The sequence below is a fragment of the Poeciliopsis prolifica genome, unplaced genomic scaffold (genome assembly GCF_027474105.1).
Source record: "Poeciliopsis prolifica strain line A6 unplaced genomic scaffold, Auburn_PproV2 SCAFFOLD012, whole genome shotgun sequence".
Taxonomy (NCBI): Eukaryota; Metazoa; Chordata; class Actinopteri; order Cyprinodontiformes; family Poeciliidae; genus Poeciliopsis; species Poeciliopsis prolifica.
In genome coordinates, this window is record NW_026562387.1 from 353,285 (window position 1) to 497,463 (window position 144,179).

General features: G+C 38.0%; 1 protein-coding gene across 1 annotated transcript; it reads right to left on the reverse strand.

Annotated features, from left to right (window-relative positions):
* Positions 1-26,235: 26,235 nt before the first annotated feature.
* Positions 26,236-117,150, reverse strand: vstm2a (V-set and transmembrane domain containing 2A). The gene is made up of 5 exons (XM_055037641.1): positions 116,653-117,150; positions 115,437-115,603; positions 56,200-56,250; positions 52,585-52,921; positions 26,236-30,212 (listed from the first exon to the last, which is right to left on the reverse strand). The coding sequence occupies exons 1-5, from the start codon at positions 116,726-116,728 to the stop codon at positions 30,136-30,138; spliced, it is 708 nt and encodes a 235-aa protein (XP_054893616.1). The 5' UTR covers positions 116,729-117,150; the 3' UTR covers positions 26,236-30,135.
* Between the last annotated feature and the right edge of the window lie 27,029 nt (positions 117,151-144,179).

The following is a 144,179-nucleotide window of genomic DNA, read 5'->3' on the forward strand; positions in this document are numbered from 1 at the left end:
CCGTGTAGCAGCACATTCCACACACCTCACCTTGAGATGATGTGTCCAGACCTTCTGGACAAAGTGAAGTGTAAAACAATGGGGTGCTTTTTTACAAGGTTACAATAATTCACTACTTTTTTATGTTATCCATAAAAAACATGAACAAACAAACAAACAAAAAAAAACATAGAAATTTGTGTTCATGCCAAAAAGTTAAAAGGTTCCATAAGTATAGGATTACTTTTACAAGGCACTCTAGAACAATACTGGTTTATTGCCAGAACTTGCCGTCATAGTTTAAGATTAGATACAGAATGACAAAAAGAAAAAATAGTTTGTTTTCACAGTCTGCTTTTGTAAATAACTTCTCCGGTTAGAATATAATGTTTCCCTTCATAAAGATGTGGCACGTTTATTGCAAAGTGGAGAGAGGAGGCAGCTGGAGTTGGGCGAGCTTGCTTACAAACACTATTATTATTATTATTTCTTTCACTGTGGGCTTTAAGCGACAATCTGGAAGTGGAATCACAAATAGCACAAGGGGGAGAAAGAGAAGAAACACTCAAAAACAACTGTCTTTGAAATAATTACCAAACTAAAAGTGCTATTGCAAATTTAGGAATCATTTCTTCCATCTTGAAAGGAAAACAGACATCAAACTGGGACGCCATTTGCTGTGCCTCACTCTCAGTCTTATCGAAGGCTGCCGTATAAGAGACCACTTGGTAGGCATGTAATTAATTTCATTTTCCAAGCAGCAATAAACTTACTCTTGAAGAAAAATAAATCTGGAAGTCACTGTGATAAATTCAAGTTATTGGTGGAGGATGAAAAGTAAACTACGCCACTGCTGCATTTTTTTTTTTTTTTTACATGTAGCTGCTGTAGGAACGTAATACAGCCTTCAGTTCTCCATTGTTGAGTTTCATTCCATCGTCTGGTTTGGTTCTTACCCAGTCGGCTGTGTCCCCATTGGCAGTGCGTTCCTTATGAAGTGGCCAGGAGGAGTATGAACATGGGTGGCATGTGACAAGAGGAATTGCAGTCAATGTTCTGTTGATGTCATGTCGGGTATGTCGAGCATTGGGTATGTACCCTTAATGCTCACAGATACTCACAGATACTGAGGCGTACTGCAAGTATTCTGTGCACACAGGTTCAACGCACAGTCCGGACAGTTGAGATTTCATAGTTCAGTATATCAATTGCTTACAATTCTTGTGGAAAATTCCTTAGTTTACCACAATCTGAATGCATACCATCAGGTTTGATGAGCTAGTTTGCCACCAAGCTCTGTTTCTTCTCCACCAGAATAGCCACCATTCACCTGTTAGTATGGCAGAAAGAGAGGCACAAAGAGTGCCACCAGACTGATTGGTTGTACCAACTCTCAAACTAATCACCCCAATGTCATGTGCAAAATAGATGCATGTGAACATAGTTTCCCACTGAGCAGTTCACTGTGTGACATTGCATATGTGTAAAAAGCTGGAAAACGGTAAGTTTATGTGGACAGGTCCGACTGATGTGTGCTTTGAGTCCGCTTTGAGTATATGTGGACGTCCGCAGAGTGATAAACCAGTTTTCCTGGTGGCTGATCTAACAGTTTTCCTGTAGATTTGTTCATTGCCGGTTGCTCCGTCCAGTTGACACTGTATATGCTCTTCAATGTGAAGCATGCCAGCTGCTAGCCTGCTCATTGCCCTCCTGTGCAATTCTGCTCCATTAAAATCTTAATTCCCAGTGCAGTCTGGATTTCTCTGGTAGAATTTCTATCGGGCTAATCAGTAAACAAAAAGAGAATTTGCCAACAATAACGTTGATTTTCTGTATTGTTTTAGAATTGTTGTCTGTAGTTTTAGCCACAGCAGGGAAACAAAATTATTCAGTTTGTTGATAATCCAAAAAGCATTCACTTCCCACCAGCCAAGAGTCCAGATTCTCTGTATGAAGCGAAGCGTAGAACAAGGGCTTGCTTTTTATCAGTCAAGGGGAGAAAGGGCTTCAGAGAGACTACTGTCTGGTCATTAGGTTTCAAAAACTCTTGAGGATCAAATGCTTTCACAGGTGCATGGTATGCACCTGAGGTAAGCAGGCTGTAACTTGTGTTATAACTTTCAATAAATACAGGAGTCAAGTCTTCCTATACTTGGTTATTGTGTACATCTTTGAGGAGCACATACAGATAGTTGTTTGGTCCAGAATCTGCCCAGAATATCTGAACGGTTTTAGTGATGCCAATCAGCCTGTCCTCCATTCTTGCTGTCTTTCACATATCGAGTCACTATATATACAAGCCGGAGGAGGTGTCTCGTTTTTCATTTTGACTTATGTGCCATTTGCAAGATTGAGCTTATTTTCTCCACAGACGGTCACGCAGGTGTCTGGCTGTTTTTTTATTGTTTGCTCTCTGCTGTCTATCAACATACAGTTGCAGCTGTGCCGCCTGAGCAAGTATTGGTGAAAGCTGCTTGAAGCAATGCCAATATAGGGAATTATTCATCTTCCAGCTGCCCCCTTTGCTCTCTGCGACTGCCACCGCCTCGCTTCTCTGCTGCTACTGGAGCAAGAAAGTTGTCTTTTCAAGTCAAATTTCCAGACTGGCCTGACTAAACATTGTGGCTGATGAGAGGTGATAACAGCCCAAACTGTGGTTATGACATTTCTGATTCAATATCTACAGAAATTACATTTTTGCGTTGGTGTTAGAGCCGCATGTGGCTGTTCTCTTTCTACCTCTTGATGACATCGCTGACCCAAGTAGTGACCCACTGTGACAGTTGTCATCATTTTAATCCTCTGCTCCTGTGTCTGGGGTCTTTGGCAGCTGGTTTCAAGTTTTTGGTCTTTTTTTTTTTTTTTTGCCTTCAGCTGGCTTTTGCTGCTGGCCTTTGATGGATGGAATTTGTCATTCTGATGTTCAGCCAAATCTCTGTCACACAGCTACCAAAACATGCAGCATACATATCTTTAAGGAGGGGACGAAATTAAGCTGGCTGGTGGAAACCCCTGGTAGAATAATAGAACATCCAGATTCTAAAATATGAGGCAGAAGTAAGCTTGAAGCCTTCATTAACTTCTGTATTATTGATCAACCCTAGGAAAACATTTATTCTGGATATGGTATAAGTATGCGGAATTAAAAGGTCTGTAATAGGCACAGCCAAGCCTCCCATTTTCAAATCATTTTTAATTTTATATTGCCTGCAAGGGCAACCACTGTTTTATTACTGTGACGGATCATTTATGTGCAAAGCTAAATTTAGGAAAAGTTACCATCAGCTGGCTTCACCGCAGTCATGAGCTACCCATATAAACTAAATTACTAAACTAAATGTAGAGTCAAAAACCATAAGTTTAAGGACACATGGTCTTATACCTTTGCCAGTCCAGTTATTAGGGTGTGATGAAATTTTGTTCTGTCCATACTGGTATGTTTGGTTTCTATAGCTGCATTATGTATTTTCTGGGTAACCTTTGAGATTGAATGCGGTAGCAATCTATTAAAAGGGATTTATTTATTGTAAATAAATTTAGTTGGATAACTATATTTCATAACTGTACAGGTTATAAAAGTTCATGAATGTGATTTTTGTGATACAAAAGCTGTATAAAGATCGAGAAAATCATGTCATTGGTTATAAAATAAATTGTTTCAGTTCAGCTGTAGTGAAGGATTTTACAGCACAAGTGTAAAGAATTATTGTCAATGTAAAACTGCAGAAGTTAGTATATGATGAAGCAATGTGCAGACACCCCATTCAGGTTCTGTAACCTGCTATCTCTGTGTTTCTGCTGTTTCGGCAAAAATAAATATGTTGCACCGGGGATGAGTTGGCCCATCATTTCAACAGTGTAACACAATATATTGCCAAGAAGTATGATTACAAATACAAAAAACAAAACAAACATAACTGTCCATATGTTTTCTGTTAAATATAGAAATTATCTCTAATACATAAATTAGAGATCATTTTTTTCACATGTACCAATTCAGCATTAAATAAAAATGTTTCTATCCTTGCACTTAGCATCTTCACTTCTCCCATTTTCACTGAAACAGCAAAAGTTAATTTTCTTTACTTATTAAACCTCTTCCTACATTGATGGGAAAATGCTTACTGTTCTCAAGAGCTGAATGTAATTAACCAAACTGCTGCAGCACCTCCCACTTAAGATTTGTTCATAAACTGGCGAGTGGTCTCAGAAGTATTGTATGTTTCCACTGCTTATACAAAAATGCAAACAAAAGTGCCTTTTGTTCATGAGCAAGCAGTTTCAGAGGGAAGTCCTGTTGCATTAAAGTCAGATACAAAATATCAGTAGTGGTCTTCTAATGTGAGCCAGTAAATGTGGTTGGTTATAATTTAGAATTGAATTGACCATAATTAGAAATTCCTAAAGGTTCTGACCAATCTAAAAAAAACATGGAAAATGTTTTCCATTCAATAAATCCCTGTTTCTTTTAAAAGATCATATATTGTCAAACTTTATTTTTTCTGACTCATCAGGGTGTGGGGTCGCTTTCCTCGCAGGGTTGTTGTTCAGCTCCTCAAATCTTCCGAAGAAGTTGTTGAGCTCGTTGAGGAAGCCAGTGTCGTTCTGGCAGGATGGGGGTGTGGGTTTGTAGTCTGTGATAGACTGGATGCCCTGCCACAGTTTCCTGGTGTTGTTGGAGTCCTGGAAGAGACCCTGGATTTTCCGGCTGTGGGCTCGCTTAGCGTCTCTGATGGCCCGGTTCAGGTTGGCCCTAGCAGACCTGAGAGCCGCAGCATCACCAGATCTGACCACAGCATTGCGTTCTCTCAGCTCTCAGGAGTATTAAAACTCCTATGTAAAATAGGCCCATAAACTGTTCATATATAAACATACAAAAGTATGAAAAAGCTAAAACTACTACTATACTTAATAAAAACTGAATTAAAACAAATAATATATATAAATTCCCTTCTCACCCACCGCGGGTGGTTCTTATCCTCTGAGCTCGGGTCCTCTACCAGAGGCCTGGGAGCTTGAGGGTCCTGCCCAGTATCTTGGCTGTGCCAAGGACTGCACATTTCTGGACTGAGATGTCTGATGTTGTTCCTGGGATCTGTTGTAGCCACTGCTCCAGTTTGGGGGTTACTGCCCCGAGGGCCCCAATGACCACAGACACCACTGTGGTCTTCACCTTCCAGGCCCTCTCCAGTTCTTCCCTGAGGCCCGGGTATTTCTCCAGTTTCTTGTGCTCCTTTTTCCTAATGTTGCAATCACTTGGTATTGCTACATCTACCACAACGGCTTTACTGTGTTGTTTATCCACTACGACAATGTCTGGTTGGTTCGCCCTTACCATTTTGTCTGTCTGGATCTGGAAGTCCCACAGGATCTTAGCTCTGGCGTTCTCCACCACCTTTGGGGGTGTTTCCCACTTTGATCTTGGGGTTTCCAGTACATATTCTGCGCAGATGTTTCTGTACACTATGCCTGCCACTTGGTTATGTCGTTCCATGTCCATGTCGTTTCCCTGCCAGTATCTTGCACCCTGCTGTGATGTGCTGGACTGTCTCAGGGGCCTCCTTGCACAACCTACACCTTGGGTCTTGTCTGGTGTGGTAGATCTGGGCCTCTATTGCTCTGGTGTTTAGGGCCTGTTCCTGGGCGGTCAGGATGAGGGCCTCTGTGCTGTCCTTGAGTCCAGCTTTTTTCAAGCATTGGTAGGATTTACTGATATCAGCCACTTGGGTTATTTGCTGGTGGTACATCCTATGTAGGGGCTTGTCCTCCCATGATGGTATCTCTGGCACCTCAACCTCCGTTCCCTGTTGTCTGAGACATTCACTGAGCACATTGTCTGTATATATATATATATATATATAATATATATATATATATATATATATATATATATATATATATATATATATATATATATATATATATATATATATATATATATATATATATATATATATATATATATATATAAATAAAGGGAACACTCAAACAACACAATATAACTCCAAGTAAATCAAACTTCTGTGAAGTCAAACTGTCCACTCAGAAAGCAACACTGATTGATAATCAATATCACCTGCTGTTGTGCAAATGGAATAGACAACAGGTGGAAATTATTTTCATATTTATTTCATCATTCATTCAGATCTAGGATGTGTTATTTGAGTGTTCCCTTTATTTTTTTGAGCAATGTACATGTAACTTACTATATTTTCCAGTCTATAGAACACAACTTACTATAAGCTCCATCTACAAAGTTTTTTTTTTTTTTTTTTTAAACTGGAAACGTACATATATATGATGCACCAGGCTACAAGCTGCTGGTATCTCGGCATAATAAATCTGTTATTAATGACACAGCCCTCCATCTCCAATAATGAACCATGGACTTGTTCACTCCGAGCTTATCTTCAGCGGCTCCATTTCCCTCCTGTACTACCAGATCGATAGCCCTCATCTTGAAAGCTGCATCATATGAACACCTTTGGGTTGTTTCCATGATGAGGGAGTTTGATTTTGAAGAAATATCTCCTTCGTGGATGCTCCTAGCACATGCTTGTTCTAATTGAAAATTAGTGCTTTCTTCTTTGATTTTCAGGTTTGACTTCCAATGATTTGCTTTCTGCTAAATCTGCATGGTTCTAAGCATGGGGGAAAAAAAGAGCAGCTTATAGTCTGAAAAATATGGTATATACAGTAGGTTCAAAAAAACTACCAAACACACTCTATAAACTAATTAAAATTAACTGAATCAGTCTAACAACAAGTCACAACCAAACAAAACTACACAATACTGAAAAACCCAAAACTATTATAACCCTGTGCCGAAAGCCAAAGCATAAAATTTGGTAAAACAAAAACAGCATAAACACAAAATGCCAACTGCTATGTATGGTGATGGACAGGCCACTGCACTTTGCAGAGACTTGAACTGCTCTGTATATGCAAGTAAACATGAGGTCATGTGTCTGACAGTTGATGCTTGGCCCAAACTGGGTCAGCAACATAACAATTACAGGATAAACTGATTGGTAGAAAACAAATCAAACCAGATGTTTCCATGGCTCCGTTGAAATCCACACCTCAGCAGGACTGAAATATTTCACTAAAACCTGAAGATAGATCTGCAAAAACAGAAAGCCAAAATCTAAACAATGAAGCAATGATGTACCAGAGGCAAAAATGTATTTTCAAAGAAAAAAGAAAGACAGATACTTCAAGTTATATGTGCTCAACAAGACTTTACAAGTCTACTTCCTGTCATTTTTTTCTGGGAGTACATTTACAGCTATTGTACATTTTTGTTTTGTTTTTTTCCCATGGCTGCTCTGTCTCATACTGGTGCCTTTCTGAACGAACCTGTCTTGTGAAAGTTCTCCATCAAAAGAATAAAAAAGAACAAAAGAATACTAAAACTATCATGCTTTTCACATCCACATAATGTGAATCCTGTTTTTACTGTTGTATAAATTCAGACTTAAAGTCAAGGACAGAGTAACAGGCATGAATCTCAGATCCACTCTGAACAATCTAAGTTCAGAAACACGTATTCCATCAAGAATGAACCCAAGATCTTAAAACAGTTGTCCTTGACCCTAAAGTTTTCCATGTTCTCCAGAAATGTGGCTCAAGACTTGAATCAGCATAATCTTACTTCCTGGGCAGTAAATGTTTGACAGGTTTAAGATGTTATACACTGGGGAATCAGGTCCATCAAAATACCTTTATTCATGCTGCAGATGACATTTTCCCAGGTAGGAAATCAGAGGGCAGCAGCAGAGAGGCTAACACTTGGTGTAATGAGTCTGTCCCAGACATGGCTCTGAGGATGCCCCCGAGTTAACAATATTTTGTGTTAATTAAAATGTTAATTAGACTATACCAATGCCGAGACCAAGAATGATTGCTCTCTTTTTTTCCGGTCACTCCATCTGACCTCGCCCCACCGTCACAAATGTCATGAAACAGCAGGGGGGAGGCTTTGAAGTCATCTCAAATTCAGAGATTCCAGATTAAGCAGTCACTGCGGAAACATGGCCATGCTCAATTTAAAATATTCACAAAGAATCTGGTCCTTAGGAGGGAAGATGAAGCTGCACGTATAGCTGTTACAAAAACACTGGATTTATGTCCAATATAATTTATTGTATGTCATAGTTATCCTAAATATTGTGCTTATTCATGATATCTGTTCAAAATACAGTCTGAAAAGGCTATGGCAGGAAGGATTGGTGCCATCTTCACCACACCGCCATCAGAGTGAACAGTTTATAGCCTTGCGTGACTGTGTCTATGGAGATGCTACAAGTCAGCACTTGTGTTGGTTTAGAGGTTGCTGACCAATCACAGCCAAATAAATTATGACCATCATTGATCCTGTAATATCTGAAAATACCGTTTGTGGCTGGAGCTTTACTTTGAAGATCAAATCTGGTAAGCATGTTGTTATGATTAGCATGAAGCATCAGAGCAGCACTCATGAAATCTGTTGTTCGTTTTATTTATTGTTAATATGTGGGCCACCTCCTGCCTCTTCTGTGCAGAAATAATGCAACAATCAGATAAAATTCAAAGTGACAGCAGCAGAAGCCATCAGAGTTAAGCGTAAGTTGAATGATCTGGATTCAGGTGGAAAACTATATGACTGTCCTTTTGAGCCTAGCCATTCAGCCTGTCCTCCAGTCAGCTGGATGAGATCCATTACAATGCCAGTTGATGAGACCCACAGAATGGCAATGGAAAGTTCCCCTAATGTCAGCTCTCCTCTCTGAAATGAAGTCAGTGATTAAAAGGAATGAAGACAAGACGCAGGAGGCCATGCTGGAGGTGACAGACAGCCTGGAAGTGAGAGGGAGTTCTTCAAGTAGCCATTTGCCGCACAGCAACAAGATGATGGCCTCAATTACATGGCAGCAGGCTGTGTGCAGAGACAGCTCTGCAAAGCGGCACAGAGACATGGATCGTCCTTGTTCTGCTGTAATTAAGTGTTACTAACACATTTAGAGCTTTAACATCCAATCTGACATTTATCTGCTAACAATCTTAGACTCTTCTTATTTTCGCTTTATAAATGCCCCTCTTTTGTTCTTGTTTTGTACAATTCCTCAGTGAGTTTGAGCTTAAAAAGCTCCACTGTGGTTAAACAAAGTGTAGCTGATAACGTCATGGATTCACTCTGTCATCTGTTGATCAATAACTCCACACAGTGGGATGCAGCGCTAGCTAAGCATTAGCTGCACTAACACTAAAGCTCTTGTCATGAACATTTGATCTGCTGACTCCAGAGAGCTTCAACATGTTATGTAGCTGAAGTCAGTGCTACAGCACTAACTTTAACTAATTAATCTACCAACCAAGACCAATTTGGTTTCATCATTTACATTTTAAAATACAATGGATATTTTATTTATGAATAAGTGAATCACGAATAAATACAATAATAAATGAATAAATACAATATCAAAGTTCCAATAACATGGTTCTGTACTATTTTTCTTTTCTTTTGTTCCAGTGTGTTTCTTGTTCGAAATAAAGTTACTGGGGGGAAATAGAGAGGCTGTGAGGACAGGAATCAGAACTGCTGTGTGAACAGCCTTCACCCAGGTATTCTTACCAAAACTTCAATTCAACTATTATTATTCAACTAAAAGTTTACAAAGTAAAATAACTCTTTAAAATTTATCTGGAAAGATGAAGTTAGGGCAAACTAAGTTCTCTAAATGTTTGAAAGTTGGCAACAAAAGATTTCGTGGGAAGTGTGTCCGTCACTGATATCACACTGCACCAGGCAAGTAAGCATGAAATATTAACCGACACAGCTTGATGGCTACTACTTCCTGATAATTTCAGGAAGTAGGTTCAATTTCCAAGCCAAGCTTATTGTAGTTCAACAAGATTTAATATGTTAATGTGTAGAAGATATTTCCAGTTTATATCAATAAATGTAAAAGCTACAGGAGCTGCTCTGCTCTTGTTTTCATATTTACAGACTGTTGTTGCTTTAATCATTTCATGTAGTTTGAACCAGTTCATGTTGAGTAGAGTACACATTTTCTTTTTTCTGCTAGTTGTTAGCTGTTTGTAATCCCAGGAGAACTGATGCATAACATGTAAAAGGTGTATTTACTTCACAGGTTGACCTGCTGTGGAAAAGGCTACTGTTCTGGTGAACTGCCAAGAAGCCACTCCCCTTTTGCTGCTTCTTTGTGCTCTGCCTGCTACAGATGAGAACCAGGCAATCGGAAAAGTGTATTTTAGGTGTGGCTGACCTCTCACTCTTGTTTGAGAGAGTGGCACAGCATGTGTGACAAACAGTGCTGATCGCATGCAAGGTGCAAACTGTGCAAATCTTTAAAAAAACTGTGAAGGACAGCTCCTAATACTGTTTTACATGGACTTTAACTGTTTTATTGTTTTAATGAAAAAAAAAGAAATGTATATATTTATATGCACTTAGTGTTTATTAGTTAAAGCAGAACAAATATTGATAATAAATGCTAATTTATTTGTTTAATTTTACTATAAAATGCTTAATATTTATTATACTGTAGAATTAAATGATTTAAATCAGTGGAAATTTATTTTGGGTTTTCACAGTGTATTTGTCCTGTTCAGTTCACAATGTAATTTAGATGTTTCTGTTTCTTTTGAGGGTTTTCACCTCTATGATTGGAGCATCATTTAAAAATAAATATAACTAAAATGAAGACTCCTTGAGTGAACCCAAGTTATATTTCACAAAAGAGATCATCCTTTACAAGTTGGGAATGCACGGTGCAACCAAACCAAGAGAAACTTGTCAGCTACATATGTTGCTTGTCTCCCAATCTTCAAGTTAAGCAACACGTTAGACATCAAACTGTGCTCCTAATTCATATTATACACAATATTAACAGTTATCTGCACCAGGAAATGCCTTTCACCTGCAGCTTTACATTCTCTAACCAATTACTATATAAAATCATTTTTATTTGCTAAAGGACTTCTGATGAGTTTTGTAGTTAGATAAATATCTACTCTGTTGTAATGCTACTGGAAGTTTGGGTCAATATTTAACAGTCCAGTTAAATTTTTCATAACAACTCCCAACTTGTAGTCTAGAATCTGATTTCATGAGAATACATGAAAGAAATCATTCTTTTATTTTACTTAAATTGGGCAACACATTTGTCTTTTGTTTTATGGTACATTTTGCTTACAGAGCTTTAGATTTAATTATGGACATATGGAATATTTTCCACATAAAAGTAACATAATTAATATCAAAGAAACGAGAGATATTGCTGGTGCATTTTGGATCAGTGTCCCACTGGAAAACCAAATCCAGTTGACCAGAAGTTTTCATGACCTTGAGGTGACACGGAACCTGATAGATAAAATGGAACCTCAAGCATCAGGTAGATGCATGGTTCCATCACCTACGTGAGGTTGGCCAAACCCTGAAGCAGCAAAGATTATTCACTCCTGTGTGTTCCTCTGGTAGTATAATGTTTTGTTTTAAATTGTGTTTTAATTTTTCAAAAATGCAACACCATTCATAATATTCCACTTCTGTTTTGCCAGTTCACACAGTATTTTCTTAATTCTTCGGCAGGTTAGGTCTGAGATATTGTTTTGTGACCTCTTGAATGGGGAGGTCATGAAAAGTCATTTCAGCGTCTTACAAATGTCTTTGTCACTTTTCCTAATGACTTTGCTTTTGGTCTTTTCTTTAATTTCTTTAAACAGGGGCCTGACGTGTTGCATTTCAAAGCCATTCATCATTCTTTTTATTATCTCTTGTGATTTTGTGGCTAAACACAAAATCACAAGTGCATCACGGTGCAGAGTCGGAACGGGAAACGAGTTTTCTAAGCTTTTGATGGAGACTGTTTTCACGCTTCAGGGATTCATTGAGTTCTAAGCAGATTTATGTCCAAACATGTTCCTACCTGAAGTTCACAACCAGGATCTAGTGGTTAGTGGAGGAAATGCAGTATGAAGCTCTCAAGCACTGAATCATATCTGACTCTGTGGATGAAGGCGGAGCCTCTGAATGTGTTTTTTTATCGCTCGTGCAGTGGAAGGGACCAGAAACCTCACTGCAGCTTTTAGATTCCTGATCACTTTAAAGCTGCAGTCTGTCACTTATATAAATAGAAAGTATTTTTCTATTTATATAAGTAACATTTTCATACTTTTAAAAGTATGAAAATGACATTTCCACAATGGGCCAGGTTGGTCTGGATACCTTTGTCCTGATTTCTACTGTTTTATTTATTTTATCTTATTTACAACCTTGCATACAATCTGGCTTTTCTTAGCAGGACTATGGCAGTGAGGTTGTATTACCATGCTAATTAGATGTGTGATAAATGAATACTACCGCTGAGCCACATAAAAAATGTCATTTTTAATTTGAACTGGTTAGGCTTTAAATAAAAAAAAGCCTTAACTAATTAGTCATAGTTGAAGGCATTATTGAATATGTCCCAAAACTTTGTTTACAAACTTTTCAAATTCACATTTTCACTCATTGATCAAATACCTGCTTAATATTAGTCATTTAACAATAAGTCTAATGCTTCTGTCTATTGCTCAATGACTCAGTTGTTTGTAAGATGTCTATTAAAATAGCCAGTTTAGTTACAAATTAGGGTTGTGTTTCAGTTTGACATAAAACAAAGGGCATTTTAAATATGTGGAGCAGCACTTGCAGTACAAACAGAAATGTGAACAGACGCAAACATTTTTTATTTTTTTTCTCAAACAAGTTCAAGAGGCCTCTATCTGGATTTATCAAACCAGTGGGTGATGGGTAATTTGAATCTGCAGAACATGTCTTTAAACTATATTTTTAGGATCAGGGAGCGTTTACGTTCTCCCAGCAGTTATGTTCTAATATGTGTATTACTCACCAAACGCACAGTAAATTTATGTGAGGTTTACTGAGTGTGATGAACACGCTCCCAACAAAACAAATGCAATTTTTTTATGTAAATTGTTGAACGCTTAATGAAGTCACAGACGTCAAAATGCTGGAGTTCTCTGGACCAGAACAGAACAATCCAGCTTTCTGTGAAGAAAATAACTCCAAAGCCAGCAGCAAAATATCAAGCTTGGCCTTCTGCCTTCATTAATGTTTTCTAAAATTTCTTCTGTTTCTGACCTAAAACAAGATTTATTTATTTTTTTTATATTTTGCTCTTCACAGAGCATCGCAAAAAACAAGAGGGAATCTTTCAACATTTTTTGAATGTTTCAACCACAGACCTCCATTTTACTGACCAACACAAGCACAGCGTGTCTGAAGTGGAAGGAAATTCTAAAATAAATTTCAATGACTTTCACAAATGTAAATCTGAAAAATATGTATACTGTAAAAAAATACTGTATTCAGCCCACCATAAATTGATACCCCACAATAAGACATAGTGGACTAACTAGAAGTCATTTAATCTGCACACAAACTCCTGGCTTTAGTTGCACTTTACAAGGTATTGACTAAGAATGAAGAACAAATTTTAAATATTTTACATAATATACCCATGTTGAAAAATTAAAAATGGCATGAATCACATCCTATTTAATGTAAAATACATTGCGGTTTTGCCAAAATGTGTGAAAATACCAGGTGTGTTCATACTTTACCAAGGTACATTAAATGCATGTTGTTACAGATGCTCTTTTTTATCAAGCTAATTAGCTGTCATAGTAAGTTGTGATTATTTGGTCTTATCTTCCTCCTCTGTTGATTCCTGGTGCTGCACCACTAAAAACATGGCTTTTATCAGCTGCATCTTGTTTAATATGAGTCAGTAAACTGCAGCAGCAGCTGGGATCCTGCTGTAACATTTTCAGAGCAAACACACAAATAAGATAAGACTAAGATAATAAGTGCACATAGATTCACCTTGATATTGTTAGCCAAGCTCAACAATAGAACCATATTGTTATGCAGCTCACATATAAATAATTCTATCCATTAAAATTGTATATTTTTTCTTCCTATAATTTTCTCCTGAAGTGAACAGTGTGTTTTTGTAAGAGGCTTGTCCTGGAAATTAATCCTCGCCGCCTCATTATGTTCTGTGGTTGCAGTGGTTCTGGTGCAGATTTGTTCTCGCACTCCAAGCCTGACTACTTCTATGGATTTTGTGTTCCATTTTATATTGCAATATCATAATGAAAACATCAGGATCTTGATGTTGATGTTTTAAATTTCCACCATGTAAACCAGGGGTGTCAAACTCCAGTCCTCAAGGCCTGGTGTCCTGGAGTTTTTAGATGTGCCACAAAACACTGGCCTGAAATGTCTTAATTACCTTATTGTGTAGGTCAGTTCTCCAAAGCCTTGATAATGACTTAATTTTCTATTCAGGTGCGGTGCAGCAGAGGCACATCTAAAAGTTGCAGGGTATTGGCCCTCCAGGACTAGAGTTTGACACCTGTGATCTAAACCATAGAAGGCAGCCATATTTACAGTGTGAAATATCTTATCTCTTAGAGTTAAAATTACTTGCATTAGTGACAGAGAACCAGCAAGAACTCCAGCCTGAATCTGCAAAACATGCAGAACAATTGAACCAAGATGTTCGTAAAAGTAGTGAACATTTTTCTGTCATTGCTCCCTTGTGCTGTATGACTAAGACAATAATTGCAAAAAACTTTGATCGTTTTTCTGCCACACAAAAACAGAAAAGAATACATTAACTTAAAAAAAGGATTTTATACAAAATAAAGTGGACAAGACCCTTACTGTAGCAAATCTCCATTTCCTGTCACCATTAAAAGGTGATGGTGATAGTAGCATAATGGGACAACCAGCAGAAATAGAATTACGGACAAATGAATGGATTTAACCATTTTCATGGGTCCAGCAAAGAACATTGACAAGTCAGGAACTTAGAGTGACATAAGAACCAAATTAACTAATCTGAGGAAATCTGGCAAGGAAACATCTGGTGAACTTGGGGAGCTGAACCAAGACTCAAGAATCTGGAAACCAAAAGAGAAAAAGTCTTATAAGAATCTAAGAAACAAAAATTTAACTGTACAAGACAGAGAATGCTGGAGTGAACTAGGAAACTAAGCATAAAGATATAAACTGCATACAGCAAGACCAATAGAACAAAATTGACCCACTAGGAAGTGATCTAACACCTGTGGAATGAGATGATTACACTGACTTATGGAAGGAAATGGAGTCTTCCTTCAATCAAGGCCAAGTGGTTTCTGTTGGAAACATGAATTTTTATTCTAATTTGTGCCTTTAACACTGATGTTCCTGTGTGTGTAGCAGTGTTCAACAGAACATGTGGACAGGCTGACTGGAGGTAACCTGTGGTGCCTCACACTCTCCTTTTCCCCTGCCACTCTGTCACCTCACCCTGCTCGGCTGTTTCATCCCATCGTCTGTCTTGTCCTGCATTAGAAGCTTTTTAGCACCCGATTCTAGCATCTGCTTCAGTTCATTGGAAATAACAGAAAATCTGGAACAATGCGAATCAAATTATTTTCTTTAATAGTTTGAGGAATATATTGGGCTTTTATTTGGGTTAGCCCTGACTTATAACAATTGAGCATAAATGACAAAGCGTTACCGTGACGATATTCTAATGAATAAAAAAAGGTACGTTACACACACCTCATGTCGGATAAATGGACTTAATGATGTATGAATGTGATGACAGCTTTTCTGATCACGTTAATCAGTCTCATTTTGTTCCATCTTGAATCAGCCCAGCAGGTCTGTTTTTATCTCGGTAGAAACTTTGTCGTAACTGCCTGTTATTACAGCCATCTGCTGCCTCACTGCTCTGTGTTTCTCCACACAGACAGACCTGAGCTGGAGCTGGTGACCTGTCCATGTGACCTCACCTCTCACCTGTTGACTGCTGGAGGCACCAGCACTGATTCCAACCCCACTACAGATAAGGGTGAAAGAAAACATATGGATGGATGGATAATTTTCTATTTCTTGTTTAATTTTTTAAAATTCCTTCTCAGTTGTAGTCAGTTACCTATGATAAAAATTACAGACCTTTCTTTTCTTTAGAAGTGTGAAAATTTGAAAAATGTACAGTGAATCAAATATTTATTTTCCCCCAGTAATAGCAGCACAATATTTTTAGTTGATTAACAGAACAGTGCTAAACACTGCAGAACATGTGCTGTTGCCAATTGTACCAGCTTTAAAATGAGAACAAAACAGATGAAGATACTGAAACAACAAAAAATGAAAAGGAAAGAATATTCAAGTGAAATTAGTTAATTGCAAGACTGAGTTAATAGATTTTGCTTTTCGAATTGACTCGTAAATCAATGACAGTACAGTGGACTGCCAGTACATCCACAAATACATGTAACGCTATAACCCATACAACTGCCTATTTTAACAGTTCAAGCACCAAATTTACTTTAATATGTATTAATAGTAGAAACCGTCCTAGCACTAGCACAAATGCTAGAATACATAATCTTCCTTATCTCCTTTTTTGGGGGGAACAACTAGTCAGCGCCAAATAAAATAAATGCCACTCCTTGATTGATTACTTTGCAGATACTAGCCAAAAGCGCATCAAGTACCATTGTGCCAAGGTATGGTAGCTTCAGAAGATGCATTTTGTTTTGAATGGCTTCAAAAAAGTCGGCAAGTAGGCCTATTTTTCACAAATAATTTGGAATTGTATTCCATAGCAAAAATTGTGGTTACTGAACTAAATAGGAGGGTTTCGCTGCATCACATGTTAATCAGGGTATTGAGAGATTTATAGGTGAGGGACTTAAGATGTCATTACAAGGGTTAGCAAACAAAACAGTAGGAATTTGAACATTTGTTCAACATTTAGCACCTTGTGGCTCTTGAGTAATTGAAAATATCTTTATGTTTAATTTGTTTGACATTGTGTCATTAATCACTACCTCTCTGAATATTGTTGTGTTCTGTAGACGGGAACCAGATTGGAAAGTGGCCTCTGTTTTCCTCTCATGTTTTTCTTTTTTACTAAAATTAAACTATTTGGGCTGTTATACCCTGCAGATGCTATGTGTCAGACCCACAAAATACCCTGCACACAAAACATAGCAGACATATTTTACGGAGCAAAACCACATTTGAAAATAGGTACGTTGCATTACAACAGAAGAAAAGCCAATCAATTACAAATGGCCAGAAAACCTGGTAATTATTTGTGTCACTTTAGAGGTGCTTTATGTCTTGTTGTAGCTTTAATTCTACCTGGCAAGCAATTTCCCTTCAGCCAGAGGCTATTCCTCCTGATAGTGATTATCAATGTGAAAATGGTGAAGTGCTGGGCCAATTTGACTGAAAAGAGTCACGATGGAAATGCAACTGCTGAAAAAGAAAACAGTAAAAACTCAGTTTTACCAACTTGGTAACTAGAAGCCATAAACAAAGTGAGTAAAGACTCTTTCAGCAGGCTCACAACTGTTATTCAAAGCACAACACAAAGTTTGTTGTTCATCAAGAAACAGGGTTTGATTCCCTGAAGATAAAGCTTTGAACAAAACGGAAACAACAAAAACAAACACATCAAACACACAAACTGTAGTTGGTAATACCAAGGCAGATTTGTGTTTGTCAAACTGAATATCTTGAGGTTTTTAGTTCTTAAGCTTCTATTGTATAACCCACACACTTCATATGCTTGAGGAAAATAAGTTCATGGATCAACCCACTCTTTGTTTTTCTTACGTTGGAAAGTGTAATAATGTGAGCATTTGGTATCTCACTGAAGCTGAGAGAGAAAAGGTAATAAATGAATAGAAGATCACTTCTGGCCTTTGTCACTGAGATTGCTTCTATTTTTGTTGCTTGTTACCATTTTTATGTGCTTGGAAAGCTTCTTATGGAAAAAAGCTGTTTTTCACAGTAATGTAAGTATTTGTGTCTTTTCTATTATTCTGGGTCATGTTTCTATCTGAATGTGTTAGACTAAAGCCTGTATGATTGCTTGAACTGGTACCTCACCATGCTGCATTTAACAGTTAACAGGATGAAACCTGAGGAACAGGTGAGACGACTAAAGGCAAATCCCACCAATGGCAGCACAGTTGGACCCACTTCTACTATTTGGAATTTGTCAAAGACCATATCTAAAATTTCAGCGTGGAAAGTAAAAACAAAAAATAGTCCAGTATTGGCTACTCTATTGGCCTGCTTTGCAGAGCAGTCAATCCAGGAAAGTTGTTTGTTCTCATTAGTCCTGATTGGTTGAACTCCCAAGAGCAGGGATGAAGGAGACTGAGGATATTTTTTGTGCTATCAATAAGATGACTTTCCCTGTAAGATATATTTGGTGTTTAAACTATTAAAATGGGCAATTGCAGTTATTCCTAGATCAATTCTCAAATAATTGTGGACAGCTATCATTCCCAATATCTATGAATGAAACATTGCCAACCCACAATGCTACCTGAAAAAAAAGAGAAAAAGATGATTAAAAAAAAGGAAGAAACAACAAGACGGCCACAAAGTCGCTGTATGGATTGTCTCCCAGACTGTGGTTGGGATGGATCCAGATTCACATGGCACTTTCAAATCTGTTTTCCAACACATACATGTTTTAGAAGTTCAGTAGAACAATTTTGCAACTTTATTTTAAATAAACTTTTACCTCCTTTTTTTTAGCATAATTTCAGTAACCAGTGTAACTTCTCCCCTCTTTTGGTTATACTTAGCGTTTTCCAGCTCTGTGCCTAAATTCGAAGATGTTGTCAGGGTGCCGAAATGATGCACGATGACATCATTTCAGATAATGATGTCAGGTAAAAACTGACTAACAAACAAAAATAAATAAATACATGGTCAAATGTGTAAATTATTCCATTACCATGACCCCTGGTTGAGCAATAGATGAACTAAGCGAATCTTTCGTAGAGTGATGCGTTAAGGTCTGAGTTTTATAAAAGCAGCAGCTGCTCTAGAGAAGAGCCTCCACCTGGTTACTTCTTTTCTGTCAGAGTTCAGTTCTTCTTTTAGTCATCACGCCCATTCACTCACATCCCCATGCTGTTATGTTCCCCTAACTGCCTTCATGTGTGTCATATAATGGATTAAACTAAGAGCTTTTTGTGCTGCTGCTTTGAGGTGACACCACCATTGTTTTTTTCAGGTGAAACCACCCAAACCTGATATGGTTTCTTTCTGAACGACGTGCCAGTGTGAATTTCCTCCAGAGTCTTTGGGGTTCCTAAATTCTTCAGCAGGGATCAACACTGAGCCCTGATTGGTACAGAGCAACTCATTTCTATTCCTTAGACTGGAGCCAAACAATCCGGCAGCGATAGAACGTCACGGCGAACATTACGGTGACAGGTTCAATAAAGGCCTTTACATCAATGCCACGTTCAATTGACTGGTTTTAATGAGTGCCAATAAATAATGCAGGAACATTAGCACAGGGTTGTAAAAAACTGCATGCACACATTCATGTCTTCTGGAGCTTAGCAAAGTTTTCACCTTCCATTTGCTTTGATTCTTAAAATGTCTTTGTGCAGAACTGCTGTGGAGTAGTTCACATTTTATTTTATAAATACAAAACACAGACCGGATAAAGATGATCAATATACCCTCATATCAACACACACTTTGTAATAAGCGAAGTAAATGAGGCCGACTGATTCCAATCTTTGTTTTGGTTGGATCCACAGGATCCTGAACAGTTTGGCTGGCCAGCAACGCTGTAGCGAATGATTGGATTTCTAAATGTGTGACTGAGCAAAGCATTTCTTCTTTCTGTCTGCTGCAGTGTCTTTGCTCTGTCTGTGTGTATCTGGGTGGTTCAGTCCTGTAAAGCGGCCAGTGTTTATCCACACAGCATCGAGGGAAATGTAGAGGCTTGCTTTCAGACTTCTGATTGTCAGGAAAAGTTAATATGACAAATAAAACGAGCTCCAGCTCACAAGTAACAAGGCTGCGGGTATGTCTCAAAAATTTGAATATTGCAGAAAATGTGTTATTTTTTTATCAGGAAGTGAAACTCAAACTCTTTAGGTCCATTACACAGAGAGTGAAAGACATCAAGCCTTTCTTTCTTTGTAAGTTTGAAAGTTACAACCGAGAGAGAAAAAATAGACACTCAGCCGAGCTGCAAAATTCTAATTTGATCAAAAGTTCTCTCGCAGAAGTCGCCATGTTTGTCTTTGGACAAAAGATACAGATGGTAAAAATGAGAAAAGGTGTATTTGAGAATGTCTTTTTTTTTTTTCCTAAAGTGCCATAAAACATCCACAAGCTTTGGTTTGTTGTTGTGTCTTGCAGAGATGTTCAAAGACTGAACAGCATGTTTAGTTCTCCACTTCTCTTTCAAAGAGATCTCTGAGAAAATCCACGTCTCTAACCTTTAGGCCGTTGCTTCCCCACTGCTCCGCCTTCCCTCTTAAATTCATGTCGGATGTTGTCCTGGAGGCATGAGGAAGACGCCGATGAGAGCACACCGGGGTTCGCTGTGCAACGCCACCAGCAGGGTGCTTTGCATCCACGGCTGGAGTCACCATACCTTCCGTCGCAACCTGGATCCGGTTGCTACTGTGTACGCATGTTTATTTCATGAGCACAAGCAAATGTTAACCTAAAAAGAAAGACACACACACATTATTGAAGATATTACTGTGGAAGCAGAAAAAAAGATCTTGGCAGTGTCTGATTTATCAGCCAGGGACACAATGTTCTTCAGTATGCAAAACCAAGACAGAGGTGGAAATACAACAATTTCTACTTGTTACGTTGGTATGCAGCTGTAGAACTGGTTCTCTGATTAAATTGCCAGGGGCTTACTCTCAGTTTGCCTCCTCATAAATAAATGTGTCATTGCTTGGTGAATTAAGAAACACAAAAAGGAGGGTTAATTTCATATTGTTGCTTGCCTTCCTCTCTTGCCTTCACTCAGTTCTGTTGCTTTGCCTGCTTTGCTGATTAAGTAAAACTGATTAGCTCCGCCACTGCCGCCAAATTTCCCCCTCAGTTTCAAAGTGGATCTCTTGCTCTTTGTGTCAACCCATTTCCATTTCTTCCATCTCGCCTTTCAAGCAGATGAGTGGCTGATGAGATATGACAGGCCAATTTTACCAACAGGAAGGTCGTTTCCTGTTTTTTTGGTGGATTTCGCTGACGTGCTGCCGCAACGGGAAGAGCTGCTGTAACGCTGACAAATTGATGCTCATTTTCCACCTCTGACCTCTATTAGGAGGTTACCTGGGAATCACCCAGGCTATTTTGTTTGATAGAATTGAAAGTTTAAAGGTTTCCCAGTTCCCAATTTGTATTTACTGTTTGAGGAGGCCTGAAGAGGGTGATGTCAATATTTGTGGGATTGGTTGTCTTCCATGAGGACCTTCACACATTCATACTTGAACATGTGCTGATACAGAACTGTGGTCTAGGTAAAAGAAGCGGTATTGGTATTAATATCAGTGATACTGGTCCTGTATTTACTTGGTGCCAGATTGATACCATAAATTGGAGTATCACACATCTGTACTGTGTGCACCATCAGGGAGATACTGCTAGACACACGGTGTATGAACAAAACAATGGTCAGATCATGAATAGAACAAACAACAGCAAAGATACACATCTCTAAATAATAAAAACAGCATCGGTAAGATATTTTGGTGATGATTCAGTGCATCCTTTTCTTGTAATGGTTTTGTTTTTCTCCTCTCTTGAGCAGATCACTTATAAACCATCACATTACCAGGATTGGCCAGAGCTACAGCATTCTGCTAATGAAAATAAAACCTGGTCTACAGGTCCTTCCTGCTGGGACCCTTAGTAATGGATTGAGACAAAAAGAACAAAATCTGTTTTGGGTACTTAAATGTTTTTGTCAGTAATTGCATTTGTAGATTTTAGTTTTGCTAAATTACAATTCAATTAGCTTATTAGTTTGGGTAAATCCAATGAAATTGAAACAACTTCTCTTTTAGTTTTTTTTTTAAAATGATTATTCTCTTTAAGAAATGCCATTATGTGAGGTTCATTTCAGCCTGAATCAACCTATTTAAATTCATGATTCAAGAAGAATGCCCTCCCAGCAGGTTTAGTTGGAGTATATTGGGACTGTTATTTGTTTCTCAGCAGAGCAATGAGCCGGGATGCAGCTCCAGGCTCTGTTTAGGCTGCTTGATCAACAGTCAGACTGATGGAGTACTGCTTCACATAATCTGCTCTCCGAAATGACCAAATCCAACTGAGATGCCTTGGCGGGAGCTTCAACGTCTGAGAAGTAAGGAGCCAATAAATGCTCACTATATGTGACAAGTCGACTTTGGGAAAGTCGTAAAGTCCGAAACCCAAAAGAGCAGACACAAATGAACTGTAGCAGTTTTACAGTTAATTTAGATCATCAGACACATTTTCATAGCAGACAAAAATGCATATTTTCAATAATGATTTCATTTAAGGGGAGAAAACTATCTGAAACTCTTGGCTTATATGAAAAAGTGCATTTGAAATATTTGAACTAGTAAACTGTTGTTGACCACATTTCTTTTTTCATTTTCACTGGCCACATCTCTTCGCTTCATCTGAGGAATCAATATTAGATTTTAACAGTGCATGTCTGACAACATGAAGTAGGCTTAAAGATATCAAAAAGCAACGAGTCATGCTCAAATTGAAGTAATTTCAAGAACAGAAACCTACACAATGTTTCTGGAAATCATTGCTCAGGTTTTGAAGCTAGGAACCCCGGGTGAAAGCCTGAATTTTCTCTAAAGCAAAGACTCATCAGGAGGTCACAGAGGGGTCCACAGAAACATCTAAAGCACCGCTGGCCAGACATGTCCAAGTTAATGTCAAAGATTAAACAACTGTTGACCAATATGAACTCAAAGCGCTCACATGTGGAGAAAAAATAGACTTTATTACTAATGTTCTGACAGTCAGACATGGTACTGGTAAACAGCAATCTTCTGATGCCTTACAATCTTATTTTTCTGAGATGTGCGGTCCATGCTAGGTTTCAACCAGTACTTCCTGTTTATTATAAACATAATGTCAACATGTGACAAAATTATGCTTTGTGTGGCCTGATTGATTTTCTTCAACCCAGTAGATGGAAACATACCTAATTTTCATTTTCTTTTTTTCAGTTTTTGCCAACATTTTATCAGTTTGCTCAAAATTTGAATGGCAATCGAATTGAAACATTGATAGTCAATTCTGCTCTGCATTAGAAAATATTACTCTCCCAGTTGCTTAAAGGCACTTTGGCTTAACCTCAACCCTAATGATTCTAAGCACACCACCCAGTTCACCTCAAAATGACTGGAAGAAATCCACTTGAAGGTTTTGGTTTCATATCATCATCAAGCCTGCTGACATGATACAGCCTGATTCTGAACAGGCTGGAGTTACAGAGATGTAACAAACTGATTAGCAGTTCCAGAAAACTGAACATGACAGTAACCAGTTATTAGGTTGATGATCTGAAATGTTGAATGTTAAAAAGTCTATAAAGAGATTACTTTTTCATAGCACTATAGCTTTATAGCTTTCTCCCAGCAGCTCATAAAGACATGTTTATAGATTGCAATTATAGTGAAAGTGTATTTGTGTACACAAGACTTACTTGTTCTTGCATGTTGATCTGCGAATTCATAATGGCACATCCCTAATTAATCATTTACACATGAAATCACTGTTTACACCACAGCTAAGCAGACATTTTCCGCAAAAAAAAATACTGCAGAACATTTGCACAAAAAAAGTGCAATTATGCCAGAGGGGAAAATGAGACGCTGACAAGGAAAACTGTTTCATTTGGTGTCAGTTCTAGAGCGAGGAGTCAAATAAAACAGCATTGAAACACTCAGAGCAGTTGGGAACAAAACAGTCTTAAAAAGGAAAAGAAGAACTGCGAACTAGTTAGGATGCAAAAGAGAGGCAAACCTCTGTATCGAAAGGATCAAGGCTGCTGTGGAATCCAGTTTGTTCACATCCAGATCAAAAACCTTTGAAGGTGAATAAGGTAAGAATGAATTAATTTAAATAACATTTCTCTCTTTTAATATCTTACTATTAGGGGGGATGATTCATTAATAATATTCTACCTAAAGTCATTAATTGGCAACTTAAGTATTAATTAGATGGCTGCACCATGATGCAATACTGTTGTCTAGCATCAAGAAGGTCCTGGGTTCAAATCCCAGCCTTTGGTTTTCTGCATGGAGCTTACATGTTCTCCCTGTCGCAGTTTGCATTGATAATGTAACTCTCAAAATACAGAAATCTGTGCACATGATCCCCCAGCATCTCTATGGGCTGAGTTTGGACTTTGAATGAACTGTTGGTACCGTTGGTCTGAATGTACCATTGCTAAACAGAACCCATTCATTGTGCAAATGTTCTGCAGTTTTTTGAAGTTTTATTAAGCCAAAGGATTCTTTTCTCAGACATTTGATAGTTGATGAGATCTGTCAGATATATTCTTTTCAGAGGAGCGGTGACAGGACTTTTGGTATTGTTGATTACATCTCAACATAGAGTCAGTCTGGGGGCTCAGTTAGGGGTTCAACTACCTTTGTTGTTGTGTAGCTTACCACCAATAATGAGTGAATGTGTGAATGAATGTAGGGTGAAGTGTTGTGGAGTCCTCTGATTTGATAAAATGTCATACAAGAGCAGGTCATATGCATGTGAAAGGTACAAATATTTTCTTTCTTATGAATAAAAAAAAAAATAGATAAACATCTAATGTCATTAATATGTACATGTTACAAATGATCTTTTTGTGCAAATCTTTGAGATATCTGTACAGCCCTTCTCATTTATAATTTTGCCTTATGTGTAAGAATATCACTGAAGGGTTCAATTGACAAACTTCAACATGAAAGAGTCAAATTCATATTTATACTTTTTTGTATGTGTTTAGCTTCAGAATTATCTCAGAAGTGGTGAGTGAGTCCCCCTGCCCATTTTTAAAAGGCAAACTTTGAGCTTTGAGTATCTATCACTTATTCAGTATTACTGTTGGTTATTGACAGCACAATAACAGCTAAAAGGGCAAAAGGAAAAGAAAAAAGATATTAAAAAAATACTTAAACCAAATCTCATCTGCACAAACTCATTGGTAAAAACAATATTTTAAAAACTTTACAAACATAGACTAAATGAACCAAGCAAACTTCTAGACTTTTCAGCTAGTTTATGGTAAGCTATGTAAACTCACAATGTTCAGGTGGTAAACTATGAACATGAATGAATTCACTCCAATCTGAACACATTGAATAGAAAAGCTCTTGTTAAGAATGATGTGACACAGACCAAACGTTGGTCTGTGTTTCTTCTTGTCATTTTTTGTGATAACCTTTCTTAGTGAAGCTTATTTTTCTAAGTGTCACCCAACCAGTATACATTTGGAAACAGTAGTTTAATAAGAAGATGAAACCTTTCCTACACAGTGACTCTATGATTCGTTGTGGCACATGGTTTACTAGTGATTGCAAAAGTGTCTGACCTCTAGATTCAATATGACGGTCTTGGTGTAGATACAGCTAAGTGACAGCTGAGTTAAAAACTGCTTTTCTTTTGTTATAGTTTGTATGTAGAAATTAGCTCATCACTGATTTTACACCATTTTGTGGAGAGACAGATCAGCGTTTCTTCTGGCATCATGGTGTGGGAAGCTTCAGAGTAAGACTTCAGTTCATCAGGGATTAGGATTCTGGGGAACGGATGGTCTCATGTCGGAGTTATGTCTTACCTCCTCTAGGGTGTCACCCGGATACAGTCCTCCTAGCAAGATAAAATCACTTCCACGTCATCATCTTGAGGTCCTCCCTCATTCATCTAGCCCTCTTCAATCAAACAGGAGTGAACATGGTGATCACTCAACCCTGATCATGTGGATCTGATGGGTCACTTCCACCAGTTATGGGCTGACGCATGCTAGCAATCCCAGCATGTGTTCAGTCCCAAGGGGGTTCCTCACCATACGGCGATATAATGAGCCGCGTTCTCACATTGGCAGCTGTTATTAGCTTAGTAACTACGGTGATGATTGCAGTCCCATGAACCGTGCAATCACTTTTATTTCGAATTCTACATCTGCATGCCTAACTTATTTTGTGAGTATTTTGAAATACTGTTTGAGTTGCTCTTTCTCTCAATGCGCTCAGGGTTTCCATCCTCCGTCTATAGATTTGTTGACTGAGTCGGAAAGCGGGACTTGTTGGTTCAGCACCGTCAGCAGCCTCCTCCAGCCTATTTACTGCATCGCCGAGTGTGCAAACAGACGGGATCCCTCAGTGTTTGAATTTCATCTGTGAAAATGATTTATTTAAATATTATTCTGATACTGTCATTATAATACAAACGGTTGCAATGTTTCATTACAGAAGCCTCACACAATACTAAAGAAAAAGAGAACCAGAGTTCTGTGGAGTTCTGACAGCTTAACAGACAGACAGGACCGCATCAAAGATGGAAATACATTATTAGAAGAAACAAACACATTTAGAGTGGATGAAGAGCGTAGCTTCCTGAAACAGAACAGAAGGATTGTTGAGCGATGTGTCTGAGAGAACATCCCTGGAACAAGGATCTGCCGCCGGAGCGTGAACTGGTAGAGACTGAAAAGTTAATCCACTTTTGCAGTAATGATACAATTTCAGTCAAAGCTCCAGTCTCTCCTTCTATATCATTCAATGTTAAGTGGGGGGAGGAACCATCAAGCTAATCCTCCTACTTTGGGATAGAACCATGGACATGTTTTTGATATATCTATTTATATACACATGGATTTAGCATCTTCTTTTTCTTCAAAAACACATCTTATGCAAGTTCATTTTCAAGAAATGGAAGATCCACTTCAGACTTCTTAACACGTGGATATGAATACATGGTACTATTGTTACAAATACAGCACATCACTGGCCTCTGCCTTTTCAAATGGCTCTGAAGAAACCCCAACAGAAAATGAAACGTTAACATGCTACTTAATTCATTTACAATTTACACAGATCTGTAACATTTTTTTGTTAGTCTTTTTACACGGCGGTTTGGGCAAGCCGCCCAATCGGACTGCGCACACTCTCCGAAAGCATTCAGACAAACTTTCAGTGGAATCAGCATCACGATCCCATTCTCAGCTCTTGAAAATAAATTGCCCTCCTATTAGTATTAGAATTTTTTTCTTCTTGCAAAATAAACTTTCTGAACTATATTATATAACAGGTCTCATTTAAAAACAATCAGTCCCCCAGTCACGGCGAAATGACGAAAATGAGACAGTGATGATAGATTAGGGGTCCAAAAGCGCCCTGCGGCGGTTTGAAATTAGAGGGATTAGAGGGGGCTGACCCTTCCCGCCCTGCGCAGAGCAGCGCAGTGTGGTGCGGCATGGTGCGCCGTGTCTTGCTGGAACATCTTGGGGTCTTGGGAAGCAAGTTGTGCTCCATCAGCCTGTGGACCTCGCTGCTGAATCAACAAGTTCCCCCTAAACTGTTCTTTGGCAACGTGATAAACTATACAAGAGAGGGGATTCGGCTTTGTTTGTAAAGTGAAACACGAGTTTAAAGTGAGGTTTTGCATTTCAAGAACACAGGACAGGGATTATTGCACGTTGAGTTGTTTTGTTGCCTATGAGTTCTTAGCTAATGCCATACCACAAATATAGGGTTACATATCCATGCTTATTTTGTGTGGCCACTTCATAGTTTGGGGTTTTGAATAAGCGAAAAAAGATGTGCTATTGATCAGCATGTATTTTTAAAAACTGCTGTTTTCATTGTTGGGATAACTGTGGCTCTATGGCAACACGGTACTCATGGAGGATAACTTTCACATATCTGCTGCTCAGCCATTCATGGAGGTTTCTGTTTGAATTAGAATCTGATTTTTTGCTGCTCAAAAGTCAACAATAACAGATTCACTTTAGTTTCTGGATCATGTCGAAGATCTTGAAATTACTGCAAAAGCCAGCCGCTGCTCTTCCAGCTTGCGTGTCAGATTGTCAAAGCGTTTCATTCATAAATCCTTGGTGCACATTAAAAATATCCTGGGACACAAGCTTTATGTAAAGCTGTGAAAATATAATAGTGTGAAATCAAAGAGAAGACATTTCAACAAAACCAACACTGTTCTCTTGAAGGTCGTCGTGTATAATTCTCTTATCTCATCACAGTTTTGCTTACATACTTGTGAGAAATGTACAAATACAGCAAATCCAAAAACTCAACACACCCTTATTACAGTGCCTGTTAGTGGTATAGAAGATGAAGTTTTCCACATTCATCCATCAATTGTCCTCCTGACTTCCCTGCCAAAGATTAATGTTCGATTAGGTTACATGCATGAACCACCAACAGCTCAATTCCAACTTTTTTGCACGAACGTTCTTCCTACTGACTGAGGCCATCGTGATTGGTCTTCTGTGTGAATGGTTGACGACCCCAAAGGACCTGAATGCCCAGGAGAAAAATCTCGACATCACATCTGTTTACTAAGCTAACGATGCACACCGCTGCCTACTGATGGATTTTATAGTTTATTCAGCAATTGTCGCAAGACGAAGGTAGCTAACAAAATAAATCCCAGCTAACAGCAATGCCCATTAGTGGAGCATTAATAGCAACTTTTCTCCTTCTAGCACTAGACATGTATGTTGATTTTGGTTGTATTTAGTCCACTTCCTGCTTTTGGAGCAGTCTCTGGTCTGCCTGGTGTTCAGATATTCCTTCAAACCGCACCAGACCTCACTTCAACTCAACTGAGACCGAGGTTATTCAGTGTACCAGAGTTAACTTTTTTTAGTCCTCATGAGTGTTTGATTACACATCTACACCTCCACAAACAAACCAGACTTTCTAGGCAAACGTATTGCAGTTTGACAAAGCGGACTAAACAGGGTGGTGTGAATGCACCACAGTGTAAGTATTATATTGTGGAATACATCATGGTGTTTCTCCTGCCCAATTTCATTTCTTTGATTGTTTACAGTCTGCTAATGATGGCTGTTGGTTTTGCAGTTAGATCCTGTAGAATGTGTCCCATTTAACATGGAACAACACTTCTATGTGTTTCATGATTTACCTTGATTCCATTATACAACATTAGGGATACCTGGCATTTAAATAAGGGTGTGTTCAGGGTTTAGATGCTCCGTGTTTCTGTGTTGGCATTCCTGATATACATTTCATTAAATCCCTCATTAGTGATTACCCACTGAAATATTTCAGAGAAGATTAATGCAGATCAGAATCAATCATCCAGTTGTCGCATATCAGGATTTACAATAACTCATAAATAGTGACTTTTTTTTTTTTTTATTCCTACTAAGGGTGCATTACAAATTAAAATGACAAGGGGACATTATTTTCACACCAAAGCTAGCACAGAAAAAAGAAACTGCAATTCAAAACATTGGAACATTAAACTCCAAATGTCAGTTCATGTAGGTCAGATATTTTCCTCATCTTCAAAACCCCCAGATCAAGCATGCACTTCTGAAGATGAATCACCAACAGGATGTAAAATTATGCACATTTCAAATTTGGATGGATAATACGGCTGAAAGAAAAATGAAAAGAATGACCCTTTTAACTTAAAGGTTAACATCAATTGTCTAATTTAACACAGACATGTATTAGATTTATCTCATCTGGAGAAGGCTAGAGTGCCTATTCACAATGATCAATGGCCAATATCAGCAGCATCTATGTATACAGCACATACATTAGTTCTATGTGTTTCAAATAAAACAGACATATATCTAGGATCATATATACTACACAAATATAGATTCTTCGATTTTCTCGTTTACTTTTGAGCAATGAACACAGAAACGTCAACAGTGAAACTTTAAGAAAGTCATTCTTCCATGAGAGTTATCCAACAAGACAGAGTCCGGGTGTTAGGCAGCGTCTCTGCTGGCGTCGACCAGGCGTCTGTAGAAAAGGTGCCCCTTCTGCTGCCATTGTGACTGGTGTTTATAGTGGCTAGTAATAATGTGCTAAGTGCAAGAGCAGAAGTGGCGGGAAAATGAGGAGCAAACTGTGCTGTCCGCATGGTGGAGTTCAGGTTGTGGTCAGTGGGTGGCGAAGGGAGTAAAACAGGCAATTTTCTTTTTTTCTTTTCTTTTGATCCTCTGTTTGCTTCTAAAGCACACAGTTGGGCCAACATCTGAGAGCAAATCACAACTGTTCTTTAAATTATAACAAGGCATCCTTCACCAGCCCACACGCCAGAAGCAGGACAGCAAGTCCAGAGCTGGACAATATTCTTGTACCTGGAAAGAGACGAACAGAGGACAGAGGAAATCAGTCACTGTGAGGTTAAGCAGCAGCTAAAAAAAACCCTGTATTTTTATAAATAAGGATTTTGGAATAAATATTGTTGAAATTGTTGCTCTAGTAAAAAAGTAAACATTACTTTAGAAACCATGTCTTCATTTCATGCATATTTCTCAGCTATGTGCTGTTACTTTAAACAACATGGCTCATTTAAAACTCCTTGGATCTGTTGCTTCATATATTCTGGAGCTGTTTGTTGAGACATTTGCCGCAAGACAGCCAACATGATCGGCATGTTTTTAATGAGTGTGCCTTTAAATATATGAAAGAAATAAGTAGGACTTTCTGGTCCCACACTCGATGGTTGGGATTTTACCCAGATAACTGTATGTGTTAATAGGTAGTGTTCATCAGATGTCACATGTGCTGTTTAATCCAGGGTTCAATCCTGGATTAAATATCTACATGTTATTTAATCCATTTAATATCTACATGTTCCCACTAGCTCAAGTTATAGCAAGAAATAAGATTAGTTACAACACACAATACACTTCTATACATTACAAAGTAACTCTGAACCCAGCCAATCACTGAACAGATGCTTAGATCGGGTAAATTTGTGGTTGTGCCACAACTTTTTCCAGTTAAACAGAAACAAAACCGAAGTAATCTTTGGAATTATCTAGAGTAGGGCTGAAATGATTTCTCGAATGATTCAAGTACCTCGTTATTAAAATTCCTTGAGGAAACTTTATCTGCCTCAAAGCTTTGTTAAATTATGTTTTATTATGTAGCGCACTGTGTTACGCCGAGATCATTATTTGTGGTGGGCAGCGCTCTTACTTCCATCTATGAGTTGTTGTGAAATGCCAGCAGGATGGTGTTGCATTGTGTGGCGTATTGTCAAGGCTTATTCAACAAATAAGGATTGTTGAACTTTGCGGTGAACAAACTTCCAAATAACTGCAAAACAGTTTAAATTCAAGGCTAAAAAACACATTTGTTTGGAGTTGCCTTCAATCATGATATCTGCATGAACATCATTCTTTCCAGCTTCTCATTGCATTGCTTTATTTTGCCACTGTTTTGTTTGTTGCATTATGTTTTTATCATGTAAAAACATTTTGAGCTGCCTGGTTGTTCAAATTGCCTATGCTCTACAAATAAATGTGTCTTGCCTCACATCTTTCAGGGAATAACCTGCTAGATGTTTTAAAACAACCATGTATCAATCATGAGGAGGCCTAATTGTCTATGTTCTGTTATCTGCATGAGTAAAACCACCAAAACCAGTTCCAGCCCACATCCTTTCAAACTCTTCATCCATTTATCAAACCTCTTTTTATTCAACCCTCCTGTGATGTTCGTTCCTGAGGTACAGCAATAATGTTCATGGGTCAATTTGACCTGGAACATGTTTAATCATGATAGTATCAAAAAACAATAAATTCCTCCAAAACATTAGATGAATGTTATGGGTGAATGTGCACCCTGGCTGCTCTTCAGTTGAGAATCTTGCTCCTCATGGTAAAAAGTTGATGAAATGTATAGAAAATGGTCATAAAAATGTAGATTTTTCTTCTCTCTGACTTAATTTTACAGCTTCATCCTACATTATATTCCCCAGGACGACACCTGAAGCTACATAATACTCAATCCAAATGTTCTGCACCATCCTGTTCTTTTGGTTATGTGAGAATATCCTCAACATAAAAACTGGTGAATAATTGATGCTTTTCGCTGTTTCACCAACAGACTGGTGCTGCGTTGTGTGTCATTCTTCTCTGCATTCAGATTTTACATTAAACTCCAGTCATTTCTAAAGATGTTGGAAAAACAACACAAGCAGGTAGTCATGGTAACATATGATTTTCTACTTTGATACAATGATTACCTCTCAAGTACTTCACTGCTTTCTAGGGAGGTGACAAAACACCAGAGAAGTTCTTTCATTTTTACAAATAGAGTGAAATTCTCAAAAGTTTTAAACAGTATTTACAAGAATCTTTAATCTGAGTTGAATTGTTTAGTCCAGGTATGATTTGTCTATACCCTGCAACTTTCATGCTGGTCTCATTCATAGAAGGTCCTAATGCTAAAATATTTAAAAGCATTTTATATGTGTTTCCACTGGTAAATGTTTCTAATGTGTAATTATGTATTACACTGTTTTTTAAGCATCCATGGCGAACTATGCAAACTACATTACACCAATAAAACCATGAAAGTATTTTTCTAGAAACCTGTGAGCCATCTGTTTCGGCTCCTTCTAATTTTTTCATTAAAAACTTTTTCACATAATAGATGAGAAGATGTACCATTGGTACTCAGGAATTCTCCAAGTTGAAATTAACAAAGAGTGAGTGAACATTTAATATTTAATGTGTGTAATGACTGCAGCAGCACAAGGTCCAAGGGTCAGCCATCCTGGGTCTGTTCCACTTGACTTGATTAAAATGGCTGTTAACATGTTAGAGAGTGAATCAGTTGACTATAAAGAGATGCAAAAATGTCTGGGGGGATTGGAACGGTCAACAGTACCAAGATAGATAACTGACTCTCGAACAGACAGAAACAGCTCTAAATATCTTCAAAGGGAAGCAATGGAAAAACCTGAAGAGACATTCCAAAAGACTGACATTAGATCCAAAATGGAACTGTGTCTTTAATAATGTTGACCTGTTCTGACAGTTTGCAGTTTAGACCTGCTGCTTCTACCTCAACAAGACGCAAACAGTCCTGACTGTGAACTAACTGTGTCACCAGGAGATTGCTCACAGGGGCCAGAAAAATCTTAGAAAGGAAAGAGAGCAGCGATAGAACATGCATTTAGAACAAAGAATAAAAAGCATGTTGTGTCATTGCAGATAGGATCTTAAAAAAGAAGACATTTAATATTTATAAAAGTCATCTAGACATTTGCAACATTTCTGGGCAACCATTATAAGAGGACGTCCGTGGGGACACATTTCTCTCTGTGTTTTAGCTTTGGATTGTCTGTATTTTGAAAAAGAGGAGTGGGAGGAGAGGGAGGGAATAAAGTTCCTATAGAGACAGAAGGCTTTGATAGCATATTCCTCAAAATCACAACTCATTTGGTTTGAGGGGATTCAAGGAATAGCAGCACCGTACTGGAGCGCCAGCTAGTCCAGACCAAACATAACCTCACATCACATTTAGCTGGGAATCTGAGGACAACAAAGAACAAAAATTAAATCTGTATTTTGGTTTCCAAGAGTCAGTGGCAGTTCTTCAATGTATGACTCTGGGTGAGCCTCTCCTTCTGAATAGTCTGCCAGCAAAACATGACATTAGAATAAACAAATATAGATTTATCTAATGTTAATGTGAGACGGGCAGAATGGAGTCAATGACTTTACATATTGGGCAATAAAAAAAAGCTGTTGGGGCACACCCGGCAGCTGACTTTTTTAAATGTTCGGAGAGCTTGTGGCTATTGGCAAGCTAAGGAACCCTGGGTGATCTGCTTTGTGTCATTAAATTCTTTGTTAAATGTTAATAATTATTCTTTGGAAGTCTACAAATATCGTATAATGTTCAAAGGGCAGAGCCTGATTGTTTGGAGCTATGTTTTTTGTCTCAGATCTCTTTAATCTGAGTTGATATCGATCAGACTATTAAAAACTGGAGCTTCCCTTCCACCTCTTAGAGCTTCTTCTGATCCATAAATGCATGTAGATCTATTATCTATCTGTTCAGGGTATATAGGAGAAAGTGGAAGTGTTAAGTGGAAGCTAACATGGCAAAGAACGTAAAAATGTGTGGTTTATCTTAAATTATTTGATCCAATTTAAACTATTTTTGATTACATAAATTTTATATTAAGAAAGAGCATCCCCTTGGATACGTTTCAACTGGCAACAAGTTATTTAACCTCAATCAAAGATTAAAATATTTATTTATTTATTTTTTATTAAAAGAAAATTACATTTTATGAATTTAGCAGAATACTATGCATCATAGCAGATTATGGTTAGGAGATTATGGTTAGCCATAATCTACTAAAAAGCATATTTGTCTTTAGAGCTTCCAAAACTGAATTTGAAGGTCTTTTAACCAAAAATAGAAGAGGTGAAAGCACAGTAGTAAAGCTCAGTGCAGCTAAATATATGAGTTCGTCTAGACCAGGGGTGTCAAACTCCAGTCCTCGAGGACCGGTGTCCTGCAACTTTTAGATGTGCCTCTGCTGCACCACACCTGAATAGAATAATTAGGTCATTAGCAAGGCTCTGGAGAACTTATCTTCACAAAGAGGAGGTAATTAAGCCATTTCATTCCAGCGTTTTTTTGTACCTGTGGCACATCGAAAAATTCCAGGATAGTGGCCCTCGAGGACTGGAGTTTGACACACCTGGTCTAGATGGAGCCTATGAGTCTAAAGATGAACTCTTAACATCTGAAAAAAAAAATCAGATATTAAAAGGCATTAATCATGATGAAAACATTCACATTCAGCAGAATGTCCACAACCAGTAGTGTGTCTATAAAAAAAGCAACCACCTTCATTTCACCAAGTAAATAAAAAAGTAAATAGGAAACAACCTCCCATTGGATAAAAACTTCATGGATGGTTGATTCAACTGGCAACAAGTTATTTAACCCCAACTTCTCATTGGAAAGACCAATTCTGTGCTGTGGAGAAGATGTTAGTCTGTTTAAGGAGGGTCAACTTATCGGAACGCTTTAATCAAAGGAGATAATCTGAGGAGATTTCAAGTAATAAATTGTGTTCACAAATTGGGTTCATAATATGAATACCTGGAGGGAAAGTGAGGAACCATCATCTTCCCAGAAAAAACATATGACCAGCAATGAATCCTGGGTGATCAGAATCAGTGATCACTTAAATGTTTTTATAAGATCTCATCACGAAAAAAAAAAAAAAAAAAAAAAACTTAATAATAATAGTAAGAGCATGTCAGTAACTCATATGGAGGAGAACTTAAGTTAATGGGACTAAACATTACGAATTAAGAAAATCACTTTTCAGAGGGGCTCATCAGGAAGAGGCTTTAATTACTAAGAGATAAAATGTAAAAATCAGACTCTGGAGTAATGGAGGACAGTTAATGTGGTCTGAGTTCAGATTTACCGTCTTCCAGAGTGATGGGCACATCAAGTTAAGATGTATTTCGTGTGTCCTGCAGACTGACCATATTCCAAAATGACAATGCCAGAAATCCTTGAATTGGGCCAGAGTGGTTTAGAAAATGTGAGACATCATTTTCACACATTGGTCGCCCACAACACAGGGTTTTGACCTTGGACCTAGTAAGACATTTTGGGATGTGGATAATAGTGTACAGAACATTCTAACTGTATCGTACTTTGAAGAAAATTGTATGCTACTTTGGCAGTAAATGAGCAAGCAAAAAGCTTATTGAGACAATTCCACAATGACTACATCCCATAGTCAAAGCCAAAGATAGGCCAGCAGAACAATGGAGATTATGAGTTTCTTGGCACAGACAGTGAGGCAGAATCAAATACATCTTAGTGAGATACAATTAACAAAATAGGTAATCTTTCATTTTGTAAGCCATGCAGTCTACTATCAAACACTGTGCAAAATGTACAAGCAACTAAAAATCTTGGTATGACTGACAGTACACCACTTTTCTCCCCTCTCCTGATTAATTCACCAGAAGCTTTATCAACAGCTATAGAAGCAGAACAAAGATCTTTCATTCTGTTTTGCAGTGTTGTGAAGGGTCCTTATGGCCAATGGAATCTCTTTCAGCTTTCTTTTTGACTTTGCAGTCTTGGTTGTTATTCTTTCATCTTGACCTCCATTGCCTCTGGCTCACTACATTTACCAAACACTTTTTAGAACTCAGCATTCTCTCTCAGAGAAAAGTTTGTTGTACTTTAGAGCCTTGCACTTCCATAGACTTTCTGTCCATCGACCAGCTCTTTTTAAAAGTCTCTACCCTTTGAGAAGCGCATCCCAAAGCAATTTGGAATTATAAGCGGACTGTCTAAAGCACAAGCAGCTCCATTCTGTCAATTTTTCAGCCTTTCAGTTATGCTGTCCATATATTTTCCCAAAAGAAATGTCCTCCTTTTTTGAACTAAAGCACCTGCCATCAACTGTGTTTCTGCAACAGAGGGACCAGATGATATATGCAAAATGGAAGCTGTTCTCATCTTCAAGCTCCAGTATTTCTAGAAATTCAGGAGAACTTCTTTCCTACTTCATTCCTCCTTGTTAGTATTAAATATGAAAGCCAAAATCTTTAATTTAACTTGTACATTTGGTTTGCAGGATTTACATTATTTTATACTTTTGACCTGTAAAGGTAAAAACAAGTCAGTCAGTCATATCAATCAGAGTGCCGGCATCGTTGTGCTTTTGTGATTTGTTGACCAATGAATGAGTTGAATAAAGTTTTGGTGTGTGAGTTTACCTTAATTAAACTTGGCCACTCATGTTATCAGATGGATCAGTAGGTTATTTTAAGTAAAAGAACATTACCACTAATGGCTTAACAAAAGCAAAGAATTTAAGAGGTTTCAAAGAGCATAGCTCCATAAAGCTTTTCTTTGTAACCTCATCATGAAAGCTATCCATTTCCACAACTTTGTTCCGCAAAATTATCTTTCCTGGGTTCTCAGCACTGCACTGCAATACTGAACCATTGTGATGGCCAAAAAGTCACAAGTCTAAAGGGAAGATTTTACTTATTTAAGAAAAAAAGGGGATTGTTGCAAATTTCAGTTGTTGCTTGCAGAGAGCTTCTGTCCCTGAATGGACCACTTTGTGAAAAAGCCTGAAAGGATGTCTGCAGCAAAGAGAAATTCAGGAAGCTGTTTGTTGTTCAAAATAGAAAAGTTGGAAATATTTGTTGGTCTTTCTGCTTGTAACATGGAGCTGTTACACATTTGCACACAATTTGGTGTCCACACAGGCAATTACTTTCTGGATCAAATTCTTGAACACAAACGAGACATGGATAAAGCTGACTTACAGATGGCGGAGGATGATGATCAGGAGCAGGGAGTTGATCAAAAGCAGAACCCTAACAAACCAGGAACTGAAGTGCTTTAGGGTTTTTCCTCTTAGATTGGAGATCAAAATTGCAACATCTGTTACATTTTCAGCTGCTGTCATTTGTTTTCTCACTGCTTCAGGCAAAGAAACCCTTTGAACAACATGCTACTACCCCCTATTTACTATGGGGGCTCTGCACCAAGAACCACTGAAGGAAACAACACAAAAACCTCTCAAGAAGACACTGAGCAGAATTTTCTTCTTTTTGAAATGCTAACAAAAATGGGGCGGCATTAGATTTGAAGTATTAAATATGAAAGCTATCTGTTTTGTTTCTGGGAAAATACCAGGAGACAATTCTCCTGCTTGTGCTACACTCTCATCTTTGTTTTGGTTATTTACCCAGAATACCCTGTGCTGTGGTTCACATATGCTGTGGTTCACTTCAACTCTTCAACTGAAGAGTTGAAGTGAACTTTTCAGTTCAGTTCAACTGAACTGAGATCTGTTTGTAGATGGACCAGAGTAAGCTGGACCAGAGTGAGCTGTTTTGATTAGCATCAGAGCATAAATGTGTACAGAAATCGAAAGTGCCATAGCAATTCCAAGAACTCCATGTGACATACCAGAGAACTATGAGTTCTAATTTATATTGATACATGTGACATCTTCTGCTTTATTTGTTTAATTCTAATAGTTTTTTTTTTTTTTTACTTGCTAGTGAGAAAACATATTGTGGATAATGAATGGATGGATGGTGTTTAGCTTTGGACATCAGTTGATTATGTTGCAGTGATGGTTATTGATTCCGAAAGGTGGTCAGACTAAGTAATTAAAAATTAATTCTGATTTCTTCCAGCATGTAAATTTATTGAATAATTTTAAAAATAAATTCCATTTTGAATGAATTCTGTGTAAGACAAAAAGATAAAGAAAAAAACACAACGAAATACTAGTGTAGTTTTAGTTTTCCCTCGAACCACATAAACAATCTATTAGTGATACCATTTCTATATAAAAATCATTTTCACGTCCACTCTTGCAAAAGCAGAATTACCGACCAGTGCACAAATCGATACTGGGTTGTATCAAGCCCTGTTTCCATTTTGCTTTCCATGTCTCCTCTGGTGTGTTTTTTCTGTCAGTCTTCTAGCGCGCTCCAAGGAACTGATCTTGCTGCCAATTACTCTGCAAATTCCTGCTCATCAGACCTCTTTCTCTCTCTCTCTCTCTCTCTCTCTCTGTCTCTCTCTCTCTCTGCTGAAAATTTACTCCGCTATTCTCTCCACCAATTTCCAGAGTGTCTGTCATGTGGAGTTGCTTTACTGTAAAGCATTTTTGGTTTAGGCTCTTCAAAATAAGAGCTCAGTTGCCAAATGTTCTCTGGCCGAACTGGACGGCTGGGATGTCCAGAGAGATTTTTCTTGAATCTTTTAAAATGTTTAAAATGGCTTTCCAAACATCCGCACATCACAGTCCATTAAAGCAAAGATGTGTGACGGGTGTTTTCTCTCCTCAGACTTGGTCATTGCTTTTCCTCTTGAGGCAAATTTAAGAATTTACTTGAAAAGTCATGAATGACTGTGAAACAATAAAACATCCTCAACATGAAAAAGGAAGCTCACGTCTCCCACATGCCTTTTGGCAAACCGTGATCTGACTTTTCTTCAACAGTGGTTTTCTCAATGCCTCTCTCCCATAAAGTTCTGACTGGAGAAGAACCGGCAGTTGTTGTCTGCAGAGTTTCTCCATCTCAGCTGCTGAAGTTTGGAACTCCTTTAGTGTAGTCATGGTAACCTTGTGACCTCTTTCATTAGTCTCCTTGTACAGGTTGTGAGGACAGCCTCATGTAGTCAGATTTGCACATGAACCGTATTCCTACCATGTCTTTATGATGATTTAACTCAATTCCATGAATGCTCAGGGCTTTAGAGAAATTTTGTCTCCATCTCTAGACTAATACTTTTTAGTGACTTTTTATCTTATTGGTTGGAATATTTTGTCTTCATAATGGTATTCAGGAATACTGATGGACCAACGAATGGACCCTCTAGACACAGTTGTCTTTATATAGTCACTTGACACAGTCACTGAACTCTGGCCAAATTTTGTCGATCATGATTGATTTGCATCCAAAGGGATGAATACTTTTTTGTAGACAGCATAAATTAATTCTTCATTGTGAACCAAAGGCACAAAATGTGTGTCAGCTTACATTTTTCTGTCAGGGGGAAACACAAAAATAAATGGTTTTCCTGAAACAGTGAATTGCTTTTCCACAATTAACCCAAGTATACTAGGTTGACTGACAACACTAAGCCCCTCCTCCTGGCTCTGATTGGTTGTTTTTGTTCAGGAGTGGTGCATTTCTTTTGACAGCATCAGAGACAAAGTGGAGATCAATCTTTTCACAGATTATTTGTCTCATTACAAGTCATCATGACGTGGTGACAGTTTTAAGAAATACATTAAATGCCTATTTTTTTATAAAAGTTACATAATGCAGCTTGAAGCGCTCCAAAATTCAAGTGTAAAGAGAATTGAAGATAAAGAGAAGTCAAGTCACAGAGGTTTCAAAGTCAGATATGGAAAGAATACAAGCTAGATTGATTGATTGATTTGACAGACCGATGGTCTAGAAAGAAATAAAAAGACATAACAAAACAAAGTGTACTCAGACAGATATAACAAACACTAAAAATGGGAATGAACAAAACCCTAGACAGATAAAAAAAAAAACCTGAGGTGTATATCACGTTGGCAGGTGGTTCTTTATTGCACATATAAAAGAAGAAAACTAAAGAGCACTCATCACTGGTCGGTTCTGTCTGTACTCTGGGCTGTGGACTCCCTTCAGTATAATTACTTCTGGCATTCCTCATCACTGTTTGGGTAGAAGTCTGAATGTTTTGCTGTCTTGGGATAATATCCCATTACTTACACAGCAGTGAGTAGATTTCATTGTTAACTCAAACTCCTCTTAGTTCATCTGCTAGTTGCGTTTAGATTCTCATCTTCTCCCTAATCCTCCAGAAATGTTAGGAAATGAAACCTTTAATAAATAAACCCTGTGCTGGATTTGTTCGTCCTTTGCATGAGCAGCTTCTCATCTCCAAACTAACCGAACCAGTGACCATGCCCAAAAGGTAAAGCTCTAGCTCCAGAAATGTTTTTAGAGAACAAAGGAAGAATATTTATGAGTTATTGTTGTAGTTTGGTACACTGCTGTGCATTTTAATTGGAGAGAATGTGGAGGGGAAAAAGGCAAGAGGAGTCCAGGAACACAGCCGTCAAAAAACAAAAACTCTGTCTGAAGAGAGGCCTTTTAGTCCATTTGTCATTTATCCATAACAGCAGCTCAGCTGAAAGCCTCCTCCTCCCACTCGTTCTCACAGTTTATTTGACAAGGTCACTCTTTCTTAAGAAGCCGTGGAAGGAATTCACAGCTCATTGTCAAAGAGGCTGACAGCAAGCTGAATGCTGAAACGTTTCGCTTTTAAAAGACGCCTGCGCCTGGCGGTTTCTGAGTTTGGCCTTTTTCCTCCCACCCATGCAGGAACTCTGCTCAGACGTCTTGAGGAAGAGCGTCCGCCTGATTCAGTGGAGACGTGCGCTCAAACGTTGTTGGTGCGAGCTGAACGGCCGTCCTCGTCAACCCAACGCACCACTCAGCGTTCTGCCAAAACGCTTTTTTGGCTTTGGAAACGCCGATCGATTGCAGGGCCAGCCAAGACGGCTGGGGTTCAGCGAGCCAGGGAGGTGAAACACGGCAGCACCTCCACCGAGAGTTCCAACTGGCTCCATGCCACTTCCATCTACTGCTGCTGATCACCGGCTGGCTATCTGCTCTGCTGACGCCCTCACTGAATTGCTTATTTACTTGCTGGCGGGTCTTTCATAAAAGTTGCTGTCTGATTGGCTTGTCGAGTGATGCGGTCTCAAAGTGACTGAGTGCGCGCCCCAGCCATGTTTCTCAGGCTGTCTGAGTGCTTACTGTATATGAAAGTGGATGTTATTACTGAGCATCCAGGTAGTTCATCTGTGACTGAGGAAAAATGTAATGTCTGATGAGTGAGGAACACAGCGGGCCTAAAAATAATCACCAGTGGCTTCGTGTGATACAGACAACATAACCATGATTATTTTTGCAGCTTTACAGCCAAGCCCTCAATAATCCATTGATCTCCACTTCATCTTCTCCACAGATTCATCCTTTGTGTCTTTGCTCCCTCTCTTGACTCCTTTTCATCCATCACTCTTTCCGTCCAATTTCAGTTCATTTGTATTTGCACGCCGACACCTGGTAGAGAAAATCTGTCTGCTTTTGAAACTTTTAAGCCTCAGCCTTAAAACTTTGTGTCTCTGCGTGGCATACAGACTCTGCCTGTAAACCAATTAAAGAAGAAACCAAACAGCTTCAGAAACAACAAAGGGTTGAACAATACATCTAGTTCACAGGATGAGACAGCAATATTTTTAGCTAAAATAACAGCCCCAATTTTTGCAAGATGTTTTATTAGATTTGATAAGAGAAAACAGAAACAAACATTAACATTGCCAGCATGTAATTATACTTATAGTGCTAACAAATGATTTATAGCTTTATGTCTTTCACTCTGAATAGCAATTTTATATTAATGCTAATATAACCAAGTGTTCTCAGCCACTGTGACAAGGTCTTAACAGGGAGCTAAAGTAAGATGGTAAAGTACGTAAAATTATATTTATTATATTCATCTTTCAAGACGTAGATAATAAGGTTTTGCAGGCCTACAGAGGAAGAATAAAACCAAACATCAACACATTGAATTAGTTAATCAAAAGCAAATGCAAAAAGGCTACTTTAGTTGCTTATTAAAATCATAGATGACTTGGAACAATGGTCCCCAACCCTGAGCCCTGGCGTTCATGTAGGCTGCATTCTCACCAGGCCTGTTTGGTCTGCTTTTATCTAACTCTAGTTAGTTTGTCTATAGAGTCCGGTTCATTTGGGGAATAAGTATTCAAACTCTGATGCGGTAATCGTGAAGTCTGGTGTGGTTTGAATGCAAATGTGAATACCAAGTGGCGCAGCGACTGATCTAAAACCAAGAGAAGGAGTAAAGCGAAATCATGTAACCACTAGATGACAGGATAAAAAAAATCTTCACTGCAACAAGAAACATTGTGTTGTTTCAATAGGTCAAGTAAAAATCATATTACACCCTAATATTTAACCACTTATGGCTACTTACATTTTCTTGTAAATTCAATTCAGTTACATACAGCGGCAATTTGCAAAACATGCAACACAGGCACTTCACAAAAAAAGATCCAATGTTATAGCTTTGTCAAAAATATGCTACTAGAAATTAATTTAAATTTTATTACTGAAGATCACAGCAACAACAAACTATTTATGTTTCCTGACTCAGTGAAGGACTCGTGACTTGTAGGGTCAACCTGCCCAATGACCGCTAGAGGAAAGCAGTATTAACAACAGTACTTCCTTTAAAAAATAAATAATAGAGAGATCGCTACTTTTTAAAGATTAAGAAGTTAGAAGGCAGTATATCAGCAACATCCAAGGAGGAACTGATAACCCTGAAGAATCTGCAGAGGTCCTCAGCAGATATTAGATTGTTTGACCAGAAACAGACTTTAATCTATTCACTTCACAAAGTTCAGCTGTTTGAAAGAATGACTAGAGATGGAGGGAGAATGAATATATTCATCAAAGGCAAAACAAGAAACCACATTTGGATGGATTTTTAAAAGGAGGCCATTGAAATAAGCACTCTGGACAAATGAGACACTAATGACATTTTCAGGCCATCAAGGAGAGAGCTGCATAGTGCCAACTTATCTTTTGAAATCAGTATTAAGAAAAGGAAAAGCACCCATTTCTCATCCATTTCATAATTATTTATATATTGCAGTTACTAAGTGGTTACTTGAGATTTAACAAAGTTAAGAATTATATACCCTGAACTTCTCATTCATGGCATAATTTCACCAAATCAGAATGTACTTTTATGGTTATAAGCCTATTATCTGCAAAAAAATATAGCTTGATTGTGGAAAAATGTCAGCTGACCTAACGCCACCCAGTGATTAAAACAGCCACTAGAAGGACCTAATAATTTTTTGGATTATTAGGAAATCCAAACAATATATTTTTGAGAAGATTTGGGGTCATTTAATTAACTTTATTAAGGACTTAAACCTTTCAGAGGGCTTGCTGGACTCTTGCAATGTGTCATGCTGGATAGACGTGTGTAACTGTATCCAATCTGTTTGTAAGTGCTCAGTTATTCTTGTTTTGAGAGACTGAGGTTTTTTTTTTGTTTGTTCCTGTGTTGGTTAATTTAACTTTTATTTTCCTTTTCATTTCTCTGACATGAGAGAAAAGAATTAGAAACTTAATCAGACCGATACTTGATTGTATTTTCAAACTCTCAATAAAAATATTTTGGTGAAAAATAAAATATAAAGTAGTGTAAAAGAAAAACATATTAAATGGTAAATAGCTTGTAGTTGTATAGCGCTTTATCAAGTACATCAAGGAACCCAAAGCATTTCACACTGACCTCAATCATTCACACACACATTCACACCCTGCTGGCAGTAAGCTACTGGGTAGTAGCCACAGCTGCCCTGGGCCAGTCTGAGAGGGAGAGTTAGGGAACGGATGAAGATTTCTCACTAATGTCATAAAACAAACTCATTACATCTCCCAACGTTTCTTCTAAGGACTTACATTTACCATCTCCAAAATTTGGTTTGTTTTGAAACGCTCCCTTCTTGTCAATGAAAGCTGGGTCCTTTAAATGATGGAACGAGTTGAGTTCAGACACACAATTATGATCTAAATTATAACTAGAGCCTGTCCACGCAGAGTAGAAACAAGCTAGCATTTGTCTGTTGTTTCTGTAAGAAAATATCCTCAAAAGAGTCAGATGTGGTTAACTGGATGTATTTTGGGTGAGTCAAACAATGAGGCTGATGAGTTAAACGATGAAGCAACAGAAGTTTAAGCAAACATTGCTTTAACCATTTGAAACCAAGCTAACCCTGTTGAAGAAGAGAAGAAAGTCCAGAAACTCAAAGGAAAAGAAATATGGACTGCTGTGGAAGTGAATTACAACAAAGCCGTGACTATTGCTGAACTGAATGTGTGAAATTTAGGTTAATAGTCAAGAATTTGTTTTTATAAAAAAGTGTATTTCTTAGCGTTATTGTAAAATGAAAATGCTACAGTTTTATTCCAATCTTTGAAGGTGTTAGAGGAGATTTTTCATCCTGCTGCTCACTAATTGATGTTAGGCAGGTCTGCATGAACACAGACGACATAGTGTAGATGATGTGTAGGGAAGGATCCCTGAAAGACACATGTGTTGTTATCCTTGATTAACATTTCAGCTGCTGCTCTCCACCTATTGAAATTACACACAGGTGAACTTTCCTTAGATGTGCATTGAACTGATATAAAAAAAAGTGTTTTTTTTTTTTTTTTAAACAAGGTCAGTGTCTTTTTTTTTTTTTTGCTATTCTGGATGCAGTGAAGCTTACTCCAAATTTGTTTTTCTTCCAAGCGGGGGACCAGGCTGGCCTCAGAGGTGGATAGACGAATCTGGCCTGGGGGACAGTTTTCCGTTCCTCTTTTCCCCACATTCATCTGCGGTCACCTCTGAGCTTTAGAGGGAACAACACTGCCAGGAACGATGGAGGCCAAACTGTGATTTAACAACAGCTGACACACTGGTGGGGAGTTAGCTGTGAACGAGCCGCTCTGCTGCTGCAGCAGGAGACGCTGTGGCGGCCAGGCACCATTCCCCCCCCTCTGGAAAGCGCCTCGGTGTTTACAGATGCAGCAATGCGGAAAAAGAAAATATCTGCTCTCTCTCCTTGGTTTAATTTAATCTCAGGCCATTTACCTATTGTTGCTGGCCAGCTTCAAACCTGAGTGGGGCGCTAACAGAACCCTGTGGCCCTTAGACACAGCACCTTTCTGAAACTCCGAGGAGGTTGCTAAGGCTGCTTGAGCAGTCACAGAGAGGCATTTATCTCTGTCAGACACACCACGCCGAGGACTCACCGCAACACAGATGTCAGCATAATTTAGCTGCCTCATAATCTCCGGCTCTGCAGCCCTGGGGATTATTCAACTTTTTACTTCTATTCAGTGGAAAGTAATATCACCCTGTGTTTTGCTGCAGGGCGCATGCGACTACCATGCCCCAGAGTAAGGCTGAATCAGACCGAACTGTCTGACCCTTAGGGAGATGATTGGCAGTTAAAGCTGAGAAAGAGCTGCTCAATTACAACACAGGTGGATAGTCAGAGAAATGACAGAGGATTGAATTCAAATTCCCCTGAGGGTAAAATGTGAGCGGGCGTGCAGGGAATATGTGCTGCTAATGATTCAAAAAATAGATCTTCTCTTTCAAGGCACGAATGCTAACGTAGGAGAAAATCTGGAGCATCCAAAACATGTCGGCTCTGCAGTTTCCTATTTTATAAGCCCCATAAAGTTAAATATGCATTTATGTTCAAATAACTATTGTAGGACTAAGTTAAAACCAGCAAATGTCAACTATTTAAGTGATTGCTTGTATTTTGAAGAAGCAAAAGTGCATGTAATAATGCTAGCTTAGCAGCAAGAGAAGGTTGAGTTTGAGAGATGAAATATCAGTTTCCAAACGGTCATGGCTGATGAATCAAACACACATTATGTGCATCACATGTCAGAGCTGATATCTGACCAGCAAAAAATAAAAACATACAAACTTCAAAGTGTCCACCAACTCATTTTACTGACAAATATTACAGAAACCCAGACTTAGGTAGTCACTAGTTACTTTTACTCAATTCATTCATTAAAATAACTTATTTGTTTTTGAGGGGGGAGGGGGGATAACTTTTAGGAGTATTTTTAATACATTGCACTTTGTACTTTTACTTCAGTAATTTTATTATAATTTCTGCTCTTACTTGAAAAACAAACATGTTTTAACCAAAAATCCATCAGGTACAGACACACCTGCAGTTTTTGATAAAGTTTCGGAAGATTTTTTTATTGAAAGAAACTGATTCGGAAAAATTTTCTTTTGACTGATTTTGTTATATAAATTATTGTAATTTTTGCCAATAAAATAAACTTTCCACTTCATTTTATATATTGGTCCATATGATGATGTAATTTTTAAATATATAATGAGTAGAGTTCCTGACTAGACCTTTTTACCAAATACTTTAATACTTAATTGAGTGGGTTTCTAAATTGCTACTTTTTGTCTTCCAAAGTCAGTGCTACAGTTTTTGGGTACTCTACCCATCTCTGCAGAGAGCCATGTGTTCTGTGTGCAACATCACCATAACAACCACTCATTTGTTTCGACTACATGAACAATAATCATCTACTCGCTGACTTATTTTCGGCACATTACATGAAATGAAGTCTACTTATGAGATTCAAGACAGAGTCGAACCTCAAGTCTAAGGAGACCCAGTGGAGCAAAGATGAGGTTGCACTAAATGTGGCACATAGGGGTACTGCGCTAAAGGGGTCGCCAAAGTGATGGTGAAAAAATTATTTCTTCACAGCATTTTCTGTAACCACTGTTTTGCATGTGTAAATGATATGAGCAACCACATTATAATGTCTCATAATGCATCCCAGAAAATACACAGCTGCGCCCCTGTTGAGGTCAAGTCTAAATCCAGGCTGAAGTGTTGTGTGCAAGTCAGGTCTAAATCAAAGATCTACATCTGATAGGTATTTTCTCAACCTACATAAAAAGAGAACCACAGACAATGTTTATGAGTTTTCAGGCAAGTCTTTTGCAAAAGGAGAAGCTATAGCAAACCACTTCTGCAAGGTGTCTACCATGCGTTCTGAATCTCTGCATCAGAAATGGTCTTTTATTACAAAACACAGTAGGAAAAGAATGTGGGGGAAGGACAAAGGAAGATCTACACACAGGCTGTGTAAGGAGTATCCCAAGATAAGTAGCTACAGGTTCAGGGAGTATAAGCAGCTGCAGCTCCAAGGTCTAACAAGTTCCTTCTCTCTGGGATGTGAATTCTAAATCTATGAATGAGAAACAAACGAGTAAAACTACAAATGTTAGAATGATAACAAAACATAATTATTCTAACAACATCCCAACAGTTGGGATACACTGTGCTCAATCTCAATTTTCTGTGTAAATAATCATCTGCTCCCTTGTAAATAACTACCAAACATGCTGACAGTTTTAAAGCTCAAATTATAGTAATATATGGTAATATAGCATTACCATAAACCAGTATCTGAGATTTATGAGATTGGAGTTGTTATAAGGAAAAAGAGGTCTGCTTTGCTCTTTGGCCAGTCTGAACTAGCTATTACCTTTAGCCCACTAAACCACCTAATCAGAACATTTCCAAATTGAAGAATAACAAAAGTTGTCTACTGCAGGTAACATATTAACCACTTAAAAACTTTAGAAATAGCCTGATTTAATTCAATTTAACCAGTATTGAAACCTATCAGCTGAGTTATTCTGGCATAAAAATGAATCATTTAAACACAAAGTTAGAAAAAGCCATTTTTAGATATCCGACTTCCTCAGGTTGATGTGAAAGGTCTCCTTTTCAAAGAAGACCTATATCTGTAATCTTGTTTAGTTGAGTCAGTGGCTCAACTAAACAAATAAGGAAATGCTCATAAATATATTTTTTAAAGGCTAGGGATATATATTTTACAATCTATTTATAAACAGCAGTTATAATGTAAAAAGTGAAGGCTAATGCAAACTGTACAATTAAACTACAGAAATGACTGCAGGTAAGGCTGCCTGGAACAGATGTGTGGTTTTTACCTTTTTCAGTTTTAAGTGTTGAGGCTTTTGGCCATTTCTGTATTATGTATCAAAAAGACTATTTAAAATGTACCTTTGAGAGTTAATTAATGGTTTATATATAATGCCTCTGAAACAGCCTACATTAACTGGGATTCCTAACTAATGGATTGTATATAGTCTGCCTTGGAGCAGTATTTGTTTTCCTCATATTTTCCAACCGTTTCTGCTACATGTAGGATCCACAAGGCTCCACAGGAGGCAACACTGCCCTGATCATTTGTTTTACCATTTTATAGACGTGAACAGTTCCATTCATCATGTTTAATAATAATTTGTTGCATCATGTACTACTGATAATGATTTGGACAAAGCTAACATTTGCAAGCAGTGAAATTATACAGAGTATTGGAATGTTTGCTCTCTCTGCATGTTGACGGCATGCAGACCTTAAGACTCCACAGGTTTTTTCATCAAACCCAATAACTGTGAATCAGTCAGAACTGTCTCATGCACTGTTCTTCACATAGTCCTGAGATAAAACTCAGTCATTTTTAACCTTCCAGTATTCTATATTCCAGCATAAAGTAGATACAAAGCAGTAAGGTTTGTATCTTACTGCTGGTTACACTTATTATTACAGCAATAAATGTAATCAGTCTGTGTTAAAAAAAGCACTGGGGGGAATTTTCATGTAATTATTGAGGGTAAACAGCTGGCCTGTCCATTTTCTGCCTCAGACAGTAACAGCAAAGACTCTTCACCAGCATCAAGGGAGGAGAGGTGAAGTAGGCAATGAATTTAGAACAGGAACACATTCTGGAAATTTGTGGAATAACCGAGAGGGAGAAGATTAATTTCGACCTGAACAATAAGCAAACCTGAATCCCATAGAGACTGAAGATGGGATGGAGGAGGAGGTTGGTTTGTTTCTTTGACCAGATCAGTTAAAACTTTAAATAGAAACATACATTTATGGGATGATGGTTGAATTTAAGTATCTGATATTTCACTTGTGCTCCCATGCATAGATATCTACACCCTTGCACATTTCCTCTGTTGCATTTTGTTGAAGACAAAGACAACTTGTTGTAAATATGAACTAGAGCTTTGAAGAGTGATTGTAATGATGAGTTTTAACTGAACGAAAGAAAGCTCTTCCACCCAACATAGCCCAATGTTAAAAAGCAATCCGCTCTTGTTAGACCATGAATTATCCAGGTCACGCATGTCAGACTGGAAGAATCACGAGACCATTCATGAGCTACAAGCTAAAGAATTTGGGAATTCCAGAAAAGCAGTGAAAGCCATTGTCCAAAAAAGTGAAACACCTAAAACAGTGACACACCTTCGCCGGAGATCATGGCTTCTGAAAATTATTCCAAAGCCACCTTAACAAAATAAACTACATAATTCAAAACCACATGGAACATCTGGTTAAAAAAAAAAAAAAAAAAAACACAAAAAGAGAAAAATGCAATCTTAAACTTGATAAAAAAAAAAAAAAAAAAAAAAAAAAAACATCTTGACAGTTTCCCAATAGTTTGGAGAATATATTGTTTGGATTGATGAAGCATAAGTGTAAATTTTTCTACAGTCTCTTACATCCGGCGTAAAACTATCGAGCGATTTAAGAAAACGGTCTGGTGTGATGTTTCAGCTTCAGTAACTTGTGCAACCCTATCATTGATGGAGTTGCACAGGTCTCTGTACATCTCTCTGCACATCTGTTCACAGAAATGTACACGTAAAAAAAGCAACTCTAGATGCAGCCAGGATTTTTCTTCGGTTACATCTGTGTCATCATGAGGATTTGGTACACATCTCTGAACAAGCACAATTAGGTAGAAAAGGTGCAACACTGGAAACATTGAACGAAAACAGATGTCAGATTCAGACTCCACTGAGCAACAGTGACAAACTTAATGAACATGGATTTCTGCTTTATGGGTTTGTGGGTCTTCAGCTGTGGCATTGGGCGGACATTTGGCTTCAGTCATTGAATAAACTGCTGTTCGGTGACTCTGCCATATGCTGACTACAGTTTTAATACAAGAGGCTCACTTTTAACACTACATGCCAAGATGGGCATGTAGAACCAATTTTTTTGTGCACTGATAGTCACTCTAACACAAGAAGATAGCCTACTCTATGCCACTCATAAGATCATATTTATCATTTGTGTTTTATGGGTTCCTGCAACCAGGGACTCCAGGACTGGAGTTTCAGACAGAAAGCCCCTAACAAAGAAGAAACCTTTTGGTTACAGAATAAAGACATGAGACAATAAATTCACAATTCTGTAAGACAATAGAGAAACATAGATTGAATTCAATATTTCAAAATTATTTTGTCTAAAAAAATTAGACACTGAACACCAGGCTACTGTTTGTCCTATTGGCATTTTGTTTATATGTCAGTTAGTTATTTAAAGCAACCATTAATAAAAATTTTTGTTGCTTAACCATGAATGCATTTTGGCCTTTTTTGCAGTCTTCATGCCTTATAGGCTTACCCTTATTGGTAACACTTTATGTGATGGGTTGTGAATTAGACTCCGTCATAAACATGACATTAACACTTGTCATGAACATGAGTAAATCTTCCTGAATATTTATGACTGTTGTCATAAAGTGTAATTCAGTAAGTCATGACACTTTTAATACAAAGTTGACATTATTCAAAGTGTCTTTGTTATGAGAACTTGACATTAACCAAGATACCATTATCTGACATAAATTTGTTATAAAAGTATCACTGATAAATCTTTAGCTTCAATAATGTAAAGCTACATGATTTTTTAAAGTTTAATCAGGAATACTTTTATAACAAATTTATATCAGATTATAATTTCTTGATTAATGTCAAGTTGTTATAACACATTTTGGTAGTGGTTCATAACAAAGACATTTTGAATAATGTCAGCTTTGTATTAAAAGTGTCATGATTTACCGAATCAAATCAATCAAATTTTATTTGTATAGCACATTTCAGCAGGCATTACACATTTCAAAGTGTAATGCTTTACACTTTGAAATGTCAGGCATTTCAAAGTGCTTTAATCATAAACACAAAAAACACAAAGTCATGCATCATGGAATAAACAATACATTGTTACATATTACATTTCAAATACAATTCTAAACAGGTGTGTTTTTAGTTGAGATTTAAAGGAAGTCAGAGTTTCTGCTGTTTTACAGTTTTCTAGAAGTTTTTGGTGCATAGATGCTGAAAGCTGCTTCTCCTCTTTTGGTTCTGGTTCTGGGGATGCAAAGCAGACCAGAACCAGAAGACCTGAGGGTTCTGGAAGGTTGATACAACAACAGCAGATCTTTGATGTATTGTGGTGCTACACCGTTGAGAGATTTATAAACTAACAACAGTATTTTAAAGTCTATTCTTTGAGCTACAGGGAGCCAGTAGAGGAACTGGTGTTATGTCTATCTTGCTGGTTTTAGTGAGAACACGAGCAGCAGCTTCTGGATCAGCTGCAGCTGTTTGAATGATTTGTTGGACAGGCCTGTGAAGACGCTGTTACAATAATCAATACTACTAAAGATAAACACATGGATGAGTTTCTCTAGACCTGGGTGAGACATTAGTCCTCTAATCCTGGAGATCATGGAATGACACTTTATGACAACAGTCATAAATATTCATGAAGACCTACTCATGTTCATGACAAGTGTTATGTTATGTTTGACATTGTTATCGCAGTCTTATTCACAACCCATCAAATAAAGTGTTACCGACTTATTTTAGTGTCATTGCACAAAGTAGGACTTATGGAGGATTGCTATGGTGATGGGGTTGGTGAGGTTGGTCCCCCTCTGTCAAACTCCTAACTCAAGCGGTTTAGTCAGCGCTGTGCATCAGATGGCTCATGTAGAGGCAAGCAGGCTTTGCAGGTGAAGGAAGTGACACGGTGATGACATGTTTTGTGCGGTCAGTCAGGATTTAAAAGCGTAAACATGACTTTAAAAAAAAATCAAGAGTAAGAGGATGAGATGTATATTTAAATTTGAAGCAACAACACAATTTGTGTGCCGTTGTTTTGATATGGGGAGATCTCCAGTACAGAGTTTATGTGCAGTCGGCTTTATATTGGGAATCAAAGACCTCTCCACGTAAGATTTATGAACGGCCAAAGGCAGCTGAGTCGGCTTGTTTTTGCTGGTTTATGACAGAAATGTTTTGTGAAAGAGTCACAGAAAAGATGTCGTTGCCTTCTGTCTAATCAATGTCCACAGAAAGATGCCAATGGATGTCTGACTACGGTTGAAAGAAGGTTGATCTACTGGGATAGCAAAAAATGACTTTTAGCATAACCATTTAGACAGTATAAAGAATTGATTCAATGTCTAATTTTCAACATGTACTTAAATGAAGACAAAAGCTCACAAGCCTTTATAAGCCATTTCCATAAACTCCAGCATTTGATGCTTTAAAACACAATAATGTAATCTATGAAATGCATCAGGTTGCAGAGTTGGACCAGGACTCCAACTAGGGAGGTCTTCACCAAGTGCTCACCTGAGCTGGGGTAGCGTTTAGCTGTGTTGGAGGATGTGTGGGAGGAGGATGTGGAGGCCACCCTCTGGTCTGAACTCATGTTGTCTTGGCTCAGAGGTGAGGTGGACTTTCTTGGCTTCTTGTCTGTCAGGTGCAGTGGGGAGCTCTTCTTGGCAGGTTGCAGTGGCCGTCGAGGCCTGGCTGTGGCGTTGACCCTAAGCCAGGCTTGGGCTTTGTACTCCACAATCTCTCCGTAGTTTGCGCGGGTCACTCGGCACTCGTAGAGTCCTTCGTCGTTCTTGCTGACTCTGGAGATCTGCAGCTTGTGTGAGATATCGTTGCCCTGGACCTTCACTGTCTGTTAAAAAGATTGAAAGAGACTAGTGTCATAACCTGGAGTGAGAAGATACTCCAAAGGACCCTCAGTTTTTATATGCATTTAAACTGCACCAGAGTTCACTTCAACCGAACCAACACCAAGGTTTGTAGGTGAATCAGCATTTTCTATTTTGATCCAGGTCAGAGTTTGATCTCCCCAAGCAAGCAAGACTTTGGACATGAACTAGAGTTTGAAAAGACCAGAATAAACAGAGCTGGTCTGAATATGCCCGAAGATTATGGTGCAATGCCCAATTCAATCCATAACACGGGAGTCCTTAGCAGGTTTTTGGTCATTCTTCAGGAAGTTGTTTTAGGAAGCAGTGGGTTACCCAGAAAATATGAAAGAGTTCCCTGAGACGATGAGTTCTCGCAAAATAACAAGCAATGGTCTTATTATTTTTTGTTGCAGATTACAGTGGGCTGGACAATCTGTCAGCAGAAATCCATGACATTGGGACCACATACCCTGTATTGAAGGTTTGTCAAGGATTTGAAGTAGATGCAAAAATCACATAGCATAATTTTCACATTAGTGAGTTCTGCAAGTATATGGACAAATGTTTTTTTCTGATAATCATGACCCTACACAGCATGATGAATGTATTGTCAGAGCCCAGGAGAGCACACGGGTCATGGATCAAAATCACTAATATACAGTGTTCAGCAAGTATTGGGAGCCTCAAGTCACGATCCAGAGACATTCCAATTGGTTATGGTCCATATTTGGAAGGCTGTTATAATCTGTGTAACCTTTTCAAATGCAATTGCTGACGCCTTTACTACTTGGTATTATGCAAACTGTCAGCATCACTCCTTCAACCAGAGGTAGCCACTTTGGCTAATTATAAGTAAGAGAATAATTTTCAGGGGAAGGATTATTTGGCTGCTACTTTCTCTCTTAATTAATGAAAGTGCCAAGAGTGGACTTAGTTTTATACACATTACTTCTGTTGCATACATTTTAAAATAAATAATTACACAGGTTGGTACATATTCTTTTCCAAGATCTTAAGGCTTATTTGGGTTTTTTATTCTGCTTTAGCTATACTATATTATAAAAAGGCTGAGGTTCTCCTAACATCACAGGAAACTATATTTATTTTCTGTAAAACCAATGAAAGCATTAACTTTCTACTTATATTAGAAACCAGAGCTAAAATTATTGTAGATACTATTTGCAATTGATTGTATGTAACAGAACTTTTTCTCCAGCTTTCTTGCTATCTAATTTTTTCACAAGCTTCACAAGGCGACTGAGAAAATGTTTTCTTTCTATCAAAGCCCTGGGCTATTTTTATAATTTCAACTGGGCAGACATGTGAATTCAGAGAATAAGAGCCCTGCACCCATAAGGCTGCACAGAACAACCTTGGGTTCTACACACAGACTCAACGTAAAAGACAGTGAAATGCAAAAGATCTGCTCAGCTCATGCACAGAACCACAAAGAGTATGTTTACCTTTCTGCCTCATTAAAACCTTATTTCAGTTAATGAAAGCTATTAAAAATAATCGGCAGAGCTGTGATGCTTTAAATCAAGCAAGTATGTGAAAAACAATCTGGGTTTTAATGTTTGTCTTCAATAGAAATCACCTCATGGTGCTAAACCAATCAGGTTTAATGAGCAGAAGAAACTTGTAGAACCAGAACCCTTGTTGATATTTTTCAGATTATTTTTTATTTTATTTTTTTTACCATGACACCTGGATGATTTATTAGTAATATAAACTTGGAAACTTCTGCTACAACAAGTAAATAATACATTTTCCCCTTTTAGCAATTTACACCCCCTGGCAATACTTGCTGCTATAAAAAAAAAAAACCTCAGACATCCCAATTAGCAGTTCACCTCTTCTGGCTTCTCTGACAGCTTCAACTCTTTGAAGCATGACTAATAAAAACACAGGTCAGTTTTGAGGTATGGAAACTTTTCATCCATTTTTTTTTTTACACCATAAATTTTGAACTGGATTGAGATGTATGGAGCTCAATCTGATAAAATACTGTGGAAATGTGCTTCGACTCTATCTTTTTATGGTTCGTTGTGGCAGCGAACCGTACATTGCAGCATCTTCTCCTTGACATGTTGCAGATTTCTGAATCACCTTTGGAAACCACATATCCTCAGACTGTTTTGCCCAACATATCTTGAATATTCAAAAGAAAATGTAGCTAACGAAGCTGAAATTCTAAACCTTCAGCTGTTGAGAAATGATTGATTGCTGGAGGCGCGGACTCTGTTGAAGATTCAAACGCTCGGATTTAATATTACTCCACCACTAAAATTTGGCCGTAACATGTAATGCACCAGCTCGTTGAAAATTACCAGGAATTGTGTGCATTGTAAACAACCCAGGAGGGAGTAGGGCCATGCCATTTTTAACAGCAGTAAAGATGGATGGTAAAAGACCATCTTCACCAGATCTTTTATCAGAAGATTAACATTCGAAGGACGTTGTGCTTGGAGCAACATTCCTCTGGCTCCAACTTTAATTGCTCAATATTTGGAAGCGTAATCCATACACATGTTGTTGACTTCCATTGCTGCTACAAGTTGCTGAGAGGGCTCAGCCTATTTTCAGATTTCTATGAAAAAAAAAAAGGTTTTCCTTTAAGGTTACAATTAGGTGATGTCTTCTGGTGCTCTGTTTCACTAATACACTGTGGTTTCAGATTGTAAACATGACAAAAAGTGGTCACGTTTAGGTGATGGGAGAATTTTTGCAAGGCATTATTTTCCAAAGCTGCCAAATTCAGCTGCTGAATAACATATTTATGAATGACCTTGGACAATGACTATGTCCTGGTTGTAATCACCAAAGAAGAACAAAAGTTTGCTGCTGAAACAATCGAATTGGAAGGAATAAGACCTCCAAAACACAAGGAGATGATGACGTTTCCATATTAGCAGCATCTGTAAACTGTCACGCCGTAACACACACATCTGTGACGATCTTGTACCGGTTGGCTGTGTGCTGCTCTAGGCACAGAAGGCCCATGCAGCGTGGCAGAGGAAAGAGGCGGAACTGTTGCTGGTGTGTGTGAGCGCAGGAAGGGAACCACTGACAGTAATAACACGCTGCCACTGATTTTGTTGATTAGCTCCATTCTCTGGTGGAAGGTGTATTATTCAAGGAAATCAGCTGCTGTTGTGTTGGCTCAGAGTGGATCTCTGCCAACTCGGCTTACAATGGCGACGTGTTGGGAAAGTGGGGGGTTTGCAGCATGGTGTGAATGACGTGTTCTTCAACTCACACTTATTTTTGTCCCTTCGTCATCAGGATCGGGCTCTGGTATCATCTCCATCTGCAAACACAAAGAGGGAGAGAGCATTAGCGAAGCGACAGTGGTTGAGTAAAGGCTGAGGATGGGTTTTATGCATGCCTAAAACCACTGAAGGGATTCCTACAACAGCTTTCTGAAAAGACATCATCTATCTGCCGAGACTTATAAATGTTGCAAAGCAACATCAGCACACAGTTCACACAGAGTGACTACATTGCCGCTGCCCTGCCTTTTAGAAGTAAATGCTACTCTTCTCACTGTTTCAGCTTTATTTTTAGTCTTTGAGTGCTTCTGTGGGGAAATTAAAAGCCAGCTCCCAAATGTTTTTGCAAATTGAAAATAAAAAAGGGAATAGTTTAAACTAGGATAAAGTGGTAAAACAGACTGCTTTGTGTGAAGACTAAATTATGTTTATGCTGCTGGCAGCATCTTCTGGAACAGTGACATCATCTATGGAGGCATGTGACAAAATGTCTGAAAAAGGAAGGAGATGTTTATGGTGTGCAGAGATTGAGTAAAAGATACCACAGTTTAACAATATGAGCAAAAAAAACTCTAAATCAAAAATATTGGTTTTATTTTTCCTTGCACTATGTTGTAATAGTACAATGAATTGCACTATTACAACATAATAGTGCAAATGTATTCTTAATACATTAAGAATACTTAATATAGTATTTTTAATGTGAAATATTTAAGATAAAGAAGAAGCCTCTGCTGGACCAGACAGTGTCGGCACCCAGCTAATTACCCAAAATCAGATTGCTAATCCCCAAATAGCTAATCCCCACAGACTGAACAACATATACATATACACACCACATATATGGCAAAAATACTTAAGCAAAAATATATAAACCACTCTCTGAACTTATATGTTTTCAGGCGTTTTTATTTTATTTCATTCATGCATAATTTACAACCTGTATGCGACATTTGGCTCTTTAGATGACCTTGACAATCAAACACGCCTTAAGTGTGAACTCTGCATGAAAGTCCAACTAGATGTCATTAATTTTTGAAAAAAAGAAAAAATACTACTTTTATTTTGACGTTAACATTATGGATTTCAGGAGCTACTCGCTGTCTCATGCAGTTCTCCAATAGAGTGTCATTGTTAGCAGGCTGTGCATCAGTAAACACAGGGAGGGAGACAGAGACGGATACAGAATGTGGAATAAATAACAAGGCTTAGACTCAGTATTTATTTACAAGGTTTCTGCTTAGGTTGTAGAAACAATCAGCCTGATCTTAGAAAGTTACAACTGGCCAGTAAAGTATGAGAGCTTGGTCACTGACATGTATTATGAGAAAAATATTTACAGTGTACTAAATAACTGTAAAATTTGTAGTGTGGCAGTAACATTTTATTGTTCGTTTGCTAGAAGAAAAATAAAAATCTGATTTATAGCTCTTTATCAAATATATTCTAAAAAAGGCTCAATTTATATTTTTCTTTAAAACAGAAAGATTCACTTTTTTTATACAAAGTTATATAATCAGATCTTCCTAGTTTAATCGCCATATTGCTAATCAGTTATTGATATGAGGAAGCCTTGCTGATAGAATGAAGTAATGAGTTTTGTCCCTCCTCCTTCGACGTGCACCTGGTCACAGTAGGCATAAATGACTCTGTTTTACCAGAATCAAACATCCAGCAGAACCAGGACCAGGATGACCCATCACTACCTACAAACACATGGGGCTGCTCAACAATAGTCACAGCTGCCTTTGTGGCCATTTGGAAATAGTCATTGCTCTACAAGGAATAAATTTGAATCCGCCTCTTTTGTTGCCTCTACCACTGTGTCCTTGGACAATACACTTCCCCATGTTGCCTGCTGGTGGTGGTCAGACACCCTACAATGGATATGATCAGAAATATTTGCCAAAAAGACAATGCAGATTCTCAGGTATCCAGGTTGTCTTGGGTTTTAATTGAAGACAGCTGGACTTCTGCTGTTATCTTAAAGACACTTCACCTCTCACCCAGGAGGCTTGTTCAGTTTTGATAATTGAACTTGAAGTATGAGGCTCATAAGTTGTAAAAAAAACTGTTAAAACTGCTAATGAGCAGTGATGGGAAAAAAAACAACGTTAATATGTGGTCCATATTAAAGCCGCTTAAGTAGAGGGTAATTACTTTTTCTGTCGTGACAATGTCAATACAGTTACTGACAATAACGTGGATGTGTTACTGTGTTACTGTGTTACTGTCATAAGGCACATTATTAGAAGCCACCTTCATCTGACTGGGAGTTGATGTGAAAAACATGGCAGAAAGGCTGCTGATTGCTCCAAACCAATCAGAGACACTGAGAAGACATACAGAGAGTCATGGATAGCCCATATAATCGAACACCGGTGCTTCTTTTTAAGTGGAAGCAAAAATTAAATTTTTGTCTTGAAGAAATAGGAGGTATGACTCTATATATGGAATATAATTTATACTACGGAAAGAAAGCTGGCCCTTATATCAGTCAGAAGCAACATGTCTCAGTGTGGCAAATTCTCTTTGCATAAAAGGACAGTAAATCATAGAAAACACAACAGAACATTTTGAAATCTAAACCTGTGTACCTTTGGACTGGTACGGCCTCTATGTTGTCTGGAGAACTGTTCTACATAAGAACAAAACAACTCAACATCAGGACCATCTCAGTTTGAGCCCCACTGGCAAAAATGTAACATGGTGGCAAGCGCTAACCATGTTAGCCAACATCACAGCCTGAGCATTGATTTTAGAGGCCATAATTTATTTATCCCACAGCAGATGAAAATGGATGTGAGGCTAGCAAACCTCTTAAAAACAGAGCGAAGCAGAAGCTGCTCAGCAGTTATAGCTAAAGACGATTCCTTCACAGAACACAGGAACCGCTGACTCCATGAGTGAGACTGAAAAGGTACAGGCACAGGAGGAAGAAGATGGCTACCTATGAGCAATTGTTGCACCCGGTGCTCTTTCAAGAGCTGTAATTACTTTGAAAGAACTGCACCGCTTTTCTCCGGAGGATGTTAGGCAGGCAGGTGATTAATGAGGAAAATTAGGAGCCGAAGATCTTCTCCCATCGAGCGCGCAGGACTCACAATGTGACTTCAACGGACAGAGCTGGCATCCTCTGTTAGACGAGATGGAGATTTTTACAGAGACGTCTTTAGGCGAGCCACGATTAATCGTCCGCTGTCTTGGGGTAAGACTGTATTAGGTCATCAATTTCAGACCTCCTCCTTTGCGAAGCGCTCCAGGAGCGGTTACGCAGGCCTGGTGTGGTCTATATCTGTCACTAGAGGGGGATAGAAATAGACTTCCACTGGAGGACACATGCTCTAATTTGATCTATGCACACTAGCTGCTGTCTTAAGGAAAGCTGAATGAAATGGTTTCCTACATTCGCTTTTCAGTACAGCAATGTTTTGTACTTCTAGCTGAAAGTAGAAAAGTAATCAGTGACATTTCACCAGTGTTTTAACTTAAAGCTACTTTGATTTTTTGGTAATGAGCCATCATCACATATTTGATAAAGGTTTTTTTTAATTTTATGAATTCCTCACAGGGAAACATGAGGACAATGTATTCCCAGCCCATCAGTAGCTGTGTTTCTTGTACAAATGTGCACAAGTTTTTGTCTATATTCCGCTGGTGTCGAAAAAAATACAATTTCGCAATTGTGGTGTTTCCATTAAATAATAAATGAAATTAAAATTATATGAGTAAACCAGCTGCTTTGAAAACGAGGAGTAAATATGTTTTCAAAAATTATGGCAGCGATCATAGGCATAAATCCCAGGGGGGGGTGCAATGAAGATCAACTGCAGTTTGTTATTTCATTACTTTGACTGAATCATGATAAACTGCCTCATTGACAAAACTGCTACACTGCTTTCATAGACCTAAGCATTTTCGTCAAAGGTAGCAAACATCTCATTCATATTTAGCTCTTAAACTTTTAGTTAATTAGCAGTTTGAAACTGGAGGGAAGGGCTGAGCAAGTGGTCGACAGATCTGTGTTTGGGAGCCGAGAACAAAAGAGAGAACACATAGAAAAAACAGAAAGTTTTGAATTTATTTCTCACTGTCTTCAACACAGAGCCTTTAAAATCACAAAATAAAATCTGAATATTTTTCTATATCAACCCTGGAGCTTTAAGTGTTATATTTAAGCTATAATTCCTCCTAGATATTAATTTCTATCCACCTGTTGGTTCTCAGTCATCCAGGTATGGCAAAACTAAAATAGGCTTAAAAATAAAGCAACTTCAGTCATAATTTATGACTGAAGTTCATTTAAATAGCCCATAACTTGTATTGGGAGTCATTTCAATAAATCAATGTTAATGAAAATTTTTACTAAGAGCAGTTATTCATTAAAGCTTTCTTTAGTTAGAACCTTAAATTTTTGTGAAGGTGGAGCAGAGATTAGATAAGTCAGACTCAACAAAACTTGCATAGAAGCAACAATTGAATTTTAGTTTTATTTCTCAATATTTTGTTCATATCCATTACCAGTCATTTTTGTTCCTGCAGCTTGAATGTGGTTTACAAACTTTTTAAACCATATCTTACGTTACGTTTCACTGCAACTTCACTGACCAAATTTGCTCTTAAGAAATGTTTCTGTTTATGGTCCCCCCCCAATAATGAGATGGGATTTATGCAAGCGCTCATCATTTATTAACCAATCAGTGGATATCTCTGGGTCTAATTCAGGCATTGAAGCGATAAGCCCCACCTACTTGGGAGCAGCCAAGTATCCGGCATTTTGGGGAAAATATAGTTGATGATTTTAGAGAAGTTATGGATTTAACACATTGGAATGACACGACTTTTTATGAGCTGTGATGCTGTGAGAGCTCTGCTGGAGCCAGCTGCACATTGTCTGAAAAAAAAAAAAAAAAAAACAGCCTCCTACTACTTCCTATTGTCTCGTTCATTATTTCCACCAGTACTAGCATCAGCTGTTGATCATGTGCGGAGGCAACGTTTCCATTGCAATTTTGAGACATACATCTTTTTTGATATGTAGAAATGACCACTTCATCTTAACGAAAAAACATTTTTTTCAAAATTGTCATGTTTCCATTTGACAAATTTACTTTAGAAATTCAAATTTGGGCAGTTTTATGGCTAGTGAAATCACAGCTCATCTCTAATGTTCAGGGGTCAGCATAGATTCACCAATTTAAGTCGTTTGTTGACACTTTTCACTGTAGTTTATTTGGAAATGTTGCTGCTTTATTGCCAAAGTAAATATGCCATAAATCACTACACTACATACTGTCACTTTAACAATTGGGAGTTGGGCTTTTTTAATGGCTTATTTTCCAGAGACCAAAAAAACAACAACAAACATTAGCTTATTCCCAAAATTCACCACTTTGGATGATTTTAGGATTGGAAACAAAAATTAAAGTAAAAAAAAAGAAGTAATTTTGTGTAACAAATCCCTTTAAAAAAAAAAAAAAAGGTGGGTGTATTTTATTTCGATTGAACATTATTCCGTAAGAAAACCAGAACATTATTCCGATTGAACATTATTCCGTAAGAAAAACAGCTAAATGTCTGAGCTGCCAGTTGCAAAGTGACTTGCAGTGTCAAATAGGCAGAGGATGAGGACTACTGCCCTCTGCAGGTGAGAAACATGCAACAGGGAAATATAGACTAATGAAGAATTATGAATAATTGTATTTATTGCTTACAATGTAAAACAAAAGTAAAATCACTGCAACATTCAAGCAAAAGTTTAACTTGGAGAGTTTTTAAACAAACATTTATTCCCTCTTCTTTAAAGTGTTAATTCAGCCAGGCTTAAAGCAAATACATATCTAGTCAGAATTAGATTAGTAAAATACTGTGAAAACCATATACTGCATCATTTGACATGTGGTTCACAACTAGTTACACTTGAGTTTATGAGTTTTACATGAGAAATGAGAAAAAGTAGTAAATTCAGCACAACCATACCAACACAAGGGTAAGTCCTGTGTGTGCTCAGTTGCTGTTGTATGTGTTCAGATTCTGTACTCAACAGAATTAATATTATATTTTGCAAGGTAAGTGGGGCTTTAAGAGTGTGGAAGTCAAATGATGGTTTCAATAAAAGTCTAAAACACTTATAGGACAATCGGGAGGACCAGGAACACTAGAGGACATGAAACCGCAGAGTATGAACAGACGCAGAGGTGGAGATCCAGTGGGGAACAAGGACACAGATGAGCACATTAACACACACACACACACACACACACACCCCACACACACACACACGCACACACACACACACACGCACGCACACATGCAAAGACACGCATGCACACAGGGGTAATAAAGGAGATGAGGAACAGCTGGGACTAATTACAGGGGAGGGAAGGTTGAAGAAAATCAAAATACAAACGCAGATGAAACCCAAACACAAAAAAAAAAACAAAAAAAATAATAATTTAGGCAGAAATCTGTGGCAAGCAGAAAGCCTTTGTGTAATTTACACAAAGGCCTAAAAAGGACATAGATAAACAAAATAAGAGTTTTGATTAAAATTTAGCAGAAGTGGTTAGAGAGTGATAGAATAGATCTACAGTTAGATTAAAGGTAGCATACAATATATTGTATACTGGCTTTAACTGTTAAGCAGAGTGAAAATAAAGGACAGTGAACCTCCACATAATTGTGGTTGAGTGTTTGTGAAACTTTCAGTGGAATTTTACTCCAAATTATTTGCAGAATATTTACCTTTTCACTGATTTTTTCTGAGATGATCTAAAAGACCCTGGGTGAGCCTCTCTAGGGTGACCCTGCCTCTTGCCTGATGACTGGTGGAGATAGGCACCCAATGGGATAAGGGTGGAAGAAGATGGATGGATGGATGGATGGATGGATGGATGGATGGATGGATGGATGGATGGATGGATGGATGGATGGATGGATGGATGGATGGATGGATGGATGGATGGATGGATGGATGGATGGATGGAAAAAGCAGTGAGGAAAGCTGAAATACCTATCTGCTACTGAACGCTGCTTGACACAGGTGGATGGAAATCAGCCAATCCAGGAGCAGCGTGTACTGGCTGATCCCACTAGAGTGGTGATGAGGAAGACTGAATGTCAGCTTCTGTGCTAGTGATAAGGCAGTTTCCACTGTGTGTAATAATGCATTGATGTACATTTGGTGTTTGAACTATTCAACTAAGCACCTCTAATATCTTACAGGGGGTCTCAGCTGTTCCATCCAAGTGAATAAATGAACCTCTACTCTGTTACCTTTCTGTAAATGATAGAAATGTGCATTCAGTGACTTCTAAGTAGTATATATCACTGCATGTGAAAAGAGAATTCAGATAGCAGACACATTACTATACCATGGCCCTATTTATAAAAAAAGAAAAAAAAAAGAAAATCAAATGTTAAAAGACAAAGAGAAAGAGAAAGAAGTTAGATTAGAGTTGGACAATTTGATCATAATTAATAAATAACAGAAGCAGTCAGAATTATTTCAGTTTTTCAGTCTGTTTATGGGCATAGCTATGTGTGTCTTTTACATGTTTGCATAACTGACATTTTATAATGTGTTGCCTGTTGAAATTGTAACAAATAAAATTATTTTTTAATATTATATGACCAAATCAGATGTAATGTTTTCTCTGACAGCTCACAGCTCTGCTGTAATTCTTCTAACACCTGATAATGAGTTGCTGATTGCTGCCATCAGCTTGCTCTGCATTTATATCACCGGTTTTGTCTTTGTCTTTATTATTTTAAGCTCAGTCCACAAAGTGGGACTGGCACTTGCATTAAATTACTTTCTCTGAGTGTTCTTTTTCATTTTCTAATAATCCATATTTGGAGCATCTAAATATAAACATAATGAAGCAACTGTGATGTTGATACGATTCCATGACAGGAAACAGAGGGGCACTCCTTAGACATCCATCTCTTTACAACAGTCATCAATAAAGAGAAGTGTTTTATAGTCCTAAATGTTTGAACATCAAATATAGTCTAAATAAATAGAAAATACAGTTTTAAACAGTTAATCACTAGTCCCATATTAAATTGTAAATTAATAAACCCACTGTCAGACACATAACATCAATAAATCACAGCAGGAGCCCGTTGGACAACATGAAGTAAGCCAAAAGATTTCAAAAAGTAACAGCATGCATATATAAAGACCTGAAGCTGCAAAGGCTGGAAGACATCACATCAGGCTCACTGGATTCATAATTGGTTGTAGCTGAAGCTCAATGTGCAAATCATATTCTGACCTAAATGAAAATTAGGTCAGAAGAAGAATAGACTTCTTTTAGTTCAACTCACAATAACCTTTAGAGGTCCATCATGTGCAGCAGAGAAAGCAGGTGGAACAGATTCCACATGGAGAACATCAGGGAGAAACAAATGGAGATTCCTTACCATTGTTTTAGCCTTTGCTTGGTCTTATATTAAAAATAAATGTTCATGTGGGCTAACATCTACCTGTGAAATATTGTAAAATATTTCATTCAGCCTGGCATGTTGAGTCCACAAGCAGCTAGAACTACAGAAGTGTGTTTTCCAAGAGAGAACCCATTTGTCACCCTGCGCCACCTTAAGGTAATTGTGAACTAATGAATGTCCAATATCAATTAATAATCCTGACATTTATTACTTTCATTTAAAATACGTCTTTTATCTGCAACTAAGGTGCTACATTTTGTAAGAAAAGTCAAAAGGAAGAAAATAAATCCACATTTGATGCTCTTACCCTACCCTAGCCTGGCAAGGTATACGTAAGTTTCGATCCTGTGATGACAGTGTAAAAGTTTTCCTTGACAGCATCAGAGTAAACCTCCGTTATTTTCCAATTTGTGTTTCATTTTTATTGCATGAGAGCCTTCTGAGCCAACGCTGCGGCCGCTCGCGACTATCTCGATTTTAATCGCTTGTCTCTTCATTGCAAAACCCTTCCACCATGACGCCCTGCCATTCTTCATGCAAATCTCAAATTGACTTCTTGTAAGAAAAAATGTGCTCTGCAATTACTGGGCATCAAAAAAAAAAAAAAAAAAAAAAAGAGAGACCTCATTGAGTCGCCGAAACTAAATTAATGTCACATAAAGAAAAATGATCATCATTTAAAGTGAAAAATGGAGCGGGGCCACCCTGTGCGGGTCCCACTGTGACTGGATAAGATCTCCTGAGTGAGAGGCCCTGCATAAACAGGGAAAACACATTAAAGTGACCAGATAGAAAAGTGAGTTCATCCAGCATTCATCGGCTTGAGAACCACAAAGAATCAAAAGAGTTCAAACTAAGGCTCTGGACTTGATATGACACGTTAAACCCAGTAATCTAAAATAGTGGGGTGTATGAAATTGTTATTAGATACGACGCAGTGGGGGGAAAGATTTGGATAAGCTTTCTGCATTATATAAAAGCAGCTTAAAAGATCACATTAGGAAGTGATTTAAAAGTTACATCCCTTCAGCGGTGATCCATTCATCAAATAAGTCCCAGATCTGGGGGGATGGGGGAAATTCGGTGCTCCTTTTTTAAATGTTTGATTTTGGGGATCCACAGAACCAGAATCAAACATCCATCTTCTACATTTCACAAACCTGGAACAAACTTCTGGAAAACTGGGAAAGAGCTGAAACACTGAGTTCCTTTAAATCTAAATCAAAAATCATAAACCCTCCTGTTTAGAGTTGTTTTTTGAATCATAATGAAACCCTAACAAACATTTTGATATAATTTTAATGTTTAAATTTTTGAGTTTTTATGATGTCAAGCACTTTGTATTACCTTTTGAAATGTGGAATACAAATAAATTTGATTCGATTTGATTTAAATTGTAACTAAGTCAAATATCACATGGAGAATACCTGTCTGTATCTGAGACAACGCTGGGGTTGGTTCTCCAACCTGCTTTGGAAATTTTTCAATTTGTTTATGTGATGTTTTCACTGGGAATGATTCCTTTACCTGTTTATAGAAGGTCATCTCACCAAAGAGAAATTTTTGAAGTTCCACTTTAATGTGGTAGAGGGATTAAGGTTCCCACATACCCAGGTGTACTTCACTCTATAGAAGTGTGTGTCTGCTCAAACCGGATGTCTGCTGGACATATCCACACAGAGCTCCATTTTGACAACCAGAAATCCTACTTAGCTGCTTTGTGTGCATCATGAAGCTGTTAAGAATGAGAGTTTTGCAACCAGTCGTAACGAACACGTAGAGTGACTACCAGTCACTGTGCCACACCAGCAACTGTACAGTGGCTGTTTTGGTGGAGAAGAAATGAGGCAAGGTGTCCATCCGGTGAATAAACTTGCTAGTACTTCATGGAAGGTGCAAGTAGAGTCTGCGGCTGTGCATATGGCAGCCATTAGAGTCCTTATGCTTCACACTGTCTTTTCCAATTTCTCCTCCACTAGGATATCATTTGACATTGACAGGCACTGTGCAGGTTGACACAAAGAAACACAGGACAAACAACCATGTACACACACTCATAACTATGGGCAAATTTGGGATGGTGACACTTTTGTTCTGCTGCACTCTACATGCTGGCCGGTCTGAGTGCCTCATGTTTGAGGCTGCTGCAGGTGTTACATATTAAGATTTGAACTCCAAGACCCAGAGCCCAGGGCTAACTCATGAAGTAAAGCCATGGTTACAAGTTGACCCTATATGGAGAGCAGTGCCAATCTGTTGAGTGTTTCCTGGGAGCTGGTGGTATAATAGCAGTTATTTATCATTTTAATTTTACTGAAGGCCCTCTCACCTCCAGCCACAGGCAAAGACTGGAAAATAGTGTTATCCTAAATGTGTCCCTACACTCCAGGGCAGGGAAGTGCATCATTCTGAACTAAGGAACTGATACGTCTTACTCGGATTTTGTTCCTGCCATTGAGCTTGCTTCTCAGGACTTGCCTTATTTGTTGAAGGTATTTCACTGTGGCTCCCTTCCTTGTGACCTCATTGAGGTTGCCATTTGCTTGTGGTATACCTAGGTACTTGTAATTGTCCACTGTCTGCTATTGTTCCTTCTGGGAGTGAGAACGCTTCTGTGTGGATGACCTTCCCCTTTTTTGTGACCAGCCGACCACACTTCTCTAGTCCACTCTGTCACAGTCTTGCTGTATGTTTAAAGTAATGGACTTTAAAATTAGAGTTGGCCTGTTTTTACAAATCAATCTTCCAAATGCAGCTGATCCAAAATGCTGCTGCTCATGTCCTCACTAAAACCAGAAAGATAGAGCAAAACACACAATGTCCATGCTGTAGATCCTGGTGGTGTGGATCAGTGAGTCGATGTCTCGCTCACTCTTGGCATACAGCTTGATGTCATCCATGTGAGTAGGTGACTGATATTGGCCCCATTTTTCAGTCGGTATCCGTAGCCAGTCTTGTTGATAATTTGGCTGAGAGGGTTCAAGCCTATGCAGAATAGTAGCGGGGACAGAGCATCTCTTTGGTATATGCCACATTTGATGGACACTTGTGCAAGTGGTTTGCAGTTGGCTTCAAGGGTGGTTTTCCACAGCCTCATCGAGTTTCCAATGAAGGCTTTCAGAGTCCTGTTGATGTTATACATCTCTAAGCATTCAAGGATCCAAGTATGCGGCATTGAGTCATAGGCTTTCTTGTAATCAATCCAAGCCATGCACAGGTTGGTGTGTCGGGTTTTGCAGTCTCGGGCAACTGTGCGGTCTACAAGCAGTTGGTGTTTGGCTCCTCTGCTATTTACACCGATACACTTCTGTGCCGTGCTCATGTGTTTATCCATGCGTTTAACCATGTGTTAAACGCATGGATAAACGTTTAACACATCACACAACCTGAGCTTCCAGGTTGTGGAGAGGCAGGTTATTGGTCGGTAGTTGGGTGGGACTGGACCATTTGATGGGTCCTTCTGGTTTAAGATTGTCCGCCCTTCAGTTAACCATTCAGGGTGAGTCACACTTTGTAGCAGCTGGTTCATTTGGCCTGCCACTCGCTCATGGAGGGCAGTGAGTTTCTTTAGCCAGTAGGCATGGATCATGTCAGGCCCTGGTCCTGTCCAGTTTTTCATACATGAGACTCTTTCTTGAACATCTGTCACAGTGATGGTTACCGGGGCTTGCTCAGGGAGGTTGTTGTGGTCCTCTCGTAGAGATATCAGCCACTGTGCATTGCTGTTGTGGGACGCCTCCCTTTCCCATATGCCATTCCAGTATTGTTCAGTCTCCAGCCTTGGTGGGTTAATCCTTCTGGCTTCATTCTCCCTTGTGTATCTCTTTAGGCTGCTGGCCAAGGCTTGGAGCCTCTGTTTAGCAGTTTTGAGTGATTCAGGTATGGGCATCTGCCTGTACTTTCTGGGTATTGGTCTTTTCATTGTACCCTTGTGGAGCTCTGATAGTTGGCTCACTTCCCTCCTGGTTACCTTGATTTTACCCTCTAACCGTCTTTTCCATGGTGGGTATTGGGTCTCATGGTTGCTCTTATAGCCAAGTATCTCAAGAATCACTGATGCTGAGTTGTAGATCAGCTCATTGGTTTCTGTTATGGTGTTGGTAAGGATCGTTCTCAATGCTGCATTCACATTTTCAATGAGACTTTCTGATGGTATTTCACTCAGCCGTTGTAATTGGCGCCGAGGAGGCCTGGTTGTCATTCGGGTCATGATTCTCTCTCTCAGGTCAGCAGCTATCTTGTTCAGCTCTGATTCATTCATCGGGGCTGCATATCCCCTCTCTGACATCCAGGTTCCCCCTTTTTGCCATAGCATTTGTGTTGTACCTCATCTGTATATATATATATATATATATATATATATATATATATATATATATATATATATATATATATATATATATATATATATATATATATATATCACCAGAAAGACCTGAATTAATAGCTACACCACTCACAGCAGTAAAAAGAACTCTGGCATCCTTTGCTGCCTTATATATGTTCTTATTACTTTGCATAAAATCACTAAAGTATGTTTGATAACTGAAGACAGAGATAAATATACAGAAAGAGATTTCTTTCTGCTTCCTGTCGGTGAACATGTAGCGCCTTGTTGAGCTGAAGTGGAGACAGATGAGGGAACCTCTGATGCATCAATCATTACAAATTGATGATATTTAGCAGTGAACAAATATCTGTCAGGAGTGAGCTTTGGCAAAAAGACAAGACAAAACATATGTGCAGTCAAAGCCGAGGCGGCGGTCCGGTGCGACGAGCATCATAAAAAGACAGCTGTCGAAGGAAAAGAATAAACTGAATTCAGATTTAACAGTGATTTTTTATTTTTTATTTTTTCCTGATTGTAGACACACACTGTGCACATGCAAACCACCGAGGATTCTTACATCATTTATTGAATGCTCTCCAGCGTGGAATACAACAGATAAAAAAGGGAATGGAAACAAGATTCATCAGCAGTATAAAAAGTAATGACTCTGTGTAAGACGACAGACTCATTCCTCTGAGTGGATGTAACCTTCAACGCTTTAAAGGACTCTTCCTCAAAAGTCGACATGTGCTACAACATTTTCTTCTTTTTTAAGCAGCCAAGTTCAAACCCAGAGATTTGTTTTAATTACTCTGTTTTCCTTTGATTATGTGAAGCTCAATTGACCTTTTTATGTCATCAACAGTGGTGGAATTAAACACAATCTGCTGTGTAATGGATTCTGGACTGATTGGACAACATTGGGTTTTAATATGAAAGAATAGTAATATAAAAAAAAAAGAAAAAACAATCACACTGTTGGAAGTCAGTTTTCTTCCATTTTCTTAAAGAAATCTGGTATTTTTGAATTAGATATCAGGATGGAGTATCTGACAAGCCGGGACATGAACATGTTTGCATCCCTGTTGCATCAGCTCTCCTTGTAACCGAATTCTGTACGCTTTCGCAAACTGTGGAAGGGGGGGACTGTCACTTCTGTTGATGCTTCTCGCTTTACATCTTCATATCTTGGGAGCGGCTTTGCTCTTTGTCATTCTCCATGCCTATTTAAGGATTCATAGATGGAGCAACAATAATCAGGAGGATACATTAACTCATCATGTCAGTGAATTATCAAATACACTTTGTTTTCAAGTGAATCTTAAAATCTTAGAAGCAAATTATCCTGATTGTTTCTAAATGCCTTTGCAAATTCCAGCACAGTAGACCCCTGGTATTTGGAAAATAATTGAGACTCCCTCCGAAAAGACTTATAACTCACTACTTTAATAATGTACCAAATGTAGCTTGACATACATTAATACACACAAAAGAAACTGTCTTAGAATTGCCACGGAAGCTGGCATCACCCGTCTTCCTCATCTGCACTTATGGGGCTACAGCCAATCAGTGCCAAGGGATATTAATGGTGCTCCTAGATTATCTTTTTTGCTAAAGAGAGAAAATTTAATCTACAAGTATATTATAATTATGTAGTATAATGGTATATAAAATCTATGGATATCCCATAGAAAAAAAAGAGAAAAAGAAAAAGAAAAAGTCATAAAGTTGAATTTTTCCACTGAAAACTGGTGGGAGTCCATTGTCATTCCTTGGGTTTATCTAAAACAAACATCAGCTAACTAGACATTGTTTTCAGAAATTGTAAAAGTTGCTTATGAATCACACATTTATTATTATAATCTTGGTCATATAAGATATAGACTCTTACTTCAGCTTTATTTCAAGAGTTCAAGTGAAAATGTCTCTTGCTTAGTTCTTCAAATTAAAAATAAATTTTTCTGCAGATGTTCTTTGTATTTTCTACTCTGAAGTCGCATTTTCTCCCATCAGCACTTATTTCATTATATAAGATAGGTGAAGCATCCATAAACACAGACATTTATATTGATGTATTTACATTTCTGACTGTTCATCTCTCACTGAACCAGTGGCACACATGGTTCTACAGCTTTCTTTTAGAACATATTTCCTTCACTGCCTGGACTCTTAGAATTGAGAGAAGCCCACTATAATTTGCTATATTTATTGATGATACGAACAAGTAGCTCAACATCAATCCCAAATCTAGGCTCGTACTGCAAATCAGCAAATTAAAACTGACTTAATAATCGACAGGTCACTGGTTGCCATGGTGTTCTCCGCATTTTCTGAGCAAGATAGGAAATGGAAAGCCCATAGTGTCACTTGTCAGACAAGCATTAAAGTCAGTAACAAACTAATGTCACTGTTTGTGTAAAGAAAAAAGTTTAATCAAATTGAGAAAATAAATTAAACCAAAAATATTTGAGATTGAATGAATGCTAGAATTATATGTTCTAACGCTGTTCTACAGCTGTTTAAAAGCTGCGGACATATGAATATGTCACAGAGTAGGTAACTATATTAAGCAGCAACATCACTCTGTAGATTATATATCTTAAAGGAAAAATAGTGTAAATCAGGCGAAGTGAACAGTCTGGCTGCTCTAAATGTTAAAACTTTAGAAAGTGTTTCTGCTTTGAATTGTGTTTTAGACATACAGCTCTAACGAGAAATGAGCTTTTTCACCACCAAAATCCCATTGAGTTTTATTAAATTTTGTTTTCTTTTGTGAATTTTGGAAAATTCTACAAAGCTACAGTCTGAATATCAAGACTGAAATCACATCATTTCCAACTGGGCAGCAAGGTTTTTGTGTTTTTTTTATTTGCTTTGGATTTGTACAACACTGTGGGAGCCTTAAGAAAATGAAAATCAAGATGGGAATGGCTGGATTGAATAGTAAGAAGTGTTGTGTGTCACATATGCATTGATACAACAAAATCAATCCAAAAGTGACAGACATATGCATTGTTTGCATAATGCAAACAAAATACAAAGGAACAAAAAAAAATAGTAAAGTACCATGCTTTACGATCCTATATAGAGTTCATACCAATTAACTTAATCTTAAATTTCAAATCAAGGCCAAAAGTTTGACATTAAACAAAATCTCTGTTGTTGGGGAGTTGTTGTGTTTCAGCTGGTGATGTTGTTCTTATATGTGTAAAGTCTTGAGACTAAGATAAATGAAAAAAAGCCATTTACCTTCTGGTGTTGTCCATGTTTTCTTTTCTTTTTTTATCTTTCTTGTTTTCATATTTCACCCTGTAATGTGATGGAACTTGTTATCAAAGCCCTCTATGCAAACTGTAGCTCAGACCAGTCAGTACTGGACCTGCATATTGTCTCTGAAGGCAACACACACTGAAGTTTTTTTTTTTTTTTTTTTTTTTTTTTTTTATGAACCTACAGACAAACATATACATTCCACAGATGAGTAAGGTAGTCTGAATTATTTTCCTCCAGCTCCTCTTGGCTTTATTAACACAGAAATAGCAATGATCATGTTTGATTATCTGTTGGAATTTGAAATAAATAAAGTAGAACACAACTACTCCAAGTTTACTCTGTGTTTCTCCCCTCTACAAATTACTTGGTGATGAACTGTAAACTTTTCTCCATTTTTACTTGGCAGTAAATTCAGTAATGTAAAAATGTATTAGTAGCAGTGTGTTTATCAATGAATTCAACTAACCTTTTAGCTTTGGAATCAGGCCTGGGATATGATTTTTATGTGGATATCCGTCTTTGTTAGCTTCACACGTACCCAAACCCAAAAGTCATCCAGATTGATCTGAGATTATGATTATTATCCCCCAAACGGCAGCAGCATGGTGAGGAAGCTACATGTTTAACTACGAGGCATTGCAGGTTAAAAATGTAAAACCAGTTTTGTTTTTTTTTGTTTTTTGTTTTTAAATAACTCCCATGTCTTTGCTTAAAAAGCATTAAGCTTTGAAAAACTGTAACACTAACTAACACACCAATGAGATTCAGCTGGTGATGTTTTCATCCTGAAAATTATGTCAGCTATTCACTAACATAATAGTGTTAGTGAAAAGCTAACAGTAGCATGGTCATTCATTCATTTAAATGCCCTCATATTTGAGCTCATTGCAAATCAGAGCATTTCCATTTCTAGTTTAGGACTAAACACAGAGTACACACAGCCTAATACAAAAGCGTTACAAGCTGAAAATGAATCATAAAAATATCAACTTGTGGCAGTAGATCTACTGTAGGTTTTGGGATAAGTTATGTGAGAGTCTCGTATTAACTCACTCCCTGTCTGTTCTCCATCATTGTTAGCTAGCCAGCGGCAAAGAATTTAATTCACACAATAACAAACTATAAAACCGCAATCCATCCATCCATCCATCCATCCATCCATCCATCCATCCATCCATCCATCCATCCATCCATCCATCCATCCATCCATCCATCCATCCATCCATCCATCGGGAGGCCCAGTTGGTAGTCATGGTGGAGACAGCCCCACTTCCCCCCCCACCCTCCACCAGCCACAGTAACACAGAGGACACGCCAAGGACTTTGGTCCAGTGTAAAAAAAAAAATATATATTTTCTTTCCAACAAATAAAATTCATATTTGCAGCCTCAATGGGGTAATTTGTAGGTCACTATTTTTTATTAATTTATTTTCCAAGATGATTCATACTGTAGAAATGGAGCACAATAGAGCCTCAAGGGAAGCACATTCCTGGAACAAATGCTGCACGCGTAAACCTCTTCAAAGTGATGCTGCATTGACACCCAATGGCACGTCTCCAATCATGACGGATATGTTTGATGTCTTCTGAATCCATTACAGGCCGGACAACTTCATCATACCCAATAATGAGTTATGGGTGTTGTACGCATTACAAATCTAATTCCTCTACTGGCTGAGGCCCCTTGGGTACAGTCTGCCCCAGCCCAGCCCACTTTGAGAACAGAAAAAGTGAGGCCACTATGGGAGGGAAGCACATAAAATGCAGTGGAGCTCCCTACAGAGTTCCCTAATTGCAACGCTCACTGACACCTGCTTGAAGATGTTTTGAGTCCATGCTTAGTTGTTACCTCTAATTATTTCCCCCCGCTGACAGGGGCCCCATTCACATGCAAACACTAATCCATTATTGTCATAAATTCATTGACTTATGATAAGAGCTATGTTAATTACCCGTAAAGCTGCAATTGTTGTGTTTAGACAATATGAAATAGCTTGAATTAAAATAGAAAATACGCAAATAACCTAGCAGTCTAATTCAGTCCAATTGTAGGTTCTGTCTTTATCAGATTGGTTTTGGTGTGTCTGTGAACATCAGGCAGTTTTTATGCCTGTTTAGGGGTTGCTAGAGCTTATCTCCAGGCCACACTTTGGACTATAAAATGATAAACAGGACAAACGACCGGGCCCTACAGCAGAGGGAGACATGCATGTGTTTGAATCTCAGGAGGAAACCAGAGAATAGGAGAACAAAGACAGGCAGGGAGCTACTAATGGCACAACTTGCAGATAAATATCTATCTGCCTTTATCTCAGGGCCGTTCTGCCAGCACCGTCTTCCCTTTAACCCTGACCAGCTTCCCTGTTCTTGCTGTGTTTTCGGTTTCCTCCATTTGACATTTCTCACATGTAGTCAAAACAAAACAAAATAAAATAAATATCTGACTCATCTGACCAGACCAAGCTGCTTCATGTGGTTTCCCACTACATGGTTTATTAAAAACTGCAAGCATTGCTTTTTAGCTTTCTTTTCTACATTATTTTGTGACGACCAAACTGTTCAATGCAATCCCAGTATTTATTTCTAAATGCTCATCAGAGAGACAACATGGGGGAAGAAATCCTCTCTGTGGCACCTGGTTTTTGCAAATAGCCTCTGTAATGCCAACCTGAAAGCAAAAGTCCAAACTGTTTATATCCAGGATGCGTGTGGTCAGCAGAGATGTTAGCTGCAGTTTCCAGACCTGTACACTTCCTGGATGGAGGGAAGGTCAGCCCTGGTTATCAGTTGCAGTCTAGATCAGTCCTGTTTTATTAATGAGCCAAACCACACAGAGATGAACAAACACAGGACAAACTGAATAAATGCATAATTTTTCCCCCACTTTTTCTCTATCACCTTCCAATAAAGCACATTGGAATTTGTGGATGTGAAGTGAAAAAGTGTGGTAAAGTACCAAAGGTGTGCATGATGTGTCCATGCACCATAATACAGATGTCAGAACATGGCTTCTCAAAGTTACTTGAGTCAGATACAAAAGTATTATTTTACAGAACAATTAAATGTTTTTATTCAGCATTAAAAACACAAAGGTTCAGGCTATAGATGTTGGTTCTTCACTTTTTCCAGAGTCATGCCATACGTCATGCATCATCTTCAGATATGTATTTACCTCTCTTTGTATCCAAGCACAGGATCATACATAGCTTCTGGAGATTACAATAAGCCCTTTGGGTGCTGGAGTACTTTCAGCTCCAGCACCCTCTTCACATTTCAGCCAAATTGCTGCTCTTAGAAAATATAATTCTTCACTCAGACGTGCATCAGAATGTCAGTATGGGATTTTCTTGTAAAAGAAAGCTAAAATGAGTACTTGAGTGGAGGACATGTTGCTGTTTGTTGCTGTAATCAACTGAGAATCAGGTAAAAACAGTTTCATCTCACGAAGAGACAACAGGAAACCCCCAAGCAAGAGCATGAAACGTGTTTCAATGAATGTCACAATCATACAGGATTATTAAGTCTTTTATTATCAAAGTTATGTTTTTGTGTATTGTAAAACGGAATGCTGTTCTTTATTATTTCTTGCACCATATCTTTTCGTGCTTTAAGCTATTTTAAATGTTGAAGCTTTGATTAATACTTTTTGTAGTTTGAGGTACAAAAAGTGGTACAACTGGTAGATACTTCTATTAATCACTGGAAAGCAAGATAAACAAACTGTAATTCATAAAATAATTGAAAACATTTCATATTTTGCTAAGAGGAGGAAGAAGAAAGATGAGAGTATTACTGTATGCTGAAGAGATTACTAATATCAGCACAAATTCATGTGCCAGTCCATTTCTTTTCTGAGATGTTTCCGTGTATAAAAACAGATTTCAGTGGCTTTGTGTGAAAGCTGTGCTCATTTTTCATTGGGTGGGGATGAAAACCTGTAACTGTAAAATGCTTTTGAAGAACTGCACTGAAAGGCACCACAGACATTCAGACGTCTTCACAGGAAGCACTCTGGTGCTCTGTCGTAACCCTGCCAGTGCATCATCTCTTTGCATTCAGGGTTTCCGCTTCTAAATTTCCACCTTTGCAGAGCTTGACACATAGCAGCCAATAATCAAAGGATGGAGCTAGACAAGAATAGAAAGGGGCAAAATTAACAAGCAGAAAAATGAATGAGCAGCTTTTGAAATCTCCTAATTGATTTGGCAGTTTAATTTTTGTCTTAGCAGGCTAATCCATTTCCAGGGAGACAAAAAGGTGAAATGGCAAGGCTGAGAATGAGAGGGGAGAGGCACAGGCAGCCTCTGAGGAATACTGAGTGAAATGAGAGACACTGGGTGAAATGCCAATTTAAGTCAACGGCCAGCAGAATGACAAAGCGCTTGCTGCCTGCAAAGCGAAGGGCAAACAGGTAGCGGAGAAGTGCCATTTTGAGGAGAACCCAAACTCATGACACCTTCGGTTTGTAAAGCTCTGCTGGGCTATTTTTGTTCATTATCACCTGCTGTACTCGGTGGTACACTGTCCCGCTTTATCCGACCCATATATTGCTCTTAGTGGTTCAGGACGCCCCTCTGGGGAATTTCTCACTTTGTTTGGACAGACTTTTTCATTAGCGACAACTCGAAGGATCACACTTCATTTGGAAGAAAGGAAGAAATTGCAAAGGGTAGATTAATGGAAAAGGCCTTCTCTCTTCCAAACCCATTACAGCTCGGTTTCAAGCTTTCCAACTTACAAATCAACTCTTCTCTTGGCGAATGTGGAAAATTCAGTGAGCTTTTCACTGTATTTTTGTATTCCTTCATAACGACAAATACTAAAACATACAAAATACCAAACTCTTTTCTGATGATCCCAAAGTTCCAATGATCTTTCCAGAGTATAGTCAATGCACAAATAAATGAGGCAGAATAGGTTCATAATGTTATTATAGTCAGCTTTTTAACTTCTTGATGTGTTCACTGAAAAACTTTAGACAGACGAGGTGTCCGGTATCAGAGTGAGGCTGTTAAAAAGATACACAACTAGTAGAACATGTCGGCCTACTTACGTTGTAATTTTTATTTCAACTTAAGTGTGGTTGTTTGAGATTTGTAAAACCTTATAATTACCTTAAAAATTATAAGTATTTATTGTGTTTTAATTTAACGTTCTGCATGTAACGTTTATAAAAGAAACTACATATGCTTTTTTTCATGTGATGCAATTTGTTATGAAATAGATAATCTGTAAAGATCCACCTGCAGTGGTGGTGTAGGGGTTAAAGCACAGGCCAAATGAGGTCTTAGTCCTCGTTGCAGCTGTCGTAGGTCCAATTCCTGGCCTGGGATCAATTCCAGGTTTGTTTCTTGCTACACACAAGCCAGCAAATGGACTCTGGATTTACACATTCAAATTCATATTTTGTCACTTTACAAACAGAACATACTTTTGAAGTGGACTGAAATGGATTAGGCACAGCCAGTGAACTGGTCTGAAGGAAAAGTTAGTTTCATAAGTTTCTGTTCTACGGCATTTTACAGCTTAGAGTCTTGTTAAGAAAATGGCAGAGAAAGTTTTGGTGAGAACAATTTATCCAGCGTGTTTAGACTAGTACATAAGCTAACATCCTGTCTGCCTGTTTGAAGGACATACAGAACAGAGCAGTAATCACACTGCCACTGGAGAGACACCACAATGCTTCTTACTCGGCATAGAAAAATGTTTTTGAGCAAACTGTGGAAGAGACCAATGCATGAACTGAACATTTGATCATTTTATCACAGTACTGTGAAAATATAATACTGTAATGACCTGAATGTTCTATTTTGGCATTTTTACATACATATTTCAAAGGCAGAAATATTGTGTTCATGGGGTATTGGTGGAGCAGAAAACAAATAATCACCAATAGGTATAAATATGAAGTTTCAGTAAATGATGTGTCACATTATTTTGTTAATGGAGCTGTTTTGGTTTTGATACATTTAGAAGCAGCTTGAAATGTTCAAAGAGAACATTCACTTTTCTTTGTTTTTGGTGTTTAGTGCAACACTCAGCAGTCGTCCCCTGTCACACTGTGAACCCTTTAAAATAACTTCTCACAATGAGAAGGTGAGAAGATTTGGGAGGTTGCCTATGGATGGAGCCAAGACTGCACTGTGAGTGTTAGATAGGTGATGCTGAGCGTAGATGGGTTTATTTCTCTGTTAAAATATCTGTCTTCATGTTCCCAAATGTGATGAAGTCTGACCTCAAATGACCTTTTGTTATCATTTGTATTTACTGTGTGACTTGATCCGAAAAGTGTTTTACCTCTGCAGAGCCATGAAACTGTTCAGTGCTTCATCATATTCTCAGACAGAGTTAGTCTGGGTTGTTTTACAGACCACGAGTTCATACCACAGAAACAAATTTTTGAACTTTCATCTGGTTTAACAGTGTGTCAGTCTGAAGATGGTTGAGTGGTTCTCTGAAACTATGATAAAATGAATGACCCAACAATCTGTTCCAAGTCGATCTTACTCCAAATGAGAAGGTTCAGTGGTAAGCAGACTAAAGAGCAGGGCATTCTGGGTAAATACAACCAAAACAATCATGATGCATTAAACTCTTACAGGAGTGCAGGGTTTTTGGAAAAAAAGCTTTCCCACATCACTGCGGATCTTTTATCACGCCTAACTGCAGGTATGAGGTGCTTCTTCACATATTCATGGTTTGTTTAATGCTACACTCACTTGTAGAATTGCTCCCAGTCAAACCTTGTTTTATGACCAAAATATGGTTTTACTAAAAGTCTCAATAGGGATTAGACATAATTTTCTTTAGTAATGTTGGAACAGAAAGAGATTTTTATAAGAATCCCTCCAAAACAAGCAGTTAGCCTAAAAGAGCCTCCAATCTCTGCTAAAGAAACTGGGCTGAACCAAAGTGCCACTCTGCACTTTGTTTTTTTCTGTCACAGATCCAAATGTTTTAAACATTTTAGTTCTTCAGCTTTTTTTTTTTGTGGTCTTCAAGATTATGAAGAATAACTGCTTTTTAACTTTCCTCAATCACATTTTTACCACTCTTTCCTTTTTTAAAGAGTAGCTAATTAAAGCTTCATCATACCTCCAAGAGGAAAAAAAAAAAAAAAAAGTTAACAAAAAATAAAATTTAATACACACTGGTGAACTTCAAATAAATAAATATTTTTTTTTATTTAAAAGAAAATCCTTGTGAATTGCTAGGGATATTAAAACATTAAGTAAAGAAAAAAAAAGTCATGGACATTTTCAGCCTATGAATAAATGCACTCAGCTTAAATCATTTTTTAAATAAAAATCCAGATGCAACTGTACTAATCAAATTTATGTTAAGGTTTTACTTTATGCTTTCTCACAAGACTGAAAACATTATAAGGGCTGAGTGTAGTGATTTCCTCAAAGACTCCCCCTTCTGGACCTTTGTCTCCTCATCAGCATTGGACTCATGTGGTTCTGTAGAGATTATAGTAATAGCGGGTTGGTCATTCTCCAAGAGTCAGCAATAAATGGCAGCTATACAGGCTGTGTGCCTCTAATGGAGGCAAGTGAGGTACTTAAACTCCTTTAGCTTCTTACTACTGCAATTTGTCTCCAAAACTGCACCTTTTCCATAAAATACCTTCAGAAAATATTAGCTTCTTCAGAACCATCATATATCTACTTTAAATCCATAAAAATAAATTAGTCGAGCACTTGCAGGGCCTGACATTCCTTGTGGCAACAGTGATCAAAGCTGCGAAGAGAAAATTCTTCATGTTCATTCAACTCAATTATGTGATATATATAAAGATATATAGTGGAAGCCTTTTGATATACTTAAGCCATTAAGCCACAAGATTACTCAAAAGTGTGACCCAGTTGCTTGAATAATTTGTAATTTATTCAACCTTCAGAACCCTAATGGGAGAGGTTGAAAAAAACAAAAAACAAATAACATTTTCATAAATTAAAAAACTGAAACTGCATGACTTTGATTTTCATTTCTTTCTCTGAACGTTTGTGTAGAACAGCTTTTGGTGGCACTGTAATGGACAGGTTAAGGAACCACATAGACTCCAGGTCTGACAGAACACCGACACCTTGGCTACTGTTTCCTCAGGATTTATTTGCTCTCCTGCAGAAGATAATGAAAACACACATTCGCTGTCTTCTGGCTCCCTCACAATGCAGTGATGTCCTTATATAATAATTATATTGTATAACTATGCAATTGAAGAATAAAGACGCAAATATGCAATAATTTTTCATCACCAACTACAACAAGTAGTTAGGAATGTGGAGAAAGTGGACAAAGATCATATCCCAACTCCAATTTCTAACCCTACAGCCGGACAGAGATTTCAAGAAGAGTGACAAAAGCAAATGAGGTGGATTAGCAGAGCTTACCAACAACTGATGGTGTCCAGGACATGTTACTGTGCAATAACCTCTCTGCTGCCTGAATTATGGTGTGTAAAGATAGTCATGTATGACAGTCATAAAATTATTATGAAAGAATAGTGTCATTCTTTAAAAGACTGATATCAGAGATCCTTCCTGCCACACCACCATGACCCACAATGACTGTTTGAAGGAGCATGGATGATATGAATTTCCATTTGTGAAAATTAAATACATTTTTAATCAAATTAAATTGTGTTATTCAAGCTGACATTTGATTGGTTGTCGTAGACTTGACCGTTAGCCTAATCTCTGTACTGAGGCATAAATCTTTAACATTCAATAATAAAGTTATTTCATTTTTCCAAAAAACTGAAAAGCACCACCAAACATTTAATTTGTGGCCCTTGTCCTTAGAGACGAACAGAGATATCAGCAGTTGACCCAACAAGTCTGGTAGAAAAGAAGATATGTTAAACTAAACACACTGTAAGACCATAGGGTCAATATTGATTATGAGTAATAAATAATTAACAGCTTCAGGAAGAAAAATAGTTTTTAATAGTGCTACTTTATTATAATATTGTTCTTGGGAAAAAAAGATCTTCTAAAACTGATACTGGCATGTCAAAGAGTTCATAAAAAACTGAAATAAGCAACTGGCCAAAAAATACTTATGAGTGCATGAAAGCCCTGTTGTGACATTCTGTGGCCCTCCTGTATTTGCAGAAAATTATAGCAAACACAACCCCCCCCCCTCAATGATACAAATACCAAATGCTTTAGTACACATGGTTGGAAATGTCCTGGCACTACCACAGAACAATTTCAGCCTTACTTGTATTGGGGAACAGCCAATCAGCACCAAACAAAATGACTGTAACTTCTGGACTGGCTGTCAGCTAATAGCTTTGCACCCAAATGCAAACTGGAGGTTTTAAATATGCATTTTAGATACCAAAAACACAAGCAAATCTATAATTAGGTGAAATTTCTGCCAATATGTTAGAGTGATGTTCCACAGAACACTATGCAAATAGGTTAAGCCTTGAATACCAAACAGCTTTTGTCCACTCTACTGTTAGAGTGGAGAGTATATTTGTTGTTCCAAGCAACTATAACAGCTTTTTATAAAAAATGAATATCCAACTCTGATTGGTCCAAAATAATACATGGACCGTTACCTTTGACACGAGCAAGATACATTATGTTCTGCTGCTGAAAAGAGTGTTGATTTGTAGCTTTTAAACTTTCTCAGCTCTTATTCTCTTTCTCAAAGTCAGAAAGTCCCAAATATTGTTCTTAAAGTCATGAAATTATTCTGCAACGGTGCCTGTTTATCTGCCCACAAAACCACACATTGTGACCGACTCACCTCCTTTTTTTCCTGTTGGTTGTTGAAGTCTTTAGTGTGGCTGACCTGTTGGATTTTACTGACCTGATAGCTCTGATAGGGTTTGATCTCCAATTTCAAAAATGTAATGGTTGTAAAATTGTGACGGTAGAATCAAGGTTGCAGTGTACTGGACGTTCACAGTAAAAGTCAAATGGAACGGGACATGTTCAAAGATTAAGTCAGTCTGCAACAATTCCATAGTTATTGTTATTGTGTTATATCTTAGAGCATCACACCATGCTTATGTTTAATTTTATCTTAACAAGTACACAGTCATTTAACCAGGCATCAGGTTTGAGGCTAATGATTAAATACAATTATCCCATATTTCCCAAAATAGTTCTTTAGACGATGATGTAAATTCCAAGAAAAAAAAGGAACACTTTTTTTCTTGGAATTTGCATGGCTTACCTTTATTGGTATGGAAATTTCTAAATCTGAAGTTTGCTTTTAATAAACACAATTTACATTAAAGCAAATGACCATCATCATTATCATCAGTAGTACATTTCACCAAAGGAAGCTGAAAGGTATTTGTCTCTTAAAGGATTCTAATTTCTGTTCTTTTATTGGAATCTTGCAATCCTGACAATCTGCTATTCAGTTGTACTATTCATGCACATACATAATTACTCACATAATTATGCTATTGTTCCCATCTGCAGCCAGTGTCTGTTTATTGCTGTCGGGACTGCGACTGTATAGTTGAACAAATATGGAAAGATAATTAGATAAATACCGTGCTTGAAAAACAAATATGCAAATATGCCTCTAAAGTTAATAAAGCCTTAATGTTGATTTGGTGACATGTTCTAATGGCTGTGTCCATTATGAAGGTGTGACAGTGTTATCGTTAGGCTGAGTTCTGTAATTACATCCTTTTTTTCATAATTACATTTGCTCTTTAGTTACTCTGCATTACACAATGGGATTGCTAAGAAGTGGCAGGATCAAGTGAAGATTTTTCTTTTAAAAGTTACTTAGATGTGGAGGAAATTGGGTTTTAAAAAACTGCTGGTTATTTCCCTTCTTAGTTATTTTGTCATATGTTTTTTCCATTATACAATTGACCCATGAATACCTGGAATATGTCAGAACCGCTTACAACTTCATATTTTATTAGGTTAAACATCAAATATACCTTAACATGCATTAAGACAGAAAGTGGAATCCGTCTTAGCAGTACCACAAAAGCCAGTATCTAAAGTCTTTCTTCTCTCCAAGTTAGGGGGAACAGCCAATCAGCACAGAGGAAAGTTTATGGCACGCCTGGGTTGGCTGCTTTGCAAACCCCAGCCAATAGCAAGCCAGAAAGCCTAGCATCTAAAATATTTAAACTTCTCAAGCTGCATTTCTTTCAAATGTTTTAGATAAGCTCTAGAGCAAAATTATTTAACAGATAATTCAATAAATACTGAACTGTGAGTATGTGGTAGTTCACTGTATTCACCTTTTTGTACTGTTTCCATTACATCAAGGGGATGGTACTGAGAAGAAACAGGCAATGCTAAAGAATCATGGTTTGGTAGTGCAGACTTTCAACAACTCAACAAAAAGCCACAAAAAGTCAGTGTACTCGACATTTCTTCCACAAAGAAGAAGCATGGAGCTTAAAAATGCTGCTTGTAAATCAGCCTCTGAGGTGGCACTGAGACCACTTAATAACAGTCTGAAATGGAACCAAAGGCCAACACCGGGGGCTACGTTGTCCAGGCAATGTAGCATCACATGGTCGGTTACTAACTAGTTGGTGCTGCTTTTTGTTTGTGAAATAAAATAGGAACAACACGTGTAACTCTTGTGTTTCTCCCACAATTAAGAAAAGAGAGCAAATAGTCACCACTATCGTCCCTCAATGAGCCAATCGCAATGTGTGTTTGACCCATATCATGAATCATGCTGAAACATGTTAAAGCTAACACAGAAATTAAGTTATTTCTGTACGACTGGCTCCAATTTGACTACATTACCCGCATCAAACCAAGTTTGTTCTTCATCGTCATGAAGATTTCAGCAATCTGACTTTGATTGACACACTCAATTGCCCCCATTTACTCAGGCAAAGTGGGTCTTTGTCAGTAACCGCCTGAGAAAATTCAATCAGTTTTTCCTTCCCCCTCTTATTCAAAACAAACCAAACACAAAGTAACTGGGATAGAAATAACTTTTTTTATTATTATTATTCATTTCTTATTTAAATTGTGTGATGGATTCCGTCTGTTAATGTCTGTAAAATGTGCAGTTAGGAAAAAATATTTCTTTCACTAAACCAGGAAGGATGTCTTCACCTCAGCTAAGCTGGATGTAGACAACAAGAGCCTGTGTTATTCCCTGTGCAGTCAGTTTTGTCTGATTAGTGTCATCTACAGTTCTCTTGTAAAGTAATCCTGTGTCGGCGCTGGCACCGTTGTGGCAGCAGATGTTGTAAATGTCCAGTTTTCAGATAAATGCCCTGCAGCTTCAACATTCCTGGCACTCTAAAAGATTGGCCCGATATTTACTCAGTTGTTTTATGATGTTTTGGCAGCTTTGTCTCTCTTTTACCCCTCCTTGTGTTTTATAATTAAGGAATTGATTAATCATTAAAAAAAATGTAAGCTTACAGTGCCTATAAAAAATATTCACCCCGTTATAGGTTTTATCCTTTCACAAATTAATTATGATCAACAACTTTTGACTTTTTTGGCAAACAATTTTACATACACACACACACACGCATCCACACACACGTAACACTATCACTACAAAATATGATAACAAGTGAAAACATAGAGCATAAAATAAGTGATTGGATAAATATTTAACTCACATATTTGCTGCTGAATATACAAATGGCAGACCAGTAACTTACTGTTACAGAAAAAAATGTTTATCGGTGGCTATGCTAACTAGCCTTAGCATTAATGACAAGCTGTGCTAGCAGCAGAATAGAAGAGAGCAGTGCTAAAACCCGCCTCCTGGCTCTGATTGTTGTTTTTTTTTAGTAAGCACAGGGAGAAGACAGAGGAATTCATTTTTTTTCACAAGCATCTATATATCTTACCATACTGTCTCGACATAGTGACAGTTTTAATAAATTTATAAAAACTATATATTTTTTAATAAACGTTACATACTGTAGTTTTAAAGTGACTGACCTGATTAAACAAAGTTCTAGTCAATTGGTGGTAGACGTTTCATGTCTTCCATAGAGACATGGACTCCACCAGACTCCTGAACATTTGCTGTGTAATGTGATGTTGACAGGCGATCATTTAGGTAGTGAATGCTGTGAGGTGAAGTGTCGATGGATCTCATTTTTTTCAATTAGATCAGAAATGGAAACACTTTGGCCACCGTGGTGTGTTGATGTCTCCATCAATGCTGTTACATATTATTCTAAAGTAAAATCCATGTGGTTGGCAGGACACACCATCTTCACTAGTTTGCTTCCTTGCAACCCGGAGTAAGGAATGCACAGCTTTTGAACTCCATTGTACACTGGCCATTTATGGAAAAGCGACAGACAAGGTATTAACTCACTGCAGCTGTCAGTGATGGAATGAGGTTGATGCTCAAGATGCCAAGAAGCAGCTGTGCAAGCCAAATGTTTATTACTGTTGGAGCAATCGTCTATCATTCTGTGCTACACAATCTGAGGTACAGTTGTATGTGTAGGATATAGGATTTTTTTTTTTCATTTTTTGCCTTTTTTCTGTAAAAATTATGCTGATTTTTTTTCCCCTAAATGTTTTCTTTTTACTTGACTTAACTGTTAAACGACTTATGCTATAAGAGTGAAGACACATCATGAGATCAGGCCTTTACTTCAGAGCCTAATGTTTAAAATGCATAAAACCAAACATTTACAAATTGAACCTATATTACACAGAGTTAAAAATGCATGTAAAGTTGCGTGACACTGTGTATTCTATTTTATTTCATACATTTTATCCTCTTTGCTATGGACTCGTGTGTGTCAGTGTCCAAACCAATAAACAGGACTGATGAATGTTTTTCAACTGACAGGAATCATCAGAACAGACTACCTTCCTCCATTGTTCTGTGATCAACAACAGAAAAACTATAAAGATCTGCAATTGCAATCCAGAAAACCCGTTGCCAACAAAATAAGAATGAATACTTTGAATCTTATCTGATCATTGCAGCTGCCCACTTTATAGTCAGACGAGACAAAAGCCCAGTTATTGCCAACATTGTCAATCTTTCAAGGTGTCAAGGTAAAGTTTTTCAAAGAAAAAAATCATCATCTTGAGAGTTTCAAATTTCACTCTAATTAACAGAAAAAAAAATATTTGAAACATTAGACTTCAACAGGAAACTGATATTACCTGCTTTGGAATAAATAATCAGACTAAAGGTAAACTTCTAGAACCTGAACCTGTCATGAAAACATGTCCTAAAAGTAGTCTTCCACCTCTTCACCTTGCCTTCATTATTCTTTATCATGTCTTCTATCCATTGCCTTGGATGGTTGACTCCAGGTTGCTGAACACATCCAACTTTTAAACATTGATTCTTTCCATCATTCACACTATGGGATTCTGTCTTCCTTCAACTGACCTCCAGTCATCTTATCTACATATTTTCAGGCTCTAGTATACCGTCTACAGTGCCACCAAAAGCTGTTCTACACAAACATGCAGAGAAAGAAATGAAAATCAAACACCCAAAACAGTTCAATGTTCAACTTCATAGTCCAATGAATTTGCCATCTGATAGCTGGATATTGAGGAAAGTCTTAAAATACTCTAAGAGACTCGACAATTCAGCCCAATTACTTGTTTCAAATCAAATCATACCTTTTGACATGATACTCAAGAGTTATGATTTGAGGTCCAAATGAAATAGGCAACAATTAGTGTAGTCTGCTATCCTACTAAACATTGAAGGTTTAAGCAGTACAGCACATTGGGCAAACAAGCAAGTTCAAATGGAGCCACTATGCAGCGGGTTCATCTAATTAACCGATTAATTAGTGCGCCTTAAGAAATACTCACTCATGCAGTCTAACTGTGGATTCAGGCAAAACTGTGGAACAGCAGATTAAATAAACATCATCATAAAGTCCAGAGTTAAGAGTGGCCACATTATCTGAAGAGGAAATAACAATTAATAAGAGGATCTGCAAGACTCTTTAAGCAAATGCACAGAATGCATTGCCATGCTCCAATCTCTGTTCCAGAATATGAAAAGAGAAAATTCAATGACCTTTATGAATCATTAAAAAAACTCAACAGGTTCTATCCCCTACTGTCACCTGGAGCTTTGGAGAGGGAGACATTGCTATAATGCTGCTAAACTAAACTGTTTGACAGCTTGCAAGATAAACATTGATCTCCATCTTATCCAGACTCAGATAAGGGATCGATATAATTTTCCCCTTAAAGGCTTTATTCCAAAGACATTTAAACCTGGTATAAAGCAGGGAAGTTCTCCTTATTGCTTTGTATTTTGCAGCCCAGATCAATAGATTGTAATCTAAGCGGCTGTTGTTAACAGCAACGTCCAGATTTATGATTGCTTCCAGCCCTTACTACAAGGAAAATAATCCTTTCTTACACTAAAACCACCATATTCTTTTCCAAATTTTTTCTCCATTGATGTTTAAAATACTGGTGGTGTCTGAGATGCTGAGATGGCATCTGACCACTCTAGTAGTACATCTGCTATGGATCAGACTTGTAGTCTAAAAGCCAAAAGCAATCAACACACCAGGTTAACCAGATTATTTCATTTTGCTGAATTCTAGAAATGTTCAGTTATACCCAACTATAGCTGCCACAGGAATGTCCAGCTACAGCACAGTTAAGTATGTCCCAGAGATGGAAATGTTTTGCAAAGAAATGTGTCAAACCCAGAACAAAAGGAAATTATATAATGGAGCTGAAGCTTGGAAGAGAGTCATTGTCAACAGTCAAATCATTCCAAAGATGTCTTCAGAGTCTTCCGACAACAAAATTGCTTCCGTTACTCTTTGTACCTGAGCTTGAGATGCAGAGCATTTACTGCTGGTGTCATTTTAAATAGTTAGGCATTGCCCCAGATGAAATCTGCATAAATTCACCAACTGTCTGTGTTCATTCCTCATACAACTCTAACAGCAAACTGTTTTTTTGTCATTTTTGAACATTTGTTAAAAAAAAATTGTATTTGTGTTTATATTGATCTGTGCTGATTCTTGTGAAACAAAGCTGAAGCAACAAAGTAGTACCCTGACAGACAGTGTGGGTGTTTAAGTAGAGACAAATATGGATTTAACACATTGGAATGACACACGACTTCTAATAAATTGTGCAATACTATGAGAGATATAGTGGAGTCAAATATAAACTATCATCCACCTACTACTTCCTGTCTTTATAGTTATTTTCACCAGTAATAACATCATGTGTGTCACAAAAAAAGTCTTTCCACTGCAGTTTTGTGAAATGTAAATATTTTGATACGACTGAAAAACTTCCTCATTCTAGCACAAAAACTTTACATTTGAAAACTTAACTTTATTTTGTTTTTATTGCTGTGTTTCATTTAGTTGTGTAATTTCAACTTGCACAATTCTATGGTAATGGAAATCCAGCTGATCATGTTTTTTTGGACTGCAGGAGGAAGGAGATAACTCACATATAGGACATGCAAACCTGCAGAAAGACACCAGGCTGGGATTCAAACCCATAACCTTATTGGTGGAATGCACTAATAAGGTGGTTCATTATGTAAGTCACAGCTAAATGTTAGCGGTTGGGTAAAATCATATCCAACTGTTTAAAACTTCAAAGTCTACGACTGTAGCAAGCACTCATTTCTCAGTAGTCCAGGGTCCAGACCCTCTCGACGAAGAGAAACGTAGAACAAAAAACTGGTTTCTACATGGTTACTTTTTTCCAAAATTTGCACTTTCTAACCCATAGAGACAAGAAAAACAAAACAAAAATAAATACAAGTAAAAATATTGGTCAAATCAAAGAGTCTTTGGGTCAACTGATGCTGAAATTGTTGTGGGATTCTCAACGTAAGGCGAACATCAGAGCAGGAAAGCAGCACACCTTTAATGTAGCCAGAGTTGTTTCCACGCTGAATGAAAAGCTGCTCTCCGTCCCGTCTGGCCTGTTCTGCCACACAATTGCTTTAATTGTTTGTTGGCAGCTCTAATCGATAAAAGGATTATTGGCACTGACAACACATGAGTACATATCAGAGTGTAATCAGTGTCATAACTGCTTGAGTGCAACAATACATTTTGTTTAATATCCTTGGACTGCTATGCAGCCAGTGGAGGCCTAAAGCAATTAAAGGCAGAATCAATGCCCTAAGTCAAAACACTGTGACAGCTCTATTATCCCTGGATATAGAAAGGCCTAGAGGATTTCCATCCCCACACTTCTCTCTCATATGTACGCATGAAACATGCGTACATATTCTCCATTATCACGTTCTGAATATCTGCAGTGTGTGCGTCTCAGAGCCTTTCATAATTCCAGCTGGTATTTCTTTCTCAAAGATTCCTGCCGTGTTTTGATCTGCCAAAAATCCTTTCTTCTATTTTTCATACTTCTCCCTTCATTACTTACCATCCCTTGTCGTGTCACCCCTTCTGCCACCGTCATCACTCTTTTTGCTGCTAAAATTCTCCCCATCACTGTCAGCTGTACATCAGCCATGACAGCGTTTTCATTTAATCACACTTTTCTAACGTGTTCAGGCACTTTTATTTCTCTCAGGTGTCTGAGGTAAAATGACTTTGGCTGTGCCTGTTCATTTTGACAAAAAACTATTTTGCTGTGTTAAACTATTGTGGCAGCAGTAAGATTTAAATAATCCCCTGTGGTTTAGAAAAATAGTGGTGACAACAAAGAGAGCCGAGCAAAGAATGAACCAGTGATGATATGCGACAGTTTCTTCATTTGTTCTGTCTGTAATGTCCTCTTCAAGCGGATGCCAATATTTTCACACCGGGATCAGTTTTTGTAACAGAATTTTATTAAAGCAGCTATTACAAATCTGTAAAACCAAAAAAAAGTGACACTAATGACTATTCCTTTTTAAATTTCTGCCTGTAAAGATGTCCTTCATCCAGCAAATTAATGAGACATCCATCCCTTCAGGCCAGAGCAGCTGAAAGCTCTGCTGCCTTTCAGCAAGAAGGTCCTGGGTTTGAATCTCAACCTAGGGTTTGAGTTTGTAGAACGTGACTCACATGTTACAGTAAACTTATTTGAAATCTGATGTAATGGTGAGCTGTCCGGGGTCTCCTCTGCCTCTTTTGCTATAACAGCTGGGCAGAGTGTGTGTGTAGGGGTTTGGTAACCTTCAAAATGCTGATGTGAAAATGCTCCAGGGACGAAGCTTTCATTTCAACCAGGCCCATATCAAAGAGTGTAGATTGGTGGAGCATTCTCCTAAGAGATGTCTCAAAGAATTATGAAAACAACCCCGTCATATAAATGTTCACTATGCATACTCATCCTACATCTGGTTTCTGTTATCACTCAAAAGCAGTTCTTTAAGGGTTGGGTGGCTCAGTTGGTTGTGCACGCCGTGTGCAGAGGCTCCTGTCCTTGATGTAATTGTCCTGGGGTTATTTCCTGTTCTGGGGTCATTTCTGCATGTCTCCCCATTTGCTCGCCTCCCTGTTTCTTTTCCAAGTACTGCTAAATAAAGGCTACTAGAGTTGTTAGTGTTCACAGGACATACCTTTATGGAGGTTTGGGACCTCTGCTGTAAAAACTCACCAAAATTTGTAAATACTTAAGACCCCATAGAAAACTCTCATAATTGCCTATTTTAATAATTAAAACACCTACTATATCTTGATGTGCATTGATAGACTCATTGGAAACCACGTCGACACCCTTTTTTTCTATTCTTGGTGGTTTCCTCAATCACTGCTAAGTGGAGCTTCAGCAATGGCTGCTTTGCATACTCCAGCATTGATTTTTCAGCTTCCTTAGCTGCATTACTTTAAAATATATTAGATATTCTCTCAGAAAGAATGAACAATTTAGCAGGTTATCAAATCGGTAACTTATTTTTCTGGTCCACAGAAAAATCTGTCAACCCATGAATCCCCAAATAAAAGAGTAAATGACCTTAAGAGCCGTGTAGAAAGAAATGTCTCAGCAAACTGAAAAAGCATTTTAAAGAAGACTGAGCCAAACTTCTTCCACAGTGTAAGGGAGTGAAAAAGTCAAACCAGAAACCACAAATCTCCACTAGTATCGATTCATTAAACACCCCCTACTCGTAATGATTGGAAGCAGGAATCATCATTCGTTGCCACCTTCATCTTTTACCAGATTTAAATATCTTCTGTCTGTGCTGCTGATTCCACATGACATGTTGCCTAAATAATCACAGATGTCGACTGACTACAGCCAGTAGACAACGCTGCCAAGGCTAAAGGTGGCCATCAGCCATATTTGTTCAGCAAAGGCCAGCAATGGACCCAATATGACATAGCAATGGTCAGAGGTGTTTGATCGCAGTCTTTTCACTGTGTTGTATTACTCTAAAGATAGAAGTTGAGAATACTTTTGCAAGACATTGTATACAGACAGCCGTGAAGATGTGCAATTGCGATTTGATTTAGAAATTTAGAAACAATTGCCAGAAGTTCTACATAGGAGTGACTTTTAACCGATGATCCACTGTGTGGATCTGTCTACGATGGCAGGAGACATGCTTGTCAGATTCACCTGAGCTAATTTGTCTCAACAGCTCCTCAACACACTGCAACATCTCAACTATTGTTGAGCTTAATGCTTGTGACGGGTAGATCTGACTGATGAAGATGATGCCTGAGGAAGTTGTACTTTAAGCGCAGTCCTCACATATGTTTTGTCAATTGGCTGTCACAGGGTTCCTTTGGTGAAAACAAAAAAAACAAACACAAATAAAAACATCACATCCTGCGGCCTGCAAGCTTTACAAGTGCAAACCTCATAATCGACAAGCATCTTTATTCATACATTCAAGTTGTTTTCTGGATGAAACATTCAATGTGATGTATTCTTACAAATTCAGAACTTAAAGTGAAAGTGAACAGCACAGGTAAATAACAGGTTTTGAAAAAAAAAAAAAGAAAATACATTTTTATAAAGCATATATATATATATATATATATATATATATATATATATATATATATATATATATATATATATATATATATAAAAAAATTCCCTTCTCACCCACCGCGGGTGGTTCTTATCCTCTGAGCTCGGGTCCTCTACCAGAGGCCTGGGAACTTGAGGGTTCTGCAGTATCTTGGCTGTGCCAAGGACTGCACATTTCTGGACTGAGATGTCTGATGTTGTTTCTGGGATCTGTTGTAGCCACTGCTCCAGTTTGGGGGTTACTGCCCCGAGGGCCCGATGACCACAGGCACCACTGTGGTCTTCACCTTCCCCTCTCCAGTTCTTCCCTGAGGCCCTGGTATTTCTCCAGTTTCTCGTGCTCCTTTTTCCTGATGTTGCAGGCACTTGGTATTGCTACATCTACCACAACGGCTTTCCTTTGATTTCCACTACGACAATGTCTGGTTGGTTCGCCCTTACCATTTTGTCTGTCTGGATCTGGAAGTCCCACAGGATCTTAGCTCTGGTATTCTCCACCACCTTTGGGGGTGTTTCCCACTTTGATCTCGGGGTTCCAGTACATATTCTGCGCAGATGTTTCTGTACACTATGCATGCCACTTGGTTATGTCGCTCCATGTACGCTTTCCCTGCCAGTATCTTGCACCCTGCTGTGATGTGCTGGACTGTCTCAGGGGCCTCCTTGCACAACCTACACCTTGGGTCTTGTCTGGTGTGGTAGATCTGGGCCTCTATTGCTCTGGTGTTTTAGGGCCTGTTCCTGGGCGGTCAGGATGAGGGCCTCTGTGCTGTCCTTGAGTCCAGCTTTTTCCAGCCATTGGTAGGATTTACTGATATCAGCCACTTGGGTTATTTGCTGGTGGTACATCCCATGTAGGGGCTTGTCCTCCCATGATGGTATCTCTGGCACCTCAACCTCCGTTCCCTGTTGTCTGAGACATTCACTGAGCACATTGTCTGTTGAGGCTTTGTCCCTGATGTATTTATGGATCTTAGTTGTTTGGTCCTGGACAGTTGTTCTCACACTCACTAGTCCTCTGCCTCCTTCCTTGCGGCTCGTGTACAGTCTCAGGGTGCTGGATTTGGGATGGAACCCTCCATGCATGGTTAGTAGCTTTCTAGTCTTAATATCTGTGGCTTTTATCTCCTCCTTTGGCCAGCTAATTATTCCAGCAGGGTATCTGATTACTGGCAGGGCATAGCTGTTTATCGCACGGATTTTGTTCTTGCCATTGACTGGCTTCTCAGGACTTGCCTTATTCGTTGGAGGTATTTAGCTGTGACTCCTTTCCTTGTGGCCTCATCGAGGTTGCCATTTGCTTGTGGTATACCTAGGTACTTGTAACTGTCCTCTATGTCTGCTATTGTTCCTTGTGGGAGTGAGACTCCTTCTGTGCGGATCACCTTCCCCCTCTTTGTGATCAGCCGACCACACTTCTCTAGTCCGAATGACATCCCAATGTCAGTGCTGTAGATCCTGGTGGTGTGGATCAGTGAGTCGATGTCTGATGTTGGCCCCATTTTTGAGTCGGCATCCGTAGCCAGTCTTGTTGATAATTTGGCTGAGGGGGTTCAGGCCTATGCAGAACAGTAGCGGGGACAGAGCATATATAATATATATATATATATATATATATATATATATATATATATATATATATTATATATATATATATATATATATAGTTTTTTTTTTAACTATCAACCATATTGTGTTATTTCTTAAAACGGATTAGTTATCAAACCAGATTACGAAGCTGACAGTGGTGGAGTATTTTGGTGGAGTTTAGCACGTGTAATTTAAATTGGTCCAAATCACCCAATACGGTGTGCGACAAACAGTGCAATCTATTAGTCATTTTGGAAACAGCAGCTTTTTCAAATTCAGTGCAGATTTTTTCACAAAGCATATTATTGCATAAATACCGTAAAGAAAATGCAGCGAGGACCAGCAAAATACCTAGGCACAGATTTACGATTGTACTTCCCACACTATTGGCTGACATTTGTAAAGCAGCCAGTTCAGGATTCTAACGTCTGTAGTAGCAATTAGACGATTATGTGTATTAAACAACATGAATGTATTTTTGGTGTTTAAACTATCAAGATAAGCAACTAATAAGCCTTATTAGTGGAGGTCTAAAGTATTCACAATTTTCAGGTATTCGCCACCACTGTCTGCCACCACTGTCTGCATATGTCCTGTCTGCACAATGTTAGTATCCAAAGCGATGATAATGCATACTAAATATCTTCTCTTTCTTACCCAAATGCTCATGTTAATCTGGTCAATGTTGCCAACTCAAAACAATATAAGTTGGAAAAGAGACACTGTTTTCTCAGCCAAACAACATGACTGATGCAACTCAGAGTTTGTTAGATTGAGGCTGCCAGCTGTATCAATGACCTGCTCGTCTCAGTCAGATGGACCACTGGGATCATTTCCAACAACTACACCACCTGGACAACTACATGAATGTGTGGTCGGATGCAAACAGCAGCTGATTGGTGGATTGAGACAACTGGCAACTTCAACCAGCAGAACTACAGTATGTGGTCATATAAATGTAATTTGCCTGCAGACATTTTCATGACCACTAATAAAATGTGGATGTTTTATCTCGTTTTTGAGTAGCTATCAATACTATTAAATTCTGCATTTAAACTGTCTTCACAGTTTCACTGTTGATTTGTGGTATTTAATCTTCATTCAGTCCTATGCTGGGTCTAAACAATATGCTTGTCACCTGTCACTTTAAAGACTATCAAAGATGACAGAAAGGACATACTGAATATTACTTTTAAAGTTTTGGGCATATATAAATTTAAATGATTATTTATTCTTGTTTTAAAGTCCATACATTCCAGTTGGGCAGCCAAGCCTCCAGCACAAAAAATAATATTAAGTCAATATTCTGTTCTGATGAGACTTCTAAGAATTACACTCTTGTCACCAGTGCTGGTTCCTATCTCGAGCTAATGTTCCGGGTGAGAAGGGGGGTCACCCTGAACAGGTCACCAGTCTGTCACAATGACTGTAATAAAAAAAGCTTTTTTATTGGCCTGCTGTAATGTTAATATTTTCTTAGCTCTAAGCAGAAAATTGGCATAATTAAGAGAAAGAAAGGCTTGAACACGTCAGTCTGTGAGGAATTAATCTATATAATGTTTCACTTAGAGGACAGGATGACTAAAATAAATGATGTTTTTCTTAGAGACTCATATGTTGAATGAGTCTATAAGCAAGACATTGTGTGTGGTTGATTATTTCTTTGTGATGATTCTTTTTGGTGATAAATGTACTGTTTTAAAGTCTGGTTATTATGATCCGGTGGGACATTTATAGGGAGCTTCATATTTGTGAGTTTAGACATGAAAATTTTTTCAAATCTTCGACTCCAAAGCCAAACAGTTTATTCAGCTTATTGAATTGGATCATTAAAGTCTAAATAAATAAGTTGCTTAGATTTCATCAATCGAACAAACTTTGAGTTGTTTCAATGAGAAGATGTAATAATTTCTTCATTTTCGGTCATGAAGAAATTCATTCTAGGGTTATGAAACAGTATAGAAATGAAGATTCAACATTATTATGTTTCCACTAACAGCTTATTCTTACATACCATTATTTTAATATTGAATCTCCTGTTAATGTCTGCTTTATGCCTCTCTTTCTACTATTAAAATAAAAGCATTCTATTTCTGTTTGCATTTTGTCAACAAAATACAAACAGAACAAAACCTTTATAACAAACATTTTCGACTAAATATAAATCAATACAAAAAATATTCAAATTTCTGAGGCTGGCACATAATTATCTTTATTCAACTGAAGGTGGGTGAATAAAGAGACTCTAAGGCTTTAGAGAAATTTATTGTAATGGCCAATAAAAGTCCACTACACTAGATCTAAACTCCTCTGGGAGACCATTATGGGCCATGAGGCCTGTAAGTTGAAACAAATCTTCCTCAATTGCTCCTCTCGTAATAAGACACCAGCGATCTCCAGAATAAACCTAAGTGCACACAGTCATAGCTTTTTCTCAAAAATCGTCATAGCTGCTGCATTATTTGCAAATCAATTCTTCTGTTTCACTAGAAACTACACAACTTCAGTTATGTAGTGAGTACACCAGCATAATTTTCAGAATTATGCTGGTGTAGATATAATTGTAAAAAATATCAACAGCAATTTAAGCTGAAGAAAAATTGCAATGAAGGTCAAAATGTGTAATTTGAAAGAAAATCTCCTAGGCAGTTTGTCACAATATTTATAAGTGGATTAAATACGGCAGAGTTTACATTTAGTTTTGTAAAAGTGAATTTACAGGACCTATAAAACGTATTCGGGGATGTTTCACCCTGTTTCTTGCTTTTACAAATCTGTTATGATCCAAAGCATTTGAATTTATCCACAAAAAAAGCTACATTTTGTTATCTAAGATTAGATTATGTTCAATATAACTGCTTATAACTGCCTATTGTAATAGTTTGAACTCCAAAAATATCTCAGTGTGGATTAATAAATAAAGGAAACTTTTTCTTGGGACTACCAGCCTCCTGGATCGGGTGCTGTGAATCATCAGCCAGTAGCGCATCATGTAGTACTGCAGGTGTTTAAGCTGCATTTTATTTCAAATATTTTATATAAACTCTCCGAACAAATCATGGAACAGAAAAATTTCCCTTAAACAATTTGAAGTAATCTGCAGAAATATCAGTGAATACCGAGTAGGCAGGGATCTTCTGTCCTGCCAAAAAATACTGGTGGGTGGATCAATTCCAAATATAACATCAGCGACAACATCGCTACCTAGTCGGTATCAGTATCAGTCAGATACCTTAGTTCCAGATTTGTTCTTGCAATTATATTTAATCTTTATATTGTAGTTTCTTATGTCTTCCTTAAAAAGAGTTTGAATACATTTTCATTTAAATTCAATTTTTTTATTTAAAATAAAAATGCACAGAAATTATTTTATTTTTCTGTTGTTTCTGTGTATCATGTTAGTATAATGTACTTAGAAATTACTTTGTAGACACCTATAAACTTTGGCCAAATTCTTTCCTAGGTTTTAACAAAATAATTCAGAGGAAAAGCCACAAAAGTATCAATATCAGAATCAGAATCAGAGTCAGTATTAGTATCTGTATTGGTAACTGTATCAGGAATGGCGATAATGGCCCCCGTATTTATTGATATCAGATTGATACTAAAATATGCATAATCAAGCATCTCTACAAAAAAAGACTTTTCCATTAGGGAGTACAAATCATTTTTAGCATCTCATTTTAAAATGAAGAGACAAAATTGAGGATAGTTTGAAAATATGTGAACCCACATTAATATGTCTGTATTCAACCAAAGATTGCTCAAGTTAGGGCTATAGAAGTTCACTCCAACAAGTAACATACTCTATATAAGTGTGCCACAGAACACCAAGCAATATTTTGTTAAAGAGATAAAATAGCTGATTCTGACATTTGTAAAAAGCACATGAAAGTTTGCTTAAAAGTTGAAATGTTAAAAGAAGCAAATGAAAATATGGACATTTGATGTCCACACAAATAGAAGATTAAATTTGATAACCCGACCTGACTTAAATTAATTTCACATTTCATCTTCTTCCAGTGTCAGGTGAAGTGTGAATGAATGTGCTCATTCAAAGATTTAACGTTGAAATAATGCCTCCATCATGTTAATAATCTGTCTGAACTGTAATCGAAACAAACTTTCTTAAACTATTTGTAATATATTTCCCTGCCTGTGTCTTGAAATAACAGAATATCCTGAATTCTTTCTGATCTAATTCTGCAATCTGTCAAAGCTGAAAAGCTATCATAAAACATGCCAACCCAAACTACATTACTGACCTATCAGAGGGAACAGCTTCACCTGATATAGGAGGTTTTTATTTCTCTGACAAAAGACATAATTTTAGGATACCTCAGGAAATCCCTCAAATACGTCTTCTTGCATTCAACTCATAAAAACACATGAAGGAATCTGGGAGGAATCAATATGTAATCACTCCAGAAGCATTTGGAGAATAGCAGATATATTGTTCAGTTTGTCTGTGTTGTCATTCTTGCATCCATTCATACATCAAACCACATAACCTCGTAGACAGCAAGGAAAATTAAAAACACAGGAAACGTTGGCAATCAAATTCTATCAAATGCAATTTGATATACATGAATATGGTAGAAAAAAGAAAAAAAAAGAAAAGTTAGCTTTTGATATTAATATCTGATGGTATAAAATGCTTTAAAAGTAGATTATTAAATTAGAAATATACTTAAATTGCAATTAGGGACTGCGACATACTGGCGACCTGTCCAGGGTGTACCCCGCCTCTCGCCTGGAACGCAGCTGGGGATAGGCACCATCCCCTCCTGACCCTGTTAGGGAGAAGGGTGACCGGAAAATGGATGGATGGATGCAATTAGGGAAAAGACAACCATGCCCTCTCAGACGGTGGTAACAAATAAATGGAGACTTAGTAATACTTCCAACAACAGGGCAACTTGCGTTTTCACCATCAAAGTCTTATTTTGAAGAGAAGACATCTTAAAGAACTGTCTGATTCAATTTGAAAAGTCTTCCTCTCTGTGTGACAACTCCAGTTGGAGCGCCAAATGGATTCAGTTTCCTTTTTAGTGACAGTGGAACAGAGGGGTCAGGAGGATCAGTGACAGCAGAGGTTTCACTGATTGAATTATCTGTGGCTGCCGTTAGAAAAAGGCACGAGATTCTCGGCCCATCCACCCCCAGCTCACTGAACCCAAAAGCAATAAAGACAGTTTACTGTTGGTGGCCATGTATCTGTGTCACTGAATCATCCACCCCTGTGTACGATAAGAGCAAATGTAATATGATGCTTCAGATGGATGCGGAGTCATTGTCAAATCTACAAGAACAAGGTGATATTGTGTACTCCTCGTTTTCCACGAGTAGGATAGAAAACCTGCTTTAAAAAAACATTCTCTTTTACATTACAGTAAAAAATGATAAGAATAAGATAGATGGCCCTGGTGGAGGTTGAAAAAAAATTTAAATGTTAGGCGCTGACACACAGTGGAATAAATAGATGCGTCAAACAACCGCACCAACTGTGGTTCTATTTTCAAAGTTATTCTCACTGCCATATCAGCAGTAAAATTCAAACCACAGCTTATGCATGCAGAGGAATGTTTGGGTGTATAAGCTGATTTCTACAGTGGTGTAGTCACGGGCAACCCTTCATCATTACCCATGTATTATAATCTGTCACCGCTATCAAACAGCAAGAATAAGCCACGTCCCTAATCCAGGTTTAATTTCCTGTCCCTCTGTGATGTGTGTGAGTCCTCTTCAGTCCCATTGCTGGTCATTATCAGCTGCTGATTGCACAACCCAAAGAATACGGTGGATTAAGGCGAAGCTGTCAGTAAACATATTGGCTGCTATGAATGTCTAGTGAGCGTGAGCACAGCTGTGATGGATGTTCGCACTGCAGATACTCAGGAATAGGCTATATGTGCAAACATATTTATATAAAGGGTAAAAAGAGGGAAGGAGGACATCTGGTGTTTTTAAAATCCATTGTCTCTGAAAATGTTGAAGATAGTGTTCTTACCACAACAGTACTGGGCTGGCATGTAATACAGTTTAAAATATGGTGTAGACTTACTTTAGAGTCACAAAACAAAAAAGCTACAGAAATTTTGAATCATGGTGAAAGCTACAACTTTATCCATTTTTGGCTAAAGAGCCGAAAATGGTTTTCTGCTGTAGCACACTAGCTGTTCACTGTGTTAAAACCTGGAATTCCCTCTAATATTTTGTGCATGTAAAATTCAAAAACAGGCTAAAAAACATTTTAAGCAATGGCTTAAAAAACAAACAAATAATAGCTGGAGTCTTGTAACAGGATAAGCTAAGCCAGCGAATTAGTTTCCTGACATCAGGAAAAGCAGAAAAAAAAAAAAAAAAACGATTTTAGCAGGACCTGTAATTACTTCGGTGTTGGTATTTTCACTCGAAATGTTATTTATGTGTCTCATCAATGTGTGTATAATATTCTAAAAAAAACAGAAGGATCAAGTAAGAACTCATGAACTTTGGTGAGTTTTAAACTAAAGGTGATTCTCAGTAGTTATTGCTGCACTGTGGTATTTTTATTCATACCTTCTTATCACCAGAATCCCGTACCGACCCATTCCTACTCCAAAGCAAACAAAACTGGGAGAGTTTATGCTCTTGTTTGTAAGTCCTGGTCGATGCATTCAGCACTGCTTCAGCTCATCTTTTTTTAATTTAGGTCACCATTTTTTTACCAAGCGACATTTAGCATTGAGCAGTATTTTCTGTAATTTCAATGTAGGTTATGTAATCCTATGCATCAACTAAGCATACAAGCACTAACTCAGCAGTGGTGCGCTTTTAGATTCCTCAGAGAGGTATGAACTTTTTCCTACTTTGGGAACTTGAACTGAGTGCAGATCTCTATGCTGACATTCAATGTCAAGGTGCATTTTCCTCTTCCAGGACTGGATCTAATTGTAAGTGTTGAGTTTTGCCATGTAGTCGAACTGTAATACTCACACACAAATGGAAAGCTAATATAAATGGAATCAAAGAACAGCCTAATTCATGAGTAGAATTTCCTTTCAGTTGTCATGTTGAAAACACTCAGCACAGTGAAGCAACAGGAAGGTAAAAAAGACAGGGGCGTGGGGGGTGAGGTAATTGGAAATAACTTGTGGGTTTATTTGTTGTATAATTGTCCATAAGCTCTGTATGGTTTTAAATGAGTCACTAACCAAGCTAACCACTATTAACTCTACTTTTCTGCTGTTGCTGAGGATGAATTGACTGCTTGCTTTAGTGGCACAGTTACTCTCTTCTATCTGTGTTCAGAAATCTGGCCAATACCCAGAGCTGCCGGGTTGCTTAGAATGAACTAAATGAGAATCTTGTTTTGTATGCACAAAGAAATCCAATCAGGGTATTTCCCCAGAGCCTCAGTATGTCCTTGTTGCACAAGACGTGGCTCCTTCACTTCCTCCCTGCTCCACCGTATAGAAATGGAAGCATCTGAGCACCTTTAAAGGTGGAAAAAGATAACTCAGGAGATAGCTTGTGAAACTTTAGAAATGTTTTTCCACAACAGATTTTATGGTGCCATAATGTAATAAGTGACTGAAAACCAGTTCCTGTCACACAACACAGCTGGAGTTTATGAGTTAAGAAAAAAAATGTAGCACTACTTTTGCTCTACCAGTGTGGATTTCATTCAACAAAAATTTTCATCATGAGTCTTTATTGTTCCTCAATTGAGAAAAAGTTTCTTTATGGCCACCTAGTTGATTTCTGTCTTCTACCAGACACAGAGCATCTATAACGCAGTGTGTATAGAAGTTATGTTTTCCCAGTATGTTGGAACAGAGACATTTTCATCAAACTTAAATATCTATTTGAATAAAAACTGATCGAAAATAAATATTTGAACCACATTCTCTTGTTCTGCCCAGAGACAAATAAAAGCATGAATCTTGGGGAAAGCCATAGAAATATATCTAAAAACAAAAATCATTTCACAGTACATTCTCTTTGCATTTCACAAGAAAGCAATTAGTGTTTTTAGTCTTGAGAACTTAGATTAAAAGCAGGCTGCAGCTGTAGGAGAGCCGACTGATGGATCTGTTCCTGTCATACTCCTGGCACCTCAACAGGAAGCCATGATCCTCACACACACTCTGGAAGAAGAAATGTCCACTGGAATGAGCTTTACATGTGTTTGTTGTCTGGAACGTTTTCCATTTTCCAAAACGATGGAAAATGGAGAATAATAATAATAAAAATTAATATTTGCTTTTATGCAAGCCAGGGGGTGAACTTAGTGTATAGTATGTAACTATGAAATCAAAAACTTATAACAGCAAGTACTTCATTGTCTTTCAACTTTGATGTACAAAAGCTAAGGTAGTTATTTGACTAAACTGTGTAATGAGTTGAACAGCTGAAGGTTGATCAACGCCTCCATCCAGAGGAACAGTCGTATGTCCTCGGTTTGCTTGAAGCACCACAATAGAAAATTAAGTCCACAGCATGCCACACCAAATCAGTGAAAGATGATGGCAAACAGGAGCTTCCAGAACTGCTGGATTTGTTTCACTTTTGTTGGATCTATTACCCAACACTCTTGCTGGACATTAATAAGGACACGGAGATGGTTAAATTTTCTTATGCAATCTTCCAATTGAACGTAGAACTCTGCCCAGAGACATCCCATTGTCTCTGTCTCCGGACCTGTTCTAACGTGCTTCTCTGCAACTGCATATTTTATTACATTGAGGCATAGCTTAATTACAAACATTTGCATAGAAGGAGTGGCATACCCAATACACATTCTAAAGGTACTGTCTTTGCATCTCCCGAGGTCACAGTTGTTTGTTGTCTCTCTGGACCATAAAACTAGAGTTTCTTGGGACATCTAGCCTTTGATCCACTCTCCTGCTAGGTGTCAACTCTTTCCCTCTGGTTGGCACCTGTGGTCCCCTTGTCCTCCTGTCAGGGCAATTGTAACTGCAAGCATTGCTCTGTTCCCGGGATTCTCTGGTTCAGTTCCCGTCCCCCTCTGGGGTCGTAAAGTTCAGTTCCCGAGACTCTGGGTTGTATGCAAACGACCCATTCTTCCTACCAGGCTAAGTGTCACCCTGGCCATTCGTCTCCAAATCATTGCTTCAAAGATAAAAGAAACACAGATCCCAGGGGCAAACAAAGGTTTATCAACCCTTATAGTCTCCTAATCTTGAATATTTATATTTGTACTTATATAAAAATCTTAACTTTCCAATGTGAAAAAATTTCTGGGTTTTCAGTGACCAACGTGAAGAAAATATATATTTTTTGTTTGGCTGGGTTTTAAAAAAGCACAACCAGAACCGAAAGGAAAAACCACAGAAATTTTTACAATCATTTGCTTCTTTATTTCCTCACTGAAATAAGTTATATGTGTTCTGCAAAGCCTTTCATTTCACCTCAATTAAACCTTTTTATTCCAGAATAGGAGTCAACTCTCAGTGGTGTTTCAATCAAAATGAATAGGCACTTTGTAAAGGATGGTAAATGCTACAGACTTAACCTATGTGAAAAGAAAGAAAGAAGTGCCCACTGTTTGCTGCTGTATGACCGTCTAACAGACCATGACCTGATCGCTCTGCCTTGTTTACCATCTATAGATTCATTCACAGTCGATGGGTCAGTAAATTAAATCCTGTGATTCTTTGATCAGATAAGCAGGACAAAAACAAAAATCAGAACATTATTTTTTTGTTTGTGTTAGTCATTAAGTGCATCAAATAGTAGCATGTTCATCTTTTGAGGATAGTTAAATCTGATAAAAGTTTGTTTTGATCCGGGGATAATCCCATAATTCCTTTATTTACTGCTGGATTAAAAACCATTACCTGTATCAAAGAACAAGCAGCATGCTTTGTTCTCTCACAGTCGGCTTTTGTTGTTTGATTGTTTACACAGATGCATCTTTAGAAATAGAATAAAACACAATAAGGATTTAAAGGATCAGACTCTAAGGAAAACGGGTGATGTGGATCGACCAATTAAATCAACATGCAGCAGAGAAACTGATTCCTGATTCTTTCAATGTGTTCATAAAACGAATCATTAGCTGTGACTCATGAAGCATCAGACAAAGGTTCAGTTGGACTCATGTCACACTGAGATTGCTCTTATTGTCTCACACTGTGATCAAGCAATAGAAAAATAAAAACATGAAACCATGTGCATAAAAGATCATAAATCTGAATCTGTCTGAATATGAAGGCACAAATTTCTGTTTTATGTATGTGCAGATAAATATTCCATTTCCTACTATCAACAACTTGATGAAAGCTCAGATTAGAGTGCAATATGAATAATAAGACAAAATAGCTTACAATCTGAGAAACCAGAACATTTTGGGTTTTATACACAAAGCATTGAGATATTTTCCTGGTCCAATAACTACCTAGTACATAATCCACCAGTCGTGTCTTATTAGAAAGCATGTTGGCACCAGTATGAGCCTGGAGAGCAAACGAAGCAAACAGTATTTACACAGTTATCAGCCTCAGGCTGTTGGACGTAGAACTTCCTCCGCTTCCATCCGCTCAGCCTCCATCAGCTGTCAGTTTGACAGTCCACAGGAATCCTGACCTAAGTTTCTTTTTCGGCTTAGCTCAGGCTCTGACTTTCGCTTTACCCTGAAAGTAAACACGGCTTGGTTAGTTTGATGTGAGGAATCCAGTGGCGCACACTGGGAGTCTGAGCAGCAGCTGCTTTGCAGACAAACACCTTCAGTCTCTGGATGCCGCAAAGCTGGTGGAGAAATACCTGAAATGACCTGCAGCTGCAACTGCAGTGAGTTCTACTAAAACACTGAATACTACAAACAAGCCACACATTTCAGATTTTCGTTTGCAATAAAAATGTCACTCTTTATCCCATGGTTCCTTCACTGATTTCTGTCTTGGGTTTAAGCATAAGTTTGAGGAAAAAAACAAACATATCAGTGCAAAGACTTTATTTATTATTATCTCTCTCTACTGTCATCTCTTTACTCTTCTGTCCATCATGTCCTTTATTCTTTCTATCCTTCTCTTTATCCCTTTTTATTTTCTTTCCCTCCTTCCCACCTTTGTGTCCCTCAAATGTATTTTCTGTACTGACTTAACTCTGCTCTTCCTCCCATTTGTTCTTTCCTTCCTCCCTCATTTTTCCCCTCTCTGTGTTCTTTTTCATTACCTTCCTTCTTATGACTTTTCTTTTTTTTTTGTTTTTTTTACAGGAGTCATTCCTTCTTTGCTTACTTCCTAGTGACCTTTTCTTTCGTTCCTTTTGAGTGTTCTTTTGTCCTTTCATGCATTGTTGGCCAACCTGTCTTGTTTTCATGTATCATAATTTGTCATTCTTCAATTTATAATTACTTTTTTACTATTTTTCCTCCTTGTTTCTTTCTTTTCTTCTATTTAATTTTTTTAAAATGAACACAAGCAACGATCCTGAAAAGTAACAGACTTAACTTTCCAGTTCTGCTGTACTTCATGTTTTCATATTTTTGTTATAATAATTATTCATCTATGTGTTGCATCTTCCACCTCAGTTAGGGAGTCTTGTGCTTCAATAAGTTTGCCTCCTGCCGTTACAGTGGAACCTCTGGAGATGATGACGGTGAAAAGAAGAAAACTTTTGAACAACCCTGAAGATCCACTTCCTTTCCCTTTAGGATTGACAATGTTGAATTGAGTCTAATTGATTTTTATAAACTGAAGTGAAGTGAGAAGACGGCTCACTGACCAGCGGCTGCAGCCTAGTCTGACGAGTGCTTCACTTTCACACACCAACCAGCTGCTTCCTGTGGAGACAATCTGGTCATTACAACCAACACAGATGTTCCAGATGTGTCCCTGCATGGTGCGGCTGGTCAGAGCCGGTTTTGGGCCCAGGCACGGTCGGACCTGGTCACTTCAGCAGCAGCAAGGAGAACCTGAGGAGAGCCTAGTTGCTGTAAAGAGACGAGAGGCTAAATGGATGGTTTGTATTCACACAGCAGGCCTCGACTCCAGCTGCAAGGCCTGGAGAAAACTAGTTTTATTTTTATTTTTTCTTAAAAATAAATAAATAAAAAACTCCCCTGGTTCTTGCAGCCCTGTCTTATCATACCCCAGGTCAGCTAAATCTGTCTTTCAGGCCGGGAGAAGCACAGTCATTCATGCACTCCGTGGTGTGTTTGAGGAACGAAACACACCATGAATCTGTAAACTGCACCCGTCTGTGTTCGGGCGTCATCTCTGTCGATTTGAACCTCTGCCTGATCCGCCTTTGAAATTCATATTGTCGAGGTGTAGCCTCTCTGAAACCGCAACGATGCTCCTTTTTTTCCCCCCAGTCACAGAGGAGATGCAATCGATTCTAAACTGTTTTTATTTGTATGAATTTATTTTGAGGGTAGGAAGGACTGCTAAATTAGTTATACATGTTGAACGGGTCTGCATGGGAGGATCAGAGCAGGTAAAGACGTTTACCTCTGCAGATAGTGGGCAGTATAATCCACACATAATCCCACGTCAAACAGAATTAGAGGCGGATGGCAAGGCATGGATTCACCCAGTAACTGATCTTACTACACACAGCAGCATCCTGATGAGATGGATAAAGAGGATTCAAGGCCACCTCCTCTGAACACAAAGCAAAAGGGAAATGAGCTGGTTAAACTTGTTTCTAACAGGTTAACAAATAGCAATAAGGCGTCAGGTCAGACATATGCTTCAGGATCTAAATAGTGTTTCACCAAACCTAAAAGTCTAATTAAATCGAGAGGACCCTCGACTAGTTCTGTTTGGGGTTCACAGAATCAAACATTTGTGTGGAACATGACTTGAAATTATTTGCAAAAAATCCACTTATTTGCAGAAATATTTTGTAGAACACATCCAAAAGTATTTGAAAGAAAACGCAGCTTGTAAGAATGACATATCCCATGACATGCTAGTGGTTGGCAATGGCGAAGCGTCTCATTTTAAGTAATACAGTGTTAGCTTCTGCTAAATATCGGCATAGCACTTCAGTATTAGTGTCTGTTAAATTCAAATAAATTAAAAAAATGCTTTCCTGATTTCAATGAGAAATTAATGTTGTTTCAACTCATATTAATTCTTATTCTTCAAATAGTTATTGTAGACAGACAGCATGCATTTAAAGAAGCTTCTGACTGAAGACACCGTAGCTTCTACTAAATACTGTGTTGTGTAGCGCTTTAATTTGATCAGAACTAATGTTTATGATTAATACTTCACGGTTAGAGGTTTGACTTTAGGACTTTAGGGCCAAAAAAAAAAAAAAAAGTTCTATGCCAATGTCTGCACCTGGACTGATGAAAGGAGTAAAGCAGAGTTCCAATTTGCAGTTGAATATATTAATAAATACCATAATCTAATCTAATGCAATACATTAGATTAGATTAGATTAGATTAGATTAGATTAGATTAGATTAGATTAGATTAGATTAGATTAGATTAGATTAGTCGTGTCCAAAGTCAGTCCTCAAAGCCCACTATCCTGCATGATTTAGATATTTCCTTGGATCATCTTAATTGTATCATTTAATGGGTCATTAGAATGTTCATGCTGAACTTGATTGCATGCTGAGCAGCTAATGGAATCAGTTGTCAGTTGAAACACGCTGGACACTGTCCCCTTGAGGACTGGGATTGGGCACCGCTGGATTAGGTTTGTTCATTCTAGCAGGGAAAATGTAAATAAGGCAGCATACAACATTGAATAGTAAACCTAATTAATCAGTAGATGTAATGCTAAAAAAACCTGAGATGTATAAAGATATATAAATAAAGTAGAGGAACAATTGGGATAAAGACAAGTTATACTCATTCTGTGTATAATTTTATTTTAAAAGTGAAGGAAGGAATGATGTCATGTGAAGATGTTGCCTCGCTTCACATTTAACATCGCAGAATCTTTAGGATTGATCAGAAAATAAACCAGCAAGTAACAGATTTTTTAAAATATTGCATTGCACTTGTCATGTATTCCACAAACATGCACCACTGCAACACAATCAATAAGATTAGTTAATCTTACCCCACGCTATAAAGACTTTACTTACCTCGGGATACAGAATGACAGAAACTGAAAAACAAAGCGGTGAGTTACTTTTTCATTCACCCGGCTGATGCGAACAGGAGATCACATTGCAGAAAATCTAATCTTTTTGCCCATGTTTAGACCCATGCAACATCTACATTTCAAAACACCAGCACATAAAGCATCATGGAAAACGGTGAGGTTTGAATAATAAAATGAGACTTGGCATTTTCGAATGCATGGGAAAATGCTGCCTTTTACAGCCGAGCTCCATTCCATCTAAAAACATGGCCATTCCAAATATGTCAAGTAAAACTACAGAAGAAACATTTGGTGTCCACATTTTCAGAAAAATAAAGCTTGAGGTAGAGCCTGTACCTATCAATGTGGGGTTTTGTTATTATGTTTTTGAAACCATCTCTGCATAAAGACTTTAGGGCCAAAATGTTTTTGGTAAGTAAATATATGGTAATTATGATTTGCTGAGTGTTTTTTTTTTCTTTTCTTTTTTTTTTATCAAGGTGCTTTAGGCTCAGGCAGCTTGGGAATTGTTCATAATATGTTGAGCCTTTCTTAATAATATCATAAGAAATGCTGTTTTTCTGCTGTTTGAGAAAGTTGGAGTAACCAGAAAGAGCCCGTATATGCACAGGGAGAACATCCAACCTCCATGCAGAAAGACCTCAGGGTGGGATTTGAATGCAGGACCTCATGCTGCTAGGCAACAATGTTACTAACTGTAGCACTGATTTGAATGATCTTTCTCTTAAATAGACTAGAGTACAATTAAGATGTAATAAATATATAATCACTGGGAATAGCTTAGTCTATATTTTGAATTCAACTGTTTACGTTGAGAGTAAAGCACCCATAGATGACCTTTATTAAACATGAGGAAACAGAGCAGAGAGGACATCTGAGGTATTGATGTATTACGGGCTGGGTGAGACCATCTCAACCAGCCAGAGAGGCATTTATAAAACCAGCATCTCCTTCAATAACAGCTCAACAATGTGTGTATTTATTAATAAAGTGGTCACACTTTAAATTGCATGCACAGAAATGTTTCCCAAACATGTGTGCCTCACTGTTCTTATGTCTCACCATGTTTAATAAACTGAATAAAACAATCAGCAATAGATCCTCCGCATCGTCACAGCAAATTACAACCACATTAATACTCATTAAAGATAAACTTCCATGTATTTCAGAAGATTTTATGTGACCGACCAAAATAAAATAATGCAATAAAAATGATGTGCAATTTTCAATGATTTTCCTAAACAAAACAGTGAGCGATGCATGTGTAAGCTTCCCTCTTTACACTGGTTCTGCCAGCAATTGCTTTCAGAGTTCATCTAATTATCAGTGGAGAGCAAAGCTAACTAATAAGACATGCTAATTCTAAAGCACTAATCATAAACATTAGATGGACATATGTTTAGGTACTACACCAATACGGTATTTGGTGGAAGCTAATTCTAACGCTTAGCATCAATTCAGATGAACTACTTGAAAGATTTTTCACAGGCAATAACCAAACCTTCAACACAGATGTTGAACTATATCCAACTGAAAGCTTACAAAGCAGTAAAGTAAATTAGCGCATTTCAATTTTTCCGAAAAAAACAAAGTTAGAGGAAGGTAAATGCGCTAGGCGGGTTTCAAAGTTAGGACAAAGCATTAAAAGAATTATCACCTTAACAGAAGCTAAACTAAAATTTCAGAATAAATCCAGCTGTTTTTTCTGGCCTCAGAGGTTTTTTAGAGAACATTAGAGGACAAATGCCATCATAAATACCAAGTATCACAGCAGACATTAGTTTATTAAATGATATCCAGAACCTGCATTGGGAGCTTCCATCCTCTTCCATTGGGAGACACTTGGGAGCTTCCATCCTGTATAACAAGCTGAAACAATAACCATGGCTCACAGGTATTGTGAATTGTTAGAATCATCTTGTTTGTACGTTTGAGATTGAGAATGAGAAGTAACTTAAACCTCTCATTCTTTACATCCTTAAGGAACTCAACAAACCCTAGTGTCAGGGAAGAAAGCCCTTCCTGCCTCACTTTAGTGCCACCTAGCTACAATCTGGAGCATGTGAGGGTGAAAAACATAAATGTCATCCAACACCAGAGAACCATGGAGTGGAGTCGCTTTACAGATGCAGATGAGGTCTTTATGACACACCACACCTCAAACTCCACATCATTAGTGTCAGCATTGGACAGCTGGTTTTAAATACGCACTCTGTATTCAAAGCTAAAATAAGATGGCTTTGTGTTGCCTTTCTCCTGTTTGAAATGACACAAGTGCTTTACGAGCCCTTTGAAAAGCCTCTTCCCCTGCTCATTAAACGCTCACATCCTCATATCTATTCAAATATATGGGTGCAAAAATGATATTCCGTCTGCTTTGACAGCCACACTTGAGTCTTTGTTGATGGCACTCAACAACTGCGCATTATTATATGTTATTGCAGCCGTCTGAAGATGGGAGAAAGCAGAGCCTAAAATGCCTCCCAGAGTGATGACCAGGCATTTCCCGGCACTCCGCTCATATTCTCTAACTGCACTCCGCAACCCCTAAACCCGCCCCACCCCTCCCCAGCTCCACATAGCATAGCATAGCTTCACTTTTTGACTTGAATCAACAACATCAGAAGTGGCGCAAAATCGCAGCAACAGCAACAGCAACAGCAACAGCAGTGTGTCATGGAGGTGAGACTCTTTCTGTCTGGAATGGTGTATAATTACGAAAGTGGCAGTGCATTCGACTCTGAAAATCTCAGGTGGAGATTCATTTATGCTCTTGTTTTGGAAGCGGAGACGAAGCCGCGCCGTTCCATATTGATGTTTGTTTTGGGAGCCATCATTCTAATCCAGGTCTGGGGCAGGCTTTGTAGAAAAACACCTCCACATGTTCTCCCCAGAGACTCTAACAAAGAGCACTTCTTCATCTTGTCACCTCTCAGTACGTTCTGAAGCAAACTTGAGATGCGCAATGGACAGACACGACTTCCCATCAGGCTTTAATCATTAAAGGAATCATTACTGGTTCATGTTGAATGTGCAGGCAGAGGGTGGCATTTAATGTACAGATACATGTTATTCCTCTTGGCAGAGATGATTAAAACTGTTTGAAAGTTTGATGAAATATCAAACAGAGATAAAAGGTACCAGTGTTGATATTGACGATGCTGGCCCTGCATTAGCTTGGTCTCTTATCAAAACACCTTGACTGTCCTGTTCTATAAAGTCAGGAACTCCATGCAGTAGCCACTTCCCCGACATAAAGAGTTTATATATTGGTTTCATTTGGTGTCCACCAGTCTAACAGATTCTAACAATTGAATATGAATAAATATCAATAGTTGGTCAGATCTGTGTCACATTATTTCAACCACATCCAGCATAAGTTTCTTGTGTTTATGGTGACACTACTGTATAGAGGACAAGTAACTGGTGGATGTTTTCTGGAGGGAAATCAAGGTTGATTCCTATATGTCACTTAAAAATGTGTTTAAATTGGTTAGATGTGTTTCAGTTTGATTTGGTGATTAAACAAAAACCATCTCCCAGAATTGCACAGCTGGTTTTGTAATTGTTTATTAAAAAAAAAAAAAAAAACTCCTGTTGAGGTACTATATGTTCAGTACAGCAAGATTCCAGTTCATGTTAATTTACTCACAGTCCGATTTAGTCAAACCATGTCTGATCACTGTAACTTTTAAGAGCCCCTGTTGTTGGAATCTGTGAAATATTAACGCCTATTAATGCGTCTGTTTATTCAAATTCAGTTCTCTCTAATACACAACAGTTGGTATCAAGTAATGCCAAATTACAAAAAATTCATTTGTTTTAATATGATGATAAAATGTGCAGCTTGCTTGTCTGATGGATATCCACTTCACTTCAAAAGACCTGGACACTTCATTTATGGTTGAAACTTTGATTCCGTTTTGCTTATTAGGTTTTGTTAAAACACCACAGACTCAGCTCCTCACAAGCTAATGCTAGTGAGCTAATTAGCTTGGTAGCTATCAGCTCGTTGGTTAGAGAGAGGAACTACTGTGAGTTTGTATGCAAATTAAACAACTACTGGAACTTCATAGATATGTTTTTTTTATTATTATTTACACATTCAGTTAGCCCACAACATTTTAAGAATCAGGCTTGGTTTGCCCATTCGATCAATGCAAACAGATGTTTTCACATCTGAATATTATGAAACAGCATTTATATAATTAAGTGAAAGACAAAGTGATCCATCAAACACAGTAACTGCTATAGCTGGCTGCTAAATTTGGTTTCAAACCAGCTGCATGTGTTCTTCATTACTGGACAAATGGAAAAAAAAAAAGAAGAAAAACGTGGACTCCATTTTTTGTTTTTGAAGAACATAGAGAGGAGTTCTCAGATGTTAACTGTCCTACACAACTGACTCAGAATACAGCAACAAAGGAGCCGTAGTCTAAAGACAGCAGCAAGAAAATGTTTGGTTTTAAAGGTCCAAGGTCTACCTTTGCCTGATCTGTCCTGCAGTTTGTTCAGTTTACCTACAGAGAAATGGAGAACACAATGACACAAACTCACAGTCTGAATGGAGATGCTGTGACAGTGATAGTGATGCAGCAAAGGATTATGAGCAATTTTACTAAAGTAGAGAACAAGTCAGTTTTGTGGTTGTATTTTTCAGGATGAAGAAATCTATATATTTGATATTGGTAAATATCGGCACATGTGGGTTCGTGGCCACAAGAGCAGTATTCATATTGGATATTGATATCAGCCCAAATTTCCATAGTGGTGCATAATTCCACAAAAGAAGTGCAATACATCAGATTTGAACGTTTGCATGAATTTATGAATAGCCTATACATCCTAGAACAATAAACTGATATGCAGGTTTACAACTATAATAGGAAGTGGAGAAATAAAAATGTCCAATTATAGAATGCAGGAATGACTTGACAAAGCAGAGAGCTCTCTCTGGTCTCCATCACACAACGTTTGAATAAACTGTGACATAATTATAATATATATGTGCTTATCACAGGGTGCAGCAATTATTTAAGATTTTGTGTCATAGAAACAACATTTCAAAAGTCTGAGTATGGACAAGTGGTGGTCATTCAGAGCTGAAAATAGCACATCCACCCAACTGATCTGCTTGACTTCCGCTTTATTTCGCATGTGAAAAGCTTCCGTCAGAGTCTTTTCATGTCATGTCATGCTTTCAAAGATCCAAAGTACTCCAAACTTTTCGGCCTTTATTTGTGTAGAGACGTTTTCCCCCGAACTACCAGGAAGGAGCGCCACTTTCACACGAAGCGTCTAGTCACGCTCTCATTTCAAACAGCCTCCCCAAATAAGAAACATGGCTAACAATGTGACGCTTGTCTGAATAGGCCACTCCATCCCAATGTCCAAGAGTCATGCGGAACCGAGCTCAGATCAAAGCCCAGCTGATGCCACTCGGAGAACCGGGCCACAAAAGAACAATAATTAAAAGCCACATGGATACCCAAGACATCCTCACATCAGACACATGCCCGCATACACAGACACACACACGTATCTTTTGTCAAGGAAATGGGGTGGGGAGGGAATAAATCCAGGCCGGTTTTGATGTCTGCCTGCAGAATACAGCAGCTCATCCACATCCTGACATGCAGGTACCTGCCTCATAATAAGCAGGTGATTCATTTCATCCATCTGACTGCAGTAAACACACACAGTCACTCTCACCCACCAAGCAGCACGTCGTTATTCTGGGTGGGGGTTTTGTGGGCCAAAGGTGAACTGTCAGAACCAGCAACAATACATTGGCGCTGTGTTTCCAGTTGTGCAGTTTAATGAGGCAGCATAGAGGAATATGCTTTGGTCGTATCAGTTCAGCCATTTTCTCCATTCATCAACAGCAGGCCTCATTGGCTCCATTTATTATGGAGTTATCATGTAGAACAAGACATTTTTTTTAATCCCACAAATTTGTGTTTAATTAATGTTCCTGTTTTTTCCCCTTGATGGAGTTTGCATTGGGTTGCAATTTTTAATGCTGTTTTAATGAAGGTGTGAGTGTGGGGGGAGGTGATTTATGGCCAAATTTGGAATAAAATGGGAAGAAAATTACATTTTGATATCACATGTGGATGTTTTCTGTCCTCACGCTGCAAAACCTGACCAAGGATTTTTGTTCTAGTTTCTAGTTCAAAATATATTCACTTGAAACAAGACAAAACTGCCTGACAAATACCTTTTCAGAAAGATACAAGAGATTGTTTTAAGTGAATAATTCCTTAAAATTGACAAAGAAATAAAACAAAAAAATACTAGTTCCACTGGCAGATTATGTCATTTATTTAGGTGGGTCTGGTTTCCTTGCAATGGCAGATTTAACTGTTTTTGCTCCATACAGATTTCCAATTATTGTTCAAGTATGACCTGCATTTCACTTTTTTTTTTTCATCATGACTATAAGACATGAAACAGAAAACATGTTGTAGTTTCTGAAAGGAACATTGTTTGATTTGAGCCAATCCATGGAAACTCTCATCTCCTGCTGGTCAGTTGGTGCATTTACTGAATAAATGCCAACAGGTTTGAATTTGGTTCAGGCTGAAACTTGGGCGACCCACTTTTAAAAAGTCTGGAATTTAAAAAAATAATGTGGATTAGCATGGAAAATAAACATTTAAATTAAAATACTACATACATTTTATAGATTAATCACACTATTTAAGAACTAAACAAAGTATCAATGAAATAAAGTTAGATATTTTAAATAATAATAATAATAATAATAATAATAATAATAATAATAATAATAATAATAATAATAATAATAATAATAATAATAATAATAATAATGTTAAAAATGAACAGTTAAAATGCATAGTCATTTGTTGTTTTGTGGGGGAAAAAATGGCTGCTAATAAGGAGACAACCATACAACAACAGCATCAAATCAAACATTCAAAATGTACACAGCTCCTTCCTCCTCCGTTGTTATATGAACATAAAGCAGGCATATAATTATGACCACCTCTAACATATTAGAAGCAATTCCTTAAAGCCCTACAAGCCGGACTGAGATCAGAGAAACTGTGCAAAAACAACTGTCAATCATTCAGGGAATACAACCATCAGCAACAAGCGGATCTCCATGAATGCCTTGAGCCACAGAAGCCTGGACCATGACCTTTTCATCAGACTCTGTTTTATTAAAGTGACTGAAATCTTCGTCTTTACGCTTTTTCCAGCTGCCAAGCTCATCCATTCTGAGGACAAACGCTTCACATGCGGCATGCTGGTCATAATGTTCTGCTTCCTCGTGTGCATGGACTGTTTGATATCAGTTCCAAATCACATGAAATCTTCATAAGAGCCACAGCATGAGCAGCTCAGAGCGGAGCAGGTTGGTTACTCTGGGCGCTTGTGCGTAAAAGCGCGCAGATCGCTGTGGATGAAGCGCGTTTTCCTTTAATGAGTGGGTGTGCTTCAAACCCAACAGCCACTGCTCTCCACTGGAGGAAGAAGTGTGTTTGTGTGTATGTCTGCGTGTGTGTGTGTTTAGGTAGGTGTGTGTGTGTGTGGGGGGGGGGGGTCAAAGCAGAAACAGAGGCTTCTTTGTACCTCTTGGGCGTCCACCTCCTCCTCACTGTCTGTGGGCTCCGGAGCCTTCACGAACCACCACTGGATCTCCAGATACACAGAAGCGGTTCCGCTCTGGAAGGCGCACGCCATTTCTATGTTTTGGCCCTCTTTAACCGTCATGTTGGAGGGCAGATCCGTAAAGCGACCTGCGGACCAGAAAATAAATAAATAAGTGAAAATAAATAAAGAGAGCGAGAAGACGGTTTATGACGAGTGGGGTGGGGTGGAGGTGGGGGGGATTTCAAGCGGGTGCATAGAAGCAGCGCCCATGAGCCAACTAAGAACTAAGGTAGATACCTCCCCTTCCCCCTCCCCCTCTTCCCACCTGCCCTCCCTCCACCAACTCAGATACTGACGAGACTTCGATGGGAAAAAGCCAGCATGGTTCAATTATTCAGACTCTTCATTGCGCACAGACTCCAATACATATTTTACCATAATAAGAGCTATTTTTCTCTTATTATCTCTTATTTATCTCTCTCTCTCTCTCTCTCTCTCTCTCTCTCTCTATATATATATATATATATATATATATATATATATATATATATATATATATATATATATATATATATATATATATATATATATATATAAAATAAAGTCAATTAAAGGAGGACAACTTGAATTGAATTTTGGGTGATTTTTTTTAGAATCTCTAACTGAATGAGTTGCGTTTTTATGTAATTGTGGTATTTTCAGGATTCCCTTTCTGCAAACAAACGTCCACGTGAAGCGCCGTTTAGTTCCCAGTGTGTCCGAACACCGCTGTGGGCAGACTGAGCTGCTTTGATCTGTTTCAAAGTGGGACCGAGTGGAGCTTTCAGCACCGCGGACAGCTCCACGCAGCAGGGCAGCTTTAAAACCAACAGCTCCGTGTTTCCCCAGCAGCGGCAGAGCGAACTGCGGAAACACGCTCCGGATCTCCCCAAACACAATATAAGTGTCTCATATAGAGGGAGAGAAAAGCACCAGTTGCTTATGTTGTAAAAAAGAAGACGATGAAGGAAAAAAAGACTAATTAAAAAAGACACAACCTTCATTTCTCTTCCCGTCTTCCCATTGCGCATTAGCATCGACTTAAAAACTGTCGTTTCGTCCGCAGTCCCCTTTGCGCTGCGCACTTTTAACACAGGGCAGCCCGTTAAAAAAAAGAAAAGAAAAAGGAAAAGCCCCGACATGACCAGCGTCTTACCTTCAAAGGAGAATCCGAACTGAACACAAAATCCGGCTAGGAAAACAAATCCAACAGTATCATGAGAGGTCCACATTATTTCAGCTGTGCAGAGGTTCGGTTCTTCACATCAGAGGTTTGATCAAGAGAGACGAAGAGGGGGAAAAGCCAGTAGCAGTCTGCGCTCCAGCGGATCAAGCGGTCACTGGAGGAGCGTGCTTAAACGCAGCTTTCCGCAGGGTGAACATGCTAGGAAACTCCAGCTTTCTCTACCTGCTCCGCGGATTCCTGTCTCACTCTGCGGGCTGATGCTGCCTGCTGCCTGGCTGTGCTCAAGTGTGTGGAGGAGCCCGGCTGCGGTCTTCTTCTGCGCTACCGGAGAGACGTCAGTCTTAGAGGATCACTGTGGCATCCACACAAACGCGCGCACACACCCCCACCTCAGAGAATGTGCTCCACATGCGGCCCCATTCCCACACACTGACCGTAAGGATTCATGGAGGAGGACAGATGAACAGACAGAAGCTGCTGCGCCTTCAGAGGCTTCAATATGAGGGAATTTTATTTTGAAAATCCCTCCACCAACCCCCAACTGTTGTTCACGGTTTATTTCTCCCGTTTTTCAGAGCAGGTGAAGTTGGGACTGGGTGCATGACGGGCACTGCTGGTTCCGGGGGATCCGCTCAAAACTCTTGCTTGAATAGTGGAATGTCTCCCACTTGGACCCCCCAATCAAAACCCAAAACAGAAGCCACACCCATTACAGGTAGTAAAAGTTTCAATGGTTTATTTTGTGTTCTGTGCAGAGGCGATCCAGGCAGGAATGGGGCGAGGGGCAGTTCCCCAATCAGGGACCCCGATCCACCACACCAACCAAACGCCATTCTGCCAAGATAAACAGATTTATTAGCAAATTGATGTCAAAACACCTCTGTTAGTTCTGATTTTTATTTATTTATTTTGTGTTAAAGTATTTTCCATTTCCACAATTACTTTCTCTGGATTTTTTCCTCTTACTTTTTAACAGTTGCTGTGACACATAACTGTGGTATTGTTTTAAGAACTGGGAGCTGCTAATTTTTATATTTACAGCTGAAGTAGAAACTGAACTTTGACCCCAAATCTAAGAGGAACTGAAAATGAGGTTTCATGGATGAAGAGCAGGACCAAAGAGAGAAAAGGAGGAAGTTCAAACTGTCGCTTCCATCCTCTCCTCCAGCATCTGTCTGCCTGACCAAACAGCCAGGCAGAGATTTACTGAAGAGCAGCAAAAGCAGATGAGGTGGATTAGCATGTTTACCAACAACTGATGATGTCATCCAGGACATGTTGCTGTGGAATATCATTTCTGCTGCCTGGAAATGGATCTGTGAGCATTTTTTTGGAGTCAAGAGACTGGAAGCTTCGTCAGATTTGTTGCAATACTGACTGCTACTGGAGATCCTTCCAGCTCACAGTTTCACCAGTCAGTTAGAAAACAGGTGGATGATCTGAGTTATGACAACATTCATTTTCCCTTTGCGATGAATAAAGTGTTTTGGGAGTGAATTGGACTGAAATGACGTTGTGCTTCATTAATTAAATATCAGCTGTTCCTTCCTCCATCAGAATATCTAAATTCCAACTCTCTGAGGTGACCTTGAATCATCCACTCGCAGGTGAAGCTCAGAATAGAGGAGAGTAATATTTTTGTTTTGACGTCTTCTAAGTCACAGTGTGGCATTAATTTGTCTGGGTTTATTAGTTTCATTTGGAAGGTATAACCCAGGTTCATGAATGATGTCATCTTCTGGCCTCCACCTATGTTATTAATAACTATAACAGCTGAACAGAAGGGTTGAATCCAAAGAATAACTGCCATCCATGATCCATCTGTAGTGTGTTGTATGTTTTTGTTTGTTTCTTTTGTATGTCTAAGCTGTTAAATCCAATCATATGTTAAAAAAATATCCTCCTTAATCAAAGAAACATGCAACCTTCTCACAGTTGTGTCAAAGTTAGAAAAGTTCTTCAATGAAAGAATTAACTATTGAAGAAAAAAATGAAGTGATTAATATAAATAAGAATTCACAGGCAGTGAATTAATGCAAACAGAAATCATTGGAAGTGATTAAAATGAATGAAACAATTTAAAAAATTGAGGATTTTGTTAATCATAAATATTCTGCAGTTATGGTTCAAATATTGAAACATTGTAAAGCAATAACACGGATAGCAAACATTGATATGCACAGCTATTATCTTGCTTGAATAGTGATGAAGAGTCGAATGACACATGTGAGGCTTTACAAAATTGTGACACATTTAAACATAATAATTCATACATGCTTTACTTTTGAACACCAGCCTGTATTAAAACATTTATCTTATTCTCTGTAAACCAGGCAAGTAAAGTGGAAGAGAAATGAAATCTGGTTTTCAATGTCATAAACAGATACAAACTGAAAAGTTACAATCTGTAAAGTTCTGAGAGGTTTGTTAGAGAATATTAATGAACAAACAGCATCATGAAGACCAAGGCAAACAACTTTTTGGCCCAGCCTGTGATAATAAAACAGTACAAATGGGATAAGATGAGACATGTAGTTGATGCAGACAACTTAAAATACTATCTAATCTAATCTAATCTAATCTAATCTAATCTAATCTAATCTAATCTAATCTAATTCAGTCTTAATGGCATTTGTTCCTGCTAATGATGTTAGCAGGAACATCATTAGCTATCATCTCATTATCTTCTGTAACAACATTAGCTACTATTAGCTCTGGCTAATAGTGTAGATAAAAATATTTACTTCTACTAATAGTATTAGCTTCTGATAGTGCCATTAGCTTTGGCTAATAGGGTGAACTCCTGCTAATGTTGTTAGGTCTAGCTAATAGTGTAGCTCTAGCTAATGATGTTAGCTCTAGCTAATAGTATAGCTCTAGCTAATGATGTTAGCTCCAGCTAATGGTGTAGCTCTAGCTATTGGCGTTTGATCCTGCTAGTGGTGCTGGCTCTATCTAGCAAGTAGTATAACTCTAGCTAACTCTAGGTGTGATGAACATGAAGTGTCATGATGACAGTCCTCACTTAAAGTAGCCTCTGTTCAGTTTATTTCACAAGCTTATTTGTTGTGATTATTTTTTATCAGAATGCTTGAGTCAGTTTGGTTGGCCAACATTTTCCTAAATGATTCTGCTATTTGGCTGAGAGAACCAATTGGGTTTTTACACAACAGCATATTTAAAAGAGACATGCACAGAGAATGTGTTAATAACTGCTAAACACATCATGTTCTGTTTTCTCCTTGTATATAATTCAGATAAAAGCAGAGGACTGAATCCCTCTCCAGTTAAAGCACTGTAATTCTCTCAAATGAGAGAACCTCTGTATTTAGCGAGGGTGTGTCCAATTTTTCTGTGCCTTTGAGGTCAGAAAGGTTATAAAACTAGTTTGTAGCAGCAGACAGGAGCAATCTGTGATGGAAGCAGGGTGGAGGTGGGGTGGAGATTGACCAGCGACCCGACAAGAGCAGGGCAGGCACAGCTCGTCCTGAGTCATTAGGCCAGCAGAGACCCTGCTGGAATGTTATTAGTCTCTGGGGCAGACAGGGAACACTCTGCCCTTTGTTGCGACAGACACAAATTCTGTCAATCTTAAAATTTGCTCTTAATTGAACTGGAGCCTAATCAGGAATCCTCCTCTCTCTGGTCCACAGTTAGCTCAGTTCTTCAGCCTGATGTTTTCACATGAAGGCTGGATAATCTGTGTCTCCCTGGGTATTAATGTACGCTCAGGAATTGAAGCTACAAACTGATTTGATTACCTGTGAAGCCCAATAATTTCTCTCATTATTAAAAGAATGGCATGACCCATGAACAGGGAAGTACTCTGATAGACTGTATTTAATACAACCTGGAAGCTTAACAAAGCTTTGAATACAATCTTCTTCTTCAAGTGGACAACATTAGTCAGAACAACCCAATAGATCCTTCTAAAATGTGTCACATCTTTGGCTTATTCAGAGCATTTCCAACACATTGCCACTCCCGACTCATCATATATTGACGCTTGGGCAGTCACATGTTGATGCACCGGGTACCCATTCGCGTCAATAATTGACGAGAAGGGTTCTCTCATTGCTCTATCGCAATGAGAGTACAGCCACTTACAAAAAGGATGGACAACAAAGTCGATTCTGTTTAGCTATCTTCTAAAACTGATCTGATTGGACGCTGAAAAAACTTTTTTGTGTTCAAGTTGTGCTAAAAAGAGTTAGCTTATGAGTGTAGCTTTCTTGCCTAAAATTGCATCTCAATACTAAACATGAAACAGCATAATTGACGTCTGTGATTCTCATGGTAGAAAAATATTTTACACCAATGGTTGCTAAATAACAGATTAAAAACAATAAATGTTTCTGTTGTTAAGGTCAATTGTCTAACTATCCAATAATTTAGCAGCAAACAGAGTTTTTGAATCACAAATAGTCCTTTATTACTTTATATATATATATATTTTTTTACTACACTGGGAATAATTAATTTCAGACCTCGTAATTAATTTGATTAATACTTTTAATTGAATCCCACCACTAATAAAATAATTTAAATTAAAAAGATGCTAAGTTAAACATTTGTTCATAAAAAGTGTTACTGTTAGCCATGACTGTTTATTGTGATTGCTCAAATTACACTTCAGGCAATCCCTGAATTTTACATAAGCTGATTAAATAGGCTGAATTTATTTGGCGTCTCAAAGAGCTTTTTGTCAATTCGACATTCACAAACACACACACCAATGCAGAGATTATTAGGCATTGTGGGGTTAAGTGCCTTGCCCATAGGCACAGTGACTTGTGACAGGAGGATGCTGGATTCAAACCCACAACTTTGGGATTGCAAAACAACTGCTCCACACTGATGTACAATCAGTGTGTACATCATCTTCAGGAAAAAAGAGATTTCCGATGTGACAGACTTTAGAGAAAGTGTTTCTGTTTCAGTGGCAGCTCTGAGACTAACAAATGCCATGCCATTTTCCTCTCAAAGTCATCTGTTTTAAGAGTCACATAATCTTCACAATAAACCTTCAGGAAAATTCCAGTTGACCCGATTTTTATCCTCCAAGAAATAAATGCACTAGAGCTTAAGTATGCCACTTCACTTCATGTCCCACTTTCCCTAAATGCAGCCTTGCCAGCACATGCCCCATTCAGTATAACATAGGTATGTTTACTACGGATGCTGTTTTGTTTCTGCTGTTATATATATACAATACAATTCCTAGCTTCATGTCCGGATTGAAAGAAAAAAGAACAACAAGCCTTTTTGAAAATGGAACAGAATTTACAATTAGCTTTAAAACATGTTTCACGTGAACAAAAGGAGTCCTGGATCATGACTAACTTTAAATAAAATATTGAAACATGAATCCAGAGTAAATTCCAAACCTCTCTTAGAGCCTTAGACCTCTTAGAGCAGGTTATAATAGAGGAACAAATGTGCAATTTCCCTAAAAGACAAAAAAAAAAAAAAAAGGTTGCTAGCTAGCAAAGATATATTAGCAGGTGGTTACCAGTCAGGTGACAGAATGAAGATTGAAGATGACTGAACAGCCAAACCTTTTGGGTGACATAAAGTCAGTTCTCTGGGTACCTGTAGTTTTGCTCTGTGAGCCTGAGCCAAACTTGGACTGTTTCAAACAGAGAATGCTCTTATTTCCATCACTAATTGGCAGAAGAGCTACCTTATTAATGAGGAAAGATCCAACTCCCCCCTCACACTCACACTGGGTATGAGATTTTATTTGTGAATGGACTTAGAAGAGATAATATTTACTGTAACTTTTCTATGAGAAATCTATTTCTATTGTCTCTGAGTTGCTGCTTTCCCAAATCCATTTTTATATTAATCTTTTTTTTTTTTTTTTTTTTTTCATACATAATTGTGGATGGTACGATTTAGTGTCAAATGGTCCTGTGTCATTATTTGTTGCATTTTTCTCCTACTTTTTGTATTTTACTTTGCATGATTGTTTTCCTTTCCAAAACAACTTCTCTGTCTGAACAACATGATTCTGCCAATAATCAATAAAAAAAAACATTTGAAAGAAACTTTTGTGTGAAAAAACACAAAAAACTACTATGAGATTAAAGAATCCTGCCACAACAAAATTTAAGACCTGTGATTAACGTATTTAAGACCAACATACATTCTTTTAATACATTTTATTAAAAGTGTATTAAGACACCGGACTTCCCAAGACTAAGGACGTCCGTACACTCTGACATAAGCTAATATGCTTATTTTTTTTATCCCAGCAGAGTTGCTGACTCTGCAAGGTGGTGGCAGAATCTTGTTGTTGAGACAGAGAAGTTGCTTGGAAAGGAAGACAATCCTGCAAGCAACCTGTGAAAAGATGGAGAAGACTTTAAATCAAACCTTGTTCTAGGATTAGAAATCAAGTTAGAATACATGGCAAAAATGTAAAAAGGGATTTTCTTTCACTTCACTATATCACACAACTTTGTTTTATCAATGATATAAAATCCACAGCCAAAAAAACATTGTGGCTGTAACTTAGGAAAATGTGAAAAAGTGTAAAAATACTTTCTAGAGGAACGATTACACTCTTAATTACCAGTGTTTGCAATCAAATCGTTCTCTGAACAAACTGTAGTGGGAGTGCAGTCGGCCAAACAATGACACATAATTAGTTTGAGCCAGGAACTTTCCTCCTGCCTCCTGCTTCCTGCTGTTCGGCTGTATCACATTTTATCTTCCTGTTTGTTGCACAGGTGTGCACTGTGTGAGACAATACAGCATGCAGCTGCAGAGTGGACTGCAGACCACTGATATTACAATTTATGTTTGCAAACTGTCTCATGTGATTGCACACATTTTTCAACAGGTGTTCTCATAAAGCAACAAAATCTGTTTATATTTTGTTGACTAAATATTATCTGTTAGATGAGAAATGAATGGTAATGTAATACTAAACAACAATTTGTTTAATTTAACCAAATTCTTGATCCCAAAAAAATGACCAGTTCTTTGACTCTTTGTTTGGTCTTTTAAATTATGAACATGAACCTAACCCAGATGGAGCCCCCTTGTGGACAGTTGGACCTCGAATAAAACTGAACATGTAAAAGGTTGTTTTAGTGTTTTTGACTGTAATGTCAGATCAAATAGTGCGTGTTGGAAAATAGTGGCCTTGTTTGGATGTTATCAGCAACTACCCATAGGTAGTGTCATGTAAAATACACTTTTTTGAGCTATGCATAATGTTTTAATGTTATTCCCTCATCAGAAACATACCTGCAGTGTGGCCATGTTTCTTTCATGCAAGTTTGACAAATCCTTAAATCTTCCATGGGATTCTTTGAGGGGTGCCTAAACATTTGCTCTCACAAAGCAACTTCCAGGAAGCTCGTCCTTGGAGTCTCAGCCACAGCTAGATTAGTAAACAGCTGAACTGCACATCTGCTGGACTCATCATATGAACTGTAACTCTCATGGGATCAGTTAGAAATGACAATTTCAAGGCATCAATATGCAAAGTTAAATTTCTTTTACATACAGAAATTTCATAAATACTGAAGGTAAGGTAATGGTGCAATAAAATGAAAAAACTTAACATTGCTCCTTTAAACTGAATGCATCTGGTTTACACCATTGCTTTTCTATTTTCCATATTAAGTAAATATTAAATATACAATATTTTTACATTTTAGACATGCTACCTCATTCAAATTTAAGTAATTCACACACTCATCCCCGGGTTGAGTATGTACAAAATTACAATTAAATCTGAGCATTCACTTCAATTTCATAAGCTGGTGTTACATCATTTCATCTTGACTTGGCTGAAAATGTTAAAAAAGAAAGAAAAAAATACCACCTGCTTTTATTGTTTAAAATTGAACACAAATTAGATATATAAGCAATCTGTGGGTATTCCAGCTTTTCTAATAACTATTGTTACAATAAGATTTTTTTCCTAGTGAGGTGAGAACTGAGTCAGAGGAGTATTTTCCATTTCACCCTTTAACAAGATCACACCTGCACCTCTTTCCTCAGAACGGAACAACTATATATAAAAAACACACACATGTAGAACAAACCCCACTGGTGTTTGATTCCCAGTAGTTCCCACAGACAAAACAGTCAAAAGCAGAAAAGAAACACAGAAGATGCTAAAGGCTTTTAGTCCACTACCAATATTTCTTCTGTCTTTCACTGTGTTTTTAACTTCTTCTTCACCCATCACTTGATTGTATTGATTTGACCTTCGCACTTAAAATTCATCTTCCAGCAGAGTGGAGGATGCATCCTGCTCGGCACACACTGAAACATTGTTTGTTGCAGCCAGACCACATTTTTTATTTTCATTTTTTGTCTTTCTATATATGGAAGGAGTTGCTTCATAAATCACTACATCCCAAATTAAGACGCATAATTAATAAAAACAGTGAGCTTTCTGTTTGTTGCATAACAGTTCATTAACTGTGCTAGAAAAGTCTTCCAGGAAAGCTATTTACACGCGCCACGAAGAAAACATCTCACAGCCAAGATGTAAGAAACGATGTCAGATCTGAGCGCCGTCATACAGAAACCTGCACTTGCTCTGAGGCCACGTGTTCAATTAAATTGTCTGGCTGCTGTTGCATTATGAGCAAACATGCCATCAACTGAGCCAGTGGCCTCCTCCACATGAAGCAGATGATCCTGTTTGCCTTCTTCAATCATGCATCTCTGCTAATACTCTTCTGTGCTCTGCTCAATAATTAAAGGAGAGAACAAGCCCATCAACTGTCTGTGCTAATGACAGAATGAAAATGTGTTTATAAAACTGCAGAAAAACTTGAGGATTCATGACCACACTTTGTGGTGTTGTTACACACCCAGAGGCCAGGCGACACCGCCTTATTTACCAGAGACTTTCCAACAAGCGATCTGGGTGTTTTAACGAAGTTCCAGTTGATCCCTAAATGATCCCATTTTCCTTTTTATCAATTGTCAAGTAAATTAGGCTGTGTTGAATAAATGTAGCTCCAATTTGCCTAAGGATATTTGTTTTTACATTGTTTATGAATATCATGTGGTTCTTGTTGAAATAATCAAGATTAAAGTTGCCGCATGTAACTTTTATGAAAAATGTGTTTTTTACGCATTTGTTAAAATTCCCATTATGTTGTGACAGTATAATTTATAAGGAAGATAATCTGAAAAAAAAAGAGTTTCTCTGACTTCTCCCAGTGCCCCCAGTACCAAATGTAGAATTACACCACTCAGACATATTCAACCAATCAGAGCCAGGAGGAGGGTCTTAAAGCTGTGGCATAATTCTGTTTCCTTCTATTTCACACAATTGTTTGTTAGAATAACTGAGACTGCACCTATAATGTGCATATAGTTATGTGCATGAGTTATAAGAAAAGACAAGCTGAGATGAGATGAGATGAAATAAGTTATTAGTTTCCCTTATAAGATATTTGTCTAGGAAGCAGGGACAAAACTGCAGTATAAACATAAGAAGGGAACATCCAAAAAGGACAATGGCCAAAAATAAACACAAAAAAGCAAAAAAAAAAACAGATAAAAATATAAATGTCAGTTTTTGCTAAATTTGATTGGCCTAAGCAGGAAGAGTATTATTTTTCCTAGTGTCATTGTTTATATCTGTTATCTGTTCTCCATGATATAGATGCTGAATAAAGCTGAAGAAGCATCACCTCTGCTGCCTCTAAACTGTCATGGAAACACCATCTGCCCTGCCAGAACAATAGCCATTAGCTGGTGCAACCACATTTTGGCTGGTTCGCTGCCAGCATCCATTTTGTCAGCCTGAGCACACTCTACGAGGTTTGCTGAGTGCAACGGAGTGCATCAAAAAATAATTAAACACTTTTTCCGGGGTGATGATGCAAGCTATAATTAATTGCCTTTGCAGTCAGTAATGTTCATTAACGTGACTGCCACAATGATGATGCTTTCCACCAAAACTCTCTAATTCTTTACCATCTCCCCTTTTTAAGGGGGTTTTATGGTCGTTATCTCATGGTAACAAACTACTTACATATGAACAGAAGCTGAGCCCCGGCCCGCCCCTTCCCATTCCCGTTAACCGCTAACCTGTGGATTAGCTTACAGTGGGCGACACAGTCTGAACCCAGTTTATTTTGTTCCTTTATTTTGCGACTGCGGAGGAGTCATACTGTCATCGCCGAGCTCTGAGCAAAGTGTGACATTTCTCCTGAGACAACTTGATATGATCACTGTGATGGGTTTAGAAAAACCTCTGGTGTCTTTTTACCTTTGATGCTGACAGAATGCCATTTATCAAAGCAGTTGAGAGAGGTGTTAAGAGCAAATGAAATGGCTCTTAACAGCCTCCCTCTGAGGGAACACTCACAGAGGGCAAAGTTAACAGCCTAAGCAAGGGCACTCAGCCACGATGGGGATGACATATGACTGGCCTGGGTCATCACCTTTGTGTGTGTAGACAGAAAACCCCAAAAACAGACAGAGAGTGATTTGACACCTGCGTTAGTTGGTGGAATTCAAGAGAGATGTCCTCATGGACAACTTTTGACAGCCATTAATTTAATTTAGTGTCACTCTTAGAAAGAGTTCCTATGGGAGCAACTTCTGTCAGGAGGACCTTTGGGTCACTCTAATGTACATATTTTCCAGTAAACAGTATAAAATCCAGATTCACAACCACATTTCATTACAGATGTGATTTAGTGGACATGCAGACCAGAATTGGGTAGGCCCATGATGCAATCTAGACTGTATGATTTTGATGAAATTACAGTCGACACGTTTGACTATAATGACTATTGTAAGTTTCAGTATGTAACAATGATAAGTTTCAAAAACAATGTTGGTAAGTTTCTGCAGTCATTGGGTGGGATACAAATTAGGAGCGATTTCCATTCCATCATAAGGCAACATATAGGAAAACATCCAGTAATATTCTTGCTTTTGGAATGTGAGAGGAAGCCAGAGTACCAAGAAAGAACCCAGGAATGAAGAGGGAGACATGCAAACTCCAAATTGTGAAACAATTGCCCCACATTACAGCCCTCATTAATTTTAATTTTAGTTTGATTCTGTATTAAAAGTAATAGTCTCACCAAGACAACCTGACTTTATGTAAACTTCACAACAAGTGAACAAAAGTAAGGTCTGCAGCAAAGACATGAATTTGTGAATACCAGATACTAAGATTAGTGTCACCATTTGATGAAAGAATGACATAGTAAAAGAAATCTTTTTTTTTTGTTTGTTTTGTTTTGACACACTGAATCAATTTTTGATAAATATGATAATAATATGAGGCATGGAAATTCAGAACACATGAGTTATTATGCAAAATTTTCAGTGATTTTATCTCTAATATTATTACAGTCATAGAAAGATGTAATTCTCCAAGCTTCACGTTAGGGTTGTATAATTTATATCATCACCAACTTTATCATGTTTAAGGTCAGCAATCTGAACAACTGATGACCAACTACTTCATCAAGTGAGATAACTGATTTCTACCAGCAGCTTTGATTGTGATTGGACTTCACTTTGTGACTCAGAATTTTAATTTAAACAACCTATCTTCAAGGTCGAAGCTTAGCAGTACCAGATAAATCCAGGCGTTGATTTATAGGACCTCTGGCAGTTCTACAAATCCATCACTGCTAAGTGATCATGTTGGTCTCTATCGTTACCATGAGGATAAGGTGTGTGTGAAAATTTGTTCTTTTTAAGGTTCATAAAAAGGGACAGTAGAACAGAGCATGAAAAATTCATGGACTTCTTTAGACGTGTTCTGCAACCCCAAAACTATTATCCTCCTTTCTGATGGTGGTTTTGGGTTTCAACAAGATCAAAGACAGTCAACTAGTCTTACACCACTCACTACACTGCTCACCACTCCTCCCAGTGTCTCTACGGGAAGTTTTAAAGAATTAGCTTGAAGTGTTTGATCATACTCCATACTGTAGTAACCATGTCTGCCACCGGAAACTATGGTAGCAACCTGATAGCCTGGTAGACATGGTTCGACTGGAGGCCAGAATTACATTTTCTGTTCTGTCAAATGAACCAAACTCTTTGAGCAACCTTGTCTGCTGCTCAACTGTAGAGGCGCTGAGCCAAGAACCACGGCAGGATACAATATGAAAACATCTGAAGAGGACACTGAGTGGAGCTTCCTTCTTCACAAAATGGAAACAAAAATTGAGTGGCATCAGATTTCAGAGGCTGTGGAATTTCTATTTTTTCCTTTCTCCCACCAGCTCTCGATTGTTGCATTTGTCTTGATTGTATTTACCCAGAATGCCCTGTGTTATTTCTGCTTTTAGAGTAGTCTTTGCTCTGCTTGCATTCACGAAAGCATTTGAGCTGCGCCAGAGTTAATTTCAACCGAACCGAGACCAAAGTTTGTTGGTACACCAGAATTGGCTTTTTTGGTCCACATCATAGTTAGATTGCACATTCACACCTATACAGGTAGACTCATTAAAGCAGACTAAACAAAGCTAGTGTGAATGCAACATTAGTTAGTCTTCATTCCTTAAATCAGCAACTTAAGACAATGTGTAAAATAAACATTTCCAAAACTGACAACTGTGTATTGCTATGTGAGGATTCAAATCTATAACCCCTAATTATGTAGAATACTGACAAACGTCCATAACAGTAGCATAGTCAAAGTCCACTACACAAAGCTGATGTGAGTAAGTGGTGAGGAGACATACTTCATCCTGAAGAGAAACATTGTGACAGGTAATATCTCAACATATATTTGCATTTCCAGTAAGCAAACAGCCAAACGTTAGCAATTAGGTCAAATTTAAAACTTCAAAGTCCACCCCTTGAGGAAGTAATTGTTTCTCAATAGATGAGTGTCCAGACCCTCTGGATGAAGTGAAGCATAGAACAACAGGCTGTTTTTTACCAAGCCAATGAGTAGAAAGCGTTCAACATGTTCACTTACCTCTTACTTGACTGTCTGCTGCCTGTCTGCTTCTGCTGTGTTACAACTTTTACAGCATTTCCATCCACTCTAAAGTTGGAATTAGTTTGGCAACTTGACTTTCATTGTTTATTTATTTATTTTTTGATAGTTGAAATTTTCTTCCATTAAATCAAGTGTGTTAGAAACAAAACCTCAAACTGTTGTATTATTCACAGATGTTTTTTGTTCATTTGCCTTTCAGAAATAAATTGACTTTGTTTGACACACAGCCTGGGCCCCGGCGAGACGCACTGTTTTCTTCCAACAGCAGCACATTAATGACCCTAGGGGGGTGTTTTGACGGAAAGCAGGGCTGTACGCAGTAATCGTTCACAACCTGCTTCACACAGCTGACCTTTGACAAACGGGGAGCGCGTGCAGGTCCAGTACGTGACGTAAAGCCCTCCTCCTGGATCCATGATCTTATCAGTCGTGATTGAGGTGAACACAGCCAGCGATGAGAGGAACCTGTGAGCCTTTCTCTGGCAATAACAGAAAGCTAGTCACACATCAGTGAAAACATCTCATCAAACATTTATGCTATCAGCTCCGCAGCAAATCCATTTGAAAGCGCAGAGCCCTGGGTATAATTACAACCCATGATGATAAATAATCTTCACGGCAAAGTTAGAGGGACGCAGTCAGGTATTATGTTTCTCCTAGCCAGTGCAAGCGACGAGGTAATTAATAGCAGCATGAAAATCATGACACAATTTCACAGTTAATCGTAATTACCTGCCTCGCCATAGTGATTTCAGCAAACCAGCAGTACTTCTGTCGGTCTCGTGCTGTAAGCCCTAAATCTTCAGCTCTGTGTGTGTTCAATGAAATAATTTGAAGCAGTGTGTTGTGGGAAACAGGAAGATTTCCTGGAAGCTAGCCCACAGAGAGCGTCACATTTGTGTGATTGGGCTCTTCGGCTGGGCAGCATACTGAGAGAAAGGCAGTAAGGGTTTCTGTTGAGGGACAAACTCATGTAGAGAGTCTACTAATATTGAAAAGAGAAACAAGGAATTCTGCAAAATGCTTCAAATTAAAGGAAATATCTTCAGAAAAAAACAAACAAACAAACAAACAAAAAAAAAACACATCTTTGCAGGATATAACTGGTTGTGTACCTGTGTGAAAAAGTTTTGTGGTGTTTCTGCTTTTCTGCTTTGAATTGTTCAGGTTATCCAAAAACACATCTTAGTAGGTGTAGGCAATTCAGACTTACAGTATGTTGTGGTAATTTGTGAATAAGGTAACAAGTGACAATAAGAACTATTTATTACTTGTTATAATTGCTGTGACACACCGGCATAGTATTGCACTTAGCAGGACATTTTTCCATTGTTTAATAATCTGTTTTAAGTAAAAACAATTACTTAAAACAATCTCTCATATCTTGTTGAAAAGTCACTTGTAAGTTATTTTGTCTAAGTTCAAATGAACAAAGATAGTTTTACTAGAAACTAGACTGAAATACTTGGTAAGATTTTATTCTTTTGCAGTGCAGTCACATGCAGAAATAAGATTAGCATCATGAAATTGCACATTCAAAAGATATTAAATCATCTTTTGAAATGTATTGTTTTTTGATCAAACAGCAGAGATAACAGTAAAACCAACAATCTCAACAATATAGTGTTTTTATTTTTAAAACAGGAATGTATCATACTAACGAATCAAAAAAAATTATTAATTTATCATGGTAAATGATAAACAATACAATAAGTACCTACCCAAACATTCTATCTGAAAATATACTGCTCAAAAAAATAAAGGGAACACTCAAACAACACAATATAACTCCAAGTAAATCAAACTTCTGTGAAATCAAACTGTCCACTTAGAAAGCAACACTGATTGACAATCAATATCACCTGCTGTTGTGAAAATGGAATAGACAACAGGTGGAAATTGTGTTCATATTTATTTCATTCATTCAGATCTAGGATGTGTTATTTTAGTGTTCCTTTTATTTTTTGAGCAGTGTATAATGTTAAATATAATGTTAAATGAACAAACATTTTAGGGAACATCTGAGTTCAATTTCACAACCTACATGCAGTCTTACCATGGGCACAGGATTTGTACAAAGCAAGGAAATAACAGAACCAGAGGCTAAATGTAGACAGAAGACTCTCACAGCAGCTGTGTATTCAGTCAGACACCTCTTCAGTTTGTTGCAAGAGTGACTGCTACCAGAGATTCCTCTGCCCATAGCGTCACCATCCACAACCACCCTAAAGATACTTGGATGATATGAGTTACAATAACATCAATTTCCCTTTGGGATAAATTAAGTATTTTTGAATCGAATCCAACCATACATGTGTCTGTCTGTAACTCTGATTTAGAATCAGTAAATGATTGCAAAACATACCCCACATAAGCTCAGCCTGAAAAACTCTGAATTACTGATTCAACAATATAAACCTATTTCCCCCTGTGGGGCCACAAGGCAAATCATCATCCTTTCACAATACTACAGTGAGACTCTAATATAAATCTGAAATCTATCCGAGACCACAGAATGAAGTCAAGCTCAGAAGTGATGTGTTTGTCGTTTGGTTTGGTAATGAGTCTAGCTGCAATAGCTGGAAATGAGAGCGAGAGCCATGACAGATAAATGCATAGCAAATTTTAAAACTACTACCAAAGTTATGTAAGAGTGACCTAGCAGTGTACATGCGCAATCTCACGCTACGTTATGCAAATGCTGTGTCTGTAATGATAGAGATTCACTGCCTGTGGTCCACCAGACACACACGCTTTGGGTCCTCCTCCTGCAGGTTCTGGCTGTGACAGACAGTCAGAACCTGCAGGAGAAGAAAATCAGTTTTGATTTTCTTCTCGCAGTCTTTGGAAAAAATCGCAGTAAAATGCAGCATAAAACTCACTTTGACCAGCGCCAAGAATCACAGATTCTGGTTATCCTTCAGTCAACTACACATGCAAAATATACAGTCAGGATACAATATGAATGCTATGCGTCATATTCCTTGATGTATCATAAATTGTAAATTAATTTGTTTATGTTTTAATCAGCAAAATAAGTTTCAAGATATAACACTATTTTTAATATTTGAACATTCCAGCATTTTTTCCATATTACAACCGCACAGTTTAGTATAAATGCATACGATTTCTATTCTGTGTTCTTACAGAGTTGACCTGTATTTAGCACCCCAAATTATGATGCTCATATGATCAAATGAGGCATATGCATCCTGTCATGCAGATTGGTCTTAATTTGAGATTAGTGCAGCCTTATCTAACCAGGCCCATTTTCTACATGTCCTCTACATGTTTTTAAAATCCAACAGAGGACATCCAGAATTATGACTACTGGCTATCATGCAGCCAGATTAGGTTTGCAGTTTTTGCCTGTCTATCTCCTTCAGGTAACAATCATGCACTCTTACTCAATCTATGACATACAATTTTGATAAAATACAATGAAGTTTTGAGGCTATATCTTCTCTTTTGAGTTATAGGGCTAATGTGCTGAAGCTGAAATAATAATTAAAGCATTGATGCCCCTCGTGATGTCCTGAAAGTTGCCTCTCTGCCCTCGTTTCCGGGCCAGAAGACTAGTGAGAAGCATGTTCTTGTTGCAGACAGGCAAATGCGAGGCCGGACCTCTGTGAGTCCAGAGACTGACAGGCAGTCCTCTTGCATCATTAACCCAGTTTGCTGTGGAGACCCGCTGCCATTGTGAGCTTGTGTTTTTGGCGAGCTGCATTATCAGTAGTGAAGGGGAGACTGATTGTAGCTTCACTGTTTGGGGTGGGTGAGGTGGGGCAAGGGGGTCTTCCACAGCCCATCTATCACAGCGGCAGATAAACAGATGGAAGAATGGATATACCGGCTAAGCAGGCTGTCCATTAAAACCGGGGCAGAAATGTTAAAGATGCCCTCCAGGCAGGATCCATTAAAGGAATCTTAAATCCTTTCATATCAAAAGTCAGTAGGATCCCAGCTTGCATTGATTATTATTATTATTACTTATTACTGTTTATGTAGAATAGACCAATTATTCTGCCATATTGCATTAAACAAAAATGTTGCTTTCATTAGGGCCCAATCATATTTCACACTGTTAAAGTTATGAAAAATTATTATATAAATGCCTTTCTCATTACATGGCATCTCTACAATAAATCCAAAATAGCCTGACAACTAGAGAAATGTATGCTTTTGTTATTGCAAGTCATATCAACAATAGCCCATGTTCTGATGACATGCAGCCCAGAAATAAAGTATCTAAATTCATAATGTGATTCAGTTTTTAGAAAATAGTGTCTGAATCTGCTAATGCTTGATGTGAAGAAACGGCGGTCAAGTTTGCAGCAGGCCCAGGGAGGAACCGATCAGAAATGTGTTGGTTTTGAACTCAGAAACTGTTGTACAAGCCACATATTGGTCCAGAAGGGACCTCATCATTCCTCAGAATCTTAACATCTTCAACAACCGGGTCAGACTTTACCCAACATCTTCCGCGATTTGAAATAGTATTGTATAATAATTTTAATGTTAGAAATAACTGTTAGCACTAGCTAGTTCTAGCTGCATCCTTGTCCTTATTTTCAATCTGTTTCTTTGTTGTTGTTGTTTTTTGCCTCAGGTTGTTCATTTAGCCGAGCAAATAAAACCAACTCTAGTTAAAATGCAATGCTCATTGTGAAGGAGAGGCAGTGTCTTTCTTTCAGTTTTGACCAACATATTGTTTTGTCAACTATAGATCAATAATAAGGTCAATGTTTTGAATCTTGCCCTGCCTGTTTCCTGCACATGCATCGTGTCTCTAAAACTTATTCAAATCTTCTTCAAATATTAAATGAGCTTCCTCCATTTCATGTGGTTTTCTGTTTTGTGCTGCCAATCATGTTTAAGGAATACATTTTATTCAAGGCCACAGACACAAGCATCAGGATTCCTGTAAAGATAAAGCACATGTAGAAAATGGATTCATAAAAGTCATTCTTTTAATTGAAATAGTGTTTGTTTGGTGAATATTATGGATTATTCTTTTCAGTCCACTGTTTGGTCACCTTGGATAAGATATTCATCAATATAACTCATTGTGCTCCTAGACCTGCTTCAGTCCATGTTTGACACAAAATAAACCATTGTTTCTACTCTGCATCTTTAACAATGCAGGTACTTTGTGTTTCTTTGAGTTTAGACCAACTAGTAAATATCAGGAAATCAAAAAAGCTGGTACTGAACTGGACCATAAAACATCCCTTACTGTTTCCTTTTCTCAGAAACAGTAGACTCATACGTGTCTATGTGTGATGGATCTTACACATAATACAGTTGTTACTCTGCTTGTCATTGTTCGTCCATCACTGTTGTTTTGCCTCATTCACAAGACAGAAAGTGTTCAAAGTACCACAAGGATCAGCAGGGTTGACCTTCATCCAGGACTTTTACAGTGAGGAGGAGGACAGATCACACCTCTGTACACCCCACACATCCTGGACACAAACTGTTTACATTTTTACCTTTAGATTTTGCAAAATCCAGTCTGCAGAGGAGTGCTCTAATTGACCCAATTCACATTTGCACTAATTCAGTTATGTATTTCTATTTTGTAAAAATGTATAAATTTGTACTTATACATAAAAAACACTCTGCTTGTATTTCAAATTTAAGATGTCCTCATTAAAAGCAACTAAAAGCCAAATTAATTGTGTGCGCGCAAATCTTTCAAATAATGCAAACTGATTAATACAATGTACACAACTTTTGGCTTCAGTGACATGTAAGGACCAGGTGTGCTGTGAACAAGATGGTCTGTGTCCAAGCTAATGGGGGGAAATCAGGCTTTGATGTGCTGTGAGACCAGCCTCTCAAAGCAGTTCATAGCGAACAACATGAGTGCTATTGAGATTGTCAGTAGCTGATTATTATGAAGTACAAGAATTGTGATGTCATGGATCAGGAGGAAAGCATCTGTCATGCAGAAATAAAAAGTTTTTTAGAGCTGATCAGAACACTAATTCACAGGTATTCAGTTGGGGCTGGTTACCGTCTTGGTTGACTGATTTGATCATCTGACTTTGGTCTTCCTATAAGTTGTGTAGGCACATCATAACTTCTGATCATTCAACTTTGGAACACCAAACAGATCATGGCTGCAGTCAAACTTAATAATTAGAAAGGCATCATCCATCTCCTTAATGCTGTTCAAGGTCACATCACAACAGTCAACAAGTGAGAGGTAGGGTATGCTCTGTTTGGGTTCCCAGTGCATCACAGAGAACTGTGATGAACTGGTTCCCTGGGATGTTTTAACAACCAGGCTGGGTTATAAGTTTGACTCACCTCACCTACCAATCTGTGTAAGAACGGGTGTGTGTGCGTATTTGTTAATGTGGCTCTGGTGTAATGCATAGTGAGTTGTCAGTCTGACCATAAAAATGCAACATAAATTAAAACTATTACCATTAAAGTCACATTTAAATCAAAATTATTTTTTAAATGTAATTTTACATGAAAACAATATGTCGTTACTGTGTCAAAATTGGATGATAAAACTAATACCCAATACGTAGCGCAAATTATTCAGTTCATCTGTGGCTAAAACTCCAAAATGAAATTCAGATCAGTCAATACTAAGGCAAGATATAAAATATCCTGAAAAAAAAATTAATTAAAAGAGGTAAACCATTCTCATAAGTTTCAGAAATCATTGTAAATACAGTTATACTTTGTATTTCCAAGGTATAAGTTGGAAATACCAAAAAGATAGTTAAACCTTTTACAATGAAACACTTATCTCCCCTTCTGCCTTTCCTGTCCTCTGTCTGTAACTATCCAATAACTATTAAATATTTTCCATAATGAGTCATATTAAACAGTTTAATATGCAGTATGTCAGGGTTTTACAACAGCTATATAGAGTTGTAGTCTGTCTAAATTATGTATTGGATTTATTCTTTGAAATAAGCTGGGAAATATTTACAACTTCATAAAACTTTCTGGAAGAGGCTACTTGTTATGTGGAGCTGCATCTGCCGGTGGGATCAGCAGAAATCAGCCCTTAATGACCTTGGGCTGCAGTTACACCTCTAAAGAAAAGGCTTCAACGGCTCTTATTAAACTGAAGCTCTATGACTGTCTGTCTACAGCCATAAAGGAAGAGTATATCTAATCTAACAGTGTAAGACAGTGCTGTCCTTAAAGCCGGGGCTCTGCGTGCGCAGCATTGTAAGAAATGAGCGCATTATGATGTTCGAGTCCCGACCTTGAGAAACACTGGCAACCATCTTTCTGTGCTGTCCTGTTAATCCCTGCGGCTGAGAAACCCTGATGAATATTTTTTGCTCCTCGTTGTACCAGGTGACAATCTCTCAGCCGTTTCCACTGCAAACTCTGATGTTGTGTTTTTGTTTTGACGCTGAATCTGACGCTGGTCCTCTGATAAGCTCACCTGGAGCTTATCAGAAAACAGCAATGCCTCTTTGAAAAACATCAATAAGAATTGGAGATATTGTTCTAGTGGGCATTCACATTTTACAATGTATCTATCCAGGAAATATGTATGGATGTTTATGTTACTTTATTTGCAAAACAAGAGAAATCGAACAGAATGTGACGGCAAAGTGGTGTAATTTCTTTCTGAAGACGGATGCTATTCAGTTTAGAATCAGAGCGAGAGTTGACAGATTAAAGCAGAGTCACAATATAAATACATAACAAGTTTGACAATTATAGTGTTTGACACTGACATTGTTGTGGTCACAGGTGAGAACAATTATGATTCATATTTTACTTAATGAACTGTTTAAAGCACTGTTTCCCTTTGAGAATTGGTTTTGGGAATGAGGTGGGAGGAGTTATTTTCTCTTAATAACAACAATCACTGTGTAGAACAAGTGATTGCTGTAATCAATATAGCAAGCATTAATACAAACAGAATTGTTTTAGCTATTATTGAAGAAATGCTAAATATTAGACATTCTCCAGGAAAAAAAAAAAAAGTGAAAATGTTCTGTATTCTCCTTTCTGTATATCTTTGACAATTACAGTGTTTGGCACTCGTACTCATCTGTTCCTCTTACCAGTGAACGCTTCAGGTCTGTTTACTGACCCGAGCCACAGTCGAAACTTTGGAACCCACTAACAGCTCAGAAAAAGAAAGAGAAAAATAACCTACCTTTGTAAAAAAGCTTTGTTTCAAATTTCTCTCAAGGACGTGGTTGTCTTAGCTACTTGTATACATTTTCTTACCAGACTTCCTCCTGTCACTCAGTTTTTCATTAATATGCTTATGGCAGTCTGGGAAGCCAGGTTCAGAAGGAAATACTTTTTGTGACTGACCTCCCTGGTGGAGGCTCTCAATGACAGCTATAGGCCATGACATTTCCATTGCATTTCATTTCTGCAATACGATTCTTGGTGATTTTATGATTTTTAAGAAATTTAGAGAAATGTTTATTCCATCACAGTCAGTGATGTTGTAATTTATTAGCTTTAGCTTTATTAGCTTTTCGTTGGTTTTCACTGGGAAACGTTTGAACTGATTCATGTTCGTTTTCTGATCTCCACCACAGACAAAGTATTTATGTTTCTGCACACAGTGTTACGGTTTACAGTGAAATGTTTTAATCATGCACCAGCACAACTTTAAACAACCCACTGTACATATTTTATTAGTATTTAAATTGTTTACGTTGTATTCCACCTTTTATTTCTTCATTATCTATGCAGTATTTTTGATCCGAAAATAATCCACAAATAAAAAATGATGGCTGAGCATTTTTTCTGGCACATAGCAGATGCGCTCTGTTGCCAAGTGTGAAATCACTCATCCAAAACATTAAATTCAGGTATTTCTCTAACTTCCATGAGCACAGATAAAAACCAGAACCTAGCCAAAGGGAGTCAACACACATTCCTGAAAGAGTGGCTTTCTCTCAGGAGTTAATCGTGCTTCATAAAAGTACAGCGCTGTGATTGGATGCCACCTAGTCCATTATAAAATACAGGCAACTGTAAGTGGTATTATAACAAAGGTTAAAGACAGCAAGTCAGTCACGATGTGGGAGGCCACATAAAATCAGAGTGGGGTTAGTGGATGCTATAGCACACAGTAAACAGAGACCCTCAACTTTCTGTAGAATCAAGAACTACAAACGAAAGTAAATGTGGACCTTATTCCTTTCTCTAAGAATGCAAGTCAGATTCAAAGTCCTACATATCAGATTCAATGCAGTAAGACACGCCTGCAATGGACTCAAGACGAGTGGAGATCTGTTGTCATGGGAAACAATTCATGGATCTCTGTTTTCTTAATCCAATTGGTGTTGTCTGGGTTAGCCAGCTGCCAGGAGAATGGCACTTATTCGACTGCTGTAGCTAAATTACCATCCAACTGTCATGCAAATTTAAGTGGACTTTTAAAATGTGGCAAAAGAAAGAAAATGGGAATTATGCCATCTACTGGTTTGGAGCAGATCAACCTGGCTAAGTAGTGTATTTTATCATATGTGCACATTACACACGGATGTAATAAATTTGAAGCAAAGGTCACAAACTCGCATGGATTAGCACAACATTTATGAGAAAATAAACATGGGCCTCCCCTCTGAACTGCAGGTTTGGACTTTTTAATCAGAATTTCGTGTCTCATGATAAAGTATGGACCCACCACTGGATGGTAGTGTTTGCTGACTTTGCCGACTTCTTTGGCAAATGTGTTTCCATCGCCACTTTAGCGCATTTACTCTTTTTCAGAATAGCAAAAAACTATTATTTTTGCAAAATTTAGGAAGCTTTTTCAAAATGTTGTTTCTACCAACTTTTTCTAATCCGATACGTCAAATTGCACATGAAAAGTCTTGATGGGAACAGACCTAGAGTGTCAAGCAAAGTTAGTATAGAGGGGATTATGGTGTGGGGCTGTTCTTCAGGAGCTGGACTTATTGGTACCCTGGCTCCAGTGAATGAACTCTTTACAATGGGACATACCAAGATATCTTGGATAATATGTTCCTAATTTTGAGGGGAACAGTTTGGTTATGACCTTATTCTGTTCCAAGAGAATTACCCAAAACTGCTCAAAGAACAGCTCATGAAGATATCAGCTGTGTTATATGACAAATGTGCACAAATATTGTTTAATACTTTGCTAATGTTGAAAAAAAACACAATTTCACAATTCCAGTGATTCCATTAAATTAAATTAAAATCACATTTGAAAAAGTTGCTTCATCTGATAAGTCATTAAAAACCATGGCAGCAACAAATGAAAACAGAACATTTATTCATAATTCAGTCATCTGTCAGCCAATCAGAGGAGACGTCAGCATCTTGTCCAGGCATTGGAACAACAAGCCCCACCTACTTCGGAGGGTCTATGTTTTGGGGAAATTGTAGTCTGTGATATTACAGAAGAGTTATGGATTCGTCATGTTAGAGTGACACAAACCTTTTTATGAACTGTTTTTCTGCGAGAGCTCTGTTCAGCTGGACATTGTCTGAAAAAAACAAGTCATCATCCGCCTACTGCTTCTTGTTGTCTTCTCTGTCACTTCCAGCAGTAGAAACTTACTGATCATGTGACTCGTGTGATGAGAAAAAATTTGTTTCCTTTTCAGTCTTATAAAAGGAAACATACATAAAAATACATCTAGCATCCACATCATCCTTGTACAAAAACATTTAACTTCTTTTTTTTTAAGTGCTGTGTTTCCATTAAGCAAATTTTTTTTTTTTTTTATTTCAATTTTTGCAATTTTATAGTTGATGGAATCCAACTGAAGACCTTTGGGACTTTTTAGAGCACAGACTGTGAGCCAGGCCTTAACGTCCAAAATCTGTCTGACCTTATAAATGTGTCTCTGAAAGAACGATTACAAAGAAATAAATCCTTAAACTTCATGGAATACCTTCACAGCAAAACAGAAGCTGGTATATCTCTGACAGGTACCATATAAAACTTAATGGATCAAAAGGGGCATGAATCAGATGTGATAGATAAATACACTTATGAAAACAGAATTTCAAGTAGTGTAGAGAAAACACATGCTCTGCCTTATCTGGCTCCAATATCTTCCAGTGATAGATCCAGCCTCTTTGACCCATGGGCAAATGGCCATCAGGGTAACAATTATCAATTCTGCAGTCTATGCCAATGCTGCTGAAGATAGCTTATTGATGTCCTCACAGACGAGAAGGTGTTGCTGGGGATTAAATGACAAATTCACAAGATCTTCACAGAATGCTAAGTGGTTTACCATGACTAATGTTAGTTTATTTGCTGTATTAAAAAAAAATAGAATATCAATTTCAGATGAAATTTGATAATAAAATAACTTCAAGGGTGGAAAAGGGAAAGGTGGGAATGAATGCACGTGATTCACACAAACATCTCGCCCGGAGTGACTCCAGTGAGATATAAAAAAAACTAGATATAATATTTCATGTAAAATAAAGCCTGGCAGGAACTTATTTCTTTAACTGTGCTTATTATAAAGTGAGTCATAGACTATTGTCACGAATCATCCCCACATGCCCACATGGACAACAAACACATATAATGAGCACTCATCAGACATGAACGCTGGAGTGCCAGGACCAGTTGTTTTGAAGTCAGCATGGTGAGCTGTGTGCTTATGTGTTTTCTTGTCAGGCTGCCCTTCGTGGTGCTTTGCTGGCATTCAGGTATGCAGCAAAGGACGCCCATCTGCAACCTTTCTGGAATAATTATCATGGCCAATGAAGCAGTCTGATCCAGAAACCTGGTGGAGAATACGTGAGGTTGAGAGTCAGTTTCGGTTGGTGTGCTACAACAAATGCAAAATGTTGAGGCTTTGTTTGTGTCAAAGGTTACTTTTACAATATGTTGCTTTCTGAAAACTGCAAGGTCCTGAGTTGGGTTTCTGCTGTCTTAGATTCCCATTCTTTATGCACAGAGTTTTAGAAGACTGTTTTTTTTAAGTGGAAGATCAAAACAAAAAAATAGAACAATAAATTGCTAATATTTGTGATGTTGGAGAATTTGGTTTTTTGACAAGAAAGTGTTTAACTTTCTCAATTGGATACATAACTGGACTTTAATTAAGCGATTAATCAGTCATTATGTTTTGTTCTGCGTTGGGCTCCCAGTATTCACAGCAGTTAGGGATCACAAATTAGGTACAGTTGTGAATTAAAAATAGGTAAAATCGGAAACAAAACTATGCTATCTTTGGCAGGAAGTTTTCCTGTTTTAAGCAACTACAAATGACACTGTGTCCACGGTTTTCACTGTTCAGAGTGTTTGATCTGTCCATTTAAATGGCTAACAAATCTGTACTAAAGATTTCCTTTAAGTCTGTTGTAATGTCAAGAGATGATATCGTAAAAGCTCTTCTGCTCAACTTTTCAATATTATTTTCCTTACAGTCTGCCTTTTGTCCGTGTTTTGTATATAAAGATAATTTACATTTCCAACCTGTTTTATGTAAAACTGAAAAAAGCCGTTAAATGGAGACCAAATGTTCCCCAGCTGACTGTGTTATTACAAGCCTTGGTTTTAGTTGAGTCATATATCTTTATCTCTAGGCCTGAATAAAAGGAGCTCTAATAGAGCTGAAGACCTCTCCAAGGCCCGCTAATATCATCGCCTAATTTCAAGAGAATGGTTCTGTCATGCTTTAATTAGGCCAAAATGATTACATTCCTATTTAATGCTGCTGTAATATTTGCAGATCCTCGGCCATTAAAATGCTGAACCAATTCATTACTGCAAGGTGAAGCCTTGTACAATTAATGACTTTGGATTGTGCCGCGGTGCAATAATAACACTTTTTTTCTTAAGTAATCATCAAATGTGTCAAAAAAAAGTTTGTCCTGCTCTGTGTTAGTTGGTAAGATGACAGTCTTGAGTGTGTGGCATTAAGTTTTGATGCAGGAGAAAATTCCACTGAGACATTTGCTTAAGTATAAGTTCATTTTAACAATGACTTATTGATCATTTGGTGACAGATGAAGTAAAGTACATGCACAAATTAGGTACAGTTGTGTTTGTGTTTTCAGAAGCAGGTCTAATAATGCATGATTTGCTCTGATGATCCCTAATGATAAGTGAATTAATTACCTGTAAGAGCGCATAAAGAAGTGAACATCTTGTAAGTGCAGATATGATTTAAACATGAACACAAAAGATAATTATGTGGACTGTGCTCACATAGAGCAGACGCTGAACTATTGTTCAGAAACAACTCTGCATATTTCTATCCTCCAAGCTTCTAAATGGTTTCATTTGAAAACATTCTGCAGAATTTGCTTCTATCATTTCACAGATCAAGAAATGAGTTGAAAGACTAAATTGAATATGAATGTGGAATTTTTTGGATTTTCCAGCATTTTTGATCTTTCCCCCATTTTCCTGAATGCTGATCAACTGACTTGGTTTTCTCATAAAAACAATAATGTTGTTTTTATGAATTTTATCTTTGATTGGATGAAATCACACCTTGACTTCAACATTTTGCCTCAGTATTTTTGGCTTTTCATTTACTGATATAATGAACACTTCTTGAAAAATTCTGCTACATTTTTTAGTGTCTGGAAAGTGTATGTTGAATTGGACCTGTGGTTTTTCAGCAGATTTTAGCAATACACTAAAATTGCTAATGCACAGATTTTAAAATAAAAGGCACCAAAGTTCAGAAACTGCACTTTAAAGTCAAAAACTAATAGATCTTGAATTATAGGTGTTCTTATTTACTCCATGTGTCACCAAAACAGCAACATGACCCAATATCACAGTAGAAATTCAGAGGCCATTAGCACTGCTGTAGAGACTGCAGATAATGAGAGCCATTTGCAGTTCAAGCAGGATCAGGGTTAATTCTTTGAACTCGGCTGCTTCTGTTCTATTTTTTTATATTTACAAAAAGATAAAGGAGCAACAGCTTCAACAAGCTCACTTCAGCCTTTATGTGGGCAGGTTTGATATGAAGAAAATAATGAAAATGCTGAACACAGAAAAGACAGCATGAAATAAAGTCCAAAATCGATGAGCGCTATCCTAAAATATTGGTCATTAATTGTAAAAATAAGATAGAAAATCCCATACTAACCTCTGAAGTTTATATGGAGTATAATTTTGCCGACCAAAAACTTGTCTAACGCAAATGCAAAATTATCAGATGTTGACCGACCTGCTTTAATTAAACCAAAAGCTGTTAAATTTCTATTGACACTTTCCTCAGACATTTTTTAAATCATACATAAGAGATTGTCTTTGATTGGCCACTTGCTGCTGTACAATCTTTCGAGCATTTTGATTGGTTGAGGCACCAGACTCAATAAGGATGAGACTTTGTTATTTCAAATGCAAGCTTAGCTATTTTCTTAATATGTTTGGAAAACTCTAAGGCATTTTCCTTTATTTCCTTTTTCAAATGTTTTTTGAAAATTCCTGGTAAATAATTGTCTAATCATTTTTGATTCATTAAGTTTTTCTGAGCAGAGTGATTTTCAAAACCTCATGGGAAATGTTTTGATTATGCATTTAGTAAAACAATCATATTAATTATTATTATTATTC

Coding starts and splice junctions, on each gene's coding strand:
- vstm2a (XM_055037641.1), bottom strand. CDS start 116,728: ATGTGGACCTCTCATGATACTGTTGGATTTGTTTTCCTAGCCGGATTT. Junction 115,604..116,652: donor GTTCGGATTCTCCTTTGAAG/GTAAGACGCTGG, acceptor TCTGGTCCGCAG/GTCGCTTTACGGATCTGCCC. Junction 56,251..115,436: donor AGGAGGTGGACGCCCAAGAG/GTACAAAGAAGC, acceptor TTGTGTTTGCAG/ATGGAGATGATACCAGAGCC.